Below are 144,179 nucleotides of genomic sequence, written 5' to 3' on the forward strand. Positions count from 1 at the left end.
AATAAAGATCCGAATTTTTCCTATTCTTTTTTATACAGTTTTCTTTTTTCTCACGTCACATTTACGTAATATTTTCTAATGTTTTCTAACTCAGTTCTTAATGTCAATTTCTGTTTGGGCATCCATTCTTGGCTGATTTTTTAACATATGATGCAAGGTTTGGTGTAACGCCCGTTTATGGAGCTGAGAGGTGTTTAACACAGGTGTGACGGCGGTTAATTGACGGCCTGAAATCGGACGGTCCGATTTCAATCAGGGGTGAGGGGCACAAATCGGACCGTCCGATTTGTGCGTGGTGAGGTCGCGTGTATGGTAGTCGGACCATGCGATTTGTTGTATGGAGAGATATTAGTTTTTTTGGCCCAAGCAAATCGGACCGACCGATTTTAAGGCTTCATTCAAAAATATTCGAAGAGCACCCAAATCGGACCCAGCGATTTCTGGGTTTCAAATTTTTTGGGCGGGCTGTTTAGTAATCAGACTATCCGATTTTTTTGTTCAAAAAATTTCGAAAGGCAATGCAAGCGATCGAATGGTCCGATTTGAGTGTGATATATATATATATATATATGTTCCTACCCAAGCTGAGCAGCCCATTTCATTTTCTTCTTCTCCGGTGCTACAAGTATTTAAACTTCTTCTCTCCAGATCTCTTCCTCTTGTTTGTATATCTGCTCTTCTCTATTATCATGGATGATAGAGTAAGATTAAAAGTGTATTATCATGGCCAAATTTTATTACAAATATCAGAAGGAGTAAAATTTGTGTGTGAAAATCCGTTGGATATTATTATTCCATTCACACTTTCATTTGAAGAATTAAAAGGTGTCATTTGTGAGAAGATGGATTCTCAAATATCTAGCAGAGTGTCGTGTGTTCTGTACAGATATCCTGTACCTGTCTTTGGTGGGTTTGTTCAATTTCAAACGAAATACGTGACCGACGAAGCGAGCATGCAAGAAATGTTTTCAGTGTATCTTAAAAGTCGGTCGCGAATATCGTTCATCGAACTGTATGTCGAGTTCGAGCAATCTGCAGCGAACCGAGACATTGAATTGGAAGATTACAACAGTGATAGTGAAGAAGAGTTCGAAAGTAACTACGAGGTTGTTGATCCGGGTGTAGACGAAGATCAAGCTGACGAGGCTATGGTGGCAGATGTGGCGGATGTGGCAAATGCACTAGCAAACCAGCAGCCGTTTGTGGAGCCGAGTTTCATGCGGTCGTTGGATTTGGAGGCTATGCATGCACCGGAGTTTCTTCAATATGTAAATGCAGGTGAGCCATCAATTTAAATTAAGATTTGTTAAAGTATGATTTGTGCATGAGCTTTGAGTTTAGGACAAACAGTAGAGACAACGGTAAATAGGCAAAATATAGCATGTAATAAGTAAGTCTTCTGTTTAATTATGAAGTGAACCTATTGGCTAAGAAATATAGTGTTTTCCGTCAATCTCCTTACAGTCGACACGAGTTGCCCTACACAACGCTCTGTACAGGTGTGCCAGGCATGCCGAACCCCAACTGAACTGTATTATCCTGGCAAAGTTACGGAGTAATGGGAGAAACTTCTAGTGCACCCCTGTTCCAGACTTATCTCCAAACATAACGGTCCCAAACAATAACATTATGTGTCACTTCACGTACCTCTGAATATGGATATCATCAACCAACACTAACCGATCCTTCAATGCTCGAAACCACGTCAACTTGATGAAACTTCCCCTACAGTCTGTCTGCCTAGGTGCAACACCAAACTGATCCAAGCATTCAGCCTCTAACGCCTCATAACTACTCGGTGTCGGTCCCGTAACTGGCAAACCATTTGTCGGAAGACCAAAAATTAACGCCACATCCTCCAGTGTCGCAGCACACTCACCAACCGAAAAATAGAAGGTGTGAGTCTCGGGGCGCCATCTCTCAATCAGAGCATTAACCAATGCCAACTGACATTGGACAACTCCAATCTGTGAAACATGATAAAAGCCGGTGTTTCGTAAAAACTCCTCCACTATTGGATTGTACCGATCCGACGGCATGTAGTGGTCACATTGCAACATTCTAGATTCCTAAACAAAAACAATAATATTAATAAATTAACAAATTAAATTTAAAAGAATCGAATTTTCATTATCAAATAACCAGTTACACATAAGAATCAATAAATATAATAATAATAACAATACAATACTTTATACAAATAACTATTATATTATCTACTAATACTCAAATAACTAACTACTCTATTTTATTCTATTCTAACAGCAAACATACAATAATAAATCAATCACTAACTCTTTATTAAATATTTATATTAAATTTATAACATAAATAATTAATTCAATAATTTTTAATTCATAATATTTATTTACGAACGACTAATACAATATTAAGTAACTACAAAAAAATTATTTATTATTAACAATTAAAACTAATTAACTTATTTAAATTCACACGTACATAACAGAACAATATTAGCACTACTATATTCTATTCTACTGATAATTAAACGCTACTAGCAGTAATAATTATTATTATTACAATAAGCGGATTTTATAATAATTAATATTAATATTACTTATTCTATTTATTTATCATACATCCAAATTTTTTAATAACCGTATTATTATTAACAATATTATTATTGTAATTATTCTATTAATAACAATAATTAATTTATTATTATAATGTAACATATCTGAACAATATTAATATCCAATAATTTCTAATATCATTTTAATTAAACTCAAATATCTAAAAATTATTACTCCACTAATTTCTAACATTATTACTATAATAAACTATTACTAATCTCTAACATTATAATTATTATTTTAACTAAAATAAAAAATTTTGGAATAAAAACTTACGTAGTTAGGATGATCAAGATAATTAACAATGTGAAGTTCTGAACGATTCACATCTTTTATTTTTTTTCTTTTAGGCATAGTTTCCTGTGTGGTCCAATTTTTTTCAGCTCAAACTTTCAACAATGGAATGAACTACCGTGGCTAGGGGTGGGGTTTATAGGAGAAGAGAAATGGAACAAAGTGAAAGTGAAAGGGAAAGGAAAAGTGAAACTGGCTTAAGGGAGCTCGGGTGATTGGGATCATTTCATCTTTGCTGGACCAACTTGCATGCGTGACACGTGACTGGGGGCGCAAATCAGATGGTCCGATTTGTGTACCTGCTCAGCCTGAAATCGGACCGTCCAATTACTGTTCTTCAAAACGGACCGTCCGATTTCTTCGATCCTGGCCGTCACACTTCGGTTATGCACCATGCAGCCCCATAACGTTATTATACACCACTCCTCCCCCAATATTAAAAATAAAAAGTTCTCCATTCTTTACTTTTAAATTATTTATTCTCTTTGAAAAGATGAAATTTTTTTCAAGTTTTTTTAATTATTTCATTTGACCCTTTTGGTTTTGTTTTTTTAATTTTATTTTAGTTTTAATTTTTGTATCTTTAGACTATATAAACAAGATAAATAAAGAAAAAATAAAATTTTAATACAATTATATTGATTAAGTTCTTTTATTTAGTATTAAGTATGTACTTTTTTAATTAAAGATTGTAAATAATAGGTCAACTAAGCACCTAATTATTCTACTGAATTTTTTTCGTTTATCTGTGTTACATTTAAAATATTAAATTAATATTAATATATTTATTTTTATATTAAAAATATTAATCATAAATTTTTTTATTTTAAAATATTAGTTTGATAAGAGATACTAAATTTTCTAAAATAGTACGATAAGATAGTAATTTATTTCGTATTGATACTGTATATGAATTAATTATTAACTTAATAAAAAAATTAAATAAATAACATCGTACTTTTAATAAAAATATAATTTTATGATTTTAAAATATTATAAATATATTTTGAAAATAAATTAACCAAATATTTTTTATTATTTTTGAATTTAAAAATAAACTTTTTTTCATAAACCAACTGTATTTTCTAAAATATAAAAAGTTAAAAATAAAAATTATTTTTTAAAAATAAAAATACAAAATAAAAACAACAAATATTTTTACAAATCAATCGGCTCTTTAATTTTTCGGTTCTTTTTAACACCATTTTCAATGGGACTATTCATCAATCTACGTGTAATAAATTAACAATGGTTTTTTAGCGACTTAAAATTATTCAATGATATTTTTATAGAAATTATAATGTAATTCTTACTTATTCTTTTTCGTAATGAACTTAGTATTATTTGTTATCTCCCATTTTTTAGAAGTTAGAAACTTCTTTTACTAACTTTTAAATCTAAAAAGTTTAAAAGATTACACAAACAACTAGGTCCAATAAACAACTTTCAATAGTTGCAATAATTCTTATGATAAATTTATTTAAATTGGTAATACCAAAAAAAAAAAAAATATATTTAAATTGGTTAGAAAAAATTAAGTCAACACAGCATGTTACGACTTGTCAACATGCATTTGTCATTACTCATGTGGACATGATAATTGATGATAAATGAATGACGTAATTTTCAAACCACAAATATTGATTAATTTTGTTAATGGAAGGTATATACTTTACATTTGAAATCGTTACTTGTTAGATGTTCTTTTTCAAAAGTCATGTGAAGAATTATACTGTGTTGATAACACGCGACGAAACTAATAAAATAATCTTAAAATTTTATTTTATACTTAAAATTTTATTTTAATAATATAAAACAGATCTAAATAAATATTTGAGTATGTTAGTAAAATCTTTTTTTTTGTACGATACAAATGCACTATGTATATCTATACCAAAATTAACTTTTTTCTTAATAAATATATTTGAAACAGTCATTAATAATACTGATAATTGAACATTCTTTTTGTGTGTTAAATATTAATACCAAAATTCAACTTTTTCATCTTTATAGAGATTAAATTTATGAACTTCAAAATATAAGATTGATGGTTAAAATATCATTATTTGTTATGGAATATGTCTCTTTTAATTTATAGAGTGATGATAAAATAATGTGAAAGCTCTGTCCAAAGAGTGCTTTCCAATTTCAAATATAAGCCAATAAGAGGTCCCCTTTTTGTTGTTGTTGTTTTTTTTTTTCTCCTTCTTGAAAGTAATTGCGTGTTTAGCTTTTCCTGAAGCAAACATTATTAATATTAAAAGAGTTTTGCTATCATTGCTTTGGCACTTTGTGTTCCTATGATTCCCCACACGCCTGTGTAGCCTCTCTAAAAAACACAATTTTTTTTCTCTTTCAATCGTTAAGTCTTACACTATAAAATATAGGATAAAATACATATACAAATTAATTCGAGGCCAATATTACATATATCTACTAAAACGAAAAATATTATAAAAATTTATCAAGTATTTATATGTAATTTGAACAAGACTTATTCGAATTATAAAATTTAATATTAATTCGAAACAGTGTAATTCGAATTATGCATTGATGAAATGTTTTAGTAATTCGAATGAGTGAAACGAACTACATGCACGTGAATATAGTTCTAATTCGAAGTGGACTAATTCAAATTACCATAGCTAGCAGCCCAAGATAATTCGAATTGATCTCATTCGAATTATCAATGAATGTCCTATAAATACAGTTCGAGTTCAGCTTTTTTTTTAATGCATGGAATATAAAATATATTTTTTTAAATTTTTAATTTTTAATAAATTTATTTAAATTATATCACAAAAAATATATTATTCCATGCAAAATAATTTTAAAATAGCTTAAAAGATGTTAGGAGTACTATCAAAATTTGTAATGTCCCAATGACTTAAGTAAATACATGCATGTACTCAAACTTTAAATAAAATACTCGACATAGTCAATAATAATTTAAAAATTAAAAAAATATATATTTTATCATCTACTTACCTAAGTCACTCGGACATTACAAATTTTTACAGTACTTCTAACATCTTTTAAGCCATTTTTTTACAATTGTTTTGCATGGAATAAATTTATTTTAATTTTTAAATTATTATTGATTATGTAGAGTATTTTATTTAAAATTTGAGTACATGGATGAATATTTGCATTTAAATTTAATCTTTTTTTTTAAATTTTTTAATTTTTAAATTATTATTGACTATCTAGAATATTTTATTTAAAGTTTGAGTACATGCATATATTACCTAAGTCACTGGGATATTACAAATTTTTATAGCACTCTTAACATCTTTTAAGCCATTTTTTAATTATTTTGCATGAAATAAAATATTTTTTGTGATATAATTTAAATAAATTTATTAAAAAATTAATAATTTAAAAATAAAAAAATATATATTTTATATTCCATGCATTAAAAAAACTGAACTCAGAACTATATTTATAGGGCATTCATTGGTAGTTCGACCGAGACAAATTCAAATTATCTTGTGCTACTAGCCTGCTACTTGTGGTAATTCGAATTAGTCCACTTTAAATTAGAGCTATATTCACGTGCATGTCATTTCACGCTCATTCGAATTACTGCAATATTTCGTCCATGCATAATTCGAATTACACTGTTTCAAATTAGTATTGGATTTTATAATTCGAATGAGTCTCATTTGAATTACATAAAAACACTTGGTAGTTCTTTGTAATATTTTTTTATTTTAGTAGATATGTGTAAAATTGACCTCCAATTAGTTTATATATGCATTTTGCCCTAAAATATATCACTAAGTTTTGTTTAACTAACTAATATAAAAGTTTAGTCACAAAAAAAAAAACTAATATAAAAGTTTATAAAAATATTGAATTTATTTCAATTATTAACATTTAATATTCCAATTATATAAACATTTAACTCTTGTAAATTAAAATATTATATAACTAATTCAGTTCAAAACAATATATGATCAATAATACAAAAAAACCTATACTTACATAACTAAATTAAAATTTACCATTTAATATTATTATAATATATACCAAAGCTATTTTCATGTATTATTTGTATTTTACATGTTATAATATAGTTTTGGCATTACAAACAATGAAGAGAATTTCTCAGTTCTTATGTTTTTTCAACTCTAAAGAGTAAAGAGTAACATGTTCCTTGGAAGATTGCATAACTGATAATATATTTTAAATGATCATTATTTTATTTTGCCAATTATTATGCTTTGTAGCATTTTATGGACAATGGATAATATATGTAATTCAATTCAATTGTTTTTTTTCTCCTTACTTGGATAAGAATTAAGAAATGAAAAAAATATGAGTTTAACTAAGAAATCAATTATTTTTCAATTAATATTAGTTATTTTTTAAAATTATCCTTTTATGATAAATTTTGAATTTTAATATTAAATTTTAAATTCTAAATATTAAATCCTCTAAAAAAAGAGAATTTAAAACATAATTTTATAATAAAAAATTAATATTAAAAATTGATTTTTCATACTTATTCATACTAGCACTCTATGTGAACACTACTAAGTATGAACATAGACTAAAAAATTGAAAAGTCATAGATAACTCATAATGTCCAGCTGACCTAATAACTAGTAGAAGAATCAAAACTTGTCTAAATTTTCTGTGTGCTTTATGTATTTGTCTTTCAGATAAGGTTAGATACTTGGATACCCAAATTAAAGTTTAAAACTATTATTATATATTTATATGTATCTCTCAAGTCTCAATCATTACATGCGGTGGAGACAAGTCAACAGACTCATACTATGAGCCTCTGATTACCTTATAATATTCTAACTTCAACTCACTTTAAAGATTCATTAAAATTTATTAAGAAGCCTCTGATTACAAATTATGCACTAATCTTATTTAAAATTTAGTTAATAATATACTCAATATTCTTGTATTGAGTAAAATATAATGTTAAATATATTAGTAAATATAACAATAACTTTTTCTAGAAGAAATTATCAATTCAGTTCTTGATGGTTACAATTTGACAAAATGTTCCAAAATTTAGGCGAAATTAAAGAAGTACTTTTTTAGTCATAATTTACTCTTCTTAAAATAAAATTTAAGAGAAGTCAAAGTAAAGTGTAAAAATAACATATAATAGTGATGAATTTTTTTATTTAGAGAAAAACTCAAAATCGCCACTCACAATTACTTCAAAAGACAACGAGGTCCTCGACAAAAAAATATCCAACCCGATTCATGAGCTTTACTTTTATGGGACTGATTAGTTCCTATGACAAAAAAAGTGAATGTTATTTTTTTTCTAGTACAGGAACTAATTAGTTCAAAAAAAATCAAAAACCGGATTGGATATTTTTTTTTTTGGCCTCGTTGTCCTTTCGAGATAATTGTGAGGAGTTGGATGGGGTATTCACTCTTTTATTTATTAATCTCAAGCATAATCACTAATAAGTAGTATAATTTTTCCAAATATTCAAAATACAAGGGCAACCTAGAAAGCAGTATTTAAGTACTAAGCTGGGTTCCAATATTTGGATCATTATTCTACTCTTCACATGCTTGCATAAGTTGGCAACTCCTGCATTCAGAAGGTTAGAGAGATTCACTTCTTTCATTCACATGCTTTTAGGTTGATCCTCTCAGATTCTGACTCTACTCTGCAGCCAAAAAGTTGAAAAACACATTTGTTGCTACTTTATTACATCTTTACTTGTTCTGGATTCATGTACTTGAATCCTTAATCTTCATTGAAATATTGGATTGTTCACTGTTGCTTTCTTTTTGGGTAACTATATTGATTCAATCATAATTTCTATAGTTTTGTTCTTCTTCTAAAGGCATCATCTTTTTTTAGCAAAGCTTTTGTAGTTATTATTATTACTTGCTTGCCTTTCAAAATTCAAAAACAATATTCATTCTAATTTATGATTCTGTCCATTGTTTTTTTTCTTAGTATCTGAATTCCTGAATACTTGGGCCAATTCTGAAATACAATAATGGAAGAAGATGATGTTTACACAAAAGATGGGACAGTGGATTATCTTGGAAATCCAGCAAACAAAAAGAGAACAGGAACTTGGAGAGCATGCCCTTTTATCTTGGGTAATTTTTTTGTGTCTGTTGCATTTCCAACTATATGTTTATTAGGGTATGATAATGATATTAAAATTACTCTGGTTCCAGAATATCTGTCATCTTAAAATTTTGGTACGTTGATAACTAAATGTATTTGGACACAAATCGTATCCAAATACATGAAGTTTTGAACGTACCAAGATTTCAGAATGACGGGTATTTTAGAACCACTGACGAATAAGGAAATTAGTGCTTATAATTCATTTACTTACAGGGAATGAATGTTGTGAGAGATTGGCTTACTATGGTATGAGCACAAATCTGGTGCTTTATTTCAAGGAGAGGCTACATCAGCATAGTGCTACTGCTTCCAAAAATGTGTCTAACTGGAGTGGAACATGCTACATAACACCACTGATTGGAGCATTTCTTGCTGATTCATATCTTGGAAGATATTGGACCATTGCTTGTTTCTCAATAATCTATGTTCTTGTGAGTATAAACCTCTTCAATCTGTAACTGTCAAATTGAACAACCATTGTCTTGATGCATTCATTAATCTATCCGAAAATCAGGTAGTTTTGTCAGCAATGTCATCTTTCATAGATAATTTTGGTACTTCACTCTTTTAAGATACCATTTGAAGGGGAGACTTGGAGCAACGATTGAGTTGTCTCTGGATGACCTCAAGGTCACGGATTCAAGTTATCAAGTTAGGCTGCGTACATTACATTCTCTGGGTGTGGCCTTCCCCGGATCCAGTGTTAATGCAGGATGCTTGTACACCTCTTTTAAGATACCATTTAGTCCGAATCGGCAAAATGATATATAAAGAGCGAAGTACCAAAGTTTTGAAGCTCCAATAGTGAGAACTGAATTGCTGGAACTTTTTCCTTGTTGCATATAACATTAGTACATTAATATTGATTCCAAAATCCCAATGCATTCAAAAGTAAAACCAATGTTTCTGTCTAAAAAGGATATAAATCTGTTCTTGTTATTGACCAGGGAATGACACTATTGACATTATCTGCATCAGTTTCTGGTATAAAACCAACTTGCCATGGCCATGGAGATGAAAATTGCCATGCCACCACTCTAGAAAGTACAGTGTGCTTTATAGCTCTTTACCTTATAGCCCTTGGAACAGGTGGAATCAAGCCATGTGTTTCATCCTATGGAGCAGACCAGTTTGATGATGCTGATCCGGTGGAGAAGGAACACAAGAGTTCTTTCTTCAACTGGTTCTATTTCTCAATCAACATTGGTGCTCTCATCGCTTCTTCGCTGTTGGTATGGATTCAGGACAATGTAGGATGGGGATGGGGATTTGGAATACCAGCAGTGGCCATGGCTATTGCAGTGGCAAGTTTCTTTTCAGGTTCTCGGCTGTATCGAAACCAGAAGCCCGGAGGAAGCGCCCTCACTCGGATTATTCAGGTCATAGTAGCATCCATGAGGAAGTATAATGTTAAAGTGCCTAATGATAAGTCTCAGTTGTATGAAATTGCAGACACCGAGTCTGTTATAGAAGGAAGCAGGAAGCTTGATCACACAGATGAGTTAAGGTAAAGCAGTGCCAAAACAAATTTGTGATTTTTCATAACTCAGAATGAAGAGAAATTTTGTGATCATATTTGAATCCTGAAATATGACATGCTGTCCTAAAAATTTGTATTTTTATCCACATCCCCATTTTAGCTTAAGCTTTTGGGAAAATAGTTTTATGACATGGTACCAGAGTTTCTATGACCTAAAGGTCTAGAATTCGATTTTTGTTGATCCCAAAAGAAAGGAGTTCAGTATAAGGCAAATAAAAAGAGAAAGAAAGCCTATGCAAAAATATACAGAAATCCAAAAAAAGCTCTTGCGGGAGGGGCCGTGTTAGAGATATAATCATTCATGTATCTCTTCCTGTCGGCTTAAGCTTCTGGTAGAAATGGTTTCATGAGAAGTTGGACAAGAAAAATTGTCCTGAAAAGCATGTTTCATGTTATCAAATGGGATCTAAGAGTATTATTGTTTGTAACAGGTTTTTTGACAAAGCAGCAGTGGTCGGACAGTTAGATAATCTGAAGGAATCAGTGAATCCATGGAGACTTTGCACTGTAACTCAAGTTGAAGAGCTGAAATCCATTCTGAGATTGCTTCCAATATGGGCAACCGGCATTGTTTTCGCCACTGTCTACGGCCAAATGAGCACATTATTTGTGTTGCAAGGACAAACCATGGATACTCGCGTAGGCAACTCCTCTTTCAAGATTCCACCAGCATCCCTTTCCATATTTGACACCCTCAGTGTCATATTTTGGGTTCCGGTTTATGATCGGTTCATTGTGCCGGTCGCTAGGAAGTTCACCGGCCACAAGAATGGCCTAACACAGGTCCAGAGGATGGGAATAGGCCTCTTCATATCCATATTTTCCATGGTGGCCGCCGCGATTTTGGAAGTCGTTAGGCTCAGAATGGTGAGGAGGCATAATTACTATAACCTTGATGAAGTTCCAATGACAATATTCTGGCAGGTACCTCAGTACTTCCTCATAGGTTGTGCTGAAGTGTTCACATTCATTGGCCAGTTGGAGTTCTTCTATGAACAAGCGCCGGACGCGATGAGGAGCCTGTGTTCTGCTCTGTCACTACTCACTGTTGCCCTTGGACAGTACCTGAGCTCCCTACTCGTAACCATTGTTACAAGGATCAGTACTAGGAATGGCAGCCTTGGATGGATACCAGACAACCTCAACTATGGTCATGTTGACTATTTCTTTTGGCTATTGACAGTTCTAAGTGTCCTGAATTTGATAATATATCTGGTGGTAGCACAGTTTTATACCTATAAGCGAGCTGTCGGAACTCTCCGGTGAAAAAACCGATCACATGTAGGTTTTCGGCTTCAAAACATCCAAACTATGGTTCGAGCGAAAGCTTCTTCGCTCGAATCATAGTTTTGAAGTATTAGAATGGTGTTATTTGAACATAACTGTCATCGTATTTTGTGCTGACATATCATTCGCCTGTTGGTAATAATGGTATGGTATGTTCGAAATATGAAGATGGTTATGTTCAAGAAACATTTCTCATAAAAGTTATGTTGCTGAATCCTAGATTATGAAGTTTGTGAATGAGTGTCATCCTTTGGTGTTTGTAATCTTGGTTTTCTATTTACAATTTTAGATAGAGTTAGTGTTACTGATTAGTAGCATACAGAAATCAATCTCAATGTGAAATCTTTGTAATTCTTCAAAATACCACAAGGTGTAAAGTTCTCATTGTAAAATTATTGCAACTTCATGTGAACATTCTTCTTGGTGAAAGGTCTCTTTTCATCAGCATATTTTAATGAATTTAATTGTAATAGCAATATCATCAGCTTTGAAACAATGTTTGACTCTCATGAAGTCATGATGATAATGATGATGATGATTTTTGAAGTTACAAAAATAATAATTGTACATGATTGATTGATGAAATAAAATATTTTAGCATGTTAATAATAATTTATTGATATTAAATTTTATAGTATAAGAAGATTTATTTTATTTTAGTATGTATGAAGGTTTCATTTCTGCAATTTCACTCTTCCAAACTCAAATAATTACTTCCTTAATCTTAATATATATTCTCCCAATTTTCACGCATTCTATTTGATTCCTTCACAACAACAATAATAATTATTATTATTATTGTTATTATTATTATTATTATTTGACAAATCTCGTGTTTTCTCATTTGTCAGTTTAATATATGTGTTACGGTTAGGGGTAACAAACGGGTCTAAACCCGGCCCACGTAACCCGCCAAAAAATACGGGTCAGGTTGGAAAATTGGGATTGCCAAATAGCAAAAACTCACCTAACCCGCATCGCTTAAACCGCGAGTTTTGGCAGGGCGGGACGGGTTTTTCGCCGGACTTAGTATTTTTTTAGCAAAGGGTATTTTTACATTTTTTTTTGTCAAAACCCAACTTTTTTCAACCCAACTTACAAGAGAATGAAGATAAAAATTGAGTGTTTTAAATTATGTTTATTTTGTTTTAGAAACAATATTTATAATTATGTTTTGGATGAAAACTTGGTTTATAATTATGTTTATTAGATATTTATAATTAATAAGACTTTAATGTTTGTGAGTATAAAAATTATAATTTGTTTATACCTTTAGAAATTATAATAGTTAAAAGTAAAAAACAAAAGAAATTTTTTTATACCTTTATATATATTATTTAATAGTTAAAAGTAAAAAAAAAAAAAAAAAAAAGGATATTTGGCGGGTTTAGCCCGCCGGCTCGCCAGCCCGCCGTTAGGCGGGGAGAGGTGGGATTCTGGGACCGCCTGACTAGGCGGGGCGGGCTTCCCCGCTTGCCACCCCTAGTTACGGTGGGTAACCGGAGATTAATGAATTGGACTGATAAGGTTAGCCCAAACGTCTGGAGGAGAGGACCTCCGGCTTGATTCGCGTCTGGGAGCTACCGTCCGACTTGTGTATGTGAAAGAATGGGGGGTGGTACCTGCAAAGACACTCCAATGTCTAAGATAGCAAAGAGTTTTAGCAGGTTTAGAGAATATTGGAATTTAGAGATACCTGAGGGGTGTCAGTGTATTTATAGTGGTGAATCAATAACTACTGTTAGAATAGTTCTACATTTTAAGGTGGATAACCGTCCCTTTATCTTAGAGAAGTTAAGATATGGCTCCTGAAGTGGGTTGAGAGTTTTTAGGGGCAGTTACTTATTTGAATAAGTGTTATCTGTCAGCTATCATTCAAGTCCAGCTTCTTAGAAAAGGAGTCTGCGTTAGATCCGACCTCTTTCGAGGAGGTCGGTGGGTTGTGAAGGCTAATCTTTGAATTGGGTCTTTTAGGTTTATTTAGACCCGGATTTTAGTGTTGGGTTAGGATATGAACAATGTGTATGTTTAAGTATTTAACACCTACAATTAATTAGATCCAGATCATCTTATATGAACACCTCAATAACAATATAATTTAATTTTAATATAATATTTTTCAATAATGATATAACAATATATTAGGAAAATGAACAACACTACAACAATAAAATATATATTTTTACTTTTTAGTAACTCGTTTAATAGGGAAAAAAAAGTGGAAACTCTCAATATTACTCACATTCTTATGGTAACTTTTCTTAAGAAAAATAATACAGGTGCTTTGTGTAGACAAATATTTTTGAATAACTTAATTGTTAAGTGTGTACATTAGTGTTGATGTTGCTTTCAAAATGCAAGAGATAAAATTTGTATTGAATTTTCTTGATTTTCAAAGACTTGAGTGGTCATACGATATGTTTTTAACTAGTTTTGTTGACTTGTCAAATTTTGAGAAATTTCTTTATAATTTTGTAGTTTCTAGTAGTGATAGTCTTTCATTCATTAATTTATGCAAGTAATTTTGTATTCATATTAGCAATTTTTAAAAATTTTAATTCAACTTAAATTCTTCCACTTAATTATAAGTCGTTGATAACTTTAGTTTAATTGTAAACAATTATATAAATTTAAATGAATAACAGAATTTTAGCTAATATTTAGTCAATATCTGTATTTTTTTTCTTTCTTTTTTTCTTTTTTAACAAAAATTGAAAATCAAGCCTAGGTACTTATGTAGTTAGTTGAATTTGCCCCCCTAATATTTCTACAAAAATTTAGCCAACATAATCTGATTGTTTTAGGAGTTAAATATTGTTATTTCTAAATTGATAATATTACTTCATTTCATAACACTTTGTTGAATTGCCTTATTTGCACGACGGACACATTTTGGATACGATAATTATTTAATACGCGTATTTTTTGTGTCTAACCATATTTTAATAAAAAATTAAAAAAAAATATGTGAACATGTTTGGACACACTTAAATAAAAAAATTCTTTTCTGAACAATTTAAACACAATTAAATACTATCATATATTAACATGTTCAGCCTTATTCTTAACTTGTGTTTTTTAAATGAGTTTAAAAATAGCATATATTATTATTTATTAAAACAAAAAATATTTTAAATACTTTATATAATTAAAAAATTAAAATATTTTAATATCAATAAAATATCAAAATATCATTATAATTTATCTAAATATAATTTATATTTTATATATATATTGTGTCTCCGTATCTTATAAAAATTTAGAATTCGTGTGTCCACGTATTCTGTGTCGTACCGTAATCGTGTCGGTGTGACGGTGTCTGTACATCATAGGTGTACTCTCAATTCTCAAAGTTATCAATTTTCTCCTTTTTCTTTTTCAACATGAGCAAAAAAAATTGTATTATTAATTACCCTTTTGTACATTGTTAACAAAATCAGACCGGACTGATTGGTTCAACTGGAAAATCGGTGAATCGGATTATATATCGGTTCGGTCCGGTGCTTGGACCGTACAAGGAATCGAACCCTTGCCCTCAAAAAAACTAAAAGACTCCACAACCACCAGGCTAGCGTGTTTTCTATTAAAATTTATGCAAATTATAATATATATAGATATCTTTTATCAAATAGTTTACTTTTATTTAATTTATTTTAATTTTAATTATAAAATCACTCATTTTTAAATTAATTATATTTTTATTTAACAATAATTATAAACTCACTTATTTTTTTATAATTATATAATATCTATTAATATTATTTTTTAATAAATACTTGTAGTATATAATAGTATAATAAATATAAACTAATTAATAAATTATTAAAATTTAAAAATAATAGTTATTTTAATATAAAAACAAAATAAAAATATTTGTGATAGAGTAAAAATAACAAAATATTTATTGTTCATGTTTCATATTGTTTTAAAATAACTTGATATTTTTTAAAATGTTAGTAAAAATATGTATTTTAAATTTTAATTTTAAACTTTTGACTATTTTTTATTTTTTATTTACATAGGACCGGATCAAACGGTTTAACCAATAACCCACCGATTGAACCAATAATCTAGTAATCCAGTGATTTGATCGGTTCGATTATCGGTTCGGTTCTGACAACTATGCTTTTGTATATTTAAATATGTTTTTGATAACAAATATTTTTAGAGCATTAGTTAAGGTTACCATTAGGAAATTTTTTTTATCCTTTTTAATAAATGTATTATAATATTAACTTTCCCATAAAAAAAAAAAAAAAAACCTTATTTTTTGTCTTAGAAGTTGTGAGTAATTTGAAAAGAGGATATAAGTGTTATTAAGAGAAATCAGTGTTATTAATTTGGAAGTAATGAAATTCATCCCTTTTTTTATTTATAAAATAACTTTTCCACATTTGAATTATGAACTTATGATTTTGAAGGGTGACACAAAAAACTCCCACTCCCACCCACCCAAAATCAAAGACTAGAACTTGGACCTTTGAAATGTTCCCCAAGCGTTTTCAGGACCCCAAAACAGGTATCTTTCAATCAATTATTCTTAAACCATTTCTTCAAGATGTGTTTGGTTTCTACTTTTCTCTTCTATTTTTAATTTTAATTAGTATAAAAAATATCACTTTTTGCTGTTTTCTATTTTAGATTATGTTAATAAAACAGTAACAAGTAATTTTTTTGAAGTGAAACATGATTTAAATGTTGCTTGGGGAGCTATGTTTTTTCAATATAACTCCAAATTTTGTTACCAACTGCTCGATGAAATGTCTGAACGAAAACTTCGATGCTCTTTTTCCTTTAATTTTTTTTTCTCTTTCTCTGTTTCTTTTGAACTTATTCTACACTGTGTTTCGTTGATTTCAGGTTTCAAGATGCTGAGTTCAATGCATGCCAAGAAATACCTGAAGAAAATTGGGTTTGAAAGTGAAGATTACTTCTTTTGGAAACAAGTTGGGAAAGCCCTACTTTGCACCTACACCATAATGGGTGGTTTTTGGCTTTACAATGGTGGAGCTTCAAAGTTGAAGCCTCAGCTGAAGGTAGACCAGGAGCGAGCCGATAACCAGCAACGGCCAGAGGAAGAGCAGGAGCTAGACCATAAACAGCACCAACAGTTCCCATTGGCCAGCAATTTAGAAGAAATGAAGGAGTTTGTTTCTGATATTGGAACAAAGATTGGTTTAAAAGGGATGGTTGAGAATGATAAGGAGCTAGATGGCAAGAAGTTTGAGCAGGAAGCACAGAAGTTGTGGATGAAGATGAGGAATGAGGTTGTTTCTGAGCTTCAAGAGAAGGGAATTGATGTGGAATGAATACAATTCAATGCAATGCAAATGGCAAATGCCATTTCATTTGTGAACTTGATTGTGACTAGAGTAGAACACAACATGTTAGGAAACATAATGCATGGTTAGTAGTGAAGTAATACTTTTCTGTGTATAAATAAATGTTTAACATTGAATCGTTATCAAAATTGGACCGGATCGGCCATTTGGTCCGAACAAAATTGGACCGGATCGGCCATTTGGTCCGAACGGCGGTGTACTAGCTGCTTGTTTTATTCGGTTCTCCAATTAGATCGGATATGCACACAACTCCGGCAAACCTGGAATGAACGGCCTATTTTGAGATCAAGCCGGACTGGTTCGAAGGCTAGAACGACACTGTATTTGAGGTTGGAAATAATTCAAAAATTTCAAGGTGTGTTACCCCTCCTCTACAACCATTTATGTTTGTATATTTATCTAATTAAATAGAATTCAACCAGTTTGACCAGTGATTCATTGGTGGTGGGTTCACTAATAACCCTATGTTTTGGCTGAGTTGATTACTAATCTGGGTTTAGTGAATATGCATTGAATGGTGATAAATGGAGGGAAAAAATGATTAGTATCAACTTTCAATTCACTATGTGCGTTTAGCTTTTTTTTTTTTTCTCACTTTCATATTTACAAGATCAGGTAATATGAATGGAACAAAATTGTCAAGTGGGTCATTGTTGCTTTGTTCATAAGTCCGATAGGCGTGATTATTTGGCATTACCTTTAGCGTCAGCTTTTGAATTTCGATGTCACGTAGGGCAACAATAATATGATCAGTTGTTAAAAGATTATAGAGAAAGTTAGTCAAACTATGATTACAAGATAGTATAGAACGAGTATAATTACAAGTGAATTGCTAAAAGGAGACATTTCTCTTCATCACAAGTAAATAAAAAGAAGAAGAGAACCTCAATGGGGAAAAAATTTAAGCATGGAATCCATTATTGTAACTCAGTGGTGCACCAATGCACTAGTACTATGAAAAGTAGTTGCCAAAGTTTCAAGACGCTCAGAATCCAGTCTTGATCTATCTTTTTGATGTTTTTGAAAATAAATTATATATTTGAATTTATATTCGTTTAAAACTTAGGAGAACAGTTTCATAGATTCGAGTAAAATTTTTAAATTTGGAAGATCTCAAGGAAGGAAACATTCCAAGGAATCAAGGAAGAAAACACAACATGAAGCATTTCTGGCAAACAAGTTATGTGGGACGATGAACAAAATGATGGTTTTAAAAACTTGAAATTGAAGAACATGTATGTGATTAAAACATTTTCATGAGTGAGATATGTCTTTTTCTGATTCATCATCATAATGTTATATGGTCAAAATGTTGTTGAAATAGTGGCAAAAAAGTGAAAGCACTTTAGGCAAAGTAATCAACCGACCAATGTTTAAATCAAATCTTCCTAGCTACCAGTCAAGATCTGAAGCTGTGCCACCTTTTTTTATCAACAAAATGATGAAAAATTCAAAAAGAAGTTTCTGAGTAACTATCAGTGGTTGAAGTACATATATGCAGAAAAACCTTCATGGCAAATAATTGGAGTATGGACTTTAAGCATAAGATAGTTCACCAGATAACAGCTACACCGGGACATATATATCAAAACAGTTGCAGAGAGATATCAACAACATTATATTATAAAAGTTTAAATACTAAATACAATTTAGTAAACCTATAGAAGAACAGCACACTCAGTATTGCTTCTAAAACTGTAAATAATTATCATCTTTATTAATAGCAGATATTTACTTTTAACATAACCGAAAATACAGATTGGCCTGACTAAGATATCAGACTCTGAAGTAAATCAAATTCAATTATTTACAAATCTATGTCCATGTTTCAAATATACCCGAAGCAGCACATTAATTTAATGAGAATAAAGTTAGAGAAAAGCTAGGTAAAACAACATAAAAGCTTTGATGTCCAATGGAGGTAATATAGATTCTCAGTATGCCATCCTCAATTTTGAGCCATTTAGATTAATAAATAAATAAAGTAATGAATAAAAGAAGTACACTAGAATGCAATGAAAGAAAAAGTTATCAAGTTAGCAACAGCATGCACAAATCATCTTAAATGATAAGTTGGAAAAACCAGCATTCATACAAAAGATGAAAAACCAGTACCAATCATTGGAACTATAGTTTTAAGCAATGCAATTCAACAGTACCCCTTAAAAGAATGCAATTTAAATTCTTTCAAGCTCTTGCTTGACAAGATAGACAAGATTAAAATTCTTAATCAATCTTCCTCTTATGCAAATTGCCTGCATGCTCCACATTTTATGGACAACGTGATAAATCTAAATAAAAGAAATTACCATATCAGTAGCCAATGGAATAGATACCTTGATGCCAATGTTTCTAACTTCAAATTTTTATAACCAAGAAGCAGGATATGGACATTTCAGAGCCCTGAACAAATATTATCTAACAAGGAAGTTTGTATAACCAATTAGCTCTAGTTCATGAGATCTATGACAATAACATAGCTGAAAGATAAAGTAGAAAATATAAACAAACTTTTTGAGAACTTAGTAACTATCTTCTTGCCTAAATTAAAAAGTTATGTTGCAATAAACTCTAGCAAAATTCAACTATTGTAGACTTATTAATCCTAGCAGTGTTGCAATCAGAAGTTTACCGTGCCAATTGCATATGGAAAAGTATACCTATTTCTGCTCCCAACATCACTCTAAAAATAGAAACCAGAATGTAACAATGTGATGTACTTTTCTCTCTTGAACAACAAGAGTTCAGACCAGATATGCTCTTACAAACAGCTTTTCAAGACATTTTTGGCCATTGCATTCTAATCCTTTGAGCTACTCTTTCCTGAAATGCTTCGCTTATAGTTCTTCAAAGGAGTAAAATAGAACCTTAACAAGCCGGTGTCAACATTACCCGGTGAATAACTAACGCTTCGGTTCCTTTGAAGTGTAAACTCTTTTCTTCCATTCAAAATACTGCCATTGGTCTCTGGAGTACCGACAAATCCATTGACTAAACCATCTGTTCTACAGGGATTTCTACAGCTAACACTGTAACTTCGAATAAGCTTCTGGCTAACAGACTCGCTCGTGTTTCCATTAACCACCCTCCTCAGCTTCTGCCAAGACTCGGTGACCGGCTTATTAACAACCGTGTCTCCTGATCCACGCTCTTCTTCTACCGCCTTAGCTTCCCTTTTCCTCTGCACCAACCCCAACTTGTTCAACTTCTTGACCCACTTATGGAACTTATTCAACCCTTTTTGATTATTAACCCCATTTGCAACATCATGGACATTCTTAGAACCAGACATCATTGCAAAAGCAGACTGAACATGACCATTCAAGTTCTCATTCTGTGAATCGTTCTGATCAGTTATCAGCACCTTTGCCCCATAGAACAACTCATTGGTTGCAGGGGAAACCTTGGCATTGGACAACACTCTCAATTCATCAACATCTGCCATTGATTGCTTCCTCCTAGAGCTTGACCTGTCAAAACTCCTCCTCCTCCGCTGCTGATTCATCGCATCGGAATAGTAATCTTTGGTCTGAGAAGAACCACCAGGACAATTCTCTCCACCACTTTCCAAACTCACCACCTCTTGTTCCTCCTCATTCTCCTCCAAAACCCTCTCATTAACATGAACCATTGGAGAGAACCTTGCACACGATGTTCTCCCAATCAAATAGCCATCCCAAGAAGCTCGAGCCGCCTCAAACGACAACCTCGAATCGTCCAACGACATTCTTCCTGCATCAACATCAACAGACAATCTCGGATCAGTGTCACACGACCTTCTCCGCAAAAATCCGTACTCTCCAACCTCCGATTGAGTCTCCCTATACCCTCTCATCACATCACTATCCAAACCGCAGGGTCCATTACCGCCACCGCGTCCTCCGCCGTCATCGTCGGCGGCGGTGGCAGTGTTCTCCTTCGATTTACGTTTCCGCCTCCATTTTCTCAATCTCTTGCAGAAACTCCCCGCAATGTCGATCAAATCTCTCCCAGCGTTCTTCCTTCTCCGCAATTCGAGATCTATGAACTCCTTCATCGTCTTCGTCTCTTCATAATCTTCGTCTGAAACAAAATCATCGACGCAAACCCTTACCGCCTCATTGCCACCGTTCTCACGCTCCTCCACAGTTATCTCGAATCGCGAATCGACGTCGAGGTTCCGATTCGGGCGCTTCTTCTCGTCGCCATCGTCAATGTCGAAGAGGTCCGAAAGCTTGTTCCGGGATGTCGCCGCAGCAGGCAGTCGGACCTCGCAGGACCGACGCCGTGGAACGACGTCGGCGGAGGAGGATGACGGGAGAGGACCACTGCCGGAGCATGATTTGGTGCGACGGAGCTCCGGCGAGCGGCGGGAGCGATGTCCTTGGGTAGCGGGGGGAGGAGGATCGTCGGAGGAGGATTCAATGCCGGCGAGGCGTTCACGGAGGCAAGAAGCGCAGAAACCGGTAACAGGTTTGGTAGGGTGGCGGTGACAGCTGGCAAAACGGTGCGTTTTGGAAGTCATGGAAAGAGTGTGTTTATGTGAACATGTTGAAACACTAAAAAACAGTGAGTGAGTGAAAGTGAAGAAGAAGAAAAGAAGATAATGTAATGTGTTTTAGTGAATTGTGAAGGAAGAGTGTTACCTCTTTTGTGTTGTTACGAGTATCTTTGAAGATTTGTGTGTAGTGTTCTCTTCTGTGCAGATTGCAGAATGAAGGAATCTTTGTGGGTGAAGGTGTGATTATGGATGAAACCGGGTGAAATGGCCAAACAGATCCCATAGGAAACCCTTCATAAACCCGGCTTCATTTACTAATATGATGTGTTTTGATAAATTTTAAATAATAAATTTATAAATTATTATTTTTATTAATATGACAATACATACATAATTAGATAAAAAAATTTACGTGTAATAATCTTTATGTTAAGTTAATAATTAAAAACTTTTAAATAATTTAAATAAATTATTATTTATTAATTCTCAACTATTAGTTTATATAAAGACTATTACATGTGAATTTTCACCAATTAGTTATCGTGAGTTTATGCTAAGGATTGATCTGAAATTCTATTTAATGGTTTGTTGATAGACAATAGATTGTAGTGTATACAATACAATGCAGTATTCAAACTTTTGACATTTATTTAAAGAGGTAAAGTATATTTTTTGTTCTTGAAATTTGGCAAAAAATTTTAAAATATCCTTAAGTTTTATTTTGTTTCAATTTTGTCTCAAAAGTTTTCGACTTGCATCAAATATACCCCTAACAGCTAAATTTTTAAAAAATTTAAGATCAATCTAACAATAATGCATGAAAATGATACTTAATTTGCTTGTGTTGAGGGTTGTTCTTGTTGTTGAATTGGTCTTAAGTTTTTCGAAAAATTAGCCGTCAATGGTATATTTGATGTAAATCGAAAACTTTTGAGACAAAATTGAAACAAAATAAAACTTAAGAATATTTTTGAAATTTTTGTCAAATTTTAGGGACAAAAAATATACTTTACTCTTATTTAAATAAATAAAAAAACTAACTACTCGACCAATCTAATTTAATTTTATTTGAACAAATTCCAATGTAGCTCACAGAAAATAAGAATATAATATTTCTTAAAAAATATTATGATATTAAAGGTAATATAAGTTCAAAAATACTAGTGTCCAAGCTTTTTTATAACTAAATTTAACCAAGTTGTTTAAAAATAAAAATCCGCACCACTTTCTCTTTTCTTTAACGATCGTCACATTCCTTCTTCTTTTTTTTTTCTTTAAAGTCGTCGTCATCATCAATGCCGCCACCGTTGTCGACTATTTTTTTCATGTTATTGTTGATATTGTTATTGTTGTTAATTTTTTTTCTTTTTTTTTCTCGTCATCCTCTTTTATTATCATTATCAACGTCCTTATCATCTTCATTTTCTTCTCTTATAAATGTGTAAAAAATTAGAGCACATAAATTTTGATACACAACACATAAATTTTTGTGTACGGCACACAAATTTTAGTATACAGTACAAAATTTTTTTAAGGATCATATGCCCAAAACATTGACACTCAACCAATAAAATACATATAACATAAATTTGTGTGAACAATATAAAAATCTTGTTGCATAGCATATAATTTTTTATGTGCATTCGTTTAGAACTACATATCTAGAACATTGACTCATCTAACTAATAAAATACATTCGCTCAAAAAATTGTGCTATGTGCAAAGATTTGTGTGCTATATACAAAAATATATGTGCTATGCGTAAAAATATTTGTACTACATCAAGTTCACGTTATGTGTAAAATTTTGTGTGTTAAGTTTCAAAAATTTGTGTGCTATATAAATAAGTTTTTGTGCTCTCCAACAAAGATTATGTGTATGCTGCAAAAAGCGCGAAAAATAAGGAATAGTGATGTATGCATGCATTTTGTTTCACTTGACTTCGCACCAACTTAGTTAAATTTGGTTAAAAAAAACTTGTACATATAACATCATTCATATAAATTATAATTTTTTAAGAAAAAAAATATATCCAGCTCATTTAAAATTTAAAATAAAAAGATAATTAACTAAAATATTCCTTTAAATATTAATATAAAATGTAATAAAAAAATTAAATTTATTTAGTTAATAATGAGTTCTATCTCAAATAAATATTTCATTTTTATTCCATATATTAATTAAAAAAATACTTGAAAATATTTAATCGAGTACGTATTTTCTTTTCCAACTTACATTAATCCATAGATTATTAATGAAATAAATAAATTTTCTATTGAAAGGCACTTATTTGGGTCTAAGTAGCTATAATTTATATTAATAAAATTATTATTTTGTTAGAAAAATAAACACTAAAATCTGTTCATATCAAATGACTTTAATATTGTATGTAGTACGTGTAAATATATTTTAGAATTTTTAATTTAAAAATACATAATTTCTAAAAAAATTATCTTTTAAAAAAAATAAAAGAGAATTTTGACTATGGCTCACATCATGATTACTTTAAGAAAAAAATTGTTACTAGAAATACCTTGAACATTTTTAGTTTTATGACAATAATTTATTCTTTAAAATATTTAAGAATTAAAATAAATATTTAATTTTATGAATTTTAAATTGTAAAAATATAGAGCCAATCAATTTGAGAAATAGAAGGTACATTTGCAATTATTATCCTTTTAATAGGGATGAATTCTCTCAAAATTTTTAGGTGATTTTATAAAATATGATCTTACATGGTATATATGACTAATATGAGAAGTTTTGTATAATATAAATCATACTTTACAATAAAAATTTACGAAAATATATTTCTTTTTTTAAGTCCTAATAAGTGTTATTTATAGAGATTTTTATTTTATGATTTATATATCTGGAATTCATTTAATGAACTTGAGTTCTTACTTCTTAAGAGCTCCAAAAAACTAAATGCTAGAGTTACATACGTTGTATCATACTCCTTTAATTCTGAAATTCTATAGGTAAAATTATTTATTTTTGCTATACAATCAATAATTGACGTATTGCATTAAAAAGATCTGAAACTTTATCGTTTATAAGCCATTATTATTTTTCACTTGTCACATATAAATACAATAATTTAACGAAAATATTTAATAACAAAAAAATTAATTAAAAATAAGTAATTTTATTTAATATTTATTAATTTTAATAATAATTAATAATTAAATTTTGATATATTTTTTTTTTCTTGCACACATTACCGATAATTTAAATTGAGATGCTTTCTTTCTTTCTTTCACGTGTATTACTAATTAATGAAGCGTTAAATATTTGAATGAAAAGTGTTGTTTTTTTTTAAAAAGGTTTAATTTGGATCGAGGAACTGGTATTAAAAAATAAAGGATAAGAAAGAAGATTGGTCTCAATAAGTTTCTAACTAATTTTTTTTTTAAATTAGGAATAAGATTCAAATTCAAAACTTTTAAGTGATAATAAAAAAATTATGTCATTTAAATTATAATCCTTTGACAAAATTCAACTAATTAAGCAATGCAAAAACCCTACAAATGAATTGTAGTCCTTCCAACCCTACAATCTCTTCACTTAAGCAACAAGCAAATAACACGTTTCAATATTGGATTATTAGTTCTCTTCTTACAATTTAGTGAATATGATTATTCTTGTAGTCTTTTCTCTTGCTTTGAAAATATTCAAGATAAGTCTTATATTTATAATTAATTATTATAGCCAATAATTGAAATGAAATGCCTTATAGCGAAAGACTCCTAATCAATTTCATATATTTATAATACTACAATAATAATGTGTCTTAATTAAATATAATAAAATTAGTATCTATATAATAAAAGCATATTAAATTATGTTCTACATTATTTCTGGCTTTTGTGTTACAGGTTTTCTTTGGCTAGCTGAACTTATTAATCTTTGCCTATTTGTAATAATTTAATTTTTAACCTGTCCAAAATTCCAAATATCTTTTTTTTTTTTCATGCATTATTATTATTCTGATTTCTGATATCTCTACCTGCATGCCTAAGCTGTGGTCACAATCTAAACTTTTTTTTTTTGTCCCACCTAGAAGCAATAGGATGATACACACAATTGACTTTTTCGATTCATTCCTTATTAATTCAATAATATAACCTAAGTTTTAGTTTTTATTTTTTATTTTTTATTATTATTTTAAAATTATTTATGAAAACATTTTTTATTATTTTTATTTTTCTTACAAAATAAAAAAAATACAAATCAAATAAATCTCAACCTTTTAAAAATATTTAAAATAATAAATATTAGAAGATCAGTAAATATTTATTTTTTTAATTAATAGTTAATCAATAATATTTAAAAATATAAAATAAAAGTATATTATTAAATTGTTAAATTAAAAAATTATATTAAACTAATAACTAAAAATGATCCGTAAACTTTGTTCGTATAAAAATTTAAGACATCCATCAGTGGTTATTTCGAGTATTTTATTTGTTTAGCATACTATACTTATTTTTATTCTAGGGATCTATATTAATATATTATTATAAAATCTTGTAGACCTAAAATAATAGATGTTATTATCATGGAATAAAGAAGGGTGCATGCGCGGGGAGTAATTGTAGCCACTAGCCAATGAGGAAATTCTTGTGCTTTTATTAGCGCTAATGGATTGATTAGTAGCTATCAATAAATAGGAGTATTTTTTAGTCTTAGCTTTTTTTATTTTTCAAGTTATTAGTGTGAAAGTTTAATTTAGTTCAAAATTAAAATGGATACTATTTTTAGAGTTTAGTAGTTAACAAGTATACATACATTATGTATTGGTTTAATTACTCTGTTGGTCCCTATAGTTTCACTAAATTTTTAATTAGGTCCCTATACTTTTTTTCCATTCAATTGGGTCCCTACACTGCTTTTAATTTTGTAATTACGTCCTTTTCATGTTAAAAATGTTAAAATTTACATAATATTTTTACCAGAATGTATGCGGTCAAAGATTTAATTAAGTTTTTAATTATAAATACCTTCAATTTGCGAATAAATATTCAGTTAACTCTAATATTTTTTACACTATGAAGGACTTAATTACAAAATTATAGTAGTGTAGGGATCCAATTGAAAGGAAAAAAAGTATAGGGACCTAATTAAAAATTTGGTGAAACTATAGGGACCAACAGAGTAATTAAACCTTATGTATTCTAATGGTATTTGTTAACATTTAAAATATGCAATTTTCTGTGAGGAGATTTTAGAGAGGAATCAAGTGAGATAACATAAGATGAGAAGACATCACATCTAACTCAAAACCTTAAGATAATAAGTTAATGGGTCTCTCATCTTATAAACTCCTCACTTTTTCTTGCTTTCTTTGATGTGGGACTAACTTCAACACTCCTCACACTTGCAATATTAACAATCTCCCCCTCAAGTGTGAGCCTCCACATCAAGCATCAACTTCCCCCTTTTTCTAGCTCCTCCACCACGGGTATTCGTCCATCACACCGTCGCAAAATACTGCGGGACATGCCGCCCGGACCACCTTTGCCGGAAAGACTTTTGATGCTTCACCTTGAATACCCCTTAAAATCAGACCGATTAAACCATCGGCTCTGATACCATTTGTTGGGCCAACCGTAGAGAGCTCTCGACCACCAGAGAGATTTTGGGGAGGAATCAAGTGAGATAACATAAGATGAGAAAACACCACACACTACAAGAGACACGCCGAATAGCAGCGGTTTTTTTAAAAACCGCCGCAAAATGAAATTTCAGCGGTTCCACAAGCGTTGCTTGTTAAGGGGTGGAGATTTGATTTTGCGGCGGTTTTGAGAAACCGCTGGCACAACCGCTGCAAATCAGATAATTAATTTTGTAGCGGTTGCAAAACTGCCACTATTTTGGTGAGTGGATTTAAAAAAAAACTGCGGCGATTTTAAAATTGCCGCAAATTTGGGTGGTTTTTTTTTTAAAAAATCCGACAGTTTTGAACCGCCGCAATTATCATACATAAGCTTAAAAAAACTGACAGTTTTAAACTATAATATAATTTTTACAAATTCTAGCTTTCATAACCTTTCATAAAAAAATATGACAGTTTCAAAGTCCATTATCCTCTAATATCTAGTAACACATTAATTTAAGCAATCATGGTGGCAAAACAGGGCAACTCTTACTAATATGTACTAGCAGCATATTGTTTTTCTATTGTTTTATTGTTCTATATCATACCTTTTCTTTGATTTCTTATTAGTGATAAATGTAGAAGTTTTTAAGATGGTATTTATTTTAGGAAGAAAATTGGGCATCATTCTCTTGTACATCAATATAAATCTATACAGAATGAAAAAATATTACAATTAACACAATATACTAATAACTGAAATTCAAAAAAGGAGTATAATAAAATCCAGAACCATTATAATGTAAGATCAACATATAGGTTTAAGGTATACCATTCTAAATATTGTATGCGATCTGCTACTCCTAGCGTTCATATTTGTTCATATATTAGAAACATGCCATTGAAGCCATTGAGCACAGCATGAATTATATCCTTAGCGAGCAGCTCGTAGAAGCCATGGGTGCTAGTTTCATCGAACACATGATCTGCAAGTAGCATAGAAACATGAAAAAAAAGTAACGAAAATCAAATTGAAATTGCAAAAACCTTGAAGTAATGTGAATAAGTAGAGGAAGAAGAAGAAGAAGAAGAAATAGAATATACCAAAAAGCATAAAAAGAGTTAGAGAGTGGTGTGTCGTGAATCCTGTGAAGCAAAACACGATTCTCTTTGACCTTCCAGAAGCTCCATTAGAGAAGTCTTCGAAAACTAGAGGGCGAAGACGAACGGCTCCATTTTTGCTGCTTCCGCTTCGATCTGAATATTGTTTTATCTCTTTTTTATTTTTTCTTTTTCTTTGAGGTTTTCAACAGAATGCAAACAGACCCGAATTGCAAGACAAAAATCAATAACAGCAATAGAAAATGGACAACAGAAATTGCAATAACAAAAATTGACAGAGATATTGCACGAAAGACATTCCTACATTGTCTTTTCTGCTTCTTCCGTGGATTGCATATCACCCAAGGCATGGTCCAAGTCTAATCTAAAAATATTTGCACAAAATTCTAATGAGAAATGTTTGTAAAATATTAATATTCTAAGACTTCAATCATGGAAAATAGTTTAAATGTTTAATCATGTGATAGGCCATGTAAAACAAACAAACCTTAAGAAATATTGATCTAGATTGTGCCATTGTGGATCTTTAAATATATTTCCAAATCTAGCTACTTCTGTGAGAAACCACTAAGCTCATCCTTACAAATTGCCCCAAAACCAGAGATAAATAACATAAAAAGAATTTTAAAACTCTGAAACGCAACACTGCTCTTTAAATGCACTAAACCTTTTGTTAGCCTCAGCGAGATTAATTTTCTCTTTAAATGCATTAAACCTTTTCTAAATTCTTCATCCAATTCCGTATATACTACTGCATGATCTAGAAGAATTGCATAAAGTTTCAAAAAGGGGGAGTGATCGAAATTCAAACTCGATTCTTACAATCTTCTATATTTACACTTATGCTCCCTTCAATTGCAACAAAAATCACCTGTTAACAAATTCATTATTAATTAATAATTTGAATTGCTTAATAAAAAATTCAACAACTGCTAATTCAATTAGACATATCTTCCTTGAAGCAACACAGTTATTAAGCTCTCAGTTACTAAGCAAAATAAGATAAAATCCAAAGCTCATAAAAATCCATAAAAATAAGCTAATTCCAAAATCTAAAAAGATAGAATGACCGTGTTTGAGGAATCATTGTCATCATCCTCACCCATATTTTCGAAGTTCTGATCAAAGGAGAGGACACCCGAAGACTCTAAGCAGGGCACCATAGCAGCCAGGAAAATCAATGTAATAGGTGTTATTTTCCACATCAGACTATTAATGAATACATAAATTAGACAAAAAAAAAAACAAATCATTTAATGCAAAGAAATAGATAGGAAGCATAGAAAAATTGGCATTAAAAGAAAGTAACAATGATAAAAATTACTCACGACAAAGCTATCCAGTTCTCTTACTGCTGCAGCCTAGACCAATGAATTTTATTTACAGCACTTGGTACAATCCATGTCAATGCCACACATGCACCAAAAAAAAAAATAATCTACCAATTCCCTTGCCCCTTCTATAATAAAAACTTTTAACTATCACTGTCCCAACCTAGTTTCTGGGAGGCTGGAACAAGCAGGAAGTTAATAACTTTTAAATCTCAAGTAACTTTTCAAGACTGAAAAGTAACCTCAAGTTGAAGGCGGCACCCTCTACATAGAATTTTGAGGAAAAGAAATTACATAGAAACAAATTTAGACATCAGACAAAACCAATTAAGATATATAAAAAACACAATCAACACATAGAAACTTGGAATTGGACTGCAGAAATGGGTAACACAACACTGACAAAACACGTTCATTGTCCATTAAGCCAGATGCTCACAATTTGAATTTTCAAATGGGTTCTAACTAGCTTACTGTGCATGGGGTTGTCTGATTTTACAATGGGAGAAGAAACTTCAGCAGAGGAAAAAAACAATCATAGAAGATCTCATACCAACTGTTCTGACTTCCTAGTCAGTGACAAGTCAAGATTACTCAACCTGTAGATGCCTCTAAGTATATGAATATAAGCTCGTTTTCTCACTCTCTCACACAAACATACATGAACATGCACACTCCTTTTCTGAGACTTCTTATTCGATTTAGTGGATTGCATTTCAAAATCAAATAGTGTTCAAATCAATTAGGTACCAATTGAGCTTCACTCTCTTTCATTCTTCTCTGACACTGAAAAAAAGTTGCAAGGTCTTGATTCCTTTGTTAATCTTTAAAAAGCTATTTTGAAAGCTACATTATATGCTACGTTTCTGCTTTTGTTATTGTATTATCACCCTTCAAGTGTATACTTTTGATTAATTTAGTAGTTAATGTAGATTTTTCGTTGTACTAGAGAGTCATAATGTCTTGCGAAGAATAAGTCCTTCATGTTTGACTTATTACTATTACAGTATTACTAACAAATTTGCATTAAAAATTCATTTTGAGTTATGTACACAGATACGCTCACTTAACTTACTATTAATTTTCATAACTGCCCTCTCTTCCTATCTAACTATCGCAAACCTATACCCTCTTTTATTATTTTCTTACGCTTCTTTCTTTCTAAATTATTACCTCCCAATCAAATGTGCTCACCAAACGTCACAATGTTAAAACAAAATCATTACATATTACTCCGATCCTATTGAAATAAAGCATGAATCAAAGTAAAAGGGATCAGACATTTTACTGTATTTCTTTTTAATGATTGAAATATCTCCCACATATGGAAATATAATGATTCTCATCTGTATATGACTATATAATATAGATGCCCCTTTTAAATCAGATTAAGACCAAGTCGCTAAAGTCCATGTCAACACTAGCATTGACTATTCAAAGTTTGTCAACAATCCATATAGATAGCGTTGACTAAATTCATTTATATATTTAGGCATTGTTCCAGGGGCTGGAAATGAGGCTATTTTAGAAAGAGTTGGCGCAAATGTTGATGCTGTATCATGCTATCTGGGAGCAATATAATAATATATGTGTGTTTGTGATCGAATTGAAGGGCATTGATGTTTTTGTCATAATATAAAGGTCACTTAAACATCAGAGCTAGATCAAGGAGTCAATCTCTTGATTGCATTTACCCATGATTTTCTAGACATAACTAAATTTGTCAATTACTTTATTACATTCACCCCATGATCACCTAGACATAACCAAATTCTGTCAATCTCTTCATTACTGCTATCAAGCCAAGAATATAGTACCTTGCCATAACTGATTAAGGGATTAACTATCAAAGCCCTATCTTCCCGGAACCCATATAGAATGACTAGTAGCTAGCAACTATATTTAATAATTTTAACAGAAACCAATTCCAAACATATGATTGCCTACAGAGATTGCAAGAAAAATACAATGACAACATGGTTATTAAGCTCTCAGTTACTAAGCAAAATAAGATAAAATCTAAAGCTCATAAAATCCATAAAAATAAGGGAATTCCAAAAACTAAAAAGATAGAACCACTATGTTTGAGGAATCATTATTATCATCCTCACTCATATTTTGTTCCTCCCTCACAAATTAATAATCTTTTACTAAATCAACATCAATTACTGTATTTAGTGAGAAAAAAAAGTAATAAGTATTTCATCAAACACCTGGAATGCTTGAGAATTTGAAACAATTCAATTAAGAGAAACTAAAAATCATTAAATATTATTATATCAAAGAGCAAATCAATCAGAACATCAGAATAAAAAACAAATAAATGAATAAAAAGGGAAGGAAAAAGAGCACCAGAAATTGAAAACGAGTGGAAAGAAGAAGAGAGTGCAAAAATTGATAGTTTGCTAACGGAGAGAGCAACGACGTTGTTGGCGGAGGAGATGTGTTGAAGGAAGACGCGCTTTCTCTCTCGATCTCAGAAACTTAGGTCGCAACCAGAACGATCGAAGGGCAGTGCGTGGGTGGTGGATTGAATTGAGATTTGTTCGCAGGATTCGCAGGTAGAGGTGGACTAAACTGGTAGTGAGAGAGGATACACATACATGGCGAAGCAAGGAGATTGAGCAACGCCAAAACTCGATAAGATGAGAAAGGTGTGATTTTGAATGCAGGGGAAAGGCAGAGAACCCTTAGAAGTTATTCACCATGTTTCAATTAGGGAGGGAGAGAACGGGTTGGGGTTTGATAAAAACCTCCCAAATTAAAATTGTCTAGCTGCGCACTCGAAAACCTCAAGTTGAACCGCCCCAATTCTTTCATTCACAGCTGTTTGATAAATTGCCCCCAAATTACCGCCGCAAACCTACACAGTACAACAAAAAACAAGACATAAACATAGATTAAAAGGTCTAATCCGTTGTCATCTCCGGCATTGCCATCAACAACCAAACGGATCAACTCCACCCCACTCCCTGTAGCTCAAGAAGGACCTAATCTTTACGCCTTCAACATTTGTCTCCACTCTTTGGAATACTCTGCTATTCCGCTTCAACCAAATGTTCCAAACAACTACACAAAATCCTGTCAGCCATTTCTTTCGCTCAGACTTGCCACCTGATCCTCTAGTCCAACTCTCAAAGAACTCCTTACTAGTCCCCGGAATGACCCATGCTCTATCCGCACATGTCAACCAAGCACACCACACCTGCCATGTAAACTCACAAGCAAAGAATAAATGATGCACTAATTCTATGTCTTTTTTACACAATACACATATATTATCATTATGATTAATAATACCAAGTCTAGTCAGCCTCTCCCTCGTGTTGACCCTGCCTACCAAAACAAACCATGCAAATAGTTCAACCCTTGGAGGAACCAAGCCTTTCCAGATGGAGCTAGTGAAGCTGTAGCTAGTGATGTCCTTTGAGAGGGTCTCTTTCTGCAGCACCTGCACAAACGAATTAGTAGAAAAAACACATTTTTGTCAAATTTCCATACAACTGAATCCTCTCTATCAACCGACAATCTTACAACCCGTAACCGGTCATGAAGTTGATTGAGCAATTGTAACTCCCATTAGAAGAGTTCTCTCCTCCACTGGAAGTTCCACACCCACTCTAGCCCATCTCAAAACCCACAGTCCCCTATTACGGATCCTTGTTGATTTGAAACAGAAAAGAGTCTCGGAAAACAATCTTTCAAAGAGCCACCTTGCACCCAAGCATCCTCCTAAAAATGAGTGCTTCTGCCATTTCCCACCTACATGGACAAGCCACTAATCATCATATCTCTTATATGTTGCTCCTTAATATTAAGCTGACAGATATCTTTCCACGGGCCCCCTCTTGATGGCAAAGGTTGGTTTGACAACATTATAGTTGGGTCCAACTGATTACAAGAGTATACAATCTTCTTCCAAAGCGGGAAGTCCTCCTTTGAGAAGTGCCACCACCACTTGAATAGAAGCGACGCATTTCTAATTAAAGCATCTCCCACCCCCAAACCACCTAGCTTTTTTGGAGCTTGAACTACCTCCCATTTCACTAGTGGTATCCCGCTATTCCCATCTTCTTTACTCCATAAGAACCTTCTCTGCAGTCCAATTATCTTTTCTGCAACCGCCTTTGGCATCTTATACAAGCTTAAGTAGTAAATTGGCAGGCTATTGAGAACAGATTTTATGAGGACCAGCTTACCCGCTTTGTTGAGAGATCTAGCTTTCCATAAGCTCATCTTGTCTTCCACCTTGTCTATGATTGGTTTCCAGGTCTTCACCAACCGAGGGTTAGCGCCAAGAGAAATTCTTAAGTACCTGACAGGTAACACCACTTCGGCACATCCCAACAGATCACACATATTCATCACCCAATCCCTCTCACAATTAACCGGAATTAGGCTCGACTTCTCGAAGTTGATACTCAGGCCAGACATTAGCTCAAAGCAACACAGTAGCCTCTTATAATTCACAAGCGTCTCTGTTTCTTGTGGACAAAATAAGATTATGTCATCTGCAAATTGTAGATGCGACAATTCTATGTTGTCCCTTCCCACCAGCAGTGGAGAAATTCAGCCATTTCTTACCGCCTCCCCCACCATTTTGTGCAGAACGTCAACAACAAGAACGAACAGAAAAGGAGAGAGGGGGTCTCCTTGTCTGAGTCCTCTCTCCATCTTGAACGGCTTGGATGGCGACCCGTTGATCAACACCGACATAGATGCTGTAGTCACACATTTCCTCACCCAAGTCCTCCATCTAAGACCAAAACCCATCTTCTGGAGTACTATATCCACAAAGCTCCATCTCACTCTGTCATAGGCTTTCTGAAAGTCTAGTTTCACAATTGCCGCCTGCTTCTTTCGCAACTTCAACCATTGGACCGTCTCACAAGCAATGAGGGCACCATCATGTATTTTCTGGCCCTTTACAAACGCAGACTGAGTCTCCCCCACTAGATGTGGCATCACTAAACGCATTCTTTGTACCAGCACTTTTGATATCACCTTGTACACACAACCAACCATAATAATCGGTCTTAAGTCCTTGATTTCCTTAGCTCTGACAAATTTTGGAGCTAATGCAACCCAGGTAATATTAGCATCTATTGGTAGCTTCACATTCTGGAAAAATCCCAACACAGCTGCAGTAAACTCCTGATCAAGCTCGTCCCAACATTTCTTTATGAAGTTCATATTATAACCATCACTACCTGGTGCTTTACTGAACTCACAATCCCAAACTGCCTCTCGTACTTCCTCAGTTGATGGCATTTCCTCTAGTACTGCTGCCTCTTCGTCATTAATCTGCTTAACCAGCCCATCACGGATCCCAACCAACAGAGCATCCTTCTGCCTATACAGTTCTTTATAAAAGCCCACAATCGCATTCTTTATTCTAGCCTGATTCCGTACCAATCTTTCGTTAATCACTAGAGAATCAATTCTGTTATTCCTTCTTCTTGCCGACGCTAGGTTATGGAAGTACCTCGTGTTCTTGTCCATATCTCTAGCATGTTGGGATCGGGACATTTGCTTCCAATGAATCTCCTTTCTGATATACCACTTCGCACAGCAAGACACCAGAGCCTTCTATCTAGCCTCTGTTGTTCCATCATAACTACCAGCACTAACCATATCATCAATTTTCTTAATCTCTTCCTCAAACTTCTTTATCCTGCTGTCCATGTCCCCAAAATTATTCTTATGCCATCTCCTTAGCGATACTGTCAATGCCTTAAGCTTGTTTGTGAACATATCATCTCCCAAGTTCCTCCACTCATCCTTTACCAACTTTAGAAATCCTTCATGCGTAAACCAAGAATCCAGGCTGCGAAAAGGTCTCGGACCCGCACAAAGTCTAGAATCTTCTAAAATCAATGGGCAATGATCTGACAGGCCTCTCGGACCTCCTTTCAAATGAGTATCTGGGAACTCCTCAAGCCACTCCAAACTGACCAAGATCCTATCAATGCGACTACAAGATCGACCTCGAAACCATGTGAACTTCCGATCCGATACCGGTAAATCTACTAACTGTAAGTCTTGTACCCATTCCTTGAAATCCTCCACAGATGTTGGTAAACTAACAGCACCTTTTCTTTCTTCCAACCGTAGTACCTCGTTGAAGTCTCCCATGAAACAAAATGGGACCTGACATAGACCCACAATGTAGCTTAACTCCTCCCACATCACCATTTTCTCACTCCAAACATGTGCACCATACACCAAACAGACAGCACATTTAAAATTATTTTTTGTCAGCACACCTTCAACGCACAACCACCCATCCCCTTTATAGCAGTTCGAACGTTCAAATAATAAATTATCCCACATTAACAATAAACCGCCAGAGGCACCAACTGATTCCACAAAATCCCAACCCACCGTATCACACCAACTGATTCAACTCTTTCACCATACTCAACTTTCCATACCCTCCTAGGCCTCTAACATTCCAACAACTATAAATCATTTAATAGAATTTCTACACACCTTGTTATGTTGTTTGGGCCTGCTCCTCCTAGCTTTCTCCTTTTGTTTTGCCATCTTTCTTTTTGCTGTGATAGCTTCATTTTGACTCTGTAGAATCGCCATAATATCTTCTTCATCGTCATAAAAAACCGCACCTGACTCCACTGCTAGCTTCCATGTTTCCTTATTTTCTACTGACTGTCCTGTCTGTGTATCCCTCTGATTAGAATCTGGTATTTCGCTTTCAATTTCTGTCTCAAATCCAGCATCCTCTGTAGTCCGGTCATTCACATCGTCTTGACCCACACCTTCATCTTCCCCTTCTATCTCTTCCAAATAGTTTACCTTTTCGTTATTGTCTTGAACCAACATGTGTTGATCTCCATCTTCAGCTCGGGCCCTCGGTTCATCAACAAACCCCTCCACTTCCGGTTCGTCGCCAAGGTCACCCCTCATTTTTCGTGCCACCTTAATCACTCCTTTGCCGTTGCACTGTACCGGACCATGGCTCCCTTCCTCTGCTTCCACGCCAGACCCACCACCTGCGCCTCTCATTACCGCACCGGGACGTGAGTATCCTTCTTCATGCGCGTCGCAGTAAGCCTCTCCGTTCGCTGAAGGATTCATCACGTAGCATTCCTCGTAGATTGCTTTCGTGATTGAGCCACATTGCTTCTTGCCAGACCCGGATTCGCCAGGACGCAGTCGACCCGGCCCAGCCTCACGTCCGTGTTCCTGTTGGAGCTGTCCCAAGCGTCCGCTGGATCCTTGCTCCTAAACTCCACCCAGCAGCCTCCCAAGCCCACACTCTTGCATAGGCCCAACATTTAGTTGCCCCAAATAATGACTAGGTTTGTTGGATACCTTGTGGGCCTCCCTCTTTAGTGTATTCACATTCATCGCATTCCCACCGTGTGGATTTGTCACTAAATATTTGGCCCCACTTCTTTTTCCATAGCATATCTATGTCACAGTTTTCTCTGATCCATCCTCGAAGCAATCATCAGATCCTTCTAAATCAGCCATGTCATTACTCCCATTCATTTTGAATGGATCCGTCATCCTCTGCCTCTTCAATGCCATTAAATAACCTTGATTGCATTCATTCAAAAAAATATCGGTTATGACCATTGTACCCCTATTTTCATCACCGTCATTAGTTCGTGTCCTGACTAGGTCAGCCGCCGGATCCCACACCGCCGCTGTCGACACCATTTCGCCTGCAGGTGTGCTATCGTTGACACATATTGACTTTACGCTTGCGTCTTTCAAAAAGCATTCATCTCCAGATATGTCACCTCCTATTTTCTTCACAAATACATCGAATCCACTGGTCCCAATCGTGATGTGGATCCTTTCCTTGATCACATCAAAGACGCAGGTATCGATTAACACACGGCCAACACTGAAGGATAAGGCAGACTTCGTCACATCATCATACTTGACTACTTCTCCCCATAAGCCGCCTATCGTACTGAACGTCTCCACTGACCAAACATGTAAAGGCACCCCATGACATTCTAACCAAACTCTCCTAGTCTCATTACGTTCGGACTCTTCTCATCTCCAAACACTGTAAAAGAATTGTAAGAAACCATTCATTTTGAATGTAAACGCTTCCTCCGCATTCTTCACAGAATCAAACACTAGTATGGCTTTGTATGCTCCAAGCTCCCTGACTTCAACAATGTGAGAAAAGTTCTTGACGATTGCTCTTCGTAGCGATTTGAAGTTGATGGGTCTTGTGGTTTCCTTACTAAACTCCTCAACAGCCAATCAAAATTCTCTTTTGCTACTGGCACTTCAACCTTCTTCGTCCAACCATTGTCTTGGCTTTCCTTGGCGGGTTTTATCTTCTTAGCTTCTTCGACTCTTGTAGAACTTTCACCCTTATGAAGTTGCCTACTCCCCACCTCAGTTCTTTCACGGTCTCCCTTCCGTATCCCGGTGTTCTCCTCTCCCATCATCCTTCTGTACTTGGCTTCACCTACATAGATAACCTTTCCCCTTATTCTTGTATGATGCATTTCAGTTATGGCCTTCATCGCTCCTCTTTTTGTTGTATATCGTATAAAAGCAAACATATACACAATTTCATTTTTCAGCTTCCGAACCAGATAGATGTCATTGATTCGTCCTGTCCAATGGAACAAGTGAAATAATTCCTTCTTCGATATATCATTCGACAGATTGTTGACAAAAATGGAGAAAGACACGTTTTCCAATCGTTGGTACTCTTCTCGATTCCAAATCTTAGGATCCCTTTCCTGTAAATTCCTAGTTCTACCCGCTCAATGTTTCCTCCTCTCTCTTTCTCTCTCTAGAACCATTCTCTCTCTTACAAACTCCTATTGGTATGCGAAAAGTTTGTTAAATTCTTATAATAACTTGTATTACTATCTCTGATGATCCAAAGTTTGTTATAATAACTTATACTCAATTATATTTGAGTTAGTGTCATTTACTAATTTATAATTATTTTACAGCATTTTTCTCTTAAAGAAAATTTTTGTCTCCTTGATTTAGTAAAGTCTTAGTACTTTAAATATGCATAATAAAAAAAATTTAATTTTGATACATTATTAGTATAAAGTAGTTTTATACGTACATCAAATTATATAATATTACATTAGTATAAATTACTATCTTTTATATTGTCTACATAAATATTCATCTAAAAGAATAGATGTGATTATATGACTGTATACAATATTTTATACTATCAGTACATCAAAATTAAACTTTAATAAAAATTGTAAAGTTTTTTAATTACTACTTTTGAAAATTAAAGTTTTATTAGGATAATATTTGTTAAGGTATTTAATATAAAACATTTATTAAAGATTTAAAATTTTTAATATTTTTGTAGTGCATTTATTAAAAAAATTTAAAAATTCATATTTATCTTTGAGTAACATTATCAAATATCTTATTAGTAAGAAGAATACTCTAAAATTAAATTATTTAAACGTAAAGTTTTATATTCTTAATATGGATGTTATTAAAAATCACAAAGTTATAATTTCAATATGTCCATATTACGAGAAAATTGTTCCAAGAAACTAGTGTTATCGAGACGAAAATGATTATTTGCTCCATTGCAAAGAGAGCTTCTTCCATGTCTACAAATTAATTGTACTATTCCAACAAACATATCTACCACGTTGCACTTTTTCCAAACACAACTTTTACAAAGATTAAAGATGATGGGGAAGTGAGTCCATAATGACTCTATTTAATTTGTTCTATTGCTAAAATTAAATTAAAAAATATGTATTTTTAGTACACATGATCAATTTATATTATTTGTAAAATATTTTATGTTTTTTTTTGTTATATATAAAATAAATACATTAAAATTCAAAATTTTTTACATTTTTAATAAAAAATTTTAATATACAATTTTAACATATACTTTTAAAACACAAAATAAATAAATCCGATCTTAAATAAAATACCTGCCTTGTTCTTGAATTTGTTGCCAATAATGGAGATGCTATAACTTCAATTCTCTCCATATTGTACGTGCTCTAAAGAATAGAGTGGTAGCAGTAACAAATTAAATTAAATGGGTCAAATGGTTAACTTTTTCATTTATTTAATTAAATTTTAGGAGTTTAAATTTTATTTTGTATATGTAATAATAATTTATTAACTAATAATAAATTTTTTTACGAAACTTAAATTCACAACAACTTAGTCTTTAATTTATCAAACTAGAAAATATAAAAAAAAATTAGCTAATATATATTTTTAGGATATATAAAAATTAAAATTACTATTAATAAAAAAATTTAAATATTTTATTTCAGTAAATGTATAATAATTGTATTGAAAGTCAAAACTCAAAATTTCAATTTTCTATAATAAATTTTTTTATTAATAATTTTAATACATGTCTTAGTTAGTTAAATCCCAAAAAAAAAAGTAGTAGTACCAGTGTACCAGTACAAGAAGTCTTCCATGTATTAAATGAAGTTGTAGTACAATCTTAAAAATTGTCTCAATTATTGTCTCAGGGAGCGACATATAATAAATGTCTTCACAATTCTTCTGCTACTTTTGAGGTTTTTTATTTGAATTGTTGTTTTAAGGTTAAGTTATTCTTGTATGTGTGCTATAATATACAGCATTGTATTTTGGTTTCCACTTTTTGGAACACCTTACTAATGGGAAAAAGAAGTTATTATTGTTCTACGTTATTTTGTATTACATGATAGCCCCACAAAATAAAATTAAAAAAAGAAAATCGGAAGTAGCTACAATTATTATTATAAAGAATGAGGAAAAATTAATTTGATAAAAATCTATCTTTTAGAGTTTAAAGTTGGAAGTCTAATATGCACGGAAAATAGTATAAACTTAATTTTATTGCACCTCTAAACATCCGTTATAAAATAATTATTTTAGGATAAATTATATGCAAATCAATATAATCTAAATAAAATATATCTTTTCCCAAAGAAAATATAAAAAAAAACGTTATTAAAAGAAATATTATTCACAACTAATAACAAACAATAATGATGATAACCATAACAATGATAATATGTTGGACGACGATAACAACAATAATAATTTCAGTAGCAGTAGAGATACTAAAAATAGTAGTAATAACAGCAGCAGCAGTGATAATAAATTAATAATAATAACAAAGTATAAATAAATAAATTAAGAAACTAATAAATAATATCGGTACTCTATATATTATATATAATAAAAATATATGGAATAAGATTTGGTGTAATTTTTTTCCTAAAATACATTTTTTTATCGAAGATAAGGAAAGTTGAACCTGCGACCTCTTAGATAAGTATAGAGAAACTATATCATTTGAATTATAGCTCGTTGGCTTCTTTAAAATACATTTCATTATATATAATGGATACTTCTATATTATATATACTTAAATTGGAATATGGAAATGGTTATATATAATTTTCTTTTCTAAAATATCATTTATTATATATAATCCATAATTTTTTTTGTTATTTTTAATATTTTAATCCAAAATATTTTTAATTAAATTATAAATCACTTATCAGTTATCATTTTAATTAATTATACTTTTATTACTTGTATATATTTAATAAATAAAAAAATAAACCAATAATATATTAGAGCGTATTAATACACTAATAATATAGATAAAAAAATGCACAATATAGATAAAAAAAATTCACAAATTTGTAAAAAAAAAAAAAAATTTATATTTAACGGATGTGTCTACATATTCTCGAGTGCAATGATGAAACAAAACCAATGTAATGCTTCTAAAAAATCAAAATGCTTATGTTAGATGGATTTTACTAATTATTTTAAATTGATCAAATTTGTTAAATTTTGTTTTATATATATAAACAGAACAATTGAAAAAAGGAATAAGAAGAGAAACTAACAAAAGAGGATAATAACGTTACGTTGAAATGAAAGGGAGAAAAGAGACAAAACCGGTAAGAAAAGAAATGAACCAAAAAAGCAAAGCAGAATCTACCAAGAGAAAAAGTTTTGTTTTGCCAAAACTGTTATAGTTACAAAAAAAATTAATTATTAAATTAGTTATTATGTATTTGTATTAGTTATATAAATACATATTATTTAATTAATTTTTAATATATATTTTATATTAATAACTAATTTAATAATTAATTTTTAGTATATATCTAAATAGTTGTTGTTTTGATATTTTTTTTTATAGATAACAATAAAACAAAAGACAGAAATTCAGGAAGGAGAATAGAAAAATGAGAGAAAGAAATTGAAAAATCAAAAGAAAAGATGTAGTGACGAAGGTAAAAGATGATTGTGTATTGCAGTTTTTAACCAAAATAATTGAGTTGTGAATGAGTAATTAGACTTATTAGTCTTAATCCTAAAACTAAATGCAAGAATGGTTTCGATTTTGTAGTAAATGCAACAATTTTATTTTTATTCCCTTTTATTTTATTTTATTTTATTCTTTTACATTTTGAAAGGGATTAAAGAAATGAGTTGGGTTTTGGATTTTAACAAAAATGTTCACAATAATTAAGTTAAGGCTCTTGCTAGTTAATAATACCCAATAAGAAAAAAAAAAAAAGTAACTTTTAATGTATTTAATATTTTCAACAAAAAAAAAAGTATTTTTCATCTTATTTATAAGTTATGATGTATGAGACTGACACGGACATGGGACACGACACGACATGAGATACACTGATACGCGAATTTTAAAATCTTCAAGAGTTAGATAAAATATTAGAGGAAGGTAAAAAATATTTACACAATAAAATAATAATAAAAATAAAATTTTAAAGAGGACTAAACTAAAATTTACATATAAAAAATTAAAATTAAGGGGTCATTGTCCCCTTTTTTCTATATAGCTCCGCTCCTGAAAATCTTATAAGACACGGGACACGCATACATATAAAATATAAATTAATTTTTTTAATTATTTTTAATGTCTTATTTTAATTATATTAAGTATTTAAAATATTTTTTGTTTTAATAAATAATAATATATATTATATCTAAATTTATTTCAAAAATATATGTTAAGAATAAAATTGGACACGCTGACACGTAATGGTATTTAGGTGTGTCCAAATGTATCCAAAGAAGAATTTTTTATTTTTTATTAAGATACAGTTACGACATAGAAGACACACGCATATCAAACAAGTGTCAGTGAGTATCGTATCCGAAATATATCCAACACGCATACACGGTAACTCAACAAAGTATTCATACTTCATAGTTTATATAAGTGATAAACAAGAAACAAAAATAAAATAATAATAATATTCAATCATTAACAAAAATATCAATCTAATTAATATACAAATATCCTAATATATTCTCAGCATAGTTGATTATGATTGCAAAACACAATCGCATTTTGTGGGTCTTGTGAGTTGTGAGTCATAGCTTTCCACGAATTTTCAATCTCTAGATGTCTGGAAAGTGTAGGTAAATTTCCTAAGATAGTCAAAATGGTCTCTTCCATCCATTACAAAAAAGCCAGCATGCATGAATAATTTTCCTTTTTCTGATTTGGGAGTGTTGAAGATGCAATAACCTTTGACAATTGACACCTAGTAGGTCAACATATGAAAACAAATTTTAATTTCATATAATCCTTGTTAATCTTTCAGCTAACTTAAACAAAATTATCTCAAAGCATGACAAAAATTATCATATTATCAAATAAGTATTTTTAATGGTTTTTGAATTTTGAATCATACACACAAAAAAAAAAAAAAAAATCATTTCTGTCTCAAACTAAATTAATCAAACTTTTAGTAATAGTGTCCATACCATAGTTTCATGAAATTAAGAAAAACTAGTTCAAACTTCAAAGCCATTTTCTATTCTTAATTTGTATAAAAATTGTCAATACTATAGTCATGAATCTTTGATCGTTTGTGAACACACTTGGCTCACGAAACCGCGTTAGAGACACCAAATCCAGTTAGACCCATGGACCTTTTTTGAGTTTTGAATGCATTTTCAACCTTCTTCTCTTTTTTTTTTTTTAAAATTTTTTAAAGTGATATACTATTAATTTATCTATTTCTCTTTTAGTGACTAACTTTTTTTAAATAATACTAATTTATCAAGTTTTTTTTATATTAAAATCTAATTTATCTAATATAAATTTTTTTATGTACCTATTTAAAGATCACAGGTAGGATATAACTAGCAGGACTTTACTTAAGAAAATAATAATAAAAAAAACTAAGGAGTGCAGGCCTTAGGCTTTTATTTGTATGCCTGATTGTACAAAAATATTTATATAAATATTTAATTATAGAATATCATTTTAATTGGATGATGATAGTATAAAATTGTTTTATCAAAACTAAATTCAAGATATTATATACACAAGAGTTTGATTATTATGTATTGATTACAATAAATAATCTAACTAAACTTGTTCAAAACGACAATACATACTTTAATGTTTGGTTGAAAAGGAAAACAACTACTTATGACCAAAGAAAAAACAGTGTTTGTAACAAATTTTGTTTTGACAAAAACAGGTTTAATAATAATAATAATAATAATAATAATAATAATAATAAGAGTAAAGTGATAAATAAATTCTTAAAGATTTATATTTCAGACAGATTAATCCTTAAAAAAATACCAATAAAATTTTCTAATATAACAAACATAAATAAGTTAGTTCAAATTAAGACCTTCTACCTTAATTATAGAGATTAATTTAAAGGTAGTGTGTACACATCTGACATCTTGAAAAATTTTATTGGTAATTTTTTTTTCTTTAAAGACTAATATGTCAAAGTATAAATTTTCAGGGATTTATTTATCACTTTACTCTAATAATAATAGTAGTAGTAGTATTAAATTATTAATATTAATATTAGTAGCCTTATTAAGCTTATTCTGATTTCTGCAAATGAAGAAAACAAAGAAAGTCCCCATTATTTTACATAATAATAATAATAATGTTGGACACCAACAACATCATAAGAAGACTCATCATCATGCTTCTTTGCTGACAAATTTTAAGTCTGCTGTGATGAAATGTGCAAGTTTTTTTGCATTGTTTCTTTCTGGAAAAAGAAACACACAAGAATCAAAGGTTGTTGAAGACAGAAAGAGTACAAACAAAGTCAGAGGAGCATCATGTGAGTTTTTAGTCCATTTTTATAGTTCATGGTTTTTGAAAGTCTTCCTTATAAGTGCTGTTGAGCTTTAAAGCATGTTAAACCGGTGTCAAACATGCCTAAACTTTTATGTAATGAAAAAATTAGATTCAAAGAATCATAAATGCTTCTTTTGTAGATGATCTTAGTAAACTGTAATGGTTTATGCAAAATTAAGGTTTTTGGTTGAAATTATGCAGCTTCATCTGATTTATCATCTGATAGCAACAAGAGTTCATCCTCAAAATTGAAGTTTTCACATTCCTATGGATCATCTAGCACTTCAAATACTCAGCTTGGAACTGCAGGGAACTTCTCCTTTGAAGAAATCTACAAGGCAACAGCAAAATTCTCTGCAGCTAATAAGATTGGGGAAGGTGCCTTTGGAACTGTTTATAAGGGAAAGCTTACTGATGGAACTCTTGTGGCCGCAAAGCGCGCCAACAAGGTATCCCATAATCTATGCTTTGTTATTGCGCCTTATCATGTATCATGTCTGCTGTGATCATTCACAAAGAAAGTTTTACAAAAGTTTAGTTTTTAAGAAAGACAATGATCATGTGGTGTTTTTTGTTGACAGGATGTAGAAAACAAGAACTTAGCTGAGTTCAAAAATGAAGTATCCACTTTGTCAAAGATTGAGCATCTCAATCTTGTGAGGCTGTATGGATATTTGGAGCATGCAGATGAAAAGATTATTGTTGTTGAATATGTTAATAATGGATCACTCCGGGAACATCTAGATGGTAAGTGATTGTTCTTTTATCTGTCACTTTTCGATACATCTTTCGAACAATGTATCTGATATCGCAAATTGAGAATTGTTAATGCAGGTACAAGGGGTGATGGGCTAGAAATTGGTGAGCGTTTAGACATAGCAATTGATATAGCTCATGCAGTTACTTACCTTCATATGTACACAGGTATGTTATCATATAGAATTTGGTTAGATACAAGGAAATTTTCTAACTAATTTGAGTTTCTGCAATGCATGTTCAAGGAAAACATTACAACTCCTTAAATAGTCTTGTTTGTTCTTTTAGAATGTGTTTAGTACATGTTTCAGGACAGAAAATACAGAGATACTGAGATAGAAAAAACAGTTACAGAATATGAGAATGCCATTTGAAAGAGCTAAATCTCTCTGTTATCTTGTTTGATAGATCATCCAATTATTCATAGAGACATCAAAGCATCAAACATCTTACTTACTGACAAACTAAGGGCTAAAGTGGCCGACTTTGGTTTCGCCCGGCTGGCTGCTGAAGACCCTTCTGCAACCCATGTTTCAACACAACTTAAAGGAACAGCAGGCTACATTGATCCTGATTACATGAGATCTTACAAGCTTTCTGAGAAGAGTGATGTGTATTCCTTCGGCGTGTTGCTTGTTGAGATGGTTACCGGACGACATCCAGTTGAGCCGAGGAGACCCCTCAGTGAGAGAGTTACAATTAAATGGGTAAGGAACTAAGCATGACAAGTATGTTATAAACATTCACTTTGTTATGTTAAGTTTAATTTATCAAGTGTACTAAAATATTTGAATTCTAGTGATTAAGCATTTGAAAGAATTTTGATTGTGTCAATTCTTAAAGACTATGCTGTTGTGATAGTTTTAAACTGTGTATTTCAGCAAAATTAGAAGAATTAAAGTGAGTTCTGTGTAGCATCAGAGTTAATGAATTATTCACTAATGGATATGATATGATATGATATCACAGACTCATAGCTTTGATTCAGATTTGATTTCATTCTAGTTATGAAATGTTAAACTGCCTTATGAATCATTTTTATCTCTGACAAACTTTTTAACTTCTGTTTTCAAGTGTACAATTGAAGATCATATCTAAGAACCCCCATGACATAGATAGGTCTTGCTTCATAACATTTGATAGGTGAGGATGTGCCAGATTTGGAAAAATAAGTTATGTTTTTTGCTATATTCCTGAAAAGAAGAAGAAGAAAAAAGTTTCTAGGTATCCAGTATACTACATAATTTTTTTATGAAGGAATTCAATAATTGTTAAACTTGGTACATTAACTTCAATAATTGTTTGATTGTATCTTCAATCATAACCAGATAATTTCACATGTATCAAATTAGAAAAGTAATTTAGATCTATACACAACAACAAAACCTTATACCACTAGGTGGGATCCGTTACAAATATCAAACGAGACTATTGGGTACTATCATATATCATGTTTGCAGTGAGACAATTTACACACAAATCTTCTTTGACTGCCTCATGTATAGTCTTTTTTGGTCTTCTTTTACCTTTTGCCACTTGTCTATCTTTAATTCCCGCTTCTATTTTCTTTCTTTTTTATATCCTCATTTCTTATTTTATCCAGTGTTTGACCACTCATCTGTGCCATACTAAGCTTATCCCCATGACATACTTGTCACTTTGAGCAGTTCGCTTGAATCCTATGTTTTACATCCTCTTCGATTTCTTTATTGTCCTGTATAATATTTCAAAATACTTGAAATTTTTTTACATGTGGTAGGATACTTTTCCCCATTTTCATCTATAATGTTAAATATTCCTTTTTAAAGGAGATCAGCTTGCCAATGAATTTATGATCAGAAAAAAAGGCACAATTTGCATGTATGCAGGCACTGCAGATGCTGAAACAGGGAGAAGTTGTGATCGCCATGGATCCGAGGCTGCGAAGAAGTACGGCCTCGAAAAAGGCCGTAGAGAAGGTTCTAAAGCTAGCTCACCAGTGCCTTGCACCTTCAAGACAATCAAGGCCAACCATGAAGACATGTGCTGAGGTTTTATGGGGTATCCGGAAAGATTTTAGAGACAAAACATCTTCTCATCTTAGCCATGATTCTCACCATTCTGCTAAGTATCCTCATAGAGATGCCAAGAATGACAGGCATAAGTTATTTGATATTGAAGGTGACAATGACCGTAAATTTGTATCTGCATAGTTAAATTTGTTCATTGATTGTTCAGATGGTGAACACAATACTAATATTGTTCTTACATGTTCTTTGATTGATGAAATGAAATCATGAAGTATGTGGTTTATAGCTTGACTTTTAAGTTTTTTTTTTCTACATATGAGTATTATATAAGTTATTTTTTTTTTACTAAAATTAGGAGTGAGACTTGAGACCTCTAGGAAAGAATGGAAAGATTATGTCATTTGAGCTATAACTTGTCGACATTGCATAAGTTATGTTGTGGATTGAGAAATTGTAAAGGCAATTGTAGTAATTAATCAGGGACAATTTATTTATTGGCTTCAATGTGATAGCAAGTTATCTTCTGAGGAGTCATGGATATATTTGTATGTCTTGCTCAGAAATTATGAGGTGAAATTTTTTATAGATAAATTTGATATTTGAATATGTACCAAATTTACTTTTTTGTTTAAAGAAAAAAAAATATATGTTATGTATGTGTTAAAAGTGTCAATTATCAAAATATATTGATAATTATTAATGCATAGCAATATTACATGATCAGTATAATTTATTATTTTTTAGTAATATTTAATCTATAATATTTAAAAGTATTGTTAAAAAATAAAAATATAAACTTAGATGATTTAAACTGAAATTAGTAAATTATTAACTAAAATACTAACAAATATAAATTAAAATTACTAGTTTTTAGGACTTTCTCATATAACAAAATTGTTCGTAGAAAAACATATTTTCAAAAACACATATTTTTTGCTAAAACAAATTCAGCATTATATATTAAATACTCTTGATATTTGTAAAAAAATAGTTATTAATTGATTGTATATTTATATTCTTTTAATTAACAAAATAAATAATATGTATTAGTTAGTAAAATTAAAAAAAATTTGCTTACAAAAATGTGTTATTAAATCAAGAGTAAAGTATAGTTTTTGTCCCTAACATTTGGGGTAAATTCTATTTGTGTCCCTAACGTTTAAATCGTCCTATTTGTATCCCTAACATTTGTAAAAGTGATTCAATGTTACACATCATGAGCACTTTAGTTTGAGTTTTAAAAATCTCTTCTTGAAGTTAGAATACAAATGTCTGTGATAGAATCGATGATCTACCCCGAAAAATAGCTCATCAAATGTTGAAACTAATTCCTACAACATTTACATAATTCACTCTTTTAGGGACATAATTGAATCTAAACACAAATAGTGGGTATAATATTAAAATTGAACACATCCAAATGAGACCTAATTGAGAATGAATATATCAAAGTGAATAATTAAAAAATATAATCTGATTTGTTAGTATAATTGATAGTAGGATAACATTGAATAACTTTTATAAACGTTAAGGATATAAATAGGACGAACGTTAGGGACATAAATAGGACTTATCCCAAACATTGGGGATAAAAACAATACTTTACTCTTAAATCAATTATTATATAAAATATAAAAATATATGTATTATTTTATACACTTTTAATATATTTTATGTAACATATGTTTTATGCAGTGATTTATTTGGTGGCTAATTAAAAATATTTGGTTAAAAAACGAAAATGCTATATACATATAAAAAGTTAGTTGTCAAATTAACTCTTATATATTTACAGTAAAGTATTAAATTGATCTTTTACGTGATGGTGTAATTCTATTTTGGTATTTAAAATTTAAAATGTTTTATTTAAATCCAAAAAAGTTTAATTGTGAAGTCAAAATTAAATAATTAACTGAATGTCTTACATGACATCACTACATAGAACAAAATCGATAATTTAAAGAATAAGTCTAAGCTCCAGAGGCACAAAATCAATCGTGGATATATTAATAAATTTATTTATCATTCTTCTTACCATTTAAAAAATATTTTTTTATAAAACTAAAGAGAATGATAAATAAATATATTGATACATCCACAGTTAATTTTGTGTCTTTGGAACTTGTATTTGTTCTCTAAATTATCGGCATAATTTTTATATTGTTATGTAGGACATTTCAATAAATATTTAACTTTAATCTTAAGGTAGGATTACATTAAAGCTAAATAAAATTTTTTTGATTCAAATAAGACACTTTAAACTTCAAAGACTAAATTAAAATTACGTCCAAATATAAAAAAATTAATTTAATACTTTATCCATATATTTATATATAAATATACGTATTATTTAATATATATTCTATTTGAGTAATTAATTTGATCGTTGAATTAAAAAATATTAATATGAAAATGATATTACTAGGCATGGGGAAAGTGGCTTACACCAACGTTTCCATCGTCGTCCGTGATATTCAACCGCTGGAAGCATGAACCTTTTCCAAGTTGCTTGCGCTTTCCATGCAAAGCTGCCACGTGTCCTCCTACATACCGTTCCATAACTATCTGAGTTAGAGTTGATTATTTTGCTTCGATTTGAGTTTTCTCTTGTTTCTAATTTGGCCATGATCCCAATGCCAAATCCAAATCACAATCATCCCATGTGACACACACACACACACTTTTGCTTAATTGCTTCATTCAAACTCTCTTCATTCATTCAAAATCCCAATATCCCATCTAACCCAGATATTTTCTTTATATATCTTCGTGTCTTTTTCCACTTTATCTGTCTCGTTTCAAAGTATCATTTGCTATATGATCTCTTTGATTCTCTTTTGTGGCCTCAAATATCTTCCACACCCAGATTTTCTTTCACATTATTATTAATTAATCTCTTCATTTTCCCACTTGTCCATTTCTTCAATCCTTTAGTGCTCTGAAATTGGAGGTAGTGGTAGACTGGTACTGTTCTCTCACTTTGATTCATTCTGTGTAAAGTTTCATTCTTTATCACAATTTGATTAATGGGGTGGTGGAAACTTTCAATTTTCTGATGTTACTTTACTTTTATGACAGGAGAAAGAAAAAAAAAAAGACTAGGAATTTGAAATGGCTGATGATAAGGTTGAGTCTAATGGGAGTGGCAAAGATGGTGTTTCTGATATTGTTTCTGCAGCAAAGGTTGCTGCAGTGGCACATCCATTAGCTGAAAAAGCTGAAGAGATTGCTTCCAATATCAGTTACCATGCTCAGTTCAGTCCTCATTTTTCCCCTCTCAAGTTTGAGCTAGAGCAAGCTTACTATGCCACTGCTGAGAGTGTTCGAGATCGTCTCATAAGGGTAAGATTATGATGCACAAATACTTCATTTTTTTATTCTATGTGGATATGCATCAAATACTATTGGCAAAAACTTTTGAACTTGTGTGACTGATTTTTTGTATACTTGTCATGTATTGTACTATGTTGTACTCGATACTCTGAATTTGTATTTCTGCAACATTCTTGGAATTTGGATGTCTATATTGTTATGGTAGTCTATAGTGTGTCATTCATAGAGTAAAGTATGATCTTCCTATGTGCTATTCATATTCATATACTTAATGACAAAAAATTAATGATTGCTCATATATGTATCTTAGTAGTAATTTTGGTCAACTTCATATTAAAAGGTAGATACTTCTGTGTGTGCCCATGCATGTGTAAGTGAATTTGTGGACCTGATTTGAAATCTCAATTCAGTAGTTTACTTTATTTTTCTCCATGTGAAAGCTCATTTCAGCGCATGAATCAAGGTTGAAGGGGAAAGTTGTGAAGCATGTCTTTGGAATTCATGTCTGATAAAAGCTCCAACAATAAGGCTATTTAAATTTTGACATAAATAAAATGAAAGCAATGCATTTTCAACTTTTGTAATCATTTTGTTCTTTGACTTCTTTCTTCATGCTGATATGGTTATATGACTTGTATCATTTGTTGGGGTAGTAGTAATGTTCTTATTGCTAATCAATGGAAATTATTTCAGCAATGGAATGAAACATACCTTCATTTTCACAAAGTTGATCCCAAGCAAACTTACTACCTGTCAATGGAGTTCCTTCAAGGCCGAGCTTTGACCAATGCCATTGGAAATCTGAATGTCCAAGATGCATATGCTGATGCTTTGCGCAAATTTGGACTCAAGCTTGAAGAAATCACAGAGCAGGTAATTGAATATTCCAACCTGTAATTGAAATATTTCTCTAGAACAACTATCTCAATTCATGGAAAAATATTTTATTTCCAACCAAGTGTCTAGGACAAACTCTCCTAAAAGCACCAGAAGCTCACTTTAACGCCGTAACTCTATTGAACCCTTTGCTGCATAGTGATTGAAAGAGGGCTTGGTATCATCCAAAGGACCGACTCACCTAAAATGTGAAGTTCTTAGGTGGTGGTACATGAATGCTTTTACATCTCTAGCATCAATAATTTACTGATAAAAGGAAAGAGAAATGACTTATGGGAAAGAACTCTTTTTCTTTTCAAGGAAACATCTCGGTTAATGAAAAATTGTGCAAATATGAAGCAAATGTGTTGAAAAGCTCGAAAGAATACGTGCACATATGGAGAGAGTGAGGTTATAGACTTATAGTCTAACTTATTGTTGTAAGGCTCTGCCTATTGTGTGCTTTGTTGCAAGTCTTTACATAGTTGGCCCCAAACTTGGGTAAAAGAAGAGAGTTGTGTTAGTTCATCACCAAGCAATGTAAAACTTTGTCAGATCCTCATGACAAATATTGATGATCTATTACTTGAATAGCAGATTCATCACAAACATATTTTATGTGATTCAAATGGATTTTGTTTCTCACTAACCTTTAATTTCCATTGAATACTTGTGAAAATTCAACTCCCAAAACGCATACTTCATGTCAATGAGTGAGTTTGACATCTAGTTTATAAAAACTGATTGTTGGTTCTTTCAAATTTTAATGTGATAATGACTGAACATGAACAATTGCAGGAGAAGGATGCTGCACTAGGAAATGGTGGTCTCGGTAGGCTTGCTTCATGTTTTCTGGATTCAATGGCAACACTAAATTTACCTTCTTGGGGGTATGGTTTGAGATATCGATACGGGCTATTTAAGCAGAGAATCACCAGGGAAGGCCAGGAGGAAGTTGCAGAGGACTGGCTTGAGGTTTGATTTGTCCCCTTTCTTTTCTTAAAACTATGGAAATATTTTATTTATTTCATGGGATACTGATGCATAGAATGATTTAAACCGGAGCAGAAATTTAGCCCGTGGGAAGTTGTGAGGCATGACATTTTGTACCCTATTAGATTCTTCGGTCATGTTGAGGTTAATCCTAATGGAAGGTAAGTGAAAATCACTAACTACTCTATGAAATCTGTTGTAAATTTTTGTTATAATTTTAATTCACATAAAAAAATAAAGCTTTTCTTTGTTTAGTTTAAATATTATGAAATAGAAGTATTTACACTTGGATATGGATGTCAGTCGAAAATGGGTTGGAGGAGAGGTTGTGCAAGCACTGGCTTATGACGTGCCAATTCCAGGATACCAAACCAAAAACACCAACAGTCTTCGCCTCTGGGAAGCAAAAGCATGTGCTGAAGATTTTAATTTATTTTTATTTAATGATGGACAACATGAATCTGCTTCTATGCTTCACTCGCGAGCTCAACAGGTTGGTATTAGTGAAATTTTATTTTTTTAATTGTCAAACCAAGTTATTTTGTAGGGATGAATGAATGATTAACAATAATTGTGAGTGGCTATTTCTCTGGGTCATTAATCATAGTTTCACAGTTAGCTTTTTACTTGCAACAATATTGTTATAGTTAGAAGAATGAAATACATAGAGATAAGCTTGCCTTTGCCATTACAAGATATTAGAACAAATCATCTTTAACTTGGTTATCTTTACAACCCCCTATTATCCTCTCCCCTTTGCCACTGGGATTGGCAGTCTTATATTTAAATATGTATATGTAGATTTGTGCGGTTTTATATCCCGGTGATGCCACGGAAGATGGAAAACTTTTACGGCTGAAGCAGCAGTTCTTTCTCTGCAGTGCTTCACTCCAAGTAAGTTAAAAAAGTTTCCTTTTCCTTTTTTCAAATTTTCTTTAATATATTTGTGCTACCTTCTGGTAGAAAGTTAGGATTAAACCCTTTGATGGTGTCACTGTCAGTGGGAGCCACAGGATCATATATATTGCTAGTTTCACATTGTCTTAATTTAAAGCCTTCGGATCATTTTCGTCGAGTCTGAGAGATATATCATTTGATTTCCAATTCACAATCCCCCTGATTTGACCGATGCAAGAAACAAAAATGTCCTAGTTTCTATTGTGGTTTTTCTTTATTAGTGCCTTAGCTAACTACCATATTTGTATTTTAAGAATGCATTTCTGGTTTCTTTACCTTGTTCATTTGACATGTCAGTCTTACTATTTCCATTCCCATTTTGGACCTATTACAGGACATAATTGCCCGTTTTAAGGAGCGAAGACAAGGGAAGGGACCATGGAACTGGGCCGAATTTCCAACAAAGGTTGCTGTACAATTGAATGATACTCACCCTACCCTTGCAATACCTGAGCTGATGCGATTACTTGTGGATGATGAAGGACTTGGATGGGATGAAGCATGGGATGTGACATCAAAGTCAGTAAATTATAAAATTTCTTGCATGGAATGATGTGTAACTTTTTCTTTCAGCCATGATCAGTTAATGCCTGTAGTGTATTCCTCACTAGTAAAATGTGATGCCATATCTGAACCAGAACGATTGCTTACACTAATCATACTGTCCTACCCGAGGCGCTGGAAAAATGGTCTCAGCCTGTAATGTGGAAACTGCTTCCTCGTCATATGGAAATCATAACCGAAATAGACAAGAGAGTAAGAGCACTTGCCTTGTTTCACTTTGATAAACACTTTGATCTGTTTACAGTTATATTTCAATGTGGAAATGATAAAATGATTTCAGTTCACTGCGATGATAACTTCCACACGGTTCGACCTTGAGAGTGAGCTTTCCAACATGCGCATATTGGATAATAATCCCCAGAAGCCAGTAGTTCGGATGGCTAATTTGTGTGTGGTTTCTTCTCATGCAGTAAGTGGTTCATTTGAAGAAAAAGTCTCATAATTTTTAATGTATCCTTGTATTTGGTCCTTTCATTGATACCCTATCCTTTCATTTACATTCTACAGGACTCTCCAGTTTTTATTTTCTGTGACATTTTTTCATACTTGTGCATTTTATTTCATTTGAAATCTGTTTGCTACTTGGTGCTCAAATCTTGTTAGGTGAATGGCGTTGCCCAGTTACACAGCGACATATTAAAGGCGGAATTATTTGCAAATTATGTCTCTATATGGCCAACAAAGTTCCAAAATAAAACCAATGGCATTACACCTCGAAGATGGCTCCGCTTTTGTAGCCCTGAGCTAAGCAGTATCATCACTAAGTGGTTGAAAACCGATAAATGGGTGACCAATCTGGACTTACTAACAGGTCTTCGACAGGTGAATTTCCGGATGCTTTGTTTCTCAAGATATTCCTGTTATTGCAGCACCCTAACATTCAACTGATGGTTTTATTTTCTCACATTAGTTTGCTGACAATGAAGATCTACAAGCTGAATGGCTTTCTGCAAAGAGGGCCAATAAGCTGCGGTTGGCACAGTACATTCTGCAGGTTACAGGGGAGAGTATTGACCCGGATACGCTATTCGACATTCAAGTCAAGCGTATCCATGAATATAAGAGGCAGCTACTAAACATTCTTGGTGTGATTTATAGATACAAGAAATTGAAGGTATGAGAAACAGCTAACTGATGGAGTTAAATTGTGAAGTGGCCAGTGTTCTAATTTTCCAATCTTTTTACTACACTTTTAACCCATGTTTATAGTGATCATGGTTTCTCACATTCATATTGTAGCACATAGTAGCAGTTTTAATATAGCCATGTAGGAGATTCTATCACTATATTTTCTGAAAGATCCTCAATTCCCTTTGTTGAATGAAAGATAAGATATATACCGAAAACATAGTCCTCATAACTGAACTGTAACAGGAGATGAGCCCCGAAGAACGGAAAAAAACAACTCCCCGCACCGTGATGATTGGAGGAAAGGCATTTGCAACATACACAAATGCTAAAAGAATAGTCAAGCTAGTGAACGATGTTGGTTCTGTCGTAAACACTGATCCTGAGGTCAATAGCTACTTGAAGGTAACTCAATTCTGTATTACTTTTTACTCAAAAATTAAAATAAAAAAGAAATCTGTATTACTTTCTAGATGAAGTTAGTTCCTTTCTTTCTCTCTCGAATTTTTAGGTATGCTTTGTCCATAATTATTGCATGGTACCTATATGGAAGGCATGATAGTGGTTGCTAGTGGATCTAATCTGTTATTTACTATACGAGTCTCGTTTCAGGTTGTGTTTGTTCCGAATTACAATGTGTCCGTGGCGGAGATGCTGATTCCGGGGAGTGAACTATCTCAGCATATTAGCACTGCAGGCATGGAAGCAAGTGGAACAAGCAACATGAAATTTGCTTTGAATGGTTGCCTTATAATAGGCACATTAGATGGAGCCAATGTGGAAATCCGGGAGGAGATTGGTGAAGAAAATTTCTTCCTCTTCGGTGCAACTGCTGAAGAAGTCCCGCAACTGAGGAAGGATAGAGAGAATGGCCTGGTATGCAGTCACAAGCGCCTTTCAAACTCTACAAGCTTAGAAATTTCAATTTTTTCATGGAAATAGTTTCGTTGACATGATTTCTGTTTGTGATTTACAGTTCAAACCTGATCCTCGATTCGAAGAGGCAAAGAAGTTCATTCGAAGTGGAGTTTTCGGAAGGTATGACTATAACCCTCTGCTAGAGTCGTTGGAAGGAAATACCGGTTATGGTCGCGGAGATTACTTTCTTGTTGGTCATGACTTCCCAAGCTACATGGATGCTCAAGAAAAAGTAGATAAAGCATATTGGTTAGACTCAATCTCTCTCATGTTTATCACTTTATAGTTCCCTTATATCAATGTGTTAAAACAATGGAACTTGATGAAAGTGTATGTTAGAATTTACATGTGTTTATTTTGCATGCAGTGATAGGAAAAGGTGGCTAAAAATGTCCATTTTAAGCACTGCTGGGAGTGGAAAATTCAGCAGTGACCGTACAATTGCTCAGTATGCAAAGGAAATTTGGAACATTGAAGAGTGCCGTGTGCCATAATTTTCCAGATTGATGGATATGTATCTCATGCATTTTATAGTCTTTGTATAGCACAGAAACAGAACTTATAAAAATAAGTGACGGAAGAAGAAACAATAATTTAATTTACTTTTAAAATAAGAGATTTTAGCACTCTATTCTGTAAGTTATAGCAGTTTTTCTATTTTATTCTTGTGTTCAATGCCTTTAGACCCAATTATGGATCCTTCTATATGCAAATATTTTGTTTAATCTAATATAATATCCTGTTTTTTTCAATTTGTATGTGTGTGTGTGTTGTTTATAATTTTTTTTTGACGGGCTTTGTTTATGAATTTGCTGGGCCAAATTAAGCATTACTTTTCATCTTTATGATAGACTTTATGCAAATATTTCTTTGTTACGCATAAACTCATATTATTGATTAGAACTGCAAGTTATAGTTTGTATTCAGTAGTTTTTTTTTTTTTTTTTTTTTTACACCAAAGATAGGAGACTCGAATCCACAACCTCTTAATTGAGTATGGGGAGATTATGCCATTTGAACTATAACTCATTGGCATAGTTTGTATTCAGTTAACAGTGAACGTTTGTATCTCTCATATCACATTAAATTTGTGTCCAAGGTTATCTATTCCTTTTGTTTAATGGAGTTATCAGTTGAAAATTTTGATATATTTGATTTGAATATCTATTTTTAAAGGTATTCGAGTTAGTTTTATATAATAAAAGTAATATTTTTTAAAATGTCTTTATCTAATTTTCTATTAAAAAATTTTATACTTTGTATAATTTTTATTTTTAATAAAAATATTATTTATTAAAGTAAATCTTATTAAAAATGATATATATTTAAGAGTGTTATCGATATAACCTTTATTTAAAAAAATAATTGAATAAAAAATTTTATTTTTATCTTTAAAAGTTATATTTTATTTTAATTTTATTATTAACACTTAATTCCAATTTTATACTTGACGATTTAGTATTTCAATTATACGCCTAGATTGGACAACATATTATGATTTATGAGTGATGTGACAATCCTATATCGACGTGTTAGTGGGTCTCAAAAATAGACTCGATCATTATTTTGGGTCGGATTCGGATCATAGTTCAGGTCATCTGAATTCGGTTCAGTGATTCGGTCATCATACATAATTAATATTTTGTGTTATTAGTGATGAATTATGACTATTTTTATGTGGAATTTAAGTATTATAAACTTTAATATTTTGTGTTACTAGTCATTATAAGACTATAAGTTAATATTTTATGTTTAAAATACATAAGACTTTAAACTAATATTATGTTATTTGTATTGATTTAAAAAATTGGTGTTATTAGATAATATTATTATTGATTATGATTATGCTTTAATTTTAGAGAATGGTTGATTCTTGTTATATTTTTTTATGTGAATTTTACCATATTAAATAATGGTTGGAGTCTTGAAAATTTGGATATTTTCACATGTTAGCTTACAAGAAGGTATCAAGGTAATGTAATGTTAACGGTCCGATTTTCACCCAATTTTTATCTGGTATAATCGTGGTCTGAAAATGTATAGTTTTCATCGGGTTTAGGGCCAGTTTCGACTCTAACAAATAGACCTGGTATATATTTCGGACGGATCTGGATCATATTAAACCTAGTTTCACCCGACCCATAAACACCCCTATTTTCAAGGATGTAATTGAAATATATTTAAAATTTTAGAAATAAAATTAAAAAAATTAAATATTTGAGTAATTTTTGAACATTTCAAAATTTTACGGACAAAAAATAAAAAATTATATGCTTAAAATACAGTTGAATGAGAACTGATTTGAGATGGTATAGGAATTAAAAGCTTACATTTAAAAATGACATGGCTACAGATATGCATCCAAAATTTATATGAAAAATTTATATTTATTAAGAATTTTTAAATTCGATTTTCATGGACCCATTAATTTGTTAATAAACTTTTTAGATTCATCCTTTATAAATTTTGGTAAAGCATTTACTAATTTTGGATTAATATTGCTATATTAACGATTAACGCAAACCTTTTCTTGGACGTTTTTAATTTATCCTCAATTCTGAATCCCCAGCTAATCATTTTGTTTTGAAAGTAACCAAAAATTAAAAAATAATATTTAAAATTTATCATAACAAATAGAATAAAAAACGTTAATAAACCAAAGATATTTCGATATTACATAAATATCTCAAAGCAAAAAATCCTTAAATCATAAATTTATATAAATCGAGTTGACCATATTCGATTTAGCATTTCTGGTATTAAACCTCACTGAAACCATTTTTGTGAAATACACAACAGAGAAGCAAACGTGTTATATTGTCAGTGATATCTTCAGCACTCACTACCCGTGAAAATCCACATAATATGAGCATCTTCAAATGTCACAAATCACGAACATAACCAACAACAAAAGCCTCATTCTAGAACTACATATCTATAATATTCTTCCCTAACATATTAAGTTGATCTAGGATGTATGATATATCTAAGTTGAAGGAGAAGCAGATCCAGGAGTGTTGGACCTTGAAAATGATCTTGAACTTGCACTCACACTTGGACTTGGGCTCCTACTACGTTTGGAATAACCACCACTCCTTTTAGAGCTTCTTGAATGGCTCCTCCCAGAACTTTTCCTTGGTGGAGAAACACTTCGTGAGTAGCTCCTCCTGCTGCGTCGGGGAGAGATGCTTCGAGAGCAGCTCCTCATTCGAACAGGAGTGACACTCCGCGAGTAGCTTCTCCTCGACCTCCGCCTTGGGGGAGGGGAGACACTTGGAGAAACTGACCTGTTGTGGTGCCTTCTGTAATAGCGATCATCGGGCGAGTCATACCTTGAGTCATAGGGAGAGTATGATCTGTCACGATAACTGACAGGTGACCTGCTGTATGGGGATTGAGACCGCGAATATGACCTCCGCCGCTCATAACGATCATATCGCGAATACGACCTGCGACGACTATAATATGGAGAATATGGGGACCTGCGTCGACTGTAGTAATATGGAGAGTAAGACCTCCTTCGCCGGTAGTCAGGAGAGTAAGACCTTCTACGGCGATAGTCAGGAGAATAAGAGGGACTCCTACTACGATCTGGAGAATATGGCGAACGACTATAGCTTCTTCGGTAGGGGGAATAGCTAGGAGAGCGCCGAGAAGAGTAGCTTGGGGAGCGTGAGTGACGGCGTGCTGGAATAAATGGAGACATGTATCAGCAAAAATAAGAATAATCATGCCCGATTTAAAAAAATGGGAAAAAAAAACGAAAAGGAAAAAAAAATAATGAGATAGATTAGTGAAACACACCTCGAATAGTCCTTAGCCCAAGATATCTTCCAGGCGTTGGGGTTCGGCCACGTCGCCTTCTGGCCTGCAATGAATGCAGATATCAGCATGAGACTAGGGACGTCTAGGAAGAAAGTAGGAAAGCAAATATAACAGCAACAGATATGATATTCAAAAAGTTATGTCTTCAACCAAATCGAAAAATCACAACACAAGCTTGCGGTAAGAAGGATAATAAAAGAAATATAATGAACAAAAGAAGATATAAATGCAAGAAGAGAGATATGCAGGGCATACAACCCCAATGATCTGATACTTGTTGATGATTTGTTTGGTTAGTTGTGATTTGAGAGTTTGATGAAGAGCTGCTTCACACAGCTAACCTGCTGCCACAGAAACTTCAAAGGGAAAGAGGCACAAAACTTTCAAAACTCGAAAGAACTTAATGAAGCAAATCATCCATATCTCTTTTCAACATTAGGGGTAAAAAATTCAGAGCATGTAAAAGCCAAATTAAGAAAATTAAACATTGACCAAAAGATATACCTTCTCCACTGTGATTACACGCCCTTCAAGTACAGAGCGGTTTAAATATTTCACACACCGATCAGCATCCTCAAGATTTGCCATTGTCACAAAGCCAAACCCACGTGATTCTCTTGTCCACGGATCAACTACAAGATGTACATCTATGACCTAAGAATTACAGAAACAAAAAGGAAGATTAAAACACAGTTGGCAGGCAACATAAATCTCTACAGAAAGACTATTTTAGAATAAGCTGAAGTGCATACCTTTCCTTCAGCTGCAAAATGCTTCTCCAGTTCTCTCTTGGTGATCCTAGGAGATAATCCAGTCACATACAAGTTATTTCCAGGATTTTCTGCATCACTTGAGACGCTCCTAAACCAACAGGATAAGAGCATACAAGATTAAACCAAAAATGTAGAACCAGATAATATCGTGATACTGTTTGTCAGAGAAGAAGTTCACAAACAAACTCGAATAAAAAATCAAGTCCCAACCTTGAACGGCTTCTCGATCTTGACCTTGAAAGAGACCTGGATAAGGACCTGCTGTACCTGCTGTACCCCTTGTATGGGGATGGAGAAGGAGAAGGAGAATACCTATGAAACAAAAGAGGAACACTTAAAGGGGAAATAGAACGCTTCCAAAACGGAAAATAGCAAAATAAAACACAGGTGGACATCTAACCTTGATCTCCTTGAGTAAGACATCTGCAATGATTCATAAGCAAAATAATAAAAAGAATTAGCAATTATTAAAAAAAAGTACTATTAAATTAGAACATAGCTAATGGCCTATCCACAAAAATATATCATAATTGATAATCATAATAATCAGATGAGTGAGTTTTCATATGCATAAAAGCAAAGTTAAAAAACAAAAAAATTTAAGGAAATATTATCCTTCAATAATTATGAAATAACCTAATCAGTCTGCCGATATCCTTCCTGTCAGTCTTATAAATTATGAAGTACTCATTTGGAATCAAGGATGTCATAAAGTCGATTAAATTTAACATAGAACTTAGAACTATAGAAGTCAATCTTAATCCAATTGCCTTTCTTAGATCTAATATAAATTCTAGCTATACAATCAAACATCAACGCAACAACGATCAGTCCATCGCAGCTTAAAAAAAAGGGGAAATTTCAAACCAATCTTCCTTCAATTTCCCACCATCAATTTCAAATCCAACAACATATTTGGGAGGAACCTAAAATTACTCGGCTATGCAACACTATCATTTCAACTTCTAAGATCCGATTCAGCTTCTACTCTTTTCTAATTACAAATTTAAAATTGACAAGAATGAACAAACTAAAAACACAAAATCAATAATACATCTAAAAGAATTAAACTCAACGATCTCCCTGCATCAAAGGTTATGACGTTTGAAGTATAAGAAAATCAATTCAGCGAAGAGAAAAAAGGCCTTTCTTCAATCCCCTCCTTCCTCAAAACTAACTCAATTTCAACCACAACCACACAAATTATCATCAGAATTGAAAACAGATAAAGTGATCTACCACCATCGAGTTCAACAACAACAGAAATGTTCGCATAATAAAATCTTCAAATCCACGCAGAGAACAAGTTTGAATATCTCACGCAACTTCAAACAAACAGATTAAATGGAAAAACAAAGAAAAACAAGTTCCAATACCTTATGAACCGCAAGAGACAAAAACGACGAGTCGAACTTTCCGAAACCACAGAAATCGCCTGCGCAGTGCTCTCTCAAAGTAAACGACACGATGTGAGTGCGTTTTGGGAAGGAAAATATTGAATGTGTTGAAAGGGTTTATATAGAAGGGAAAAGTGTGAGGTGGTGATTTGTCAAGGGAGAAGTTTCTGGAGAAGCGGACGCCAAACCGTAATTAAACAGACTTTTATTCCTTCGAGTGCGTGCCCTTTTTGTTAGGAGACTACTTTTCGTTTTCTTTTTCTTTTTTTTCAATTAGAGGGGTTAATTATCCTATTTCATATTGGACTTTAATATAGTCCCCAAAAGAAAATATTGGACTTTAATATTGATCAATTTTTTTTTACATTTAATTACAAAACAGTATATTAATAAAAATATATTTTTAATAGTAATTACATAATCTTTTCTATTAACAACAAGATTTAAAATTTGAAAAAAAAGAACAAACTAACAAATAACAATTTTTAAAAATAAGATACTAATAAAATACACGTATGAAGACGAAAAAAATATAAAAAGATAAATTAAAGAACATATAACAACAACTAACTTAAATTGATCGAATAATTGGTTCATTTATCTATTTAAATAAATGTTAAAATTATTTTATATATGCTATAATTCATAGATCAACAAATAACTAAGTTAGGTATTATTTTAAAGTAAATAATTATAATTATAATTAAAAGATATTGTAGTATGTCTAATTTTTATAAAATTTTAACACTACAAAGTACAAACTGAAACAAATGACCATAAAATGGACATAAATGGGCGTTTCTTTAACTTATTAAGAGTGTCTTTCTAAATAAGTATAGAATAGAGCGATAGTTTTTCAGACTGAAAAAAAAGAAAAAAGTGTTCCTCCATTGTGAATGTATGATGCTCTGTTCAGTGTTATGGGAATATGGGTTCGCATAATTTGAGGCCATTAGAATAGCCACGTGTTTGGCGAATGTGATTCTTTGCGCTGAAGGTTGAGATTTGAGAACATTCGATAGTGATTTTATTGATTTGATGGTGCCACTATAAAAGCGAAGAACAAAGATGGTCTATGACTATGGAGCAATATTTACATATTTTCGTGGATGTGCTTAAAACGATATATGTAATTATATTTTTATTTTGGTGACTACTTGAATGGAATTATTTTTATGTAAAATTAATAATTATAAATTATTAAATAATTTAATTAAATATGTTAAATAATTTTTAATTAATAATTTTATGTAAAAATAATTATATGTAAATTTTTATTTTTTATTTTAATATAACCTTTAAATATTATAAAAAAAATAAAATAATGATAATTTGAAATACAAGTTAAAATTTGTTGGACGAAAATGGCTTCATTCATTTCAAAGTTTTTACATAGGGTTCTTATTCTCAATCCCGTTTTTTATTTTTAATATGGAGGAGAGGGTGGTGTGTTGTAGGCATTATAGAAAGCACAAGAGTTTTACTTGTATGTGATGTTAGGGGAGCACAATTTGGGTCGAGGGAGTTGAAGAGAAGAGCACGGACGATTCGTTTTCATTTTATAAAAAAAAATAGAAAATAAAAAACTCTAATCGGAAAGGTCCGTTTTCTTTTTACAAAAAAAAAAAAAAAAAACTAATCGGACGGTCCGATTAGTTAACCATAAAATTCAAATTTTTTCGTCCTCACAATTCGAACCATCCGATTTGGTAATCCAAATTTTTTTAACAGCATTTGGATGGTCCGATTTCTTGCACCATATTTCAGCCAAAAGTTGTCTCACATTTATGTATAGCACCTCATCATCCATATCAATGCATAACACACACACGCATGGCATATCTAAATTAATCAGCCTCCCCAATCCTCCTATAGTCCTATGGATTTTTACCTTTTTTTGGGTCTAATATTGAACGGAGCTTGTCAATGATAACTCAACTAATGATCGTTGATAATACAATCCTTGATGCAGATTTTTCAATGTTATCAACATATCATTGACTAAAAAGTAAATTTGGAGAAATCGTGTTTGTTCTTTAGTAAGAATTCCCCAACTTGGTTGAAGGATATGAGATAATAAAAATTCTTAATATTGTTATACAAAGGGAAGGAAAAAATTTAGCACTTTGTACATACAACTGTATCTATAAGTAGCTGGGAGGTATTAATTGAAGTTATTGACTTAATGCTATTGCAATTCGACGTATAAGTCTTTTTGACATACAAGTCATACAAGCCACTTACATAATGTGTGCGTGAAATCACGTTATTTCTCTTTGTATTCCGCGTTCTTTCTCCTCCTCTTCTTCTTTCTTCTTCTTCTTTTTCTTTGCATTTTTCCTCATTTTTCTTCGTGTATTTCATCTTCATCGTCGTTTTTTATTACTGTTGTTGCTGTATTTTTTTTCCTCCTCCTCTTTCTACTGATTTTACAACATTATGCATTTTTTTCTTCTTTGTTTGATTTTTCCTTCTAAACAAATTATGAGAATATGAAATAAGAAGATGAAGAAGAAGAAGTAGAAGATGAGGAGAAGGAAGAGGAAGAGTTTTAAATTATGCAGAACTTATCAACACACATACACCGAAAATTCTTAAATAATACACTCAAATATCTTCGTGTTGCACCCAAATATTTTCATGTTACACCCAAATTTGCTGCAAATACAGGAAAATATTTCCTCTAATGCTGCATTTTCTTCTTCTTTTTTTCTTTATTTATTTCTTTCTTTTAGTTGAATGAATGTAAGTTCATTCTCTGCCAAGTAATTTTGCAGTATTATGTGTTTATTCTTCTTCTTTGTTTGTTTTTTTTTATTCTTGTTAAAAGAATAAAACATGAAGAAATTTGAGAAGATAAAACAAGAAAAAAAAGATAAATAAGAAAAAAAGATGATGATGATGATGACGAAAAAGAAGAAGAAGAAGCAGCAGGAGATGAGGAGGAAGGAGAAAAATAGTTTTGAATTATGCAGAACTTATCAGCACACATACACCGAAAATTCTTAAATAATACACTCAAATATCTTCGTGTTACACCTAAATTTGCTGCAAATACATAAAAATATTTTCTTTAATGTAGAACTTTTGTAAGGTCCCACATCAGTTGGGGAGGGGAACGAAGCATGCCTTATAAGAGTGTGGATACCTCTCCCTAGCATGACGCGTTTTGACGAGTGAGTGTGGGGGCTTCGGCTATCATCCCTATCGTCAAAGGCAAAACCGTGAGGCCTTGTATGCCAAAGCGGACAATATCGTGCTAGCGGGTGGTCTGGACTGTTACAACCTTTACATTACATTCAATTCAAACCATCAACGATAAAATATTATTCACCTACAGAATCATAAACTACTAACGAAAAAATTAACTAGAATCGAACCACACCTCAACCACTTGATTGGATTCAAAACAATAACCAATTTCGTTCTGGTTCAATTGACAATCTAAACTTGAATTATTCATTATATTCAACAACGAGATAACTAATGATGGAGGAGAAGGAGAAAAAGAAAGAAGAAGAAGAAGTTCCAATGAAAAAAGAAGGAGGAAGAGGAGGAGGAGGTGGTGTTGGTGATGACAACAATAACGAAAGAGAAAAATAACGACGACGACGACGACAAAGAAGAACGTGCAGTAACGGTACAAAAAAGAATGTGCGCGCATAAATATAAATAACTTATATAGACTTGTATCAAAAAATAATTTGTATGTAGAAAGTAATTATTCCAATCACTATATACAGAGAGATTCATGATATGATCTGCAGAGAGACTCATGATATGATTTGCAAGAAAATTCTTTTAAAGGTAAATCCATAGGCTTGGCTAGGTCCGTCCTGATGAGTATTTAAAAGTAAGTATTTTCAGTATGGCAACTTCATGGATGTAGAAACTGGCACAACACCCGTCGCGGGCATAAAGAAATTTGAAAAAATGATAAATATGTCTTTGACTTTTTTATCTGCAGATATTTAAGTTTTCGAGAATTTGAAAATACATTTAAGTTTTTAATCTTTTCAAAATCTAGACATATCCCCCATGTTTACTTGGGTCTGTCAGACTCAACAGAAAAATCAAACGTGACTCCCGTTGAGTAAATACCCATAGTCGTCCCTGAGATTCACGCAAATACCCATAGTAATTTCTAAGATCCCGATTTTCCCATTGTAGTCCTCCAGATAGAGCTTCGAGCACTCAAACTGGTCCCTGGCCATATTTGAAGTGATGACTCATCACCGGAGTGCTGACATGGCCTTGGATTGCCATGTGGGAGGGTTCCAAAACGTCGTCGTTTTGGGTTTGGCGCCCTTGAAAGCCAAAAACAACGCTGTTTATGTGTTATTTTGTATAAAAAATAGTTTTCTCCCCCAACACAAACACTTCACTTCACTCGTCTCTTCTTCTTCCACCCTCTGACTTCTTTGCATTTTCAATACAGTGTTGGTTGATGATATGCAAGTTATTAGTGTAATTGAGGTTCTGGAGGTTTGGTGTCATTGTAGTGTCTAGGGTTTGAAGGTTGGCTGGAGTTTGTGGGATTGCTCTATTTAACCTGAATGAAACAGGGATGAAACAGGGAGTTGTATGCAGGATTGGAAAAATATGTTTTCTTGTGGTGATTAAGGTTTTTTTTTAATGCATTAGTAGGCTTTCAAATTCTGTCTGTACTAAGGCAAAATTTAAAATTTCTTGCAGATGGAAGAGAAGTTGGACATCATGTTTCATCATGGGGGTGACTTCAAAAAAAATGCAAAAGGCTTTATGGTATATTCTCCGGACAACAAGGCATGTTTAGGTGATCTAGACACTGATACTCTAGATGTCTTCTACGTACGAAACTACCATAAGGAGCTTGGGTACAATGACATAAAACAGTGCTGGTGGCATGTTCTTGGAAAAGGCTTCGATAATGGGTTGTGAAATGTAAACAGTGACAAAGAGATAAGAGAGATGGTGAATTGTTCTAGGACAAATGAGGGATTGATTGATGTATATTTCGAGCATGGAGTGTTAGTACCAGAGGTGTTAGAGGGAGACAACACAGTTGTGTACTTGGATGACGATGGTGGAGAGGGGTGTAATGCAGGTACAGATGCTGATGTGAGTCCCCACTGAATGAGACTAATACACTCATAGTTGCTCCTATTCCAAAGGTTGTACCCAATATTTCTTGCAAATTCAGTCCCAAAAAAAAAAAGAAAAACAAAATATCTCCACGGCAATCACAACCATCACACTCCAAAACCAAGATGCCTACAAAAAATGCTAATCCTCCCAAGATAACCAACCCTCCCAAGAAGACCAACCCCCCAAAGCCCACCAAACCCATCAAGCCCACCAAAATCAGCCAGCCCACGAAGCCCAGTCAGAGTACTAAATCAGATAAGAGCAACAAGCATAAAATGTCCAAGAGATCAAGTATTTCCAGGAGACCCTGTACACGGTCAGCTGCTAGAGGATTCAGGAGCAAAGTGTTTAACAATGAAATTCCTTTTAATGTATCTTCAGACTCCTCTGAAAGTGAAGAGGATAGCCTATTTAAGCCAGGTCCGGATGAGGGTAGTTTCTCTGATTCTGAGGCTATAGGGAATGATCCTAAAACTGGGAGTAGGATTAGGAGAAACATGGTACATGCAGCGGTGGGTAAGAAAAATACTAATCCACTAGGTAAAGGGAAGGAGAAGATATTACATGAAGATGATGGTTTGGTGCAGGAGGTGAGCGACGCTGAAGTTGACCTTGGGTTTGTGGGTTGTGTTCATGAAGGTGCAGAGGATGGACTAGACCCAGGTGTTGACTCAGATGGCACCAATTCTTGGCACTCAGAGGAGATGAAGACACCTCCAAATTCAGAAGATGAGCTGGAGGATGAAAATGATTCTGAAGAGGCAAGTTCGCTGTTTAGGGAGGGTGCAAGGTTTGGAGAGCTGCATCTTGAGGTTGACATGAAGTTCGGAACGAAATGGGAATTTAGAGAAGCTGTGAGGGAATACACAATCCAAGAGGGTAGAAGCATAAAGCTAGTGAAAAATGATAACATAAGGTGCAGGGCGGTGTGTAAGGTCGAAGAGTGTCCATGTGTTGCTTATGCATCAAGAGACCATGAAGACACCTGTTGGCAAATTAAGACCTTCAACGATGACCACACTTGTCCAAGAGAGGACAAAAATAGGGTTGTCAACAGGAATTGAGTATGCAGCAAACTTGTAAAGAAGGTGAGAAAGTATCCAAATTTTAGACATTGCGAGGCTACAACTTACTTCAAGACACGGTTTGACTTGACACTGAATAAGAATTCAATATCCAGGCACTAATGGATGCTAGAAGTGTAGTGTATGGGGATGAAAAAGAGTAATATAGGATGGTTAGGAATTATGGTATGACGCTATTGAAGACTAATCCCGGTTCCTCTGTACAAATATGCACCACTCCCCAACCATATGGTGAAGTTACCTTTGATAGGATGTATATATGCTTAAGCGGCTGTAAAAATGGGTTCAAGGCTGGCTGCCGTCCGTTGATTGGTCTGGATGGTGCTTTCTTGAAGACAAGGTTTGGTGGCCAGATTTTGTCAGCCATAGGGTTAGATACAAATCACCATATCTATGTCATAGCCTGGGCTGTTGTGAGAGTGGAGAATACAGAGACATGGAGATGGTTTCTTGAGCTACTTCATGAGGACTTGGGTTACTATAAAGATCATGACTGGTGCTTCATATCAGATATGCAAAAGGTATATGCTTATATTGGATATTCATGGTTAGATGGTCCATTAAGAATTGTGCTGTTATATGCTTATATGCTTGTATAGAGAACTTGTAATTATGGTGTGTAAACTCAAAGTTTGCTGCTATATAGAGAATTTTGCTTTCATTGGATATTGCTGCCGTTAACAATTGTGCTTTCATTATGCTTGTATGTTTATATGGAGAACTTGTAATTGTTGGCTGAAATCTGATTTATCATGGTGTCCTATAAGCATGTTATATACTGCCTGAGTCATTATGTGCACGCTAGATAAATGTTAGGGACTTGTATAAGTCACGACTACGAATTGTAGGGACCATTATGGGGATACTAATCAAATTTCATGGACTTTTATGTGTCACGATTATAATTTCAGGGACTTTTATGTGCAAATTACTTTTATAGTCACGTATGTATAATGTTTATAATATTGCATGAATCTGGCAAGGACTGATATCAGCAATGAAAGAGGTAATGCCTGATGTGCATCACCGTTTCTGCGTCTGGCATTTATGAAAAAATTTCAACAAGAATTGGAAGGACTTATAGCTACGGGGGCTTTTGTGGGAATGTGCAAGGGCAACAACATACCAAGAATTCAGGGATGGAATGGACAAGATCAAAAGGTTAAATGAAGATGCTTGGGCATATTTGGAGAAGTGATGGATGCTTGGACTAAAAGCTTATTCAGCCATAAGCCGAAGTTGGATAGCATCTGTAACAACGCATGCGAGGTGTTCAATTCTAAGATCAAGAATGCACGAGCCAAACCCATCATAACATTGTTGGAGAAGGTAAGGATGTTTGTTATGCGCACCATAGTGAAAAACAAGGTAAAGCTAAAGAATCACACTGGGAAGCTCACACCGGTTATAAAGAGCAGGCTGGAAAAGGTTAGGAAAGAATCCAAACATTGGAAGCCTATTTGGACTGGGGATAATGGATACGAAAAATTTGAGGTGCACGGACATCCAACTAACCATGTTGTGGACATAGAAAAAAGATTGTGCACCTGCCAATTTTGGATGCTAACGGGTAAGTTGATTGTGTAACACAATTGTCTTTATGCATTTTAGTCACTTCAACCATAACTATTATCATGTTCATGTCAATGTTTGGTACCTGCAGGTATTCCGTGTGTGCACGCTTGTGCTGCCCTCTCTCGTGTGAATAAGTAGCCAGAGGACTTCTGTCACAGATGGCTGACCATGGAATCATATAGGAAAACTTATAACCACCACATTAATCCAATTCTGGGGCAACCAATGTGGGAGCAAGCAAAGGACTGTAACAGGCCACATGCCCCTAAAATCAAGACAAAACCTGGAAAACTAAAGATGAAGAGGAGGATGGATGCGGATGAGAAGAGTGGTTTTGGACCTAAGAAGCCTAAGGTTGACTCAAAACTGTCGGACAACACTACAGATGGTGTGCACCTAAAAAGATAGCTGGAGACATTTACATGCAGTTTCTATGGTGAAAAGGGGCATACGAAGAGAGGCTGCAAAAAGAAGGAAGATGCTGATGCTGCAGCTGCAGCTGCCGCTACCGCTGCTGCCGAGGCAGCTAAGAAGAAGAAAAATGATGAAGGACATCCTGCACCTGAGCAGCTTGTTCAGCAGCCCCAAGATGATTCTGGCCAAGCAGATTTGGAAAGCAATCCCCAGGAGATCGACATAACTCAGCCTATTGCTTCTGAGCAAGAGGATTCTCAAAAGGTAATTAAAATTTTACATATTCAAGCTTTTATTATTTCCATGCATCAATCATGTTTATAATGCCAAGTTTTTCTCGTATAGGATCCTGGACAGAAAAGACCTTCGAAGCTGTCACCAAGAAGACGATCCTCTCTTCCGCCAACCGCACCAACAGTGGACCCCTTGCAGGGTGCATCTTCATCCACAGCTTCAAAGTTTGCCAACTTGATGCAGTTCATCCCAACGCTAGGATTTAAGCCGCCAAGAAAGAAGAACTGAAGACTTTAGATACATCTACTTAGGAGTTTATGTTTTGTGTTATTAGTCTTTTCCATCGTACAATGACTAGATCGTGAATTATGATCCAAAGGCCTTTTTGATATGCCTTGGCCTTGCTTTTGATGAAACTACAGAGTGCAGCATAATGGTTTCTAGGCTGCCTTTTACCTTCATCTTTTGTTCTTTTTTGATAAACAATGAAATTTATATTAATATACTATGCTTTGTGGTTTACCATTCAAGTAGCAGTTTTTTTTTTCATAAACAATGAAATTTATCTTAACAACAGTTTCATAGTTAATAGCATTTTTCATTCCATCAAGAAGCAGTTTTTTTGATAAACAATGGAACTTATCTCAACAACAGTTTCATAGTTAACAGCATTTTTCATTCCATCAAAAAGTATTTTTTTTTACATCTGTTGCTAACAGGGAACCCTAAACCACCAACTAATTCATCATTTACAACACAGGATCACCAACAATACTATCAATACAAACACAGCTAACACTAACATCTGGGTAATCAATTTTTGCATTTGGACATCCTCCTCCAACCTTCGAAGCCTCCAATCAAAGTTCATCTTCACTTCATCCCACACGATTCTGACTTCTCAACCTGTTCCTCATTTATAGAATTTGCCCACACAAAAAGCCCGTACCATCTCTTTCCACTTGTCTGTAACCAAGAAATGATCAAAGTTCAGAGATGAACAACACAAGAACAGTCAGGGGAGGAGAATCATAACAACACAAGTAATTATTCTAACCCACATTATAGTTGGGGCAGCCATAAAATGGTTTGTTCTGATTCGAATCTGTGCCAGACCATCTGAGGACCGGCCTGCAGCCACAGCGGCACCATTCTGGCGGGACTGATCTTCTGCTCTTCGTTTGCATTCTAGTTCGGTTCCAGCTAGATGGGGAACGAATAGAGCTTCCACCTGCAATGCTACCACCACCCATCATCGACCTGAGTAGCAGCTTCAGGTGGAACTGTGTGAGAACAGGAAGAACTGTACGAAAGAAGAAGAAGAATAAGAGATGACAAGAGGAAGGGATGAAGTATCTAAGAATTTGGGGATTTAGGGTTACATATAGTACGAGGGACCAATATGGGTACAAATTGAAAATTAGCCAGCTTAGCTAGCCGTTGGGAGCCCTCCAGCGTGGCAATCTGAGGCCACGTCAGCGCTCCGGTGATGAGTCATCACATGAAATATGGTCAGGGACCAGTTTGAGTGCTCGAAACTCTATCTGGAGGACTACAATAGAAAAATCGGGATTTTAGGAATTACTATGGGTATTTGCGTGAATCTCAGGGATGATTATGGGTATTTACTCGACTCCCGTTGTATTGACTTAGTTGATACGGATGCACATGTGACAGAATTTTTAAAATTTGACAAATTAAGCTCAATGATCGATATGTCCAGATTTTGAATAAGTTAAAAATTTAAATATATTTTTAAATTCTTAAAAACTTAAATGACTACAAACTAAAAAGTCAGTGATCGATTTGTCATTTTCTTGAAAAATCCTCTAGTGGAGGACAAAAAAATAGTAGAAAAGTGTGGTCTAGAATGAAAAATAGGTTATAGGAAATATGCTAAGTTCAGCATGGGGTAGTAGTGTAGTACTTTGCTTGAACGTAACTAAGTTGGTCATGTTACCACTTTCCAATTAATGGCATCATATGATTCTTTCATTCACCTTCACTAATTTAGCATGAAAGAACAACTTTTTGAAGGCTCCTGTAGAAGGAGTGCTGTTCAGCATCTTTTTAAATACTATAGAATGAGAAGTGCAAATCTTGTACATAATATTATATAATAAAAAAAAAGAGTTAAGTACTTTTTTTTGTTTCTAAGAAATATGGTGGAAATTAAAATTGTCTCGACCTTTTTTTTTTATTAAAATTATCTCTAATATTACAAAACATTATAAAATCATTTTCTATTTCAATTATATTTTTTAACCAAATTACCCTTAACTATTAATAAAAATAATATTAAAAAAAAAAAAAAAGAAAAACTCCACCCCACCAACTCCACTCCCCAATATCTCTTTTTCGTTCTCTTCTCCCCTGCTCTCTGAGTCTCTTCAAACTCCCCCACTCCCACCCCCAATCCACTTCGTCCTAAAGTGCAAATATGATCCTGAAAGTGGAGAAAATCGGGTCAAGATTGCTCACATCCCAAATATATCCCTATCAGATTGATCCCCTCGAAAGGTAATAACATTGTTTGTTTTTTTTTTCATTTTCATTGCAACCACTTCAAATTTCAACTGTAAAGAAGAAAATGCAGCCTTGGTTACCAAATAACACAATATAGAGTGTAATTTTCTACAAATATAATATATCTGAAACCCACATTAAATTTCTAATGTTATTTGATGCAGGGGATTCTTGCAGCAATCTCTCCTTTCTCCTGATGACCATGTCGAAGGGAGCAGGTAGATTTGCTGGGAAAGTTATTTCAAGGCATGGTAGAGATTACTTTGTTTCTGCCTTCATATGAGAGTTTTTCCTACATTTACTATAAGGTTGGTGATGGATTAATATAATATGGCTTGAGGCTATTAAAAGTGCAATAAGGTAATAGGAGGTTGGATATGAATTGGTGTGTGTGAGGAGTTTTTTTTTTATTTTTAATTCGAACTGACGATGATGGTAGGATGGGGTTTGGGATGTGTGGGGGGTGGGGAAGTTCAAAGAGACTCTAGTGTATAGGAAAAAGGGGATTGGGGATGGGAGGGAAGAGAGCGAAGAGATGCTGTCAGTGGGGTGGGGTGGGGTTTTTCTTTTTTTTCTTTTTAATATTATTTTTATTAATAGTGTAAGATAGTTTGGTCAAAAAATATAATTAAAATAAAAAAAGATTATTTTATAATATTTTGTAATGTTGTGGATAATTTTAATAATAAAAAAAGATCAAAAACAATTTTAATTTTTATTTCAAACTTTAAAAATGAAAAAAATATTTAACCCTACAAAAAAAAACTAAAAAGAAAACCCCATAAAGGAGCTATTATTGGTGGTTTGTCCACATCCTTTTAGAAATCAACATGCAGGAATTAAGTTTCCTCTAGAAGAATTTACTTATTTTCTAACTTCACTTAATTCCTCATTTGGTGCCATACCACTTCATTGTCTCGAGCATTACCCGTTTGTTGATCATAATGAGAACTATAATAAAGACATGTACATGAAGGATGTAGGCTTCCGGAGCAAACTCTACACAAGTATTTGGATGTAAAATTTGCAGATGTATATAATGGATAAGAATATGTTAAATGAATGTAAGTTCACATCGAATAGATCGAATATATTTATCAAATTTTAATAGCGGCTAAAACACAAATGAACCAAAAATTATAATAAATAAATCAAAATTTATTTTAATAAACATTTAAATTGTTTACCATAAAACAATTATAAAAACTAATTTAAAAAATAAAAAAATGACTATTCAATAGAATAAAACACAAATAAAAAATTAACCTTTATTTTCATTAAAGAGAAAAACATTATATGAGTAAAACATCAATGAATCAAAATTTATTTTACTAAACACCAAAACTTCTATTATAGTGCCTTATATCCTTTCCAAGATAATTCATATTATGTGTATGATAACGGCTGGAGTTTTACTGAATCATTGATCCACTATCTAAAAAGTTTAACTACAAAAGAAGTAAATCATATATTAGCAAATGTACTAACATGCACAAACATATTTTTGCCTAATCAAAAGCAAATCGGTTATCAATGCACAAACACATTTTTCCAACTTCTTCAAGTGTCTTAAAAGTAATCCCAACTTTTGGGATAAATTGTTCATCGATAACACACATGGACTACAAAATGAACCAAAATATTATCATAATACAATTATTGTGTAATAACAAATGAACCAAAAATTGTGCATTTTATAAATTAAAAAACTCCTACATTCTATCCAAATTTAAATTCATAAATAACCTGATTTTAGCAAAAAAAATAAAATTATTCATTATCACTTTATTTAATTGCATTAGATTCCATTCAATTCAAATTTATTGAAGAATGAACGGAATATTATCAAAACAATACCATTGGGTAATAACAAATGAATCGAAAATTATGTTCATAAGCAACACTAATTTTAGCAAAGAAGAATGAAATTATTCATTATCACTTTATTCAATTGCATCAGATTTTATTCCATTCAATTCAATTCAAAATTGTCAAAGAATGAAACTAGATAAAATTAAGAATGATTCAAATCCTGTCCACTTGATTCGATTCAGAAAAATAATTCAAATCACTCTCATTCAACTGATTTGAACTAAAATTATTCATTGTTTTGGAACACGCAAAACCTAAACGATTTTAATTACACTGTTCGATTTCAAAAAAAAAAAAGCATTTCAAAATCTAAAGAAAAAAAGAATAAAATCATAGGAGAACACACCAAAATCGAAGAAGAAAACAAAAAGGGAAGGTTTATGTTGAAGACGAACGAAGAAATGGAGATTTAGGTTAAAAGTCTGATATAAATAGTGTGGCGTGTGACTCTAAATCATTTAGTTAAACTTGGTTAGTGAAATCACTTAGACGTAAAGTATTATTTTTTTTTATATGGAGGAAATAAGTGTGTAATATATAATTATTAAAAAGGTTGGTATTTTTTTTAGTATGGAGTTATTTTTTTTAAAAAAATTGTTATAGAATAAATCAGATGGTCAGGTTTATTAAGAAAAGAGGAGAAAAATAAAATTTGAGAGTCTAATTTAAGTGAAGTACACAAATTTTAAGAGTTATATTTATGTATTAAAAAATTAAAAAATTAAAATGTACAATATATCAATAAATTTAAAAAATTTAAATACACAAATTAAATGATTCGATTTGTGTTTTTTTTTTTGGTGACTTAAAAGAAAATAAACAAAAACTAAGAAAGAAAAAAAAACAAGAAACTGCTTAAGAAAGGCAGTCCCGCTGAATACTACTCTCAAACTCCTTCCAAGGCAATGGAAGCTCCACTTGGGGAGAAATAGTCCTCATTGTAGTCTTTGCCATGATGTCTGCTACTGTATTTGCATCTCTCAAGATCAACCGAAGATCAGCACGCCATTTCCAAGACATGATATCTCGGATTTTTAACACCAAAGGATCAATAAACCCAGAGCAATCTTGTAAATTATTGACAATAGTAAAAGCCTCCACACAGTCTGTCTCACATATAATGTCTCTTTGTCCCGAGTCCCATGCTAAAAAAAAAGCCTCTCCAAATAGCAAACAACTCTCCTTGCAAAATGCTACGACTCTCAATTGTTCCCAGACAGCCTCGTTGCCACCTTCCCTTCCAATCTCTGCTAACACAAGCAAAACCAACTCGAGCACCACTGCCAGGATAGCTAGCATCACAATTAATCTTAAAGGTACCCACTGAGGGGGAATCCAAGAGCCACTAATGGTTGAGGGGATAGATAGTCGTTGCAACTCAAAAATATTTCGGAGCTCCTTTTCTAAGGACAAAGCCATACCAATCACCTTGTCTGTGGTCCAATGCTCGTGAGGATGAAAGATCTCGTTATTTCTCGAACACCAAATCCACCAGAGACCAGAAAAGAATCTAAAGGGGCGATGTTTGCTATTATGTAAGAACCAACTCATCAAATCCACTGGTTGATCGGAGATCCCTAAAGCTTGCCAAACAAGTTGGGCTTTTGGACAATCCCGAATACAATGTAAAACCGACTCCTGACTTGAGAAACATCGTGGACAGTTATCCGTGTGCGAAATGCCCCTTCTAAAACGAAATGCAGCAGTAGGAAGAGCCTCCCGAAGACATAGCCAGGCCAAAAATTTGTGCTTTTCCGGAACATGTTGACGCCAAAGCCAAAGCCAATTACCCCTATCCTCCCAACTAAACATCTTCTTACTGAGCCATAAATAACCACTATGAGCATCATAAACCTTTGAGGCCGCACCAGTCTAACCCCAACCGACCTCTGAACCAGCTTGAACATCTGGGTTGTAAGAGTTAATGTTGCTCTGCAGAGACTGATTCAGAGGAGAATAGATATTCTCAAGGTTCCACTGTCCAGATGACCAAAGGTCCAAGATCCTGAGATCCGAATCAGAAATGTGAACATAATCCATCTCCTGACACAGTCGCCCCTCTCTTCTCCATTTAGAAAACCAAAAGTTCTGTTCCAAATCCCCAATGCACCAACTAAAACCTTCCTTTAGGATATCCCAAGCTCGACATATACTCTTCCAAACATAAGATCCCCTTCCTCGAGACTGACTAAAACAATCATCCTTAGAAGAATGGTATTTTTCCGTCAACAGTTGAACCCATAGCTTGTTGGGATGGTGAAAAAGTTGCCAAACTAGTTTTCCAAGAAGAGCAATATTGGCACAAAAAGGATCTCTAATTCCTAGACCTCCAAACTTCTTAGGAGTGACCAACACTTTCCAGTTAACTAGATTCAGGCCTCTACCATCAACTTGACCCTTCCATAGAAAGTTTCGCATCATGGATTCTATCTTATTAGTTACCCCTTTAGGGAAGAGAGATACTTGCATGCGATAAGTAGGAATCGCAGTCACTACCGAGTTGAGCAAACAGAGTATGCCTGCCTTATTAAGCAATCTTCCTTTCCAGCTGGCTAGCCTTCCCCGAATCTTGTCCAAAACATCGTTGAAAGTTGCGCGTGTCACCCGAGAGTGATTAAGGTTCACCCCTAAATACTTGCCCAAGTTCTGAACGAATCTGATGGAGGAGACTCCAGTGAAAATCTCTTTTCTTGTCGCTGAAACATTCCTGGAGCATAGCGCTTTAGATTTTTCCACATTAACCTTCATCCCAGAGGCTCTGCAGAAATTTTCCAAAGCTACCATTACAGTTTGAACTTGCTGTTTTTCAGCTTTACAGAAAAGAAGCAAATCATCGGCAAACATCAAATGAGAAATTCTTGGACCCCCTCTAGAAACCGCAACTGGCTTCCACAAGCCCTTATCAACTTGCTGATTAATAGAACAGGACAATCTCTCCATACACAACACAAACAGATACGGTGATATAGGATCTCCTTGCCTAAGACCCCTGCTCGGAGTAAAGCTATTTAATCTATCCCCATTCCAGAGGATAGACAGTGAGGAAGCAGTGACACAACGCATAATCAGATTGACTGTCGGAGGAGGAAAGCCAAAACTCACCAGGGTTTGTTTCATAAATCCCCAATCCACTCTATCGTACACTTTCTCCAAATCAATCTTAAAGGCCAGGGTGCCTTTCTTTGACTTTGTCTTCTTCATGAAATGGAGAACCTCTTGTGCTACAATGATGTTGTCAGGGGTTCCTCTCCCCGGGATAAACCCTCCTTGAAGGGGCCCAATAATCTCTTTGAGATGGGGACGAAGTCTATTGACCAGGACCTTCGTTATAACTTTGTAAACCACATTACAGAGACTAATTGGTCGGAAATCCTTCATGGAAACCGGGTTTTCTACCTTCGGAATAAGAACCACAAGAGTTTCCATCATCCTTGGATCCATATCCAAACCAGAGAACGCATGACGAACCATAGTCCAAACATCAAAACCAACAATCTTCCAGTATTCTTTAAAGAAGAAAGCCTGAAACCCATCAGGGCCCGGCGCCTTAAAAGAATGCATACTGAAAACAGCCGACTTAACTTCTTCCAGAGTAACTGGCGCTGTGAGGCTACAACAGGCTTCATCATTCAGGGAAGGCAGCGGCACATCACCAAGACAACCTAAGTCTACATCCTCCGACTGGCAGAATAGGCGTTTATAGAAGGATTCAGCTTCCCTTCTAAGGACATCCGGGTCCGTTTCCCACACCCCGTCTTGAAGAAAGAGACCATGAATCTTATTATGCTTTCTCCGCACAAGAGTTTGGACATGAAAGAACTTGGTATTTCTATCCCCAAATTTTACCCACTGCTCTCTGGATTTTTGAAACCATAGAAGTTTCTCCTGCACAAGCGTGTTATTAAATTCCTCAATCAGCTGTTTTTCTTTTTGCCGCATAGACAAATCTTCCATTACTTCAAGTCGCTTCTGAAGAAAATTAATCTGTCTCTCCAATTTGCATTTTCTAACGAAAATATTGCCGAACACTTTAGAATTAAACTCCAAAGAGTTCTTCTGCACTTCTGAAAGCTTGCCATGCATCTCTCTGTAGCCAGCCTGCCATGACTGGTTCACAATATTTCTGTACCCCGGATGAGTTGCCCAAGCTGCAATAAACCGAAAAGGTCTATTCTTTTTCGGTTGGGGACGACCTGTACAGCGTACTAGGATAGGACAATGATCAGATTGAAGCCTATTTAAAATTTCTGCGTAAGCCTCTGGAAAGAGAGATAGCCAGCCACTATTGATACAAACCCGGTCAAGTTTTTTCGCCACCTCAACACCATTTTTAACCCTTCTGTACCAAGAAAATTGTCTTCCAATAGTCTTAAAGTCAAACAGATTACTATCCCCTAGAGAGGCAGCAAGCCGATCTGCATGATGACTCGAGAAGAGGCAACCCTTAGATTCATGAGAGAATAGTACTTCATTAAAATCACCAAGAACAATCCATGGCCCGCAGAAAGACGAAGACTGAGTAACAAGATAATCCCATAGCAAAACTCTGGTATTAAATTGAGGACTACCATAGATACCACTGCACCTCCAAATCACATTATTTACCTGAACCTCAACTGTAACACACTGATCGAAAGCATCAACCCATTTACAGTGAACACCCTGTATTGCAGAAAGTAACCAAATACCCCCCTTGTGTCCTGACGCCTCCACTATACCAATAGGGTGATAACCAGAACATTTTCAAGTGTTGAAAAGGACAGTGAGTTTCAACCACAATAAAAATTACAGGTTTAAATTTCCTAACCAGCTCTTTACAATTCACCCGGGCTAACTTATTAGAAGCACCCCTAATATTCCAAGCTATTATATTTAAACTATCCATAATATAAAATATAAAAATATAAAACAAGGAAATCAAAGTGCTTCACCAACCTCAAACCGAGGCTTGCCCAGCGGAAGTGACTCCCGTGACCTTCAGGTTTGCCAGATCTCCCTGGAATATCTCCTTAATCCCGCCTACCGACGCAGTAACAGCCGGCAATGCGCCTTCCTTCTCCAATGGAACTGCCACGGTAACACCCTCCTTCACGGTTGCAGGAAGACATGACGATGCTTCCACCACCGTGCCTCCATTCTTCTCAACTGGCGAGCTCTGTAGGGACCCCGGCCTTGGTCGTTTCCGGAGAGAGGACCCGCAAGGCACTGGGGTGTATCGGGTTGAGGAGATCGACGTCTCACCAACACGGGAAGCGCTGTGTCCGACCTTGACTCATGACCCGACCCTAGCACGATAGGAGCTTGATCCATTCGTGTGAGAGAAGTGAATGGTGGGCCTGATTACTCTACCCGAATCGATTCTGGATTGAATGCCTCTTTGGACCTTGTTAGATTGCTTCTGACCCAGCTTGGTTTTACCTTTCCTCACAACTTGCTCCCAGCCTGGTTCATCATGCATGCAAGCCTCCTCAACATTATTTCCTTCCAAATTATTAGCCTCCAAATCTTCTTGCAAATTCGATGCAGGATTCTCGCCAGTAACGCCACCTACCACATTAGGTTCTACTTCATTTGAATTGTGAATTTTGGTCTCAGGATGTGGCACTGTCTTTGTACCATCCCGTGGCTTGGTGGCATCAGAATCAACACTCTTTCCTTCCCTAGAGTCTCTACCCAAGCACTGTGCCATATCGTGACCATAACGTGCACAAGAGTTATAAATTAAATTTAAACTTTCATACTCCACTACATGAGTTACGCCTTCCACAATGATATGCTTGATCACTGGCAGTCCTAAATTTATTTGAACACATACTCGGGCATATCGTCCTCTCTCAGTCAATATAGTGGCTAAGTCCACTTTGATGGGAACTCCTATTGCAGAAGCAATACGCATCATGGCCTGTTCCTGATAGCACCAGATTGGGAGCCCCGAAATCCGAACCCATACAAGCGTAGACCCGAAGGATTGCTCACATGGCCGAAAATCTATATCCCACGGTTTTACAGCAACATAGTGCCCCTCAATCAACCACGGGCCACCAAGCATGACCTTCTCACGATCTTCACATGCATCGAATTTTACCATGAAGTACCCAAACCCCACATCAAGCAGATCAAAGCCACCTTTGATGCGCCAAACCATCCGAAGCTTGTGTGAAAGAGCTGTGTAACTATAATTTTTATCAAGAACCTTAATCACTAAAGCTTCTCGATAAGGCTCTGCCAAACAAAGCTTGGCTTCTTCAGTGAAGTTTACACATGGAGGTTGGGAATCGCCCTGCTTGCCCACCACCGTGGCTATACTATCCCCAGATAAAGATCCTGCAAGTGCAAACGCCTTCGATTTCTCTGGACCAATGACTTTATCTCTAAAGGAGATCTTTGTAGGATTTGAAAAACCCCCTCGTGAAAAACCCTCCTTGACACCGGATGCACCCCACCCACACTCTTCCCCTTATCTCTTCCGACGGCATGGCCGCCATCCTCACTGTGTTTCGCCCTCAAACACTCGTTCCCGCTCTCTCCTTCTCTCATTCTCTCTGAGTACGGAGTACGTACTCTTTCTCTGCTAGGGTTTAGTAAATATGTATCAAAGGATTTAACTTATTCGATTTGTGTTTTAAATAGCAAATCTGATGTTATAATTTAGGTTCTCCACATCTTAGTTAAACAAACTATATTCCAACAACGTTGCAAAACACTTAAATTTGGTTCGATTTTAAGGGAAAAAGTCATCCTTAATTTATGTGCGGTGCGGTTTGGATTGGATGAATTTTTTTTGGAAATCCGATCCGATTACAAGCGGTTTGGATTTGCAGTTTTTTAAATAAAAAAATTAAATACATATAACAAGTCTCAACATCAAATTTTAAATAATCAACAATGACATAACAAGTCTTTATCTTAAAAAACTAACGATAACATAACAATAGAAATAAAATTATAGGTGAGTTAAAATAAATAAATAAATAACATTTTGAACATAAATATTTATTAAATAATAATAATACATGAATAATAGAAAAATATATAATAAATTTTTTTTGGTGACTTAAAAAAAAATATATAATAAATTGAACATGTTATAAGTATAATTATAAATATAATAATAAAATAATAATATTATAGCACATTATGCGGTTTGGATTGGATTGAATCGGTTATGAAAAGTAGATCCGAAATCCGATCAAATCCAGTAGTTTGTAAAAAATAGAATCCAATTAAATCCGAATTAGTGCGGTTTTAATCGATTTTCGATTTGAATTGGATTGAATGAGCAATTTAATTTAGATCGGTTTGAATTTGAACACATCTACTCATATTTTTTTTTCCAATATAAAAAATAAAATGTGTAATATAATTTCATGAAATTTTAATTATTGATTTCTTGGAGGCCTAAAACTCTAAAGGCAAAAAGCAAAGATACCAAAACCTCCCTTGTGCATTTCCATTTTGGCATTTAAAATTTCAATTTCAATTTCATTTTCATTTCAAACATAAAACCCAAAACACTCGTACAAAGTCCGTGTTACTCGTTGTTGCAGTTAACCTTCCTTTGTAAAAAGTGTAAAGCTAAAACCCGCGAAAAATAAAAAACCCTGCAAGCTATGCTTTCTTCATCTTCTTTCTCAAAATCACAAAACACATAGACCGAGTTACTAAATGGATCCTCCGCTCCCAGTCGCGAATGACCTCGGATTCCGGGTCGGGTTCTCGGGTCACAGCGGCCACCTCCGAGTGGAGCCCGTCACCACCGTTGAGCGCCCCAACCCTCTTAGGTCCATTCCCGATTTCGTTCTGGTCAGTTTCTTATCTACTATTATTCCTTTCTTTTACCGCCTCTTTTAGTTTTTTTATTTTTATTTTTATTTTTAAATTTTAGGTTTTTGCTCTATCATAGTGTTAGTTTAATTATTCCTTCGGCTTCAAGTTTCAAATTAATTGTCACTTTGATCAATTACCTCTACAGTTGAGCCAGATTAGTTGGGTTTCCAGTTATAGGTGCTGCTGAACTATGGGTTTCACCCAAAATATTTAAGGTTAATACTGACATGAAGAAGATGTAACTGATAACTGAGAGATGGATTGACTAAACTGTTTAACATACATCACGTGAGTAGTCACTAGGATTTAAATGCAAGTACTAGCATGTATTACTATTATTTGTGTTTGGTCCTAGTGGAATATGTTAGTTCCCACTTGTGGAGACTCACTGTAGGAATATGTTACTTAGTGCCATAAAATGTAGGTATTTGAAGTTGAAGATAGTTTAATTGCTAAAAGTTTTACATTGTTGTTCAATTAGATGCTTGTGTTTGTATGACTTTTGAGATGGTGGATGGTTACATTAAGTACTTTTGCTTTGCTTTATCCTACATTTCATTTAAATATATCTTTAACATTTGTAGTGGTCAGAACTCAGAAGAAGAAAAGTTTTAGATGAAGAGGTTAAAAGTCGCAGCATGTCTATATTCATGGTTTAAAATAGCATACAATGGCGTCACTTGATTTATTTAGCTGATCAGATGTAATGTGAAAAGAGTTTTTACCATGTTTTAGTTTAGGGTTTAGGTTTTGTTCAAATTACGATTTGGATTGAAGCTGTCTTCCTTCTTAGAATGTTTTAATTTCAATATGAATTCTTATTTTTGTTTTTTCTTTTGAAGTTTTATTATTTACATTTAACAATGGGGGATGGCTTTTTCTGTAGCTTATTCACTTTTTCAAAATCAAGAACAGTTGGAACTAGATAATTTTGATTTCAATCTGGGATAGAAGTTTTATTTTTTAAAAACCTGGTTTGGTGGTTTTCCAAACCTGAAAGCTAAACAGGTTGTTGTTGTTGTATGTGCTCCATCTTATCAATTCATAACCAAATTGAATAAATATTTGACTTTTATCCCCCCCCCCCCCTACAATTTACTGTTTCAATTGTGTTTCTATAATTATGCGGTGTTTCTATGTGTTATGTGGTTTCTTTCTTTGGTAACCTGCTCTGCAAAATATTGAGGAAAGAATGGTTTGTTATTATGTACTATTGCTTGTTTGTTTCAAGCAAGGTAGTTCAAATCGAAACAGTTGTGCAAGAAAATATAGTTAAGCAGCACATTATCATATTATTTGAGCAGAAACCATTTACATTTATATTTTGTGTGCTAAACTTGATTACTTGAATATGTAGCTAAAAGACCATATTACACTTAACTAAGCTTTTATTTTTAAAGCAAGCTAATGATGTAAATTTAATTTACATTCTATACTTATATGTTTACACCATGCATTTAATGAAATTAGTTACATCTTAATCTTAATATCTTGCTGGTTACTGACATAAAAAGATGAGTATTTTAGTTTCATTCTATAAAAAGATTTATGAATTGTACAATGAAGGAAAAAAGGATGTTAAATGCAAACATTTGAGTCAGTTGCTTATTTATTTTCTAAGGGTCAAAAGACTGAATCACAATTAGCAAGTTAAATGGATGTGTTAATGCTTTTGCTTTTTACATCTCACCCCTTGCCTCACAACCTTTGGCTACATTTTTTTTTCTATTTTACGGTTAAACATCAAAGCCCCAAGTCGAACTTCTATTTTGATTGCTAATTTTTGGGTTCTTTATTTCAGCCACCTGCATTTCCCAGTGAGACCCCTGAATCTATAAAAAACTATATAGAAGAGACATATCTCAAGCCAAGATTGGATCCTGATGAGTTTTCACCAGAAAAAGCTGGGAGGCAATGGGAATTTGATTGGTTTGACAGGGCTGAGGTTCCTCTAGAGCCATCATTACCACGGTCTGTTGTAGTTCCAATTTGGGAACCACCATTTCGACGATCAAATAGTGAATTGGTTAAAGGAAGATGGGAACCAAAATTTGAGGAGGTGTGAAGTGCTTTGTTTATTATATCTGTGATCCCAGAAGATGTTCCATTTAGTTTGATACAAGGATATGCACTTGCAATTTTGAATCTGTATTGAGAAAGCTTTGGTTACAACAACAAAAATAATTAATTTAAGTTTCTTAATTGATTTTCTTTTGCTTTCATCCCTGGTGCCTATAATGTTTTATTAGGTGGATGTATCAGATCTAACATCAGGAGCTGTAGAATCTGGGCCATTGCCCCGTACTTCTGCGAAGGACTTTGTTAGAGGAAGCATCAATAATCGGCCCTTCCGCCCAGGTGGTTTGGATGATTCCCAAGCGATGGAAAGAATTCTTCCGGAAGGTGCTTCAAATGGTGAATGGGTGCATGAAATTTTGAGTGGTGGGTCGGCTCAGACAATCCCTCCCAGCTTAAAGCATGGAGTGGACCTTGGTGCGCTCAAGGTTATTTATATTCTTGTTATTCGTTTTGTGATGGATAGGACTTCATGTTTTAACTTGTTCATATTTCATAGTTTGAATTTGCTATAACTCATGCAAGTTGTGTTTTTATCTTATTTAAGCCATATCCATACTCATGGACTGTTTATGAGGATACCAAGTCAATCAAGAGCCTGTCGGTTGAAAAACTGGTCAGTTTATCATTCTGTAGCCATTTTCTCCATCCATATTTGTGAAAAAATGTTTCAATGTTTACACGTTACTGTGAATTTAAGTATGTGCCTTTTCGATTATATTTAAGAAACAATCATATACATGAGGTGATCAAAGAAGACCTACGTATGGACAGTCACTGTAGACATGATACATGATAGAGTTCAATGGCGTCGTCTGATCCATGTAGCCAGCCCCACCTAGTGGGATAAGGCTTTGTTGTTGTTGTATTGACTAGTTCTTGAATCATGCATGTTATGTAGAGGGGACTATCTGTTCAATTTGATGACCTATTTAAGAAGGCTTGGGAAGCTGATGTTGTTGAAGAACAAGAGGAGGATCCTACTAAAGAACAAGAGGATGGTATTTGACCTACACTTATAACTTATTGACAAATGCAGATATTCTGACCTGCATTTTCCATTTGGAATTTCTTGCATTATATTGTAATGAAATGGAACCAATGCATATCTCCATTAGACCAAATTCTTTCTGGTCTATTTTGTGGTTGATGATGATGTTGTTTGCAAAGGTCATTTATCTGAATCGGAGACTGTTACCTTGGAAATTGAAGCTGGGACGGCTGAGGAATTCAGCCAAGCACATGACAACGAAATATCACTTGATGATATTCTGTCAGCTGACTCAGTGGAATCAAAACTGCATTTGGATGGATTCGGAAATGAAGTTGGGCAGCAGAAAGTAAGTAGTTATGAGCAGACGTCGTTGCAAGTTTTGCATGAGATGCTTCGTGTTTCTTGTCATGAATAATCATTTCGTTGCTTTTTGTTTGGCAATGCTTAAGACAAGAAAGCTATTCTTTTGGCAGGCTTGGGCTATGCATGAGGCCAGTGGACGAATTGCAGAACGCTTTTATGAACTCGTTCCTGATATGGCACTTGAATTTCCCTTTGAATTGGATTCTTTTCAGAAGGAGGTATACTTAATTGTGTTGTAGTAATTTCTTCTTATTTGTCATCTGGGTAAATGACCATATTCTGGCACAGATGTCTGAAAACTGCAAATATAGGCACTCAGTAGTTGTTAAGTAGAACACTGGATAAAAGCAAGAAAGCAAAATGGTTCCCCCGTTTATTTATTTATTTTATGCCTTCAATTCAAGTAATTGCTTTTTGAGATAACAATTTATTTCATTCTTTTTCCTTTTTGGCTGAAAGAAAATAAAAATAGTATTATGAAAAAGACAAAGTAATAACGCAAGAAATTCTCCTATCAAGAGCAAAGAAATAACAAGATAATACTATCCAAGAAGCATAACTTACAACCTCAAGCAAGATGAAGACTAGTTCCTCTAAAAAGATCATGAGTGTTACACCAAATACAGGCCAAATGCTAACCCTATCTCACAAAACAAGCTTGTCTTAAAATTTATCATTGAAGGTGCTAGAATTACACTCCAACCAATTACCCCCCAAACGGTGTCATATATGGCACATTGCCACTTGCCACAAATTCTTTCTCCGAAACCAGTCAACAAAAACTGATCTACGGTTAGTCGGTTATAGGGCACGCGCAACAGCCCGCAAAAGAACTCACCTTTTCACTTTTTTCCCCCTTATCTTACTTATGGCACAAGCTACACTTTCTACTTTTACACTTGTTTTCTTCCTTTATATTTCTTTCTTTTATCTTTGCTCATCTGTCTGTTAGTTAGTTCATGCTCCCGAAAATGCATGTAGTTGAATGTATTAATGTTTGGGATGTCACATCATCCGAAATTCTTGATGATACAGGTGTCCGTTTTTAATTGGAAGCATTTTCTTTTGGCCTCTGTAGATTGGATCATATGCTGTTGGCAGACCTTTGTCAATTTTTTAATTAGTTTCGTTATAAGTCATCTTTTGTTGAAGAGATTTATGTTCTTCGTAGCTTGCAAACTTGCAGAGGATTATTCTTTCTGATAGTCGATAAATTTTCATTTTACCCTTAATTACGAGAAGTCACGTAGATTGTATTAAGTTAATAAGGTAGCCACTTGATTGTATTATCTTTAGTCGTGAGAAGTTACGTAGATTGTATGATTTTTTAATATGACTAGTCACTTAGCTTTTATTATCTTTCAATGGCATTTCTAGCTCTGAATATTCTGTTTATATTCTTCCTTATAATTTTTGTTTCTCCCTTTATATAATCATTGCAGGCTATTTATTATCTTGAAAAAGGGGAATCTGTTTTTGTGGCTGCTCACACATCAGCTGGAAAGACAGTTGTTGCTGAATATGCATTCGCTTTAGCATCAAAAGTATGCCTTGGACTTTGACTGTCAGTTCAGTTTCTTTTTCTTGGTGCTTCTTTGTGTAGTAGTTGCATGACTTGAAGCTTCAACCACATTGCATGATACCATTGAGCACTGTGATTAAATTCAATAGTGCTTTAGGTCAACTATCCTCAGTATGACCTTAGCTTATATTGTTATTCATCTACCTTAAATTTGACTGCATAACAAGGAGTGTCTCAAATTCATTTTGAATTTTCTTTTTCTATATTCTTATACAGCACTGCACTAGAGCTGTGTATACTGCTCCAATAAAAACAATCAGCAATCAGAAATACAGAGATTTCTGTGGGAAGTTTGATGTTGGGCTTCTTACTGGCGATGTAAGCTTGAGGCCCGAGGCTTCTTGTCTCATTATGACCACTGAAATTTTAAGATCGATGCTGTACAGGGGTGCTGATATTATTCGTGACATTGAATGGGTAAAGAACTCAATATAAGACTGGTTTTATGAATTTGTAGCAATTTAAATTCATTTACTTATTTATTTTCTGCGAAAACCTGGTAGGTAATATTTGATGAGGTTCACTATGTCAATGATGTTGAAAGAGGGGTTGTTTGGGAAGAAGTAATCATCATGCTTCCAAGGCACATCAATATCATCCTCCTTTCAGCCACGGTACTCACTACTACTACTACTCATAAAATGGTCGTTAATTGATTTGCTAATTGGAATGAGTTATTCTTGATATTCTGTGATCTGTGCAAAACATTTTTGGTTCTGATACTTCTGAAGCTGTACTTGTTTGTGACAACTGAAAGAGCAATAAGCATTAAGGGATGGCCATGAATATTTTCATAATAAAAAGTAAAGAAAAGTTTGGAGACCGTATTCCGTAAGCTGTAAATTTAATTAAACTAGCCTTGGGATTGCAACCTCCTCCCCCCCCCCCCCCCCCCCCCCTTCTCCCCCTCTCCCATTTTTTAAAGTTATTTTATTACATTTTTAAGTAGATTAACCAAAAGCTTAGAATACCAGAGAGATAATACTGTGGCTATTTTTCTTATCACTGTATTTCTACGTTGCAACATCAGTTCATTGTAATTGTTTATTGTTTCATATCTCCATGGGCCCTAAGATTGTCATCCCTTTTGCATTGTATTATTCTGCAAAGCTATTTTTTTTATTTCCTTGCAGGTACCTAATACTGTTGAATTTGCGGATTGGATTGGTAGGACAAAACAAAAAGAGATCCGTGTCACAGGGTAAGTAGTAAATCTCTGTTATGGTCTTGAGGGCCATTTAGTAGTTGAAATTCTATTCAACATGTAGGACCTTTATTTCTAACATTACCTTTTTTCTGGAAATGTGTGAGAGCATGCCAACAACAATATATAGATCTCAGATATGGTGAGGGGAAGAGGAGGGAAAGAGCTCCGCCCCCCGGGGTGGGGGATGTGCTCAATAATCATATTAAATCAATATTTGATCTACCTTGGTAGAAATTTTTACTGTATGAATGAATTAGTAATTACAGTGTGCAAATCAATATTTGGATTTCCTCTTTAACTTGGCCGTTTTATTTAATTTGTAACACTGTGCATCTCCTATTCCATATATTTTCCTTTTATCCGGAGCATCACTTAATCCATGAAATTTAGGTTTTGGTTTTAATTTTGTTATTAATATTATATAAGATATATCATGTACATCAAAGATTTAGATTTAAATGGTTTAACCGTAGATATCGCTGATCACACTTAGTGGTGTAAGGCTTGGTTGTTATTATTATTGTTGTTTATATAATATGAACAGTGAGAATAGATTTAAGTAGCTTCTATTATTTCTATTTGTAGGGTATGTTGATTTCATTTATTTTATTTATTTATTTGACAGCATAGATACATACTGAAATCTAAGCTGAACATAAAATAGAAGTTTTAAATTCCCTTGACTATCTTGAATCTCGTGGTTTTTCCTATTATAATGATCAATTTTATCACCAGGACAACAAAAAGACCTGTCCCATTGGAGCACTGCCTATTTTATTCTGGAGAACTTTACAAAATTTGTGAAAATGAAACATTTCTGCCTCAGGGATTGAAAGCTGCAAAAGATGTTTCAAAGAAAAAGAATTTGACAGCTGGTGGTTCCGGGCCAAAGACGGGGACTTCAGCAGGCCGTGACAATGCCCGAGTTCAAAAACGGGATAATATGTCTCGAGGAAAACAGCATGGGAATAATTTCTCTGGAACTGGCAGAGGCTATCAGAATAATGGGAATGGCCAGAACAATTGGGAACTGAGGAGAGCAGATGCTTCAATGTGGTTGATGCTGATCAACAAACTCTCCAAAAAGTCATTGTTGCCTGTATGTTGATTATGTTCTTGTTAATATTTTAAGTTAAATTACTGAAGAAATCTTTTGTAAACTATTTCCAGTATAGGAACAGTTACTTAATTGGTTAAAAATGTTATAAACAACCACTTAGTAGCGGACCACTTTAGTGACTAGTTGTTTCTAAAATATACATATTTTTACTGAATTGCTTTTTTTGGTTCTCACCCTCTTTTACTGAGTGCTAGACCATAATTTAATGTTAAAAGTGGTTCTAGTGTTTCTGAATTTCCTTTTCATAAGAAATTTTAATAGGATTTCGGAGCTCTTGATTCTATTATTATTATTAGGTCAAAATTACAGCTCGCTATTAATACTCGTTTTTTTTTTTAATTGATACCTGTAAACTCTTTTTAGACATAATTTTTTCCATGATCCTAATGGATCTAGACTGTTAAGTCCTAGATGGGGAATGATTTCATTGGTTGATACTTGATATGGCAGGTGGCCTAGTAAAATAATTTGCTCATCTGTTACTGTTGTTAATGTGTAGTTCTGGGTCCAGTCCTTTTTTTCTTTTTATTTTTTAAATTTTTTTAAAAGCAAAATTCATCTCTTCAACGGAGAAAATTGTTAGCATTGTTGTTGTTATTGTTGTCGTTGTTAATTTATTTTTGCATTTGTAATTTTCCTTGGGAGTGCAGGTTGTTATATTTTGTTTCTCTAAGAACCGCTGTGATAGATCAGCTGATAGTATGACGGGAACTGACCTCACAAGTAGCTCAGAGAAAAGTGAGATTCGAGTTTTCTGTGACAAAGCATTTTCACGACTAAAGGGTTCTGACAGAAATTTACCGCAGGTTTGTTGTCCAACAGCTTAGTATTTTTATATTTGAGCTGGTCTTCTAGTTGCTTATGTTATTTCCAGGTTGTTCGAGTCCAAGATCTTCTTCGTAGAGGGATTGGCGTGCATCATGCTGGCCTCCTTCCAATTGTAAAGGAGGTTGTCGAAATGCTATTTTGCCGTGGTGTTATCAAGGTGAGATGCTTTCATTTTGTTATATATGACATTCATGGTTTCCTCTGACCTTACGTAAAAGCATACTCTTTGAGAAAGATGCTACAAGCTACTTTATTTTGTCTGTTTGTATTTAACTTTTAATTGTCATCGAACATCCTGGCTTTTGTTCTTCTAGGTCTTGTTTTCAACGGAGACATTTGCAATGGGAGTAAATGCACCTGCTAGAACTGTAAGTCTCTTTTAAGTGATGCTGCTAACACGGAGATGATGCATTGGAATTTTCAAGCAAGGCTATGTCCATAAGTATATTCAAATTCAAATAATTTTTGTATACATATTTACTCAGAAACTTTATTTTATTTTATTTTTTAAAATTAAATGATCTCGACACTCAAAAAGAGTGGAAAGTTTACTGGATCAGGCACTCAAATAACATGATATAGAGACAAAAAGGTACAAAAAACTCACTCATATAACTCGAGCAAAGGGGTCTCAGGAAGAAAAGACATGAAAGCATAACATTGAAAATCTACCTATTTTAAAAATGTAATCATGTGATTCACAGTCACACCCAGTGTAACTGCTGCTAGCAAATAGGCTGCTATGTTCATAGTTTTCTGTTGGTCCTTTTCAATATCAACAAGTAAGAGGGTGATTAATTTTACAAGCCTTTTTATCTACTTGCCAGTGTTGAAAAACATGTGATTACTTTTAGTTCCAGATATGTCATTTAAATTCCTTTTGCAGGTAGTCTTTGATGGTCTAAGGAAGTTTGATGGGAAGGAATTCAGGCAGCTATTACCAGGAGAATATACTCAAATGGCAGGACGTGCTGGCAGAAGAGGACTTGATAAGATTGGTACTGTCATTTTAATGTGTCGTGATGAACTCCCAGAGGAAAGAGATCTAAAGCATGTTACTGTTGGAAGTGCAACTCGTCTGGAGTCTCAGTTTAGGCTAACCTATATTATGATCCTACATCTCCTTCGAGTTGAAGAATTGAAGGTACACATGGCAATCATTTTCTTTTCTCTTGCAGTTTTCTGCTTTCTAGTAGCAGAAAGAGTGAGAATGAGATAAATCTATTTTGATAGAGATGTCAATTTGAGATCAGTTTAGAAGAGGGAACTTGATTTCTTAAATAAATGCAAGACTGATTCCTCTATTTGTCATCCTGCTACTCTGAAGATCCTGTTATTATGAAGATCAACTCTAATCTCATAGTAACGTCATTGCTGGGTTTGTTTTGCAACCAGAAAGTATGGTCATATTGGGAGATGTTGGACATGTGCGTCACTGGTCTTCTTTGATGGTCTAACTTATGTCTGACAGGATAACAAAGTATTAGTGTGTTTCTGATAGATAGCAAACCATTCACATGCTTTTTCCAAATAACTTACATTTTTAAGAGGGATGGTTTATGAGACGGTATTAGAGTTTTTATGATCGAGGTGTAGTGTTTGATGTTTGTTGTGCCTTATTCTTCTACAAAAATTAAGTTTCAGCACAAGGTGCAAATGAACATGTTCATTGTCCATGCTTAAAGTTCAAAAGAGACTCTTGTGAGAGGACATATTAGATAGAAAACCATTCACATGCTCTTTAGCCAACAACTTTGAGAGATGAGAAAAGAGAGTGGAGATTCTGTGGAATTTTCTACAAAGGGGGATATTATATTGGTGGTGATGGGAGGTGAAAAGAAGAGAATAGCAGAATTGGTGCTTGGGAAAGACTTGAACCTCTCAAACTCTAGTACTATTTTCTGATCTCACTTGTATCTTATTGGTATTGCACAAGCTTTTTGAGTATACATATCATAGTATGTTCATTTTTCTTGTTCTTGTACTGGTTTCTGACAGTTAAAGTGGATTGGATTATGATTAATTGGGAGTTGATTCGAATCCAATAAGTATATTATTAGGACAACCATACTACATGGATATCAGGAATCAGTCACCAATCAATCACCCGTATAGAAATACAGAATGACTCATTTACATTTATAATCAAATTTCATAAATAATATAATCAAACTAAATTCACCTTTATAATCAGACTTTATAAACAATATAATCAAACTTAATTCACATTTATAATCAAAATACAAATAAAAATATAAAAGTACAGAGGTGGCTGATTTCGGTATTCATGAGAAGTTTGATTATTTTGGTGGTTGATTAGTTGGAAAAATATGTGGAACACATGAATATACACTTTACGTGGTGGGTTCTTGGTGTTCATAGAGCATTTTTGGTTTTAGGAGGCAGTTGGATAAAGTGTGGAATGAAAGACTTCAAAGGGATATGTTCTGTTCTAATATATTACAACCTGTGCATGGTTCAACATGACCATTTAGTAAATGGTAATAACTCTCAGCAATATTGCAATTGCAGCCTCCATCATTACAAATTTAGTATTAATGAAAATACTATCCTTAAATACAAATATTATTTTCAATTTATTTAAACAGTTTTAAGTTTCATCCCTTTTGATCATGTCATAAAAATTTGATGGTGGTTTGCATTAGTTGTCATCTGATCTAGTTCATGTAGCTTATCAAACTTAACAGGGGGACAAGTCTTGGTTGTTATTTTTATTCTCAACTCTCTTGTTGAATTATTATCACATTCGTTGCAGGTTGAGGACATGCTAAAAAGAAGTTTTGCAGAATTCCATGCTCAAAAAAAACTTCCAGAAATGCAACAACTTTTGAAGTTAAAACTTAATCAGCCCACAAAAGCTATTGAGTAAGCCAATATCCTGTCCTTCTCTTCAGTATTATTGTCTCAGGCTTCCTTTCACATCTTTCATAAGAGAATCTTTTGGCCATCATAATTTATACTCGTAAATTTAACTGCATCTCATGGTAGGTGAGGATACTGTGCGTGTGTAATTGTACATAAGTGCAAGGGAGTTTTCATTCATCTATCTGCATGCATATGATACTATTCCTTTCTCACCTCAGATGAGTGGGGGTTTCCTTTGATGAGATTTGTTATTAGATGTCCTGATTGATTTTTAAATATTCACATTGATGACCAGTTATCAGCTGTCAGATTTTCCCCCTAGAATGTTGCTTATTTCATTTTTCTGTGATTTCTGATGCTTGCCTTTTTCCCCCTCCCGATTCAGATGTATAAAGGGCGAACCAACCATTGAAGAATACTATGATTTATATACAGAAGCTGAGACATACAGCAACCAGATATCAGAGGCAATAATGCAATCCCCTAATACACAACAATTTCTTACAACTGGAAGAGTTGTAGTCGTGAAATCAGAATCAGTGAGTTTTTATATCTTCTTCTAAAACAAAACTACTAAAACATAATTGAGTTGTGATGGTGAATGAGGATAGCAGTGAAACTAAATTCTCATCAAAGCCAACAACTCTCAGAGCTCAAACATTTATTCTTGCTTTGATTCACTAGTTTAAGTTTTTGATATGCATCTTCAAGTTGCAGGAATTAAAATAGTGGACCTACTGTGAATGTGAAATACTTTCTTTATGTTGTTATGATGCTATAACTGCTTGTGAAGCTAGTTTAAGCCATAATGTAATGGAGTACTGTTTTCATAATATGTTCATTTATTGTCTTGGGATCAAAATCTCGAATTGCCATTTGATTCCTTGACAGTGTAATAGGAGCTTAACCTGTATGATAATTGATTTGCAGGCCCAAGATCATTTGCTTGGGGTGGTTGTGAAAACTCCTTCTCAAACTAACAAGTTATATATTGTTTTGGTGATTAAACCTGACATGCCATCCTCGGTGGAAAATGCAAGTGGTGGTGGTTCACAGAATCAAAGTAATGCATTTGACCAAGGTTATTTTGTCATTCCAAAATCAAGGCGTGGTATGGGAGATGAATATATTACATCTGTTTCTGCCCGCAAAGGAAGAGGTGTCATCAATATCAAATTGCCGTATCTTGGTTCTGCTAGTGGAATGGGCTATGAAGTCCGAGAAGTTGATAGCAAAGAGTTTCTATGCATTTGCAGTAGCAAAATTAAAATTGACCAAGTTGGACTTCTTGAAGATGTTAGTAATTCTGTTTATGCAAAGACAGTTCAACTGCTCCTGGAATTGAAATCAGATGGAAATAAGTATCCTCCAGCTCTGGATCCTGTGAAAGGTATTACCATTTACCATTCTGTGTTTCAAAAAAACTATTGAATTTGATCATTTTTCCACTTATATAACAAATAAATCATGTTCAGTTGAAAATTGAAAGAGAAAAAGAATAATAAAATGGAAGAAAACCGTGATAAGTTTCTCTTGTCAATACTGTCACTTGTACGTGGCTTTTTGGGCATGTTAAGTTGCAAAGGCATGAAACATGGCTGAATTATAGAAACCATTTCTTTGCAATCGATTTTTTAAACATTAGTTCCTACCTGTAAGCTGTAATGCTGATGGTTTCTACAGTTGAGGCTGTTTTTCATACTCATTTAGGTTTAGGGACGTCTTCATCTTCTCTTGTAACATTTGGGCGAACAGTTCTGATTATAAAACCTAGGCTTAATCGAGTATCACTTTAAATTTGTTTCAGATCTTAAGCTGAGAGATGTATTACTTGTGCAAACATACCACAAGTGGACTAAGTTGTTAGAAAAGATGTCTCAGAATCCGTGTCATGGGTGTATAAAATTGGAAGAGCACCTAAAGTTAGCTAAAGAGATGAAGAAGCACAAAGAAGAAGTACATGATCTTCAGTTTCAAATTTCTGATGATGCACTTCAACAGATGCCTGACTTTCAGGGCCGGGTAAATTAAATAATTTTTTTAGGATTCATTAAAGTTAGTATACTGTAAAGTGAGAAATTAAAGTTTATTCAGTGTTGGATTATTTGGTGAGACCTACATAGAATAGAAGTTATTGATATAATGATTAATAACCCTTCACTTACTACTTACTAAGAGGATGGTAATCCTTGTTTTTTGTGCTCAACTGTACTCTTTCTCCAGATAGATGTGCTGAAGAAAATTGGATGTATTGATGAAGACCTTGTAGTTCAAATGAAAGGACGTGTCGCCTGTGAGATGAATTCTGGGGAGGAGTTGATTTGCACTGAGTGCTTGTTTGAGAACCAACTGGATGATCTTGAACCAGAAGAAGCAGTGGCATTAATGTCTGCTTTTGTATTCCAGCAGAAGAACACATCTGACCCTTCGCTCACACCGACACTGGCCAAAGCAAGACAAAGGTAACTCGCAATTGTGTATTTCTGAAATTCTATTTAAGCAACCTAGAAGCCTATGCCAAGTAAAGGCATCAATAATCATTCATATAACAAAATGTTTTCGTCTTGTCTTGTAAGAAAGGCAGCTTAGTGTACAAGGCCTGTTGGTTGGGTCTGGGAAATGCACATATCCTTGTATCCATAAAATCAAAGAGATCGTTTCTAAAATTTAAATCTGTTAGACTGACTTTCAATTCGCATGGCAGCAACCTTTACCATTACGTCATTTTATCTTGCTGCATTCAGACATCAGATTGTAATGAAGAGTTGAATTTTATTATGAATTCCTGGTTTGATGTATTTGTTACAGATTGTACAATACAGCAATAAGGCTTGGGGAACTTCAAGCTCACTTCCATCTGCCGATAAACCCGGAGGAGTATGCCCAAGAAAATCTCAAATTTGGTCTCGTTGAAGTGGTTTATGAATGGGCTAAGGTTTCTTTCTACAGACAATTACAAATTCAGTACTTTTACCATTGATTTGTTGTGATCCATTGTCAAATCTCTAATTTCCATTGCAGGGTACTCCGTTTGCCGATATCTGTGAACTTACAGATGTTCCTGAAGGTCTGATAGTAAGGACAATTGTCAGGTTGGATGAGACCTGCCGCGAGTTCAAAAACTCTGCCGCTATTATGGGGAATTCTGCTCTCTGCAAAAAAATGGAGATAGCTTCTAATGCAATAAAGCGTGACATTGTATTTGCAGCTAGCTTGTATATTACAGGCGTATGATCATTATTGAAAATGTTAATGTTAGGTTTAGTAATGCTTGTACATAATGAATTCATAGCAATTCTTGTAGCTCCTTTTGTATGTACCTTACCACTTCTTTTACCCCTTCCTGTCTCTTACTCTTAATGAATCCTTATTTATGATTTCAGGATAAGATGCTTGCTATACAAAATATTTAAACAAAATGGCTGGTCATGATGTGAGTTTTTTGGATTTTTCAAGCAAAGTCGATCTGCATATTAAGAAAAAAACATTTCTGGATTGAGGAAAGTCAACTTGATAATAGTCATCTCTTATCTCTTTATATAAAATTTTGTTGTGTGAGAATAGTTTAGTTGTTGATTTTAAATATATGGTTAAACTCTACTTATTTATATACAATAATTAACATTGATTTGATACATACTAATATACTATATAATTTTTTTTAAGAACAAAGCTGTATAAAAAAAGCCAACAGCAAAGCTCCAAACGTCATCCTGTAGGAGTTGGGCAACCACTTCAGGAGTATGAGAATTTATTTTCAAGTGAATGAGAAGTTTTCTACTTATTTTTATTCCTTGGACAAATATATTTTAATATTATCTGACTAATCCTTTTCATTTATTGATATATTCTGAAAATATCAAGCAACTTAACAATAATGAGGGCTTTGATTAATAACCAGTGTTTGTCCTCTTCCTCCTAATGTTTGACATTTATTTTAACAGTTATGTATGAAGATCAATGTAGTTCGAGTATCATAAATAAAATAGGTGTTTATTTACTTGAAAACAATAAAATTCATGAACAAATAAGAAAATATTTATGTATATGTCCGTGTGTGTATGGATATATCTATTATGTATGTCAAAAACAATGTGCTACTGCATATGTTAAATGTGAATAATTTATCTCTTCACAAAAAACTTATTTTTATTTCTTTATTTTATACATCCTTTAATGTATTTTTATTTTATTAATTTTAAAAATTATATATTTAAAATTTTTATTAATTGATTATTGAGTAATTTTTATTCATTCCTCCAAAATTTCTCAAAATCAAATTTGTGCAAGAACCCAAGAACTGACGTGCTTACACCAACTACTTGGCTGGTCTTTATCCAATATTGACTTTTGGAATTTCCTTGATTTCCTTATTTATTATGAGTGTAAGGATTAGGAACAACATTTTTTTCTCCATGTTTTAATTTTTCTTAATATATTTGTCAAGTATAAAATTTAAAATATCTATCTATTTATAATACTAAAGAAAAATATTATATGACCAATATTTTTCTCTTGATTTTGCTTTGTAATTGAACCAATACTAGCCAACTCTCTAACTTTAGTCTAACTAGGTAACTAACTATTAAAATTATTTATTTGACCCTCATCCCACGGAGGGTTTAAGATTTAGGATTTATGGTGTCTATGGCCGACTCCAAAGGCGAAGTTGTGGTGGTGTTGGGAGGGAAAAAATGATGAGAAAGAAGATTACGAATAAAAAGGTAAATAAATAAATAAATAAAATATCAGAAAAAATTAGTTTGAAATTGGACACAAAATTGGTTCCCTAGCTGGATTTTTTTGGTAACTCATCTAGAAAGTAATTAGATTAATTGAAATTAGTGAGTCAAAAACCCTTTAAAAAATAAGTTGAATTTTGGCAAACTTAAAAGATAAGCAAAAATTATTGGTCTTAATTTTATGTTATTAGTTATACATTTAAACCAACTTGTACGTGAAGAAAAAGCATACTGTCTAGACATTATTATCCTAAATATTTTATGTTTTGTTTAGAATGGAAAAAAGAGTGCAAACTCAAAGTCAATTAATTGTCTCAGCATTAAAACAAAGTAAGAGAGAAAAAATATTTAAAAATAAAAAATTACACTTTATTTTTTTAAGTGAAAATCTAAAATTTAGAGGATCCAAATTCATAAAGAGATATGACAGAATGACTCATGATCGTATGAGTTCAATAAATTAACATAAAAATAGGATCATAGGAGAAGAAAAAATTAAAGGAAAGAAAGAAATTAGGACTTAGAGAGAAAAAGAAAAGATAAAAAATAAATTAGGTGAATTATATAAGTATATGTTGTCCAAAATAAATTCTTGTCCGACTTATCTTCAATTGTCTGCAGAGGAAGAAATGAATAACAATAAAATACATTACTTTTCGTGCAAGAAAAATCCAAATAACATAATTTAATAAATGTAGGATTAGAAAAAAGATTTAAAAAAATAAAAAAATAGATAGATTCAAAGTCAAAATATTGGCCACCGGAATGAGTAGTCAAAGATTTAATAAGATTCCATTGTGTTGAGGCAAACATGTTCCATTTCAATTACATGTCCTAGTTTGTTGAAAATTTGTTTCCTTAATATTATTATTCATCTCATTTCCCAGGTTCAACTGCATGCATGGAGACACCTAAATTCAGCACAGGCTTTGTTTTTTGTTTATTCTTGTTTTGTGTTCATGCAGCATTGGTCTTTGCTTCAACCTCAAATGTATGATACTTCTTCCCTATCTCTCACATACTCTTTTTTTTTTTTTTTTAATAAATTAGTTTTGTAACCAAATTTTCTCTTTCAAGTTTAGTTATATGTTAAAAGAAGTTGAAATAGAGTTTTTATTTTACAAATTGAAAAAAAAAAAGTAGAGTTAAGTAGTAAATATTAAAAAAAGGGAAAGTATAGGGAGCCAATGGAATATTTGTACAATGTGAACAATGGAGGTTTAGGGAGTATTAGAGATATAAACATTAGTGTTACCTTTTTCCATCGGCGTAAGCTTCTGGGATGATTAGTATCATGACATGGTATAAGAGCTTTAGATCTGAAAGGTCAAAAGTTTGATCTTTAGTGAACCCCAAAATCATCTTAAGCTTTTGGGATGAGTGATTTTATGATATAAGATGTTTAATATTATGGGTGATGTTCATTTTGTAACTCATATAACCCATAGCCCATTGTACACATTGTACAAATATTCCATTGGCGTTTTCAATGTATTCATACAGAAAGGCTGACATAGATGTTATGGGTTAGCGGAATCTTTTTCCCGTGTTCCATATTTCTTCTTTTCTGAATCCCTTCCGTAAAGGAGCCGAATGAAACAAAAGTTTCACGTTCGGTTTTGAATTAGAGACGTTAAAAAAAAAAAAGATAAATAAACGTCGACTATAACCCCTAGCCTTCCAAGCTAACGATGCGGGTTCGATTCCTCTAGTAGGACTCTTCAAAAAATTTATAACCTTTATTTTGAGAATTTTTAGGGTATATAAGTATTGGTGGAAGAAAATGGGCTCCTTAAATTCCTACAAATTAGTAAATAAAATTTAATTTTCAAATTGAATTTTCTTGATTTTAGTGGCAACATTCACAAGATTGGTTGAACCATGGTGGAGATTTGTTCAACAGAAGATATGGCTATAAAGAGTTTAAAATCAGCCCCAAAACAGCACCGAACCTAAGTTTGAAGTGGAAATTCTATGCAGGAAAAGATATAACTGCAACACCAGCAATATATGAAGATACCCTTTATTTTCCAAGTTGGAATGGTAACATATATGCAGTGAATGAAACAAATGGATCCCTTATTTGGAAGCAGAACTTGCATGAATTAACAGGTCTAAATGCAACTGGATTAGTGCTCAATGTGAATTGGACAGTGTCAAGATCAACTCCTACAATAGTTGGTGATCATGATTTATTGATGGTTGGAATTTATGGCCCTGCTGCAGTTATTGGTCTAAACAGAACAAATGGTAAGCTTTTGTGGTTAACCTATTTGGATCATCATCCTGCAGCACTTATCACCATGTCTGGAACATATTACAAAGGGTTAGTACATGAATAATAATGCCACCTTTCTCTTTCTAATTCATACTCTGCATTTCTTCTTCTTTTTTAGTTTTTTTTTAGTTTTTTTTTGGGGGTAAAGTTAAACTCAATACTCAATAGTTATGCTGATGAACTTGGTGGCAAAATACATCTTTAAAAAATATATATATGTTTGCTGCTATTCTATTTTTGGATTCATAAGTTTTTTTAATTATTCTTGAAGTTTTATAATTCAAACATTTCTAATTTGATTTTTATACTGAAGAAAGAATTTTCAATAAGTTTCTTTTAATTGTGATTAAGTCCCTTTGTACAATTTATTTCCTATTGTCTAACATGGAGTTTAACTACAATATTTTAAATTAAAAGTCTAGTTGAAATAAAATTGTTTATATGCTATAAGATTTTGATATGAAGTATTTTAGTTACAAGATCTTAATTAAAAAGATTTCTATTGTAATATAAAAAATCTAATAAAACTTTATAAAGTAAAGAGACATTAAAAATTGAACAAAACTAGAGGGACATCTATAATAATTTAACCTAAAGTGTTTCCACAAAGTCAACCATCTGAAAATGTTAGAAAACAGCAAATCCTTGTTCAGTTGTTGATAATAAATATATTACTACGCAATATGCCTTAAATATGAGATGACATTTATTTTATTTTGCATCAAGAGGTATACTCTATGATTGTTCAAAGAATATGATGAGCTATTCAACATTATGCAAGTTCTTACCCAATCTAAGTTGCAAACCAGAATTGAACAAATGTGGCAATATTTTTATCTTACACTTTCAATTGAATTCTGAATTACTTATGGTGCATTGGTATCCATTAGAGGTTACTATGTTGGAACATCATCACTAGAAGAAGCTGAAACCATTGAACGATGCTGCATATTTCGAGGCAGCATGGCGAAACTTGATGCCTTATCCGGCGCCATCATATGGCAAACCTACACGTTACCGGATAACAATGGCACGGTTGGAGGGTATGCAGGAGCAGCCATATGGGGTAGCAGCCCCTCCATTGATGCTCAAAGAAACCATGTCTACATTGCCACTGGGAACCTCTACTCTGCGCCGCAACGAATACTTGAGTGTCAAGAAAGGCAGAGCAACAGAACAGTGCCTACTGAACCTGATGACTGTGTTGAGCCTGAAAACCACTCCAATTCAATCTTGGCCCTTGATTTGGACACTGGAAAGATCGAATGGTACCGGCAACTAGGAGGGTATGATGTATGGTTTTATCAATGCAACAATGCTTCAATTCCCGGTTGTCCTCCTTCTGGTCCTACCCCTGATGCTGATTTTGGTGAGGCACCAATGATGTTGAGTGTATATGTTAATGGAACTAAGAAAGATCTTGTTGCTGCTGTTCAGAAAAGTGGCTATGCATGGGCTTTGGATCGCAACAATGGCAACATTACTTGGTTCACGGTAAGACCTGAAAACGTTTTGAATCAAAGACTGGCTGAACTCAAGTGTGAGTCACACTAAAATGTTTGACATAGATAAAGCAATTAGAATCATAAATGAAATCAATTATAACAGTAAATCATTACCTAATGAAGTGATAAATGAAAACCTCAATCACATTTCAAGATTACACAAAGTCAAATCCTATCATAAAAAATTTATTTTTATCATGTATCAATAACTGTGTTGTATCATAACAAATTCATGCTTTTCATAATTCTCACCGTGGATAAAAAATGTTATATACACACAAAAAATAAGTCACTGAATCAATCATTATATATTTGTATATAAAATATATTTAACTTGTTTTCAATATACACTGATGTGATGACTGATTTTTTGTTTATAGGTGGTATGGTTGAAGCTTACATGTAGAGCAGTAACTAATCAATGAATAAAACATTCACACTTTTGAGCTTTGCCCCTTTTGCAGGAAGCTGGACCAGGCGGAATAGTAGGAGGAGGAACATGGGGTGCGGCGACGGACGAAAGGAGAGTTTACACAAACATTGTAAATTCCGGGGCCAAAAACTTCACTCTTGCACCATCAAACAGAACCACAACTAGTGGTGGTTGGGTGGCAATGGATGCAAATAATGGGAAAATTGTATGGTCCACTGCTAATCCTAGTAACAGCACTTCTATTGGACCTGTTAGTGTTGCAAATGATGTTGTCTTTGCTGGATCAATAGACCTATTGGGGTCAATATATGCAATGAATGCAAAAAATGGGAAGATTTTGTGGTCCTACAAAACTGGAGCAAGTGTCTATGGAGGCATGTCAATTAGCAACGGTTGCATATATGTTGGCAGTGGTTATAATGTTAGTTTGGGGTTTCCTATCTTGTCGGGTGGAACCTCGTTATCTGCATTTTGTGTCTAAGAACTTTACATCATATATTGTTAACTACTCCACTCACTGTGAGTAATGTAAACTTTTTTCAATAAAATTATCAAGAAAAGTAAATTTGTTCTATCAATTTTAATGGTGTTGGTTTTATCTAGCCGATGTCATCAGTGTTAGAATTTGATGCATGGATTCAATAGTTTCTGGCTTAACAGTAAACACTTAATCCAAGAAGTTGGATATTATCCATATCGGTTGAAACTCTGAATGCTTAAACAACTTGGGCTGATCTAGTGATTAGTTCACTAGTTCGCTTAAGCAAGTATCCGAGTTCGAATCCCACATTGTAGATGTAGTAACCTATTTTCGATTCGCGACGGATTAGTTCTAAGCTTGTCGGACGAGGGATATCGTGAATGCTTAACTTGGATCTATTCTTGTTATTGATCCTATTTTCCCCCCCTTCACTCTGTTGTTGGTCTGCTGTTGCTTACTAATTGAACAACCTGCATTATTCTGAGTAAGCATCTTTATGAATGTTTGTTGTATGTTGAAAGGAACTACTCATTGAAATTTTATGTTCACTTTATAGTATGCTGCATTAGATTATTGACCTTCTGTTATATGCCACTTTCTGATAATAGATTACTTAAACAAGCCTCTGCATCTAGTTTGGCAACTCTTATGTTTCCAGTACTATTTATAGGAGCCAGGAATTGAAGTCTTCTTTGTAGGCTTCTATTATTTTCCCTTTGTTTATCTGTAATTATATAGAAGAAAATTAGAATACATTATTTCCTAATAAGTTCGGCCTCGATGAGGGGCCCTGTTCTTTTTCCTTTGTAAATACATACTCTCTTTAGAGTATACCTGATTTTATCTTTCTTAATAATTGTGTATTCTTTGCATGTCTTATTTACTTAGATATGGATAGAAGTTGGATTTTGAATCCACAGGGCAGTGTAGAATACCAGGAAGGAGTGAAACATTTGTCGGACTTTACATTTGCTAATGCATCGTCTGATGGCATGATAAAGTGTCCTTGTTCTCTATGTGGGTTTCGATATTTTCAAACAAGAGAGGATGCGTACGATCACTTGTTGGTTATATCATGGGGAGAGGCACGTAAAAGAGAGCTCTAACTGTAAACGAGAAGCCAAACGCACTAGATCCCGTGCCTATTGAGTGGTTTTGTGGGAGTTTTGGGGAATGACTTTGAAAATTTTCCCATTTGTGAAGAAAGTTGGAAGACAATGAGAGGGAAAGACCAAGTGTATAACAATATTGTCAAGGTATAATTTTTTAGTTGTGTTTGCACAGAGTCAATTTGGTTTTAAATTACTAACAAGTTTGATTTATTTTTGTAGGCGAGCTTCCACTTTGAGGAGGATAGTGAAGGCATGATCAAGCAGATGATTGTGAAGAGAATAGGCAAAATTTGGAAGGATACAAGAAGAAAGTTGTTTCACCAATTTTATGATGGAACAAAGACTTTGGAACAGAATATTGCCCAATGCCCAGAAGGAATAGATCCAAGTCATTGGAAATGGTCCCTTGAATACCGCATGAGGGCTGACACACAGGTCAAAGTTATTGAATAATGAATTGGTATCTAAGTATATTTATCTATGGCATATTGAGTTGGATTAAATTGTTTTCTTAGTATACTTATATATGATGGCACAATTGGAGAAGTGCAGAAAAAATGCACTCACACAGGCTGTTCAAAAAGCTTAGCAAGGCGAAGAGAAGAAGAGATAATCAGTCTCAAAGTTGTTTTAGGCTATTTCATTGTTTTCTTATTTTTCATTTGTTGGGTTTATAATTGTCTCAATGTCAATATACAGGAACGATTACAGGGGAGACGCGTTAGTCGAGGAGAGATTTGGAATAAGGTGCATAAGAGAAAGGATGTCTCTTATATCCATAATAATGTGCAAACCACGGGTGTAAGTATTTTGTTAAAGCTATGTTTTCCTTTAGAATTTAAAAGTGCTACAATTGAACTCTTATATGTGACAGGAAACGATTATGAATATTGCGTGTTTAGATGACTCTTCTAGGGAACTACCACAAAATGATCCAGTTACTCAAGCTCTTGAAAAAAGAACACCCAGGTCGAGTTCATGGTGTGGGTTTCAAGCCATGTTCTACTCAACGCTCTGCTGGTCAAACTGCACAACAGTTGAGTCATGGAGCTCAAATAGAGCTGAATTAGAGTGTACTTGTTGAACTACAGGCAACGATGGCAGCAGAGAAGTTGAAACGGCAGGCCATGGAAAATGTTTTGAGAGGTGAAAACTCAATCAACTTCACGTGAAGTTGATAGCTGAGAGCTGTTAAATGATTTGAATGATTTGATTAAATTTTTATCTAACTACTCTCAGTTATTAACTTTACGTAAAATTAACTGCACCTAAGTTTCCACCGTTTTGAGATACCTTATTCAACAGCAAGGAGATGATTTACCATCTGACGTTGCGGCATGGTTGAATTCCTTGGTACGCATCCTGAGTTTAAGAAATGTGCTTAGATTTCGTCTACAATTTATTAGTGTGTTGAATCAAATAGATATATGATTTATCATCAAAACATGAATGTATCTGTATCTATTTTTCAGACATCGGACAAGCGGAGTGCACCGATTTCGTCACCTGTAAGGCCATCTTCTTGTGGCAGTTAAAGGAGTAGCGACAATTTTAGAATTGCTGCAATGAAACAAGACATACAATTCAAATTTGCAGCGGCTAAAGGAAAGTCACAAGTATGTGGCTATTGAAAGCGCCACTAAAGATATGCGTTGCAAGTGCCAATAAAGTGACCCTTGCTAATTGTTTGTCAAGTTAATTTACACGTAATTTTAATTTAACTTAATTTAGGCACATGCCCACAAAACGTGGTTGAAATTAGTTTCTGAAACTCTATATTTTTACATATTTTATTACTTATTTAATTGTATAATTTTATAGAATTGATCTTTATTTTTATATTGTGTGTATACTTGTGTCCGTAAACTTCATTCATATAACAAAATGTTTTCGTCTTGTCTTATAAAAAAAAGCAGCTTAGTGTACAAGGCTCCCTTTGGTTGGATCTGGGAAATGTACACATCTTGGGAAGTTCTGTGGTGCTTACACAAAAAGAATGCATGCGATGCTGTGCTTGGGTGTCGTAATGAGATAAAGACGCGTGTATGGGTTTGGTGATATGGGCCGAAGTAGTGGATTTGAACTCAACCAAAAAAGGGAGGGAGGAAATTGCATCGGACAAAATGAAAGCTAACCCAAAAGACAAAAGAAAAAAGAAAAGTGGTTCAAAAACATGAGAGGAATAACAAGCTCCATCTCCTCTCTCAAAAAATCTTGAATATTCATGTCTGTATTTTATTTCAAACAATTTTTAAAATAATATCCATTACCAAAGTAGTAAAAAATTAGGGCCTAAAATCAATACATGTTTCGGCCTCATATCAAAATCTATAACAATATATAATCTATAACAATATATAATAGGAATAGGGAATTTTGGTATCCAATTCTTTTTTTTTCTTATTTTACTCCTATTTTTATAAACTAAAACTATGTACTCAGTCATGTTTTGTAAACTCTCCATTAACCGACGAGAGAGTTACGTAACTTCTTCACTTTCAATCATGAAAGGGATTAAAATCAAACTGCTCACTCTCAATTATAAAAAGAATTAAAATACTTATCTTTTAATAATATAAAAATTATTACCAAAATATTTTATTAATAGTATTCTAAAGATAATTAAAATGTTTAATAATAAATATAAACATTTTAATATAAGCATTTTATTATTTTTAAAACACCTGCATAGAGGGTTAACATTATAATAGAAAAATATTTTATTAAACATTTTGAGTAATATTTTTATATAACAGGTAATCTATAACAATATATAAGTGCTAGATTTAAGTTTCAATATTGTCCTTAATGAGAGAGATTTATTATGAAAAAAAATTTTTTGGTCAGTTACTTTAAATAAAAAAAACTTCCACCCATTTTAAACATCGACTTCATTACAAATTTTCTATTGGATGTAAATCATTGTTGCGAATTTTTAATGAATAAAAATAAAATAATTTAAACAGCGCAATTTTTTTTAAATAAATGTATAAAGAATAATTTTTCTCTTTAAATTATTATTATCCTATTATTTTAATATACTCTTAGTATCTACACAATATATAATGATAATTTGTATTCAAATTTAAGTTCCAATATTACTTCTAGAAAAAGGTTTATTATTAAAAAAATTCTTCTGCCATACAAAAAATTTCTACCTATTTTTTCATAGGGACAATTTTTTTAAAAATAAATTTACGCAGAATAATTTATCTCTTCAAATTATTCTCATACTCTTTTAATATACTCTACATACTTACACAATATATAATGTCAATTGGCGTCTAAATTTAAATTTTAATATTACCTTTAATAACAGAAGTTTATTATTAAAATAATTTCTACACATGTTTTACAGCAACTTTATTAAAAGTTTTCTATTGTATATAAATTATTCATGCAGATTTTTTTTATTATGGATATGTTTTTATAAGAATAAAAGTAAAATAGTTTAATAGGGCAATATTTTTTTAAAAAACTTTACACAGAATAATTTTTGTACCAATATATCATGATTCATTTTATATATAATATTCATTCATCTAAGTTCATTCATGAAATATCTTATAAAAATTGTATTTAAGTAATTTTTTTAATCTTATAACTATTTTATATTTTAAAATTTTTTAATATATCATGATTCATTTTTTGTATTGTATTTTTATTCCAGGTTTATTTTTATGTTTCATTTTAGTTTTGTTAATAAAAAAGTATGAACATTAATTTTAATTTTTAACTTTTAGGATAAATAAAAAGATGAGACATTTTTTAATAAATTAGATGATTGAAAAATTAATTATTATAGAAGAAGTTAAGTTTATTTTTTGACTATAAGAATACATATAATTCACTCTTAAATGCAATCAAAATAAATATAAATTTATTCAAATTTTTAAATTTTACATTAATTATTAAAATCATGATATAATAGATGTACTCCTATAAAAAAAATGAAAATGACTTCATAATTTAAATTTATTAAAATTATGATATAATAGATGTACTTCTATAAAAAAAATGAAAATGACTCCATAATTTATTCAATTGTTTAAATTTTACATTAATTATTAAAATTATGATATAATACATGTATTCCTATAAAAAAATGAAAATGACTTCATAATTTATTTTTTTTAATTTAAATTTATTTATTTTATACTTTTTACATATATTGAAGTACTTAAAATATTATATTTTTTTATAATTTATTTTTTAATTATTGATATTAAATTTATAATTTCAAAAATAAAAATATAAAAATATTTTTTTAATTCAATAGAAAAGCAGCTGAGCAGACATGACAGTGCCTGTTTAGCCGCTAGTATAGAATATATATGTTCCATACCAAAAATTCACTACTATAATTCGAACCACATGATTACATGAATGTTTTAAGTGAATAATTTCAAAATATTTTATTTTTGTATGAAATTTGTTGTTGATTTTAAATTTAAATTATATCTTCTTATTTTAAATTATTTTTAATTTTTGTTAAATATTTTTAATGATTGTATTATTATAATCTTGATGTTAACAAAAAATATAATAATATTTTATTTAAATTAATATAATTATTTTGTTAATTAAATTAAAATAATAATTAAATAATTCTTTAAAAAATTAGAATTTAGAACATTCATTAGTATGTGTTTATAAATGCTACTCAAAATTATTCATAAATTACAACACAATTTAATCCCACCCTATGATAATAAATTAACGTATAAATGGAACTCAAAATTGTTCATAATCTGCACAATCATTCTTTGTTTTTTATCAGGATAATCATTCTATTTTAGTATTTTTTGTTGATCCAAGATAGATGTATCATAACGTGAAACTCATATGCCAACAACAGCTCCATGCCTGTCAGAAATTTTTATTGACGGACTCATCACCATAAACTTGATTCTTTGCGTATCTTATTCGCCCAAAAACAAGCCCAACCTCTCTTACCCCACTTGAATACTATTCTTATCAGTCCAACCACCTCCAAAAATAGTTAATAGAAATGTGAGAAGTGTTGATCCAATAAAATATTATAAAATAGAACAAAATAATACATGCCTGTTTTAAATTAAGCTCTTTTTTCACAATTTTTTTTTTGTCAATGGATTGGACAACCCCAATTTTAGGTAGTCTAATGAATTGGACAACTCCTAATTTTAGATACACAATACATGCACACACTCTTCACATATTTATTATATTTTTCCCCTCAAATGCATCCTCTAGAGTTTGAACTCTAAACGTTAGTGGTGGAGAGGGGGTGAAACGGCCACATGAGGTAAGGCTCTTCGGCTCTTTTTCCACAACTTTAAATGCACATTGAATTTGCATGGGACAAACAACAACCACAACAATAATAATGAGAGTGTTAGGTAAATAATGACCATCTTGAACAATATAAATAACCACCAATTAAATAAAAATACACTATATCTCTAAATTAACTATCTAAATCTTAATATTAAAATAACTATCTATACTGGATGCCTCCGGTACGGGTTGAGAGATGGATCGAAAACTTACGGGTCGGGCGGATGTCGGATTGTTTGACTGAAGCAATGGGGTGGTACCTGCAAAGACACTCCAACGCTCAAGTCAGAATGGATCTAAGAGGTATAAGGTGTGAGGAGTGAATGACATACCTGAAGGGACCAGGGGCTCCCTTTTATATAGGTGATGGTGATTATCTTATTTTATCTTATTCGATTAAGATAAGGGAAGTATTTGAATTTGATTGTCGGTTAGAAGTTCTAGTAGGTCGGTTTTGGACTTTCCAAAAGGGTGAAGCGGGTCGGACCCGGGTAATCGGGTTCGGAGACCGTTCCGGGTGTGGGATCCGTGGGCCGGATCCGTAACACCATTCGTACACCTAGTGAAATGAATATCCGATATATCTATTATTCACATTATTTAGTATTTTAATTGTCTACCTATATTTTTCCTTATAATAAATTTGGAAACCGATAATAATTCTTTTATAATTTGCTTTAATGGCGTAGGAGAAGGTCAAATTAAAATATATAAAATACTAAATGCCCCAATTCACTAATTAATATAATTTATTAAATAAAATTACTCTATTTTGAGTATTTTCACTCACCAATTAATTTACCCCACTAATTTCACTAATTACTAGACAATAAGATAAAATTATATTAATAATATTGTTAGTACTTCCAATTAATAAATTATTTCAAAACCTAAAAATATAGGTATTATAAAGAGAATCGTGTGGGTTAAAAAATTATTATTTGGCCATTCTAAAAAATGACTTTAAGAATTAGATTTTAATATAATTTTTTTCAACTATTATTAGTAAAATAAGATCTTTTTATCTTTAAAATTTAATAATTTTATATCAATTGATTTATTTAAAAAAATTTTATTGTAAATGACTAATTTTTTAAAAACAAAAACACAAAGAAAAATCTAAATATCAAATTTTGCTTCAATTTTTTTTATATTTTTTAAATATTTATTTAAATATAATTACAAAAATTCAAATTAAATAGATAATTTATTTATTAAATATAAATTTTTTTTGTCATTTATAAAAAAATATAAATTTATTAATTTTTTCTGTTACATTTTCAAACCATTCTAAAACTATTTTGTCGAGTACTAAATTGACATTTAATTCTTTATCAAATTTTTTAATGCTTCGAACCCTATATTCATGTCACTTGCATCACAATAGAAAAAAAAAAGCAATCATGGATCCAAATCCACTATAATCAAAGGGTATTTTTGTCTTTTAAATATTAAATTAAAATTTTATTTTTTAATATATTTAAACAACATTAATCACAAAATTAATATTGTCAATGAGTTGTAACTCATATGGTATTTGTCTTTCTTCTTGGTATAGAAGCCTTAAATTTAAACCTCTTCTAGTATAACAAAAAGAAAAAGTGACAAAAGGATATTTTTGTTTTTTTAATTAATATTTAAATGAATATTATAGAATTTAGAAGTAACCTTCTATAAAGGTAATTTTTGTATTTTTTTTAAATTAAATTCAAAATTTTTAATATTTAAAACAATTAAATAACTCTAATTTCAAAAGGGTATTTTTATCTTTTAAAATTAAACTTAATTTCTAATTCAAACTAAATACCCTTAATCTTAAAAGGTATTTTAGTCTTTTATTTATATGATTACTTCTAATTTTAAAAGAGTTATCTAATATTTTATAGAATTCATATACAAACTAATTATTTTACTAAAAAATTATTGGAATATCAAATCCTCCATATTTTGAATAGTTTAAACATACAATTTTCAATTAGAATACCAATTCCATATTTTCTAACAACAGTGAACACGTGCAGTAGTTATTTGCAACATGCCCCAAGAAACCAAAACGTACAAACCCTATTTAATTAACTTGTGTTCCAAGCAACTATACAAAACATAAACCCTTCACTTCAGTTCATAGGGTTTTTCCCTTCTCACTTAATCAACAATCCTCCGCTAGGATTGCATTCTATTAACTACCATATTTTTGTTCCAAAGTCTTCAACTTTTGTTCCTGCGAATTCTTATTCTACAATGCCCACTAAATCTTCAGATGCTGCCAGCAAAAAGGTACCCCAAAAAAGAGTTTTTTCCTCTTCAACATTATTCAGCCATGTTCATCTATTCAACAACAACAACGGTAACAGCAATGTTCTTGTTTCTCGTGCCAACAAGAGAGCTAAGGTAGAAAAGAGTGAAGAAGGTTCAAGGATGAAGAAGGGTACTACTACTGAGGCTGATGCAAAAATAATTGATTTTGAGAAGAAGAAACGAAGTTCTTCAGGTATGGATCGATTCAAGAAGATGCAATGTTCAGTAACGCTAAGAAGGTTATTGGTTCATCCAGATGGAGTGTATTTCAAGAAAGGAAAGGCTTCGCGGATTCATGATGATTCAAAGCCTTCGATGGATTTGGAGAGTGTTCAATCGAAGCTACGGAACGATTTGTACAAGAAAACTGATCAATTTGCCTCTGATATCAGAACGGTGTTTCGCAATGCCATGTCCTGGTACCCTTCGAGGCATGAAGTTCATCGAATCGCCGCGAAGTTAAGCGATCTTTTCGAGACAAAGTGGAAGGATTTGGAGGGAAGATGGCTAGCTGAGAAGGAAAACAAGTTAGAGAATGAAGAAAAAAAGCCAAATTCAAAGCCTTTGAAATTGAATGCAGGGGAGAAAAGGAAACAACTTTCTGATTCAGATTTGTCAATTGCTATTGCTGAAGCTAAATTAATATTGGAGAAGAAGAAAACCAATGAAGCTACACAACAGAACAGAGTTTGCTTGCAAAGGAAGAAACAGAGGGAGATGATGCAGAAAATGGAGAGAACAGTTTTCTTTGATGATGCTTTCAAGTCCTTTCAGGATTTGGAAAACTTGTGTGGCCATTCACTGACACATTATTGCACAAAGGAAAATCCACTGTTGAAGAACCTCACAGGTTTGGTTCTTAAGGAAAAAGATCTTTAAGGTAGCGTTTGGTGGAGAGACAGAGACGGAAAGACTGAGACTGAGAGACAGAGACTAAGAGACAGGGATTGAAATAAATCTCAGTATTCTGTTTGGTGCAAAATGGGAGACAGGAATTGAAACAAGAATGAAACTCTAATTTAATTTGCACAAAGAGTAAAATTGGAATTAATTAATTGAAATGAAAGTATTTTAAGTATAAAATGTTATTAAAGTTTCAGTCTCCATCTCTAAAAATTTCAGTCCCCTGTGTCCCTACTTTTTGGAGGTACTGAAATACTGAAATTTTAGAGACAGAGACAGAAATTTTAGTACCAGTCTCTGAACTAACAAACACGATACTGAGTCTCAGTCTCTCAGTCTCTGTCTCAGTACCTCAAAACAAACACTACCTAAGAGAACAACTTTCTTAGTGAGGATTTGGAAGAAAGACAAGTTTTTTGATATTGTTCAATTTCGAGTAGAATTTGATTGTAGTTAATTTTGAAGTAACTTGAAACAATTGTAAGTATTATGTTAGCATCAATGACATTGTTTATATGTTTATATTCATTAATGTTTTTTTGGTATTGTTATATTCATTAATCTTACTCTTATCAGCGCTGATTTCATAAGTCAAAATTTGTTCATTTATGTCCAATTCTATATGCTAGTTGGGCATGTTCAATATTTTTGCATGTGTTGGACTCACCAAAAATAAAACCTGTCACATATAATCATTATAGAGCAGGTCCATAAAAAGAAAAAGAAAAAGAAATCATTATATTATAGAGATAATATTTACATAAATCAACATTTCAGTTGTGCAGAGTCTATTACAGTATTGCTATATTGTAGTATTGCATGATATTTAGGGTGTTGTTACCATTAGTATTAAGTTACATTAACTTATGGTTCTGTCAAAATTATACAGCATGTACTCCAAAAAAAAAAATCATATTGCTTGTTAATTACATGTTTTGATTCTGTTTTATTTGGTAAATTAGTTATAGTTCTGTTACTATAAAAAAAAAACGCATTTTAGTAATGGAAAGATACCCACAAACGAGAAACAGTCTCAGGTTGTAAGAATCAGATTGGACTGGCTAATTCGACCAAAAAATCAGTGAATCGGACCTTCAATCGGTCCGGTCCAATAATATGACCATTTAAGGATTAGAACCGTTGAGAATCGGTCAAAACCAGTAAAAAACTAGTCCAATTAAATCGTTCTAGAGAAAATTCCAAAATTATTGAAAATGTGATTTGAATCTAGATCATTTTTGTTATTGCATGCTCCACTTACTAGTGGTGTTCAAATCCAAATCGATTCAAATTAAACCGTTCATCCAATCCAATCTAAACCGAAAACCGATTAAAACCGCATTAATTCGGATTTGATTGGATTCTATTTTTTGCAAACCGCTGGATTAGATCAAATTTCGGATCTACTTTTCATAACCGATCCAATCCAATCCAAACCGTACAATGTACTATAATATTATTATTTTATTATTATACTTACAATTATATTTATAACATATTCAATTTGTTATACATTTTTCTATTATTCATGTATTATTATTATTTAATAAATATTTTATGTTTAAAATATTATTTATTTATTTATTGGGTTAACCACCAAAAACGCCCACGAATTATTCAAACGCTGACAGAAATGCACCCAAATTTTATTATCGACAAAAATACCTTTAAATAATTTAAAAACATAACAACAATATCCAACAGTAAATATATATTTTCAAAAAGTGCCTTAGAGATTGAATTTTGATGTGATTTTTTACAAGAATAATTAAAAAAAATGAGATATTATTATTCTTAAAATTTGATAATTTTTTTCTGAGGATATATTTTTTTGTGATTTTTTAAAGTATTATTAGTTGTTAACAAAAAAATTACAAAAAAAAATATATACACAACGAAAAATCACCAAATTTTAAGGATACTAATATCTCATTTTCTTAATCATGCTTGCAAAAAATTGTATCAAAATTCAATCTCTAATATATTTTTTGAGAAATACATATTTAATGTTAGATAATCTTGCAAAAAAAACTAACATTAAATATGTATTTCTCAAAATATACATTAGAGATTGAATTTTGATGTAATTTTTGCAAGAATAATTAAAAAAATGAGATATTATTATTCTTAAAATTTGGTAATTTTTTGTTAAGTATATATTATTTTGTAATTTTTCAAAAGTATTATTGATTGTTAACAAAAATAATTATAAAAAAATTATACACTTAACAAAAAATTATCAATTTTTATGTATAATAATATATTATTTTTATAATCATGCTTGCAAAAAATTGCATCAAAATTCAAACTCTAAGGTATTTTTTGAAAATATATATTTACTGTTGGGTATTGTTGTTGTGTTTTTAAATTATTTGAAGGCATTTTTGTCGATAGTAAAATTCGGGTGTATTTTTATCAGCGTTTGAATAATTAGAAACCATTTTTGGTAGTTAACCCTTATTTATTTTAACTAACCTATAATTTTATTTCTATTGTTATGTTATCCTTGGCTTTTTAAGATATGTTAAGACTTATTATGTCATTGTTGATTATTTAAAATTTGATGTTAAGACTTGTTATATGTATTTAATTTTTTTATTTAAAAAATCGCAAATCCAAACCGATCCAAACCGCTTGTAATCGGATCGAATTTTCAAAAAAAGTTCATCCAATCCAAACCGCATCGCACATAAATTAAGCATTTGGATCGGATGACTTTTTTTCCTTGAAACCGAACCAAACCGCACTGCGAACACCCCTACCACTTACCACTGAACTATATTATTCCTTGTTATCCTATACACTAATTATTAATTATATAGTAAAAACATACAATCATTTTATTAATATTATTTTAATTTTATACTCATTTATATTTAAATTAATTATATTTTTTATTATTCATAATTATTAATTACAATATCATTATTCTTTTTATGATTTTATGATATTTATTAAATATTATTTTTCAATAAAAATAATATAATAAATATAAACTAATTAGTTAGTTATTGAAATAAAAAATAGTTACTTTAGTATGAAAATAAAATTAAAAAATCTTTATTATAAAAAGATACTAGAATTTTATATATTTATTTTAACTGGATTATAACTTGTTGATTATAATTTGTTGAAGCTTGATTATTTTTAAAATATTAGTAAAGATATCTATTTTAAATTTTAATTTTAGACTTTTGACTATTTGATATTTTTTATTTACGTAGGACTGATTTTATCGGTTTAATCAATAACTTATCAATTGAACCAATAAACCAATGAACTAGTAATCTAATCGGTTTAATCATCAGTTCAGTTTATACAACTATGGTTCCAATGCTTAATATGCTTATGTATAATAGAATAGCTCTAACTAATTCTAAAAACTACTAACTGTGATTGTAACTAACTGTTGGTGGATCCCCAATCAAGTGAGGCCCACAAGCTTTAAAAAAAAAGAAAAAAAAAAGAAATAAAGTGGCTAATAGCCACGGAGAGAGAATGAGAGGCAAGTCCCTAATTTTGAAACAAAAAGCAAATACAGAGAGGAGAGAGTTTTTTATTGGCGCCGAAGAGGAGAAGAATTTGGGGGAAAAGAGCATGGCTATCTTGATCACATTGATTTGGTAAACTTGCTCCATTTCTTATGAAATTTTAGTATGTTATTCTTGGTGTATAGATGAACATTAGAATATAACTTGTTTGTTGTATTGCCTTCTCTTTTGCCTGATTTGAGATACCCACTTTTGTGGAGGGTTTATATTGATTCCATCAGTTTTGATGATGTATTTTGTTGATTGTTGAGATGCCCTAGTGTCACTAGAAAGACTGTTTGTGTACCCATTATTCTGATAGTGAAAGATTTTATTGGATTAGGTCCCGTGGGTTTTTTGTCCCTCTTTTGGGGGGTTTTCTCACGTTAAAATTCTGGTGTCTGATTATTTAATTTCTGCCATTATATTTGCTGCTTGGAGTATATTTGGTATTACCTATTTAATCGCACAGGTTGTGGGAAAATTATTTCTGGTGCTTCCGCTGTTAGACAGGTTCTTGTTTTGAACATTTGTTGAGTTTTTCCCAACAAAGTGGTATCTAGAGCTTTGGTTGTTTATTTCTGTGCTGATTAAATGGAGAAAAATACTCATGGACCGAATATGATCAAATTGAATTTCCAAAATTATTCAATTTGGAAGACCCTCATGGAAGATATGTTGTATAGCAAGGACTTGTATGATCTTGTGGAGGGAGATAAATCCAAAGGTACTAAATCCGATGCTGAATCGGAAGGCAGTTGCTTTGATTAGGCAATGACTTGATCTTAGCGTATATCTATATGTTGACACCGAAACGAATGCTGAGAAGATGTGGAACGAATTGAAGGAGTTATATGAGAGGAAGAATATGCAAAACAAAGCATTCTTGATTAGGAAGCTTGTCAATATGAAGTATACTGAAGGTAAATCAATACCGGAGCACTTGAGCATTTTTCAGGAGACAGTGAACCAACTGACAAATAATGAGATCACTTTGAATGATGAGTTGCAAGCCTTGTTGTTGTTGTTGAGCTCTTTGCCTGATAGTTGGGAAGTTCTGGTTGTGACACTGACTAACTCAGCTCCAAATAGGAAGTTGACGTTAGCAATGGTTAAAGAGAGCATGTTGAATGAAGAAGCCAGAAGAAAAGAGCGAGGTTTGACTAATGCCTCCTCCCAGTCAGAAGCACTTGTTTTAGAGTCACCGGGGAGAAGTCAAAGTAGAAAACCTCACAGTTCCGACAAGTCAGAGAGTCGAAGCAAGTCAAGAGGAAAGTACAAGCCAAGAAAGGAGTTCATTTGTCACCATTGTGGCAAGTCGGGGCATATCAAGAGGTATTGTAGGTTCTTGAAAAGAGAACAATCAAGGGGAAGAAACGAAGACAAAGGTAAAGATAATGATAAAGAAACTGCTGCTATTGTTTATGAAGATGTTCTAATCACGTATGATGAAAATTATGTGAATCTTGTCTGCGATGATTCCACTTGGATTATGGACTTTGGTGGCTCATGTCATGTCACTCCGAGGCGTGAATTTTTCACTTCCTATACTGCTAAAAATTTTGGCAAGATCAAATTGGGAGATAAAGGAGTGTGTGATATTATTGGTATGGGTGATATGTGGCTTGAAACCAACATGGGATGCAAGTTGCAGTTGAAGAATGTTAGGCATGCGCCAGATATGCGGTTCAATCTTATTTCAGTGAAGGTATTGGATCAAGAAGGGTATTTCACTTCCTTTGGTAGTGAAAAATGCAAAATTACCAAAGGAGCTCTCATTGTTGCTAGAGAAGACAATAGTCTCACTACTCTCTACCGATTGCAAGCAAAGTTGTGCAAAGAAGAGGTGAATGTAGTTGATGATTCCTCTTCTGATTTGTGGCATATACGTCTTGGTCACTTGAGCGAGAAAGGACTAAGCGTCTTAGCCAAGAAGCACTCACTTCCAGTGAAAGGTACAACTTTAAATACTTGCACTCATTGTTTTGTTGGAAAGCATGCTAGAGTATCATTTCATAATTCTGGACCTCATAGGAGATCACATGTTCTAGATTTAGTTCATACTGATATTTGCACTATGGATGCTAAGACACTAGGTGGTGCATCATATTTTGTTACTTTTATTGATGATTATTCTCGAAAAGTGTGGGCTTTTGTTTTGAAATCTAAAGACCAGGTGCTCGGAATCTTCAAACACTTTCATGCAAGTGTTGAAAGAGAAACAAGAAGGAAATTGAAATGTGTTCGAGCAAATATTGGTGGTGAATACAGGGGTCCGTTTGAAGAGTATTGTAAAGGACATGGGATCAAGCTTGAGAAGACTATTCCTAAGACTCCTCAACATAATGGAGTTGCAGAGAGAATGAATCGCACTATCAATGATAGAGTCAGGTGTATGCTCTCTCATGCAAAGTTGCCTAAATCCTTTTGGGGTGAAGCGATGAGGACTGCAGTAGATCTGATCAACCTTTCTCCTTCAGTTCCACTAAATGGTGATGTTCCAGAGAAAGTTTGGAGAGGGAAAGATGTCTCCTATAGTCACTTGCGAGTGTTCGGCTGCAGGGCTTTTGTTCACATTCCAAGAGATGAAAGGTCTAAACTTGATGGAAAGTCAAAGCAGTGTATCTTCATGAGTTATGGTCACGAAGACTTTGGTTACAGATTATGGGATCCAGTGAGCAAGAAGATAATTAGAAGCCGAGATATGATTTTTCTTGAAGACCAAACTATTGAAGATCTTGAGAAGACAGATAAGCCAACAATAACTGTTAGACGTTCTGCTGATGATGAACCTGGTCCTTCCACTAGACCTCCTGTTGATGGGGGAGATGTACAAGTTGATAATGATGGTGATGATTTGCATGATGAACATACACCTCAACTTGAGGTGCCAGATGTTGAAGTTCCACCTGAACCACCAGTTGAGCATGAATTGAGAAGATCTACTAGAGAGCGCCATCCTTCTCAGAAATGCTCTCCTCATGAGTATGTGATAAACATTGAGACTGGGAAGCCAGAGAGCTACCAGGAAGCTATGTCTGATGAGCATAAGGAAGATTGGTTGAAGGCCATGCAAGAAGAAATGAAATCCTTGCATGAGAATCATACTTTTGAATTGGTGAAGTTACCGAAGGGTAAGAGAGCATTTAAGAATAAATGGGTGTTCAAATTGAAAGCGGATGAAAATGTCTCACGGCCAAAGTACAAAGCTCGATTGGTTGTGAAAGGCTTTGAACAAAAGAAAGGTATTGATTTTGATGAGATTTTCTCTCCCGTTATAAAGATGTCTTCTATTCGAGTTGTGCTTGGATTGGCAGCTAGCTTGAATTTAGAAGTTGAGCAGCTTGATGTGAAGACTGCATTCCCTCACAGTGACAGATAAAGAAATTTACATGGACCAACCAGAGGGTTTCGAGGTTAAAAGAAAGGAGCATCTTGTATGCAAGTTGAAGAAGAGCTTATATGGGCTGAAGCAAGCGCCAAGGCAGTGGTACACGAAGTTTGATTCCTTCATGGAAGGTCATGGGTATAGTAAGACTCCTTCTGATCATTGTGTCTATGTTAAGAAATTTTCTGATGGTGATTTTATAATTCTCTTGCTTTATGTTGATGACATGTTGATTGTTGGTCATGACACTAAGAAGATTGAAAGTCTCAAGAAAGACTTGAACAGATCCTTTGCTATGAAGGATTTGGGTCCTGCAAAGAAAATTCTTGGCATGAGTATCACTCGTCACAGGAAGAATGGAAAATGATTAGCGGATAATTTATACGCTTTTTGACATTGTTTTTAGTAGGATCTAGTTACTTTTAGGGATGTTTTCATTAGTTTTTATGTTAAATTCACATTTCTGGACTTTACTATGAGTTTGTGTGTTTTTCTGTGATTTCAGGTATTTTCTGGCTGAAATTGAGGGACTTGAGCAGAAATCAGATTCAGAGGTTGAAGAAGGACTGCTGATGCTGTTGGATTCTGACCTCCCTACACTCAAAGTGGATTTTCTGGAGCTACAGAACTCAAAATTGCGCGCTTTCAATTGCGTTGGAAATTAGACATCCAGGGCTTTCCAGCAATATATAATAGTCCATACTTTGGCCAAGAATAGATGATGTAAACTGGCGTTTAACACCAGCTCTCTGCCCAAATCTGGCGTCCAGCGCCAGAAAAGGATCCAAAACCAGAGTTGAATGCCAAAAATGGATCAAAACCTGGCGTTCAACTCCACAAATGGCCTCTGCACGTGAAACACTCAAACTCAGCCCAAACACACACCAAGTGGGCCCCGGAAGTGGATTTATGCATCAATTACTTACTCATGTAAACCCTAGTAGCTAGTTTATTATAAATAGGACCTTTTACTATTGTATTAGTCATCTTTGGATTATCTTTTGATTCTTGGATCATCTTGGAATGCATTGTTCTTAGACCATGGGGGCTGGCCCTCTCGGCCATGCCTGGACCTTTCACTTATGTATTTTCAACGGTAGAGTTTCTACACTCCATAGATTAAGGTGTGGAGCTCTGCTGTTCCTCAAAGATTAATGCAAAGTACTTCTGTTTTCTATTCAATTCATCTTATTTCACTTCTAAGATATCCATTCGCAACCAAGAACGTGATGAAGGTGATGATTATGTGTGACGCTTATCACCATTCTCCCCTATGAACACGTGCCTGACAAACACTTCCGTTCTACATGAAATAAGCTAGAATGAATATCTCTTAGATCTCCTAACCAGAATCTTCGTGGCGTAAGCTAGAATGATGGCGGCATTCAAGAGAATCCGGAAAGTCTAAACCTTGTCCGTGGTATTCCGAGTAGGATTCAATGATTGAATGACTGTGACGAGCTCCAAACTCGCGATTGCAGGGCGTTAGTGATAGACGCAAAAGGATAGTAAATCCTATTCCAGCATGATCGAGAACCGACAGATGAATAGCCGTTCCGTGACAGGGTGCGTGAGCATATTATTCACTGAGAGGATAAGATGAAGCCATTGACAAGGGTGATGCCTCCAGACGATTAGCCGTGCCGTGACAGGGCATTGGATCATTTTCCCCAGAGATGACCGAAAGTAGCCGTTGACAATGGTGATGTATCACATAAAGCCAGCCATGGAAAGGAGTAAGACTGACTGGATGAAGATAGCAGGAAAGCAGAGGTTCAGAGGAACGAAAGCATCTCCATTCACTTATCTGAAATTCCTACCAATGATTTACATAAGTATCTCTATCCCTATTCTATTATTTAGTATTCGAAAACATCATTATCAATTTATATCTGCCTGACTGAGATTTGCAAGGTGACCATAGCTTGCTTCATACCAACAATCTCCGTGGGATTCGACCCTTACTCACGTAAGGTATTACTTGGACGACCCAGTGCACTTGCTGGTTAGTTGTATCGAAGTTGTGAACCATGGTATTGGCACCATGCTCTTGGCGCCATTGCCAGGGAAAGAAAGAGCCATGAATTTTACATCATTAAAGTGTAATCACGATTACGCGTACCAAGTTGCTCACGTTGCCAGGGATTGTTCGAGCTTGGACATCACAATTTCGTGCACCAAATTTTTGGCGCCGTTGCCAGGGATTGTTCGAGTTTTCGGCAAGCTTTTGGTCCGGTAACATCAGTGCCAAGTTTTGATCCGGCAACAGCACCAAGTTTTTGGCGCCGTTGCCGGGGATTGTTTGAGTTTGGACAACTGACGGTTCATCTTGTTGCTCAGATTAGGTAATTTTCTTTTTGTTTTCTTTTCAAAAAATTTTCAAAAATATTTCAAAATTTTCTCACCTGTTTTCGAAAAAAAAAATATATATATATATAATATAAAAATGTTTTCAAAAAAATTTTACTCATAATTTTTAAGAATGAATTCTAGTGTTTCATAGAGCATGTTGAAGCCTGGATGGCTGTAAAGCCATGTCTAATTCCTTTGGGAATGAGTATGTCAGGCATGCCACGTCTGAGTTACATGCTAAAGCTTGGCTGGCCATTGGCCATGTCTAGTGTTTTGGACCGGAGCTTTCATGGAAAGCTTGGCTGGCTAGTGAGCCATGTCTAATTCCTGGACTGAAGCTTTAGACTAAGAATGCAAGATTCCTGGAATTCATATTAAAAATTTTGGAATCTTTATTTTTCTTTTTCAATTAATTTTTCGAAAAATCCAAAAAAAAAATTAGAAAATCATAAAAATCAAAAATATTTTTTGTGTTTCTTGTTTGAGTCTTGTGTCATGTTATAAGTTTGGTGTCAATTGCATGTGCATCTTGCATTTTTCGAAAATTCATGCATTCATAGTGTTCTTCATGATCTTCAAGTTGTTCTTGGTAAGTCTTCTTGTTTGATCTTTGCATTTGCATGTTTTGTGTCTTTTCTTGTTTTTCATATGCATTCTTGAATTCTTAGTGCGTAAGCATTAAAGAATTCTAAGTTTGGTGTCTTGCATATTTTCGTTGCATTAAAATTTTTTCAAAATTGTGTCTATGATGGTCATCTTGACATTCAAAGTGTTCTTGGTGTTCATCTTGACATTCATAGCATTCTTGCATGCATTCATTGTTTTGATCTAAAAATTTCATGCATTGCATAATTTTCATGTTTTTCATAAAAATTTCAAAAATAAAAAAAAATATATCTTTCCCTTTTTCTCTCATCAAATTCAAAAATTTGAGTTGATTTTTTCAAAAATTTTTAAAATCAAGTTGTTTCTTATGAGTCAAATCAAATTTTCAATTTGAAAATCTTATCTTTTTCAAAATCTTTTTCAAAAATCAAATCTTTTTCAAAATTCTTAGTTATTTTCTAAAATTTCAAAAATATTTTTCAAAAATCTTTTTTTTTTATTTTTATCAAATTTTCGAAAATAACATAATCAATTAATGTTTTGATTCAAAAATTTGAAGTTTGTTACTTGCTTGTTAAGAAAGATTCAAACTTTAAGTTCTAGAATCATATCTTGTGATTTCTTATGAATCAAGTCATTAAGTGTGATTTTAAAAATCAAATATTTTTTCAAAAACTAATTTCTATCATATCTTTTCAAAAATATCTTCTCATCTTATCTTTTTCAAAATATCTTTTCTAACTTCCTAACTTCTTATCTTTTCAAAATTTGTTTCAACTAACTAACTAACTTTTTGTTTCTTAAACTTTTTCAAAACTACCTAACCAACTCTCTCTCTCTAATTTTCGAAAATATCTTCCCTCTTTTTCAAAAATTTCTTTTTAATTAACTAATTATTTTTATTTTTATTTTTATTTTTGATTTCAAAAATTTTCGAAAATTACTAATATTTTTCAAAAACCATTTTCGAAAATCACTAACTCTTTTTCAAAAATATTTTCGAAAATTCTCCCTCTCCCACCTTATTCTATCATATCCTAACATCTCATCTCACATCTCTAGCCTCCTCACAGTTGTGTTTCTTCCATTATATTACATTCTTTGTCTCCCCCTCTTCTTCTACTCACACAGGGATCCCTATACTGTGGTATAAAGGATATCTATTATTATTATTATTATTTTTCTGTGCCTTCTTCTTTGTCATATGAGCAGGAGCAAGGATAAGAATATTCTTGTGGAAGCAGATCCAGAACCTGAAAGGACTCTGAAGAGAAAATTAAGAGAAGCTAAAATACAACAATCCAGAGATAACCTTTCAAAAATTTTCGAACAGGAAAAGGAGATGGCAGCCGAAAATAATAATAATGTAAGGAAGATGCTTGGTGACTTTACTGCACCTAATTCCAATTTACATGGAAGAAGCATCTCCATTCCTGCCATTGGAGCAAACAACTTTGAGCTGAAACCTCAATTAGTTTCTCTGATGCAGCAGAACTGCAAGTTTCATGGACTTCCATCTGAAGATCCTTTTCAGTTCTTAACTGAATTCTTGCAGATATGTGATACTGTTAAGACTAATGGAGTAGATCCTGAAGTCTACAGGCTCATGCTTTTCCCTTTTGCTGTAAGAGACAGAGCTAGATTATGGTTGGATTCTCAACCCAAAGACAGCCTGAACTCTTGGGATAAGCTGGTCACGGCTTTCTTAGCCAAGTACTTTCCTCCTCAAAAGCTGAGCAAGCTTAGAGCTGATGTTCAAACCTTCAAACCTCAAAAGCTGGGAAAGATACAAACAGTTGACCAAAAAGTGTCCTTCTAACATGCTTTCAGAATGGACCATCCTGGATATATTCTATGATGGTTTATCTGAGCTATCAAAGATGTCACTGGACACTTCTACAGGTGGATCCATTTACCTAAAGAAAATGCCTGCAGAAGCTCAAGAACTCATTGACATGGTTGCTAATAACCAGTTCATGTACACTTCTGAAAGGAATCCTGTGAGTAATGGGACGCCTATGAAGAAGGGAGTTCTTGAAGTTGATACTCTGAATGCCATATTGGCTCAGAACAAAATATTGACTCAGCAAGTCAATATGATTTCTCAGAGTCTGAATGGAATGCAAGCTGCATCCAACAGTACTCAGGAGGCTTCTCCTGAAGAAGAAGCTTATGATCCTGAGAACCCTGCAATAGCAGAGGTGAATTACTTAGGTGAACCTTATGGAAACACCTATAACTCATCATGGAGAAATCATCCAAATTTCTCATGGAAGGATCAAAAGCCTCAACAAGGCTTTAATAATGGTGGAAGAAACAGGTTTAGCAATAGCAAGCCTTTTCCATCATCCACTCAGCAACAGACAGAGAACTCTGAACAGAATACTTCTAATTTAACAAACTTAGTCTCTGATCTATCTAAGGCCACTGTAAGTTTCATGAATGAAACAAGATCTTCCATTAGAAATTTGGAAGCACAAGTGGGCCAGCTGAGTAAAAGGATCACTAAAATCCCTCCTAGTACTCTCCCAAGCAATACAGAAGAGAATCCAAAAGGAGAGTGCAAGGCCATTGACATAAGCACCATGGCCGAACCCAAAGAAAGGAGTGGAGGACGTGAATCCCAAGGAGGAAGACCTCCTGGGACGTCCAGTGATCAATAAGGAGCTTCCCTCTGAGGAACCAAAGGACTCTGAGGCTCATCTGGAGACCAGAGAGATTCCATTGAACCTTCTTATGCCCTTCATGAGCTCTGATGAGTATTCCTCTTCTGAAGAGAATGAGGATGTTACTGAAGAGCAAACTGCCAAGTTTCTTGGGCAATCATGAACCTGAATGCCAAACTATTTGGCATTGATACTTGGGAAGTTGAACCTCCCTTGTTCATCAATGAACTAAGTGATCTGGATCAACTGACATTGCCTCAAAAGAGACAGGATCCTGGAAAGTTCATAATACCCTGTACCATAGGCACCATGATCTTTAAGGCTCTGTGTGACCTTGGTTCAGGAATAAACCTCATGCCCCTCTCTGTAATAGAGAAACTGGGAATCTATGGGGTGCAAGCTGCTAAAATCTCATTAGAGATGGCAGACAGTTCAAGAAAACATGCTTATGGACAAGTAGAGGACGTGTTAGTAAAGGTTGAAGGTCTTTACATCCCTGCTGATTTCATAGTCCTGGATACTGGAAAGGAAGAGGATGAATCCATCATCCTAGGAAGACCTTTTCTGGCCACAGCAAGAGCTGTGATTGATGTTGACAGAGGTGAACTAGTCCTTCAATGGAATGAGGACTCCCTTGTGTTTAAAACTCAAGGATCTCCCTCTGCAACCATGGAGAGGAAGCAGAAAAAGCTTCTCTCAAAGCAGAGTCAACCAAAGCCCCCACAGTCAAACTCTAAGTTTGGTGTTGGGAGGCCACAACCAAACTCTAAGTTTGGTGTTGAACTCCCATATCCAAACTCTAAGTTTGGTGTTGGAGAGTCTCAACAAAGCTCTGCACATCTGTAAGTAGTGGTGTCAATATGTTTGGCCCTATAGGGCTTTGGCCCTACTTTATAGGGCCAGAAGAATAAAAAGCCCTTTAACTAATAGGGTCAAATTTTTAAAAAGCCCTCAGGGCCAAAAACCCTCATGGGCCAAAAGCCCTAGGGCCAACCCATGGGTTACCTAATTCTCTCTTTTTTTTTTTTTTTTTTACATTCTCTATTTCAACAATACACATAAAACTTATTAAAAGTCATTAATTTGTTTTATCCCTTTATTTTTATGCTTGAAAAATAAATGTTAATAATGTACATTGATCATATTAAATCCAACTTTTAACTATATATATCAAGAAATCAAACATGACATTTACTATCTTATCACTCTTTTTCTTACTCTCTAGAATTTACCATCAAGAATGTCTCTAAAAAATTAAAATAAAGTTTATACAAAAATTCATCATCTAAAATCATGAATGTTGAGGGGGATGCATCGTTGCTGTTGACACTTCTTCTTCTTCATGAATTTCACCAATTTCATCATCTAAAATCAATCAATTAAAAAAGTTAGAAATTCAATTTAAAATATTATTTGAAAAAATAGTATAAATATTTACCATCATGATTTGGAACAAATCCACGTAACCAACTCCTTGTGCAAATAAGCATTTGGACATGCTCATGAAGAGTGGAACTTCGATATTTTGTTAAAACACGTCCACCAATACTGAATGCAGACTCAGATGCTACCGTAGTGATGGGAATACTTAAAACATCTCTGGCCATAACTGACAGAGTGGGAAACCTATCCTCATTAATCTTCCAAAAATTCAGCACATCATACTTCAAATCATCTTCATTGGTGTGAATCAAACCTTCTTTTAGATAAATCTCTAATTCATCTTTATCCTTGGAAGTTTGGGTTTCACAGTCAAATTCTCTGAACTCCTAAAAGATATAGTATAAAGATTATTTAAGTAACGAATAAACATAATAGGAGAAAAATAATACTATATTAAAATTAAATACCTTCATCACCATTTTGCTCTTCTTTGTAAGCCTTCCTTCTTCAGGTGACATAGGAGATTGATTACTACTTTGAGAAATTGTTGAACCACCAAAAGTATTTATGTACTCTCCATACAACCTTTTAAATTTCTCCAATACTTCATTTGCCTTCAATTCAAAGGTTGAAGGATCTAGTTTTTTGTAACAAAACCTCAAGAACTTTAACTTTAATCGAGGATCAAGAATTGCCCCAAAAGCTAAGACAGTGCTATAATCCTTCCAATACTTATCAAACTTCATCTTCATTCTGAAAGCCATGTTCATAATAACAACATCATCACAATTTTGATTATTTTCCAAAAGACATTCAATTTTCCAAACTTGCATAAAATACAAATTTGATGTTGGATATGATGAACCCGAAATGAGGTTTGTAGTTTCATAAAATGGCTCTAAAAATTCACACATTTCATTTGTCGGACAATCTTTATAAGCTCCATCTACAACACTAAGGATGTCAAACGCTTTTTCAAATTTAATTGCACTTTCCAACATCATATATGTAGAATTTCATCGAGTTGGAACGTCTGATTTTAGACCAACACCTTCTTCAATTTCTGCTTGCTGCACACAATCTTTAAATTTCATCATTCTCCCATCAGAAGCTTTCACATACTTCACACTCTCTCTGATTTTAAATAAAGCTCCAGCAGCCACCTTTAACCCTTCTTGCACAATCAAATTTAAAATGTGAGCGGAGCAACGCACATGAAAATATTCTCCATCGCAAAGCAAACTATTCTGCTTACGTAGATGAGTTTTTAAGATGTTTTGCATGTTGTCATTTGCAGAAGCATTATCTAAAGTAATAGAGAATACTTTCTTATCAATACCCCATTGCTTCAAAGAGTTAAATAAGACTGCTTCCATATCGGTTCCAGTATGGGGAGGAATCATTCGACAAAAATTCAAAATCTTACTCACTAGTCGCCAATTCTCATCAACAAAATGAGCTGTCAGACAAATATATCCTTCAGTGGTAGATGCTGTCCACACATCAGATGTCAAACAAATTCTATTAGGTATCCTAGACATCTTCTGCCTCAATTTCTCTTTCTCTGTTGAATAAATCATTTGAAGATCTGAAACTAAAGTGTTTCTAGAAGGCATTATAATCGTTGGACTAATGTAATTAATCCAATCTCTAATACCCTCATACTCAACAAAGCTGAACGCAAGATCATGTTTTGCTATAGCTTGAGCGAGTTTTTTTCTATGAACATGCTGATCAATTTTGGTTGGCAGACTCTCTATATCATCATCAAATCTAATATTGAGAGGTATAGATTTACAAGAAACTATGTGACGACTTAGATGAGAAGTCCCGTAACCATTCTTAGTTTTTGGATTTTTTCCAATTTTGTATTCACGATGACAAAAATTGCATTCAACCTTTTCAATACCATCTATGTCTTTTCCAATCTTCTTAAAAAATCTCCAAACATTAGATTTTTTACCAGAATCAACACTACCAGAAGCTTGAACAGGAGTCTCAGAAACAATCTCATCATCCATGTTTATAAATTTCCTAATCATATCCAAATAATGTATATTAAAATTCTATAGCAACAACAACAACATTCATTAATTCATATTAATTATTCATCTCTGAAGTTTCAATAAGAAGTAATTGAAGAGAAAACAGTAACAATCAATCAAACAAGCAAAGCATGTATTAGGATTTAGGAATGGAAAAGCAAGAGAAGCTGAAACATAGGCCGAAAAAAGTATCATCCCACCAGCAGACACAAGTATCAAGTCAATTAATTAAATTAGCCTCCTAGGACTAATCTATAACATATAGTCAAATCTCCTAACTATATTATTATACTAAAACTCATAGGAAAACTCATGGCAGAGAACTTCTAACTATATTATTATACTAAAACTACTAAGTTATGCTATAAATTTTTATTGCAGTACCCACTTATGTAACCCTCAATTACTTGAGATGGTTGAGTCCAAATAGTTACCCTCCCATGAAAACAAAAGACCAGAAAAAGCAAGAGACATTATAAAAGATTATCAGTTATCCAAACTAATAGACATGTTGGCAGCAGAACATTTAGTACATAATCAAAGATAATGCGAGAAACACAGGCACTGGATAACAAGTGTACACTAACCTGGGAATTCTAGCACATGTTTCAGAGGCACAAGCTATAGCATTCAGTTTTTCACACGAAGAAACTGCACTGCAAAAAAGACACGCAATTAATAAGTTCTTTCACATACAGTTCTGAAATAAACACAACTAAATTCGCTCTACACAAGGTCCTTAGGAGATCAAAAGCATAATCTCAATTTCACACCAACAAAATTATAGACTGCAAAATCAGTCTACACTACATAAGCATCAAATCACAAATTTCTTATAATTTAAAATCAAAAGATGTCATAATAGAAAATTTCGAAATCCTTTAACAATATAACTTTGTGATCAGCTGCCCTTTTATTTTTTTGTTAAAAAGATAAAGTTATTTCTTAAATTTAGACCAAGAAGCCTTTAATTAAATAAATGAAGATAGAATCTTAAAGAAAGTCACATATGGAACAAGTGGTGGAAAATAGACAATAAGAATCTTAAAGAAAGTCACATATGGAAAGGGAGGCCAAAAGACAAAACAATGTTACGTTACTGTAATTTAAAACCAAGAAAGTGCATTGAATAGTCAACAAGAAACCAGTGTTTTCCAAATATTAAAACCTCAGACCTTTTGGCTTATTAGTTCAAGCCCTGAAGCAAAATTCTCCAACCTAGCAAGATCATGTTACCACTAAATCAAACTGAGTGCCTTTTACAAATCCCAAAAAAATTATAACAGTGAACTTTATCTGCCGGATTGAAAGCTTTTAATAGTATGAAATTGATAAATCGTGTTTAGCATTGTAATTTTTCTTGGACCTATAAATTTATTATTTCAATTCTTAAAGAATTAAAGCACCAAAAAAATCTGAACTCTCTTCTTATATAAGCCAAAGTAAGTTTACTTGATGGAGTCAATGATATGAAACAAATTAAAGAGAGAAGACTAAGTATAACTATAGAATGCAAGTTAGCAAACTAAAATATTAGAGACAAAGATGTCAAAACCTTGAGTGTGACAGAGAGAGTTAAGTTTGTGGAGGATAACCAAGCACAGAGATTTGTCACTTATGCAACTGATTTACTTAGAAAACTAAAAACAAGGAAGTTTGTGGTGGTAATGAAAGATAAAAGATAACGAGAAAATTAAGCATGAAAGACATCAATGCAAGTTGTTAACAAAGTCAATTAGTAATGACAAAAATATACTATCAACAATCAAGGAACTTCACTGTGAAGTAGTAACAACTAACAAGAGACAAAATAATTCAGTTTGTGGAATTTATGTAATGAAGCAGAGAGGCTACTCTGCATAACAAAGTGCACAGAAATCAATATATGCTCGGTTGAAGTTGCAATTTGCAAATACTTATTTTTCAAAACAATACCAGTTCTACAATTTAAAAATTTCTAATTAGTTATCAACAATCCAAGTAATTAGTTATCAACAATTTAAAAATTTCGTTTGATTTATTATGCCATTACACATTCTCATGAAACTCATCCAAATATGAAGATAATGAATCAAAAACATCATAGAAAGAAAATATGGAATAGACAGAAGCTAAACAATCCAACAGTTAATCATGCTAAGCAACAATACCAAAATCACATTAAACAAGTTTAAAATCAGAATAATTGCTTATGTAGGAATCAAATAGCAGATTATTGAAAAATGGTAACTAAAACTCAACTTTGATTCTCAATTCCATAATCTCCTTTTGGGAAAAAATTAAAAACAAGTTCATAGTTCACAGACTATAATTCATAGTTCAACTATTTTGAAATCAATTAACAACAGTCAACAGAATTAAAATGGGTGATGCAATTGCAAACAAACAAAGAAGAAACTCAGAGAGGGATAGAAAACAAAGAAACCCACCTCTGAATCTCTGATTCCGCGTGAGCGAGGAGAAGTAGCCACGGATTTCGTAGGTAGAAGTGTAGAACGCAGATCCTTTCACAGTTCACCGTTTCAACGCAAATCCTTTCACAATTTCACCCTTTCAACGCGTTCTCTGGTCAGGGTCTCAGCCTCTCAGGGAGGAGAAGGTTAGATTTAGGGCTTGGAGGGCTTATAGGGCCAGCCCTGTTTTGCTTTTTTGTTGGCAGGGCTTAATTAAGGTTGGGCTTACAAAATATCATTTTATAATTTTTAGGGCTGTGGGCTAAAATTTTTTTGGAGGGTTGAGGGCCAGCCCTAAGGTTTGGGCTAAATTGACACTTCTATCTGTAAGGCTCCATGAGAGCCCACTGTCAAGCTATTGACATTAAAGAAGCGCTTGTTGGGAGGCAACCCAATGTTTATTTATCTAACTATATTTTTTTTAGTTATATGTCTTTGTAGGTTCATGATCATGTGGAGTCACAAAATAAATATAAAAAAATTGAAAACGGAATCAAAAACAGCAAGAAGAAAAATCACACCCTGGAGGAGCATCTGTCTAGCGTTCAGCGCCAGAACAGAGCATGGTGCTGGCGCTGAACGCCCAAAATGGGCAGCTTCTGGGCGCTGAACGCCAGAACAGGCATGGTTCTGGCGTTCAACGCCAGAAATGGCACACAAATGGGCGTTGAACGCCCAAAATGGCCACCAACCTGGCGCTGAACGCCCAGAGTTGTGTATAAAGGCATTTTTACATGCCTAATGGGTGCAGGGATGTAAATCCTTGAACACCTCAGGATCTGTGGACCCCACAGGATCCACTCAGGATCTGTGGACCCCACAGGATCCCCACCTACCTCCACTCACTTCTTCTCACCACTTTCTTTCACACAACCCCATAAACACTCTTCCCCAAAAACCCTTCACCAATCACCTCAAACTCTCTTCCCCATCACCTCTTCACCACTCACATCCATCCACTCTTCCCCATAAACCTACCTCATAAACTCCACCTACCTTCAAAAATTCAAAACCAATTTCCCACCCAAACCCACCCATATGGCCGAAACCTTTCCCCCCTCCCTTCCCTATATAAAGCCCTCCATTCTTCCTCAAATTCACACAACACACCCCTCTATACCCTTCTTGGCCAAAACACCTTCCCTTCTCCCTCTCCTCCATTTCTTCTTCCTCTTCATTTATTCTTTCTTTTATTGCTCGAGGGCGAGCAAAATTCTAAGTTTGGTGTGGTAAAAGCATAAGCTTTTTGTTTTTCCATTACCATTGATGGCACCTAAGACCGGAGAATCCTCTAGAAAGGGGAAAGGGAAGACAAAAGCTTCCACATCCGAGTCATGGGAGATGGAAAGGTTCATCTCCAAAGCCCATCAAGACCACTTCTATGATGTTGTGGCCAAGAAGAAGGTGATCCCTGAGGTCCCTTTCAAACTCAAACGAAATGAGTATCCGGAGATCCGACATGAAATTCAAAGAAGAGGTTGGGAAGTTCTAACAAATCCCATTCAACAAGTCGGCATCCTAATGGTTCAAGAGTTCTATGCTAATGCATGGATCACCAAGAACCATGATCAAAGTAAGAACCCGGATCCAAAGAACTATGTTACAATGGTTCGGGAGAAATACTTAGATTTTAGTCCGGAGAGTGTGAGGTTGGCGTTTAACTTGCCCATGATGCAAGGAGATGAACGCCCCTACACTAGAAGGGTCAACTTTAATCAAAGGTTGGACCAAGTCCTTATGGACATATGCGTGGAAGGAGCTCAATGGAAGATTGACTCCAAAGGCAAGCCGGTTCAACTAAGGAGAGTGGACCTCAAGCCTGTAGCTAGAGGATGGTTGGAGTTCATTCAATGCTCAATCATTCCCACTAGCAACCGGTCTGAAGTTACTATAGACCGGGCCATCATGATCCATAGCATCATGATTGGAGAAGAGGTAGAAGTTCATGAGATTATACCTCAAGAACTCTACAAGGTGGCTGACAAGTCCTCCACTATGGTAAGGTTAGCCTTTCCTCACCTCATTTGCCACCTATGCAATTCAGCTGGGATTGACATAGAGGGAGATATCCTCATTAAAGAGGACAAGCCCATCACTAAGAAAAAGATGGAGCAAGCAAGAGAGCCCATTCATGGAGCTCAAGAGGCGTATGAAGCTCATCACTATGAGATCCCGGAGATGCCTCAAATGCACTTTCCTCCACAAAACTATTGGGAGCAAATCAACACCTCCCTAGGAGAATTGAGTTCCAATATGGGACAACTAAGGATGGAACATCAAGAGCACTCCAGCATGCTTCATGAAATAAGAGAAGATCAAAAAGCAATGAGGGAGGAGCAACAAAGACAAGGAAGAGACATAGAAGAGCTCAAGGACATCATTGGTTCCTCAAGAAGGAAACGCCACCATCACTAAGGTGGATTCATTCCTTTTTCTTATTTCTTCTGTTTTCGTTTTCTATGTTATGTGCTTATCTATGTTTGTGTCTTCATTACATGATCATTAGTAGTTAGTAACTTTGTCTTAAAGTTATAAATGTCCTATGAATCCATCACCTCTCTTAAATGAAAAATGTTTTAATTCAAAAGAACAAGAAGTACATGAGTTTCGAATTTATTCTTGAACTTAGCTTAATTATATTGATGTGGTGACAATGCTTCTTGTTTTCTGAATGTATGCTTGAACAGTGCATGTGTCTTTTGAAGTTGTTGTTTAAGAATGTTAAATATGTTGGCTCTTGAAAGAATGATGACTAGGAGACATGTTATTTGATAATCTGAAAAATCATAAAAATGATTCTTGAAGTAAGAAAAAGCAACAAAGAACAAAGCTTGCAGAAAAAAAAATAGGCGAAAAAAAAAATTAATAGAAAGAAAAGCAAGCAGAAAAAGCCAAAAGCTCTTAAAACCAAGAGGCAAGAGCAAAAAGCCAATAACCCTTAAAACCAAAAGGCAAGGGCAATAAAAAGGATCCCAAGGCTTTGAGCATCAGTGGATAGGAGGGCCTAAAGGAATAAAATCCTGGTCTAAGCGGCTAAACCAAGCTGTCCCTAACCATGTGCTTGTGGCGTGTAGGTGTCAAGTGAAAACTTGAGACTGAGCGGTTAAAGTCAAGGTCCAAAGCAAAAAAAAGAGTGTGCTTAAGAACCCTGGACACCTCTAATTGGGGACTTTAGCAAAGCTGAGTCACAATCTGAAAAGGTTCACCCAATTATGTGTCTGTGGCATTTATGTATCCGGTGGTAATACTGGAAAACAAAGTGCTTAGGGCCACGGCCAAGACTCATAAAGAAGCTGTGTTCAAGAATCATCATACTGAACTAGGAGAGTCAATAACACTATTCGAAATCTGAAGTTCCTATAGATGCCAATCATTCTGAACCTCAATGGATAAAGTGAGATGCCAAAACTATTCAAGAGGCAAAAAGCTATAAGTCCCGCTCATATGATTGAAGCTCTATTTCATTGATAGTTTGGAATTTATAGTATATTCTCTTCTTTTTATCCTATTTGATTTTCAGTTGCTTGGGGACAAGCAACAATTTAAGTTTGGTGTTGTGATGAGCGGATAATTTATACGCTTTTTGACATTGTTTTTAGTATGTTTTTAGTAGGATCTAGTTACTTTTAGGGATGTTTTCATTAGTTTTTATGTTAAATTCACATTTCTGGACTTTACTATGAGTTTGTGTATTTTTCTGTGATTTCAGGTATTTTCTGGCTGAAATTGAGGGACTTGAGCAGAAATCAGATTCAGAGGTTGAAGAAGAACTGCTGATGCTGTTGGATTCTGACCTCTCTACACTCAAAGTGGATTTTCTGGAGCTACAGAACTCAAAATGGCGCGCTTCCAATTGCGTTAGAAATTAGACATCCAGGGCTTTCCAGCAATGTATAATAGTCCATACTTTGGCCAAGAATAGACAACGTAAACTGGCGTTCAACACCAGCTCTCTGCCTAAATCTGGCGTCCAGCGCCAGAAAAGGATCCAAAACCAGAGTTGAACGCCAGAAATGGATCAAAACCTGGCGTTCAACTCCACAAATGGCCTCTGCACGTGCAACACTCAAGCTCAGCCCAAACACACACCAAGTGGGCCCCGGAAGTGGATTTATGCATCAATTACTTACTCATGTAAACCCTAGTAGCTAGTTTATTATAAATAGGACCTTTTACTATTGTATTAGTCATCTTTGGATTATCTTTTGATCCTTGGATCATCTTGGAACGCATTGTTCTTAGACCATGGGGGCTGGCCCTCTCGGCCATGCCTGGACCTTTCACTTATGTATTTTCAACGGTAGAGTTTCTACACTCCATAGATTAAGGTGTGGAGCTCTGCTGTTCCTCAAAGATTAATGCAAAGTACTTCTGTTTTCTATTCAATTCATCTTATTTCACTTCTAAGATATCCATTCGCAACCAAGAACGTGATGAAGGTGATGATTATGTGTGACGCTCATCACCATTCTTCCCTATGAACACGTGCCTGACAAACACTTCCGTTCTACATGAAATAAGCTAGAATGAATATCTCTTAGATCTCCTAACCAGAATCTTCATGGCGTAAGCTAGAATGATGGCGGCATTCAAGAGAATCCGGAAAGTCTAAACCTTGTCCGTGGTATTCCGAGTAGGATTCAATGATTGAATGACTGTGACGAGCTCCAAACTCGCGATTGCAGGGCGTTAGTGATAGACGCAAAAGGATAGTAAATCCTATTCCAGCATGATCGAGAACCGACAGATGAATAGCCGTGCCGTGACAGGGTGCATGAGCATATTATTCACTGAGAGGATAAGATGAAGCCATTGACAAGGGTGATGCCTCCAGACGATTAGCCGTGCCGTGACAGGACATTGGATCATTTTTCCGAGAGATGACCGAAAGTAGCCGTTGACAATGGTGATGTATCACATAAAGCCAGCCATGGAAAGGAGTAAGACTGACTGGATGAAGATAGCAGGAAAGCAGAGGTTCAGAGGAACGAAAGCATCTCCATTCACTTATCTGAAATTCCTACCAATGATTTACATAAGTATCTCTATCCCTATTCTATTATTTAGTATTCGAAAACATCATTATCAATTTATATCTGCCTGACTGAGATTTGCAAGGTGACCATAGCTTGCTTCATACCAACAATCTCCGTGGGATTCGACCCTTACTCACGTAAGGTATTACTTGGACGACCCAGTGCACTTGCTGGTTAGTTGTATCGAAGTTGTGAACCATGGTATTGGCACCATGCTCTTGGCGCCATTGCCAGGGAAAGAAAGAGCCATAAATTTTACATCATTAAAGTGTAATCACGATTACGCGTACCAAGTTGCTCACGTTGCCAGGGATTGTTCGAGCCTGGACATCACAATTTCGTGCACTAGAAAACTATGGTTGTCGCAGCAGAAGTACTTTGAGAAGATTTTAGAGATGTTTAACATGAGTAATTCCAAACCTGTTAGTACTCCACTTGCTAGTCATTTCAAGCTCAGTTTGCAGCAATGTCCTACAAGTGAGAAAGAGAAAGCAGAAATGAAGAAGATTCTATATGCATCTACAGTTGGCAGTTTGATGTATGCTATGGTTTGCACCAGGCCGGATATTGCTCATGCAGTTGGAGTTGTTAGTCGGTTTCTCTCTAATTCTGGCAAAGAACACTGGCAAGTAGTGAAGTGGATTCTCAGATACCTTAATGGTACTTCCAGAGTTTGTTTATGCTTTGGGAGTGGCCAACCTGTGTTGGATGGTTATACAGATGCGGATATGGCTGGGGATCTTGATTCAAGAAAGTCTACTTCTGGTCATATGATGACTTTTGCAGGGGGAGCTGTGCCGTGGCAATCTCGACTTCAAAAATGTGTTGCTTTGTCTACTACAGAGGCTGAATACATTGCTGTTGTTGAAGCTTCTAAGGAACTCTTATGGATGAAGAAATTTCTACAAGAGTTAGGCATCAATCAAGAGAAGTTTGTGTTATTCTGTGACAGTCAGAGTGCTATCCATCTCAGCAAGAATCCAACGTTTCATTCCAGATCGAAGCACATAGAGGTGAGGTATCATTGGATACGTCAAGCGCTTGAGATGAAGTCATATGCACTTGAGAAGATCCATACTGATGATAATGGTTCAAATATGATGACTAAGAGTTTACCTGCAGTGAAGTTTGATTCCTGCAAAGAAAAGGCGGGCTTAGTGGAACAGCTTATCCCCACTTGTGTTGGTGAGGGGGAGATTTGTTGGTGGGTCCCCAATCAAGTGGGGCCCACAAGCTTTAAAAAAAAAAAAGGAATAAAGTGGCTAATAGCCACGGAGAGAGAATGAGAGGCAAGTCCCTCATTTTGAAACAAAAAGCAAATACAGAGAGGAGAGAGTTTTTTATCGGCGCCGAAGAGGAGAAGAATTTGGGAGAAAAGAGCTTGGCCATCTTGATTACATTGACTTGGTAAACTTGCTCCATTTCTTATGAAATTTTAGTATGTTATTCCTGGTGTAGAGATGAACATTAGGATATAACTTGTTTGTTGTATTGCCTTCTCTTTTGCCTGATTTGAGATACCCACTTTTGTGGAGGATTTATGTTGATTCCATCAGTTTTGATGATGTATTTTGTTGATTGTTGAGATGCTCTAGTGTCACTAGGAAGACTGTTTATGTACCCATTATTCTGATAGTGGAAGATTTTTCTGGATTAGGTCCCGTGGATTTTTTGTTCCTCTTTTGGGGATTTTCCCACGTTAAAATTCTGGTGTCTGATTATTTAATTTCTGCCATTATATTTGCTGCTTGGAGTATCTTTGGTATTGCCTATTTAATCGCACAGATTGTGGAAAAATTATTTCTGATGCTTCCGCTGTTAAACAGGTTCTTATTTTAAACCTTTGTTGAGTTTTTCCCAACACTAACTTATTAGAATAATAACTAATTTAATTACTAACTATTAATTAAATACATGTGAGTCTAATAGTTAGAAGTAATATATTTATATCTATTTTGTATTTATCCTTTGCTTTTAATTCATTACACCTAGGTATTACAGTTTTGTAGATCAACCCCTTCCTCCCTTCTCAATTAAGCATCTTAGCTGTTTCGAATGTTAAAGAAAGAAAAGCCATACATTGTTTTTATTTAACTTACCTTTCGTAAGTATTTTTATATAATAATAGTAGTACTGTCTTTAGTCTCATTTTAATTGTGTGTGGATATATTACTTGTGTGTGAGTTAGTTTTTGGAGTTAAATAGTTAAATGCTATAATAAATGCTATGTTATTTGGTGAGTTAGATTTTAGAATTAATCTATAACTTGGGTACATAATTAACTCTCAAATTAATATGATCCTGTAATTAGAAACTAAACCAATTAGCAAAGAACTCAGGAAACTTCAAAGACAAAATAGAATCCTCTTTTAATCTTTTAATTGTTTATATGAATATGATTAATTGCGATTATCAAAAAATTGACTAATTATGTTTTTTAATCATAATAAATTTCTTACTATTTAGGTCACACAAAATAACAACTCTATCTAAACAAGGTGACATCATTATCACAACTCACAAGACTTTGCAAAAAATTTTCAACCTGAATTACTATGGAAGAATGTGATTTTTTTGAATGTTGTGGAAACATCAAGTTTGCTATAGAGATGGCTTCACACACTCAATGTGGCCTTCAACGTTTGGTGTAACAAGACTAATGTCCATTCTTAGCTGATAGCACTCAATGTTCACACGAACATTGAAAAGTCTCTTTTCTCACATGCATTCTACACTAGTACCTCATCCTCTCTTTTAGATTCTATTATAGAAGTTTTCTATTTTTGTTTACTGAGCATTACAAAAATTTGGGTACTAAATCTCTGATTTTCTCTACGCGTTTACCAGCTCTTTGGCTCTATATTTTAAATCCATGATCACGACTGAGTTATTGGTTAGTATATGGCTTTCATCAGTAATGAGTATACATATTAGGTAAGAAATTATATAATTTTTAACTTTTATGTTTATGTTTGGTTTTAAGATTTAAGAGATTATATAAGATTGGAGAAACATACATTATCCAACCTGACCAAATATTTATTTACCAATTTCTAAGCAGGAAATCATTGATTTAATATGGTTGGACTTGAGTGCTTTCTTTTAATTATGCATGATGAAACTTCTAAAATATTCTGAATCTGAATTTAATTTTGAGTTGTTGAATATGCTCTATGAATGACTTCATGAATATGTTGTATTAGTATTATGCTCAATAATATTTAATTTAGTTAAATGTAGAGACATGTATGAAACTATTTTTATGTTGTTTAATTTCTTGTGTTTTTATTATATGAACTATTTTATCTCATTATTTTATTCGACTTCTTTTTTTTCTCATTTTTTATATTATCTAGGACTTTATTTTGCACGCATTTAATTTACTATGAAATATAAATATAATATTTTCGGACCACCAATCCTTGCAGAGCTAGGAAAACAAAGTGAATATATAAACTTGAGTTTAGAAAATGGTTTGGACTAAATAAGTCTCAATTATGATGGGGATAAATTTTTAAAGACGGAGATGACAAATTAAAGTGGTATTGATCTACTAGAACCTGCTGCGTCTATAAACTGTTTGTGAATGTCAAAGATAGGTATATTCAAACTCTAACTTTTTTTTTTCAAACAACTAGAAAATAATATTAGTATCAAAGTTTGATGTCCAAATACTCTTCTAAAATAAAATATATATGTTACTTTTGAATTTTTTTAATCTCTTTTTAAACAACTTATGATATAGTATTACATGTACTTTAAACCAATTGATATCTTTTATCCACATGATTTGTTTTCATTGATTCTTAATAGCAAGTACTTTGTTCCTTATAAATCTTTACTCCCAATTAATTTCGTTAACACTTAGAACCAATCCACAGTATTTTTATTGTCTAATACTATGTTTAATTTATTACTGATATATGTATGCAATATAGATTAGTTACTAATATATAATTAGTAAGTTCAGGAAGTTAGAAACACCTTAGAACCAATCCACTGTGTTTTTATTGTCTATACTATGCTTCGATTAATCTTATGCATATTTGTTTTCAGTTTGAAATTCTGTATTCAATATGATTTTCACTTCTCTGCTAACTACCTAACTAGGCCTCTACAAAAGTTTCCAATTAATTTTATTATTTTCTAATAAAAATATGTTGAAATATAACTCAATTAACGGTATGTAAAACGCAGATATACTCTCAATAAGATAAAACAAAATAATTTCGCAAATAAGCATATAAAATTTTGTTTGACTATTGACACTTTGTTGCTTGTAATTTTTATACATTTATACATAATTAGGAACAATTTATATCTGAGATAAAATATATGTTACTGGTTGTGGCTGGCATTATGGGCCTTGAATAGGTTCTTGTTGTTATACACAATAATTAATAATATTATTTTTATTGGATTAATCATGCATGGACAGATTAACAAAATATATGTTTAATTTATTGTTAATCTCTTCTAGTTTGATGAAACTATGAACTATATTTTCTAATTTTGAGTTTCATTAAAGTCGCATTTATTTAATTTGTAAGTTTAGGATTTTAGAAACACCTTTGAAATAACCCACCGTACTTTTATTATCTAATACTATGTTTAATCTGGTACTGATATATGTATGTAATTTAGATTAGATTAGTATGCAATTTAGATTACTTACTTATATATATGTGTGCAATCAATTCCATATATATAAGTTTGTCATTTATGTTGTTTTGTTCTTTTTTTTTTAATTTTAGCTTAGTTTGACTTGACGTTTTGCTATGATTTCAGACACTTTTACTAGAGAAATCATCACTCATAAAATGATAGCAATTTAAATTTGGGCTTGAAAAAAAGTGAAAAGTCATTATGGAATTAGATGCAAATAGACAAAATTGAGATAATGGTTTGAACCTATTTGTGAGATTTTTTGGTCAAGTAGCTGGTTGAAATAGATTTTGTTTCATTTCAATCAAAAGATGGGATAAGATGCTAGAAGATAACACAAAAAGACAGTGAAAATTTATTGAAGTAGCTTTACTTTGATGTTTATTTTTATTGATTTGTTGTCATTTAATAATAGATTTTATCTATAAATCATTTCAAGAAAAATTGAGTTTGATTATGCTGGCGTCAACTGTTGAATGGACTGCTTTTGTGGATCATATATGAACCTTAAAATAAAGGTAATTACTTATTTTATACTTTTGTATTTTTTTATTGAATGTTGGCTTTGGTTATTCGTTAACATTTATTTACTGATAAAAGCTTTGAAAATCATAGAAACGATGTTTGCAAAACGCCAAAAATTGTGAGAAGCTTATAATTTCACATGCCGGTGGAAGTAAAAGCAATGCTAGAAGAGCAACTCAGATGGTAAATTTTTTTTTTATCTTTTTTGTGTTACATACTGTTATACTATTATTATAAAATTAGAGTTTATAATTAAATTTGTGATTACCTTTTAAATTTTTATTTATTGTATTAGGAGAAACAATTGGGAAGGCATGTATATCAAAGTGAGGTTATTGGATCAACTTTACTAAAGAAAGATGGAGTTATGTAAGCGGAGAAGGACAACGATTAGTCGTAAATGTCTGACAAATTTTTTATTCGGCTGTACATTTTTCTAAATGAATTCATTAAGTGAATACACTAGTCCAATGCGATGTGCATTTATTTGTAGGAAAAAATATCAGAGCCTTTATCTCAAATAATTTGAAAGAAATACTTAGCCACAAATAAAGCATGTCAAAAGCCAAATATTTTCATTTTTATTTTGCCATAGAAAAAACTGATGTTAAATAACTCGTTAACATTGGTCACGGAAAAAATTGTAGCTAAAAAATCCGGCCTGCCTCAATTTTGCCATAGGTAAAGCGTGACAAAAGCAAAAATTTCATTGTGCATCCTTTTATTTTGCCACGGAAAAGCGCGTGGCCAAACGTGCCAAAGATGTGGCTAACAAAATATTTTCACGGGTGTTAAAATTATGGCTAACGGAGTAAAAAACGTGGCTAATTAAAAACGTGTCGCCCTCCTTAGTCACGGATGCTCATTTGTTGCAAACACTACCATAAAAATGAAACTTAGCAACGGGAAGATACCCACGAACGAGTGGTAAATATCCTTACTGTGGTAACCACTTGCAATGACTTGGATTTCCGTGACCAAATTGTACGAAACTTTCCCACGTTCTTGTTTGCTCGTGGCCAACTTAAGCTGGGCTCTCTCAATTGCCACAGACCCAATGTGGCGAAATTGAACACTCTTTACCTCAAAATTCCATGCTTCTATCAACGAATTTGGTGTTTTTCTCCATCCCTTTCAAAAAAAATTATGTAGTTTCTACTTCTTCTAAATTTAAAATCTAATCTCAGATAAATTCAATCTCTGCAGGCTTATCCAGTTTGCCGATAGTTGGTTTCTTCTTCCTCCTTTATAGTGCTGCCACCTTCAATTGATAAGGGATGCTTATCTGATTTTAGATGCTCTTGATGATTTACGATTTTTATATTTCGTATGATTCTTAAACTCTGCTATATCTCTGAATCTTGTTTTCTTCTTCGGTAGCAGTTATGCTTTCTAACTAGTTAATTTTTCCTTTCTGATGTAGCAATAGTTTCTTAGTGTGATTGTGTTGTTGATCACCTATATAAACATCAGAGTGTAACCTAAGAGACCAAATAATATACATACAATTTCACTCATTATTTCCTTTCTTATTATGCACATTTTTTGCCCTGTTTTTTCCCTGTACCTTGCAGTTACAGTGCTTAATTCCATAATATGCATTAGTTCAGAGACTTTGATGATGAAAAAAGAATGATTCAATTGAGAATGAATATTAAAAATACGAAAAGAGTAAAAAAAGTACATACTTATATATAATAGAATAGCTCTAACTAATTCTAGAAACTACTAACTATGATTGTAACTAACTAATTGGAATAGTAACTAATTTAATTATTAACTATTAATTAAATACATGTGAGTCTAATAGTTAGAAGTAATATATTTATATTTATTTTGCATTTGTGCTTTGTTTTTAATCCATTACACCTAAGTGTTACAGCTTTGTAGATCAACCCTTCCTCTCTTTTCAAGCAAGCATCTTAGTTGTTTCCAATGTTAAAGAAAGAAAAGTCATACATTGTTCTTATTTAACTTACCTTTCATAAGAACTTTTATATAATAATAATAGCAGTGTCTTTAGTATCATTTTAATTGTGTATATATTACTTGTGTGTGAGAGTTAGCTTTTGGAGTTAAATAGCTAAATGCTATAGTAGACGCTATGTTATTTGGTAAGTTAGCTTTTGGAGTTAGATCTATAACTTGGTTACATAATTAACCCCCAAATTAATATGATCCTGTAATTAGAAACTAAACCAACTAACAAAGAACTTAGGAACTTCAAAGGCAAAATAGCATCTTCTTTTGATCTTTTATTAGTTTATATTAATCTAATTAATTGGCTTAATTATCAAAAAATTGACTAATTATACTTTTTAATCATAATGAATTTCTTACTATTTAGGTAAAAAAAAATGACAATTCT

General features: G+C 33.4%; 12 protein-coding genes and 1 pseudogene across 15 annotated transcripts; 9 read left to right on the forward strand and 4 right to left on the reverse strand.

Moving 5' to 3' along the window:
* The first annotated feature begins 8,331 nt into the window (after positions 1-8,331).
* LOC107609400 (protein NRT1/ PTR FAMILY 8.1) lies at positions 8,332-12,341 on the forward strand. The gene is made up of 5 exons (XM_016311396.3): positions 8,332-8,473; positions 8,836-8,984; positions 9,232-9,449; positions 9,966-10,525; positions 10,990-12,341. Exons 2-5 carry the CDS (start codon positions 8,879-8,881, stop codon positions 11,822-11,824), a joined length of 1,719 nt encoding a protein of 572 aa, XP_016166882.1. The 5' UTR covers positions 8,332-8,473; positions 8,836-8,878; the 3' UTR covers positions 11,825-12,341.
* A 3,900-nt stretch (positions 12,342-16,241) lies between these two features.
* Positions 16,242-17,749, forward strand: LOC107616289 (uncharacterized). 2 transcript variants are annotated; one of them, XM_016318267.3, is made up of 2 exons: positions 16,242-16,364; positions 16,706-17,749. In XM_016318267.3, the coding sequence occupies exons 1-2, from the start codon at positions 16,331-16,333 to the stop codon at positions 17,152-17,154; spliced, it is 483 nt and encodes a 160-aa protein (XP_016173753.1). In that variant the 5' UTR covers positions 16,242-16,330; the 3' UTR covers positions 17,155-17,749. The 2 variants fall into 2 exon arrangements, with proteins under 2 accessions (XP_016173753.1, XP_088357049.1); XM_088500923.1 differs by lacking the exon at positions 16,242-16,364 and adding an exon at positions 16,441-16,607 and having other exon boundaries at positions 16,706-17,298.
* A 1,775-nt stretch (positions 17,750-19,524) lies between these two features.
* Positions 19,525-21,950, reverse strand: LOC107609533 (protein OCTOPUS-like). Its single transcript, XM_016311565.3, has 2 exons — positions 21,813-21,950; positions 19,525-21,725 (listed from the first exon to the last, which is right to left on the reverse strand). The coding sequence occupies exon 2, from the start codon at positions 21,689-21,691 to the stop codon at positions 19,988-19,990; it is 1,704 nt and encodes a 567-aa protein (XP_016167051.2). The 5' UTR covers positions 21,692-21,725; positions 21,813-21,950; the 3' UTR covers positions 19,525-19,987.
* Positions 21,951-35,311: 13,361 nt separating this feature from the next.
* On the reverse strand, positions 35,312-35,917 carry LOC148575608 (uncharacterized). Its single transcript, XM_088502448.1, has one exon. The coding sequence runs from the start codon at positions 35,915-35,917 to the stop codon at positions 35,312-35,314; it is 606 nt and encodes a 201-aa protein (XP_088358574.1).
* An 8,680-nt stretch (positions 35,918-44,597) lies between these two features.
* LOC107609739 (calmodulin-binding receptor-like cytoplasmic kinase 2) lies at positions 44,598-47,909 on the forward strand. The gene is made up of 6 exons (XM_016311792.3): positions 44,598-44,829; positions 45,048-45,295; positions 45,428-45,593; positions 45,681-45,770; positions 46,011-46,309; positions 47,471-47,909. Exons 1-6 carry the CDS (start codon positions 44,598-44,600, stop codon positions 47,792-47,794), a joined length of 1,359 nt encoding a protein of 452 aa, XP_016167278.1. The 3' UTR covers positions 47,795-47,909.
* Positions 47,910-50,040: 2,131 nt separating this feature from the next.
* On the forward strand, positions 50,041-57,132 carry PHS2 (alpha-glucan phosphorylase 2). 2 transcript variants are annotated; one of them, XM_016311892.3, is made up of 16 exons: positions 50,041-50,575; positions 50,690-50,953; positions 51,638-51,817; positions 52,619-52,795; positions 52,889-52,974; positions 53,117-53,306; positions 53,615-53,707; positions 54,105-54,289; positions 54,409-54,526; positions 54,615-54,743; positions 54,938-55,156; positions 55,245-55,448; positions 55,709-55,867; positions 56,075-56,338; positions 56,439-56,629; positions 56,748-57,132. In XM_016311892.3, the coding sequence occupies exons 2-16, from the start codon at positions 50,723-50,725 to the stop codon at positions 56,872-56,874; spliced, it is 2,553 nt and encodes an 850-aa protein (XP_016167378.1). In that variant the 5' UTR covers positions 50,041-50,575; positions 50,690-50,722; the 3' UTR covers positions 56,875-57,132. The 2 variants fall into 2 exon arrangements, with proteins under 2 accessions (XP_016167378.1, XP_088357050.1); XM_088500924.1 differs by having other exon boundaries at positions 50,199-50,605.
* A 1,986-nt stretch (positions 57,133-59,118) lies between these two features.
* On the reverse strand, positions 59,119-62,573 carry LOC107644990 (uncharacterized). Its single transcript, XM_088500925.1, has 7 exons — positions 62,355-62,573; positions 61,379-61,401; positions 61,189-61,290; positions 60,958-61,066; positions 60,710-60,859; positions 60,185-60,248; positions 59,119-60,067 (listed from the first exon to the last, which is right to left on the reverse strand). Exons 2-7 carry the CDS (start codon positions 61,399-61,401, stop codon positions 59,367-59,369), a joined length of 1,149 nt encoding a protein of 382 aa, XP_088357051.1. The 5' UTR covers positions 62,355-62,573; the 3' UTR covers positions 59,119-59,366.
* Positions 62,574-67,070: 4,497 nt separating this feature from the next.
* On the forward strand, positions 67,071-69,139 carry LOC148575609 (uncharacterized; annotated as a pseudogene).
* A 13,511-nt stretch (positions 69,140-82,650) lies between these two features.
* Positions 82,651-97,510, forward strand: LOC107609902 (RNA helicase, ATP-dependent, SK12/DOB1 protein). Of its 2 annotated transcripts, XM_016311988.3 has the most exons (23): positions 82,651-83,011; positions 84,837-85,094; positions 85,285-85,539; positions 85,659-85,727; positions 86,013-86,112; positions 86,282-86,451; positions 86,579-86,686; positions 87,911-88,012; positions 88,267-88,467; positions 88,554-88,664; positions 89,184-89,251; positions 89,993-90,356; positions 91,028-91,183; positions 91,252-91,362; positions 91,520-91,573; positions 92,092-92,349; positions 93,982-94,091; positions 94,477-94,630; positions 95,022-95,481; positions 95,899-96,113; positions 96,315-96,553; positions 96,900-97,026; positions 97,113-97,510. In XM_016311988.3, the coding sequence occupies exons 1-23, from the start codon at positions 82,874-82,876 to the stop codon at positions 97,323-97,325; spliced, it is 4,041 nt and encodes a 1,346-aa protein (XP_016167474.1). In that variant the 5' UTR covers positions 82,651-82,873; the 3' UTR covers positions 97,326-97,510. The 2 variants fall into 2 exon arrangements, with proteins under 2 accessions (XP_016167474.1, XP_016167537.1); XM_016312051.3 differs by lacking the exons at positions 82,651-83,011; positions 84,837-85,094 and having other exon boundaries at positions 85,298-85,528.
* A 2,085-nt stretch (positions 97,511-99,595) lies between these two features.
* Positions 99,596-103,627, forward strand: LOC107610048 (uncharacterized). The gene is made up of 4 exons (XM_016312150.3): positions 99,596-99,824; positions 100,687-101,159; positions 102,002-102,605; positions 103,081-103,627. Exons 1-4 carry the CDS (start codon positions 99,735-99,737, stop codon positions 103,528-103,530), a joined length of 1,617 nt encoding a protein of 538 aa, XP_016167636.1. The 5' UTR covers positions 99,596-99,734; the 3' UTR covers positions 103,531-103,627.
* Positions 103,628-104,706: 1,079 nt separating this feature from the next.
* Positions 104,707-106,379, forward strand: LOC110271549 (uncharacterized). The gene is made up of 5 exons (XM_088503322.1): positions 104,707-104,786; positions 104,862-105,077; positions 105,342-105,443; positions 105,517-105,995; positions 106,115-106,379. Exons 1-4 carry the CDS (start codon positions 104,748-104,750, stop codon positions 105,724-105,726), a joined length of 567 nt encoding a protein of 188 aa, XP_088359448.1. The 5' UTR covers positions 104,707-104,747; the 3' UTR covers positions 105,727-105,995; positions 106,115-106,379.
* A 5,823-nt stretch (positions 106,380-112,202) lies between these two features.
* On the forward strand, positions 112,203-113,138 carry LOC107645001 (uncharacterized). The gene has a single exon (XM_016348998.2). The coding sequence runs from the start codon at positions 112,203-112,205 to the stop codon at positions 113,136-113,138; it is 936 nt and encodes a 311-aa protein (XP_016204484.2).
* Positions 113,139-126,995: 13,857 nt separating this feature from the next.
* LOC148575610 (zinc finger BED domain-containing protein RICESLEEPER 1-like) lies at positions 126,996-129,012 on the reverse strand. The gene is made up of 3 exons (XM_088500042.1): positions 127,555-129,012; positions 127,143-127,470; positions 126,996-127,069 (listed from the first exon to the last, which is right to left on the reverse strand). Exons 1-3 carry the CDS (start codon positions 128,089-128,091, stop codon positions 126,996-126,998), a joined length of 939 nt encoding a protein of 312 aa, XP_088356168.1. The 5' UTR covers positions 128,092-129,012.
* Positions 129,013-144,179: the final 15,167 nt, after the last annotated feature.

This window comes from Arachis ipaensis, chromosome B1 (genome assembly GCF_059453495.1).
Source record: "Arachis ipaensis isolate K30076 ecotype BB chromosome B1, ASM5945349v1, whole genome shotgun sequence".
Classification (NCBI taxonomy): Eukaryota; Viridiplantae; Streptophyta; class Magnoliopsida; order Fabales; family Fabaceae; genus Arachis; species Arachis ipaensis.

What these genes read in the sequence shown, in the direction of transcription:
- LOC107644990 (XM_088500925.1), bottom strand. Translation starts at nt 61,401, where the DNA reads ATGTCTTACTCAAGGAGATCAAG. An exon ending in AGATCGAGAAGCCGTTCAAG is followed by an intron (nt 61,067 to 61,188) that starts GTTGGGACTTGA and finishes CTGTTGGTTTAG; the next exon opens with GAGCGTCTCAAGTGATGCAG. An exon ending in ATTTTGCAGCTGAAGGAAAG is followed by an intron (nt 60,860 to 60,957) that starts GTATGCACTTCA and finishes TGTAATTCTTAG; the next exon opens with GTCATAGATGTACATCTTGT.
- LOC107616289 (XM_088500923.1), top strand. Translation starts at nt 16,541, where the DNA reads ATGTTGCTTGGGGAGCTATGTTTTTTCAATATAACTCCAAATTTTGTT. An exon ending in TACCAACTGCTCGATGAAAT is followed by an intron (nt 16,608 to 16,705) that starts GTCTGAACGAAA and finishes CGTTGATTTCAG; the next exon opens with GTTTCAAGATGCTGAGTTCA.
- LOC107645001 (XM_016348998.2), top strand. Translation starts at nt 112,203, where the DNA reads ATGCCCACTAAATCTTCAGATGCTGCCAGCAAAAAGGTACCCCAAAAA.
- LOC107609739 (XM_016311792.3), top strand. Translation starts at nt 44,598, where the DNA reads ATGAAGAAAACAAAGAAAGTCCCCATTATTTTACATAATAATAATAAT. An exon ending in CAAAGTCAGAGGAGCATCAT is followed by an intron (nt 44,830 to 45,047) that starts GTGAGTTTTTAG and finishes GAAATTATGCAG; the next exon opens with CTTCATCTGATTTATCATCT. An exon ending in CCGCAAAGCGCGCCAACAAG is followed by an intron (nt 45,296 to 45,427) that starts GTATCCCATAAT and finishes TTTTGTTGACAG; the next exon opens with GATGTAGAAAACAAGAACTT.
- LOC107609533 (XM_016311565.3), bottom strand. Translation starts at nt 21,691, where the DNA reads ATGACTTCCAAAACGCACCGTTTTGCCAGCTGTCACCGCCACCCTACC.
- LOC107609902 (XM_016311988.3), top strand. Translation starts at nt 82,874, where the DNA reads ATGGATCCTCCGCTCCCAGTCGCGAATGACCTCGGATTCCGGGTCGGG. An exon ending in TGGACCTTGGTGCGCTCAAG is followed by an intron (nt 85,540 to 85,658) that starts GTTATTTATATT and finishes ATCTTATTTAAG; the next exon opens with CCATATCCATACTCATGGAC. An exon ending in ATGAAGTTGGGCAGCAGAAA is followed by an intron (nt 86,452 to 86,578) that starts GTAAGTAGTTAT and finishes TTCTTTTGGCAG; the next exon opens with GCTTGGGCTATGCATGAGGC.
- LOC107609400 (XM_016311396.3), top strand. Translation starts at nt 8,879, where the DNA reads ATGGAAGAAGATGATGTTTACACAAAAGATGGGACAGTGGATTATCTT. An exon ending in AGCATGCCCTTTTATCTTGG is followed by an intron (nt 8,985 to 9,231) that starts GTAATTTTTTTG and finishes ATTTACTTACAG; the next exon opens with GGAATGAATGTTGTGAGAGA. An exon ending in TCTCAATAATCTATGTTCTT is followed by an intron (nt 9,450 to 9,965) that starts GTGAGTATAAAC and finishes GTTATTGACCAG; the next exon opens with GGAATGACACTATTGACATT.
- PHS2 (XM_016311892.3), top strand. Translation starts at nt 50,723, where the DNA reads ATGGCTGATGATAAGGTTGAGTCTAATGGGAGTGGCAAAGATGGTGTT. An exon ending in TAACCGAAATAGACAAGAGA is followed by an intron (nt 54,527 to 54,614) that starts GTAAGAGCACTT and finishes AAATGATTTCAG; the next exon opens with TTCACTGCGATGATAACTTC. An exon ending in AGGATAGAGAGAATGGCCTG is followed by an intron (nt 56,339 to 56,438) that starts GTATGCAGTCAC and finishes TGTGATTTACAG; the next exon opens with TTCAAACCTGATCCTCGATT.
- LOC110271549 (XM_088503322.1), top strand. Translation starts at nt 104,748, where the DNA reads ATGAGAGGGAAAGACCAAGTGTATAACAATATTGTCAAG. An exon ending in TGTATAACAATATTGTCAAG is followed by an intron (nt 104,787 to 104,861) that starts GTATAATTTTTT and finishes TTATTTTTGTAG; the next exon opens with GCGAGCTTCCACTTTGAGGA. An exon ending in GCATGAGGGCTGACACACAG is followed by an intron (nt 105,078 to 105,341) that starts GTCAAAGTTATT and finishes GTCAATATACAG; the next exon opens with GAACGATTACAGGGGAGACG.
- LOC107610048 (XM_016312150.3), top strand. Translation starts at nt 99,735, where the DNA reads ATGGAGACACCTAAATTCAGCACAGGCTTTGTTTTTTGTTTATTCTTG. An exon ending in TCTTTGCTTCAACCTCAAAT is followed by an intron (nt 99,825 to 100,686) that starts GTATGATACTTC and finishes TCTTGATTTTAG; the next exon opens with TGGCAACATTCACAAGATTG. An exon ending in GCAACATTACTTGGTTCACG is followed by an intron (nt 102,606 to 103,080) that starts GTAAGACCTGAA and finishes CCCCTTTTGCAG; the next exon opens with GAAGCTGGACCAGGCGGAAT.
- LOC148575608 (XM_088502448.1), bottom strand. Translation starts at nt 35,917, where the DNA reads ATGGTGATGTGGGAGGAGTTAAGCTACATTGTGGGTCTATGTCAGGTC.
- LOC148575610 (XM_088500042.1), bottom strand. Translation starts at nt 128,091, where the DNA reads ATGATGTTGGAAAGTGCAATTAAATTTGAAAAAGCGTTTGACATCCTT. An exon ending in AGAGCAAAATGGTGATGAAG is followed by an intron (nt 127,471 to 127,554) that starts GTATTTAATTTT and finishes ATCTTTTAGGAG; the next exon opens with TTCAGAGAATTTGACTGTGA. An exon ending in ATTTGTTCCAAATCATGATG is followed by an intron (nt 127,070 to 127,142) that starts GTAAATATTTAT and finishes GATTGATTTTAG; the next exon opens with ATGATGAAATTGGTGAAATT.